This window comes from Papio anubis, chromosome 11 (genome assembly GCF_008728515.1).
Source record: "Papio anubis isolate 15944 chromosome 11, Panubis1.0, whole genome shotgun sequence".
Lineage (NCBI taxonomy): Eukaryota > Metazoa > Chordata > Mammalia > Primates > Cercopithecidae > Papio > Papio anubis.
The window spans coordinates 10,247,036-10,359,739 of record NC_044986.1 but is presented as its reverse complement, the minus strand read 5'-3'; the positions used below and the strand labels follow the sequence as shown (position 1 = coordinate 10,359,739).

General features: G+C 41.2%; 3 protein-coding genes across 10 annotated transcripts; 2 read left to right on the top strand and 1 right to left on the bottom strand.

The window, feature by feature from the left end:
- The first annotated feature begins 11,968 nt into the window (after nucleotides 1-11,968).
- Nucleotides 11,969-22,217, top strand: PSTK (phosphoseryl-tRNA kinase). The gene is made up of 6 exons (XM_021943811.2): nucleotides 11,969-12,702; nucleotides 14,773-15,064; nucleotides 15,312-15,510; nucleotides 18,118-18,193; nucleotides 18,682-18,775; nucleotides 21,996-22,217. Exons 1-6 carry the CDS (start codon nucleotides 12,487-12,489, stop codon nucleotides 22,193-22,195), a joined length of 1,077 nt encoding a protein of 358 aa, XP_021799503.1. The 5' UTR covers nucleotides 11,969-12,486; the 3' UTR covers nucleotides 22,196-22,217.
- Nucleotides 22,218-22,628: 411 nt separating this feature from the next.
- On the bottom strand, nucleotides 22,629-41,678 carry IKZF5 (IKAROS family zinc finger 5). 7 transcript variants are annotated; one of them, XM_003904361.5, is made up of 5 exons: nucleotides 41,461-41,678; nucleotides 39,795-39,945; nucleotides 30,308-30,486; nucleotides 27,834-28,016; nucleotides 22,629-26,547 (listed from the first exon to the last, which is right to left on the bottom strand). In XM_003904361.5, the coding sequence occupies exons 3-5, from the start codon at nucleotides 30,438-30,440 to the stop codon at nucleotides 25,604-25,606; spliced, it is 1,260 nt and encodes a 419-aa protein (XP_003904410.1). In that variant the 5' UTR covers nucleotides 30,441-30,486; nucleotides 39,795-39,945; nucleotides 41,461-41,678; the 3' UTR covers nucleotides 22,629-25,603. The 7 variants fall into 7 exon arrangements, with proteins under 7 accessions (XP_003904410.1, XP_009213823.1, XP_031507868.1 ...); XM_009215559.4 differs by having other exon boundaries at nucleotides 30,308-30,473; XM_031652008.1 differs by having other exon boundaries at nucleotides 29,837-30,486; nucleotides 41,461-41,677.
- A 1-nt stretch (nucleotide 41,679) lies between these two features.
- Nucleotides 41,680-81,377, top strand: ACADSB (acyl-CoA dehydrogenase short/branched chain). 2 transcript variants are annotated; one of them, XM_003904360.3, is made up of 11 exons: nucleotides 41,680-41,838; nucleotides 60,481-60,640; nucleotides 63,902-64,002; nucleotides 66,658-66,864; nucleotides 67,400-67,570; nucleotides 69,260-69,385; nucleotides 70,609-70,701; nucleotides 73,450-73,539; nucleotides 77,285-77,422; nucleotides 79,299-79,398; nucleotides 79,927-81,377. In XM_003904360.3, exons 1-11 carry the CDS (start codon nucleotides 41,797-41,799, stop codon nucleotides 79,995-79,997), a joined length of 1,299 nt encoding a protein of 432 aa, XP_003904409.1. In that variant the 5' UTR covers nucleotides 41,680-41,796; the 3' UTR covers nucleotides 79,998-81,377. The 2 variants fall into 2 exon arrangements, with proteins under 2 accessions (XP_003904409.1, XP_009213820.1); XM_009215556.2 differs by lacking the exon at nucleotides 41,680-41,838 and adding an exon at nucleotides 42,129-42,198 and having other exon boundaries at nucleotides 79,927-80,111.
- Nucleotides 81,378-112,704: the final 31,327 nt, after the last annotated feature.

Sequence of the window (112,704 nt, the reverse complement as noted above, 5' to 3'; positions counted from 1 at the left end):
TACTTCACAAGATCATCCCCAGGACATATAATCCTCAGATTCTCCAAGGTCAAGATGAAAGAAAAAATGTTAAAAGCAGAGAGAAAGGCAAGGTCACATACAAAGGGAAGCCCATCTTACTAATGCTGGACTTCTCAGCTGAAACCCTACAACCCAGAAGAGATTGGGGGCCAATATTCAAAATTCTTAAAAGAAATGCCAACCCAGAAATTCATATCTGGCCGAACTAAGTTTCATAAGTAAAGGAGAAATAAGATCCTTTTCAGACAAGTAAATGCTGAGGGAATTTGTTACCACCAGACCTGCCTTACAAGAGCTCCTAAAGGAAGCACTAAATATTGAAAGGAAAGACCATTTACCAGCCACTACAAAAACACACTGAAGTACACAGACCAGTGACACTATAAAGGAACCACATGTAAAAAGTCTGCAAAATATCCAGCTAACATCATGAGGACAAGATGAAATCCACACATTATCAACACTAACCTTAAATGTAAATTGACTAAGTGCCCCCAATTAAAGGACACAGAGTGGCAAGCTGGATAAAAAACCAAGACCCGTTGGTATGCTGACTTCAAGATACCCATCTCACATGCGGTGACACACACAGGCTCAAAATAAAGGGATGAAGAAAAATCTACCAGGTAAATGCAAAACAGAAAAAGGCAGGGGTTTCAATCCTAGTTTCTGACAAAACAGACTTTAAACCAACAAAGATAAAAAAAAGACAAGGGCATTACATAATGTTAAAGGGTTCAGTACAACAAGATCTAACTATCCGAAATACATATGCACCCAACACAGAAGCACCCAGTTTCATAAACCAAGTTCTTGGAGACATTCAAAGAGACTTAGACCCCACACAGTAATAGTGGGAGACTTTAACACCTCACTAACAATATTAGATCATTGAGACAGAAAATTAACAAAGATATTCAGGACCTGAACTCAGCACTAGATCAAGTGCACCTGATGGATATCTACAGAACTCTCCATACCAAAACAATAGAATATACATTCTTCTCATTGCTGCATGGCACATACTCTAAAATTGATCACATAAACATTAGCAAAACACTCCTCAGCAAATGCAAAGAACTGAAATCATAACAGTCTCTTGGACCACAGCGCAGTCAAATGAGAAATCAGGACTAGGAAATTCACTCAAAACCATACAATTATGTGGAAGTTGAATAACCTGCACTTGAATGACCTTTGGGTGAATAATGAAATTGTATTGGAATTCCTGGCCAAGGCAGTCAGGTAAAAGAAAGAAAGAAAAGGCAGGAAGAGAGGAAGTCAAATTATCCCTGTTTGCAGACAACTTGGTCCTATATCTAGAAAACCCCATAGTCTCAGCCCAAAAGCTTCTTAAGCTGATAAATAACTCAAGCTCAGTCTCAGGATACAAAATTGATGTGCAAAAATAACTAACATTTCTATACACCAATAACAGTCAAGCTGAGAGCCAAATCAGAAATAAACTCCCATTCACAACTGCCACGAAAAGAATAAAATACATAGGAATACAGCCAACTAGGGAGGTAAAAGAGCTCTACAAGAACTGCAAACTGCTGCTCAAAGAAATCAGAGATGACACAAATCAAAAAACATTCGATGTTTATGTATACAAAGAATCAGTGTCATGAAAATGGCCATACTGCCCAAAGCAATTTACACATTCAATGCTATTCCTATTAAATTACCATTGAGATTCTTCACAGAACTAGACAAAAACTATTTTAAAATTCATATGGAACCAAAAAGCTCCAATAGCCAATGCAGTTCTAAGCAAAAAGAACAAAGCTGGAGGCATCACGCTACCTTACTTTAAACTATACTACAGGGCTACAGTAACCAAAACAGAATGGTTCTGGTACAAAAACAGACACGTAGACCAATGGAACAGAATAGAGATCCCAGCAATAAGACTGCACACTTACAACTATCTGATCCTCAACAAACCTGACAAAAACAGGCAATGGGAAAAGGATCCCCTATTCAATAAATGGTGCTGGGATAACTGGCTGGCCATATGCAGAAGATCAATACTGGACCCCTTTCTTATACCATATACAAAAAATTAATGTGGAGTAAAGATTTAAGTGTAAAACCCGAAGCTATAAAGATTCTGGAAGACAACCTAGGCAGTACCATTCAGGACATAGGCACAACAAAGACTCCAAAGGCAATTGCAACAAAGGCAAAAATTGACAAATGGGATCTAATTAAACTAAAAGAGCTTCTTCACAGCAAAAGAAACTATCAACAGAGTAAACAGACAACCTACAGAATGGGAGAAAAGGGAGTGCTACACACTTTTAAACAACCAGATCTCGTGAAAAGTCACTGTCATGAGTACAGCAAGGGGAAAGTCCACCTCCATGATCCAGTCACCTGTCATGGGGCCCCTCCTCCAACATTGAGGATTACAACTGGACATGAGATTTGGGTTGGGACACAGAGCCAAACCATATCAGACATGAACACTTTTCAAAAAAAGATATATATGCAGCCAACAACCACATGAAAACAAGGTCAGCATCACTGATCATTAGAGAAATGCAAATCAAAACCATAGTGAAATACCATCTCACACCAGTCAGAGAGGCTACTATTAAAAAATAACATGCTTCTGAGGCTGCAGAGAGAAAGGAACGTTTATACACTGTTAATGGGAGTGTAATTAGTTCAACCATTGTGGTAGACAGTGTGACGATTCCTCAGAGACCTAAAGACAGAAATACCATTTGACCCAGCAATCTCATTACTGGGTATATAGCCAAAGGAATATAAATTGTTCTACTGTAGAGAAATATGCATGCGTATATTTGTTGCAGCACTATTCACAATAGCAAACACATGGAATGAAAGACCCTTTAATTATAGATTGAATAAAGAAAATGTATGTGTACAGCATGGAATACTATGCAGCCATAAAAAAGAACAAGATCATTCTTTTTCTTGCAGGACATGGATGGAGCTGGAAGCCATTATCCTTAGCAAACTAATGCATGAATAGAAAACCAAATACTACTTATTCTCACTTGTAAGTGGGAGCTAAGTGAGAACACATGGACACATAGAGAAGAACAACACACACGGGCCTATCAGAAGGTGGAAGGTGGGAGGAAGAAGAGGATCAGAAAAAATAACTACTAGGTAGTAGACTTAATACCTAGCTGATGAAATAATCTACAACAAACCTCCACAACACAAATTTACCTATGTACAAACCTGCACACATACCTCTGAATTTAAAAGATATTTTTAAAAAATATAAAAGGTTGGCTGGGTGCAAGTGGCTCACGCCTGTAATCCCAGCACTTTGGGAGTCTAAGGCAGGTGGATCACAAGGTCAGGAGTTCAAGACCAGCCTGGCCAATATAGTGAAACCCCATCTCTACTAAAAATACGAAAAAATATTAGTCGGGTGTGGTGGCAGGCGCCTGTAGTCCCAGCTACTTGGGAGGCTGACGCAGGAGCATCACTTGAACCCAGGGGGCGGAGGTTACAGTGAGCAGAGATCGCGCCAATGCCCTCCTGTCTGGGCAACAGAGAAACTCCTCCTCAAAAAAATAAAAAAGTAAAAAGTTACCGAGTCAGTGGTTTTAAACTAAAAAATAAACTAAGAAAATTGACACAAAGAACTGGGCACCATTGGTCAAGCCTGTAGTCCCAGCTACTTGGGAGGCTCAGTTGGCTTGAGGCCCTGGAGTTCGAGGCTCTAGTGTGTGATGATATTGCCTGTGAAAAACCACTGTACTTCAGCTTGGGCAATGTAGCAAGACCTCATCTCCATTTAAATAAATAATTTTTTGTGGGAAAAAAAAAATAGTACCTAGAAATGGGGCTCTTGCCGTAACAAATACCTGAATATGTGGAAGAGACTTTGAAACTGAGTAGTAGGCAGAGGCTGGAAGAGTTTGGAAGAGCAGGCTAGAAAAATGACTATTGCCATGAATGGAACATTAGGGGCAATTGTAATGATTGTTTAAAAGAGGCAAGCTATAGGGGAAGTCTGAATCTTCTTTTAAATTACTTACATGGTTGTGACTGGAATGTTGGTAGAAATGCGGACCGTAAAGACCATTCTGATGAGGTCTCAGACAGAAATGAGGAATAAAGTATTGAAAACTGGAGTAAAGGCCATCCTGTTACAAAGTTGTAAAGACCTTGACTAGGTTATGTCCATGCCCTAGGGCTTTATGAAATGGAGAATTTAAAAGCGATGAACTAGGATATCTGGCAGAAGAATCATCTAAACAGCAAAGCACTCAGGCTGCTGTGCGGCTACTTTTAACTGCATTCAGTGAGATGTGAGAGCAAAGCAATGATTAAAGACAGAATTTATAATTGAAAGTAAAGCAGAAAGATTTGGAAAACTCAGAGTCAAGCTATTGTAGAGTGAACTTTACAGAGTGAAGAACTGTTTGGGAGAGATTGCTACGCATGTGGGCCAAGTGCTGTTTGCTAAAGAGTTTACTGCTATAAGGGAGCCAGATATTATTCATCAAGATAATGGGGGAAAAGATTCAAAGGATTTCAAAGATCTCAGGCTTCGCCTTCTACCACAGGCCCAGAGCTCTAGGAGGGAAGGATGTTTCTGGGGGCAGACCTGGGACATTCTCCACAGGCTCACTCTTCAGAGCTGCCTTGGGCCCCGCTTCCCACATTTCACTGCAGTACCTCTTGGCCACCCCAGCTGTGGCTCAAGCAGGCCCAGGTGTGGCTCACCATACCATTCTGGAGGTTACAAACTGTAAACTTTGGTGGCATCTACATGGTACTAATTCTGCAGGTACACAGAATGCAAGAACTGTGGAGACATGTCTTCCTTCACCAAGACCTCGAAGTCATGGACAGCCTGGGTGCCCAGGCAGAGATGTATCACCAGGGTGGAGCCACTCAGAGAGGCTCACCAGGGCAGTGCCTAGTGGAGCTGTGGAAGTGGGGCCACTCCCAAGATCCCAGAACTTCAGGGACAGCAGTCTGCAACTCCAGCCCAAGAGAACTGAAACATGGACTGAGCCCTGCAAAGCCATAGGAGCAGACCTGCCCAAGGTTTGAGGGGCCCAACCCCTCACCCCCAACAAGTTATAAGCTGTGTCTAGCATACAGGACATAGAGTCAAAGGAGATTACTCTCTGGTTTTCAGATTTAATGCTGTTTTTACTGTTGGGTTTTGAACTTAGGACCAGTTACCCTTTTCTTTTTGCTTATATCTCTATTTTGGAATGGGGATGTCTATCCAGCGTCTGTCCCACTGTTGTGTTTTGGAAGTAGATAACTTGTTTTGATTTCACAAACTTAGAGCTGGAGGGAGTTTGCCCCAGGTGAATCAGGCCTTGAGTCTCACCCATATCTGATTTAGATGAGACTTTAGACTTTTGAGTTGATGCGGGAACAGGTTAAGACTCTGGGGCTATTGGGATGTAATCACTGTATTTTGCATTGTGAAGACATAAATTTTTGGGGCTGGGGCAAAATGCTGTGGTTTGTATGTATACCCCAGAAGTTCATATGTTGAAAAATTAATCTTCGATGTAACAGTATTAGGAATGATGAATGCTTTTGTCATGGAAGTGGGTTAGTTACAGTGGGAGTGTGCAAAATACATTGAAATACATCAGGCGTTTCACAGGAGAGTAAATACAGCCAAAAAACTGAAGGAACAAGTGAAGAGGTGTTCAACGTTGTTAGTGATTAGGGAAATGCAAATCAAGGCCACAATGATATTTTATGTCCATTAGATTGGTAAAAGTAAAAACCAAATGTTGAAGAAGATGTAGGTCTACTGGGTTTTTAAAATAAAATATTAACAGGAATGTAGATTGATGGAATCATTTTGAAAAATAGTTTGGCATTATCTCCAAAACTTCAAGTCTAGCAGTTTTACACCTAAACATGTACACAATAGTAATTGTTGCATACATACAACTGGGGACATATACAAGAATGTTTATTGTAGCACCATTCACAATAGCAAAATCTTGAAACCATAATGCCCGCCAACAAAATGAATAAATTATGATATAGTTACATAATGAAATATTCAGTCAAAATTAATGAACTACATCAATATTCAGTACTATGGATGGATGAGTCCCAGTAATAAAAGTGAAAAAAGTTACATCGTAAAAGATTACAAATACATACCATTTTTGTAATTTTTTTAAACATGAAAAAGTGTTTCAGGATTATAAGTACAAGAAGAGGATGAACCTGGGATTTCAAATGATGGTTATTTCGGGTGGATGAAAATGTGCCAATTTCATTGCAGAAATATTAATGCATTTGATAATATATGTATTAATGTATTTGAATATGTATTAGACACCCAGTGAGCATGTAATGTATTATACGTATTGCCTACCAAACTCTAAAATATTACTAATTTCAAAGTACATCTGGATACAGTGGTTTCAGTTAAGAGCTTGTGAATCTGTAGAGGCCTGGAATGAAAGGCAGCAATGGAGATATATTTTGAAGATAAAATGGAGGAGACTTGCAGATAAACTTGATTTGGGGGTGAAGAAGAAGGAAGAATCGAGGATGACTACTAGATTAGCAGGGCTAAAGGTAGTGTCCTTTCTTGAAATGGGGAATGGGAATGTGGACTACATAGATTTGGAAGGGTAATCACATTGATCTGGTATTAATAAATGCTTAAATCTGTAACAGCTGCTGTTGGACTGACCTTGATGTAATTTTCAAATACTATTTCCCTGTACATTCCTTCTCAGCTGCCCTGACTCTAGGAGATGGCTATCAATCTCTGGTCCATTTTCCCTCTGTGGATAGAGTTTCTAATTCCTGGTTCAGTTGATTCTTCTGTTCCATGCAGGCTCTCTTGGTAGGGAGTGGGCTGTCACTAGCCTCTTCCACAGTCACTCAGTTTCTGTTGTTTCCACTTAATTTGCCACCCAGGTTTCTTCTGACATAAAGGTTTTTTGTAAGTGTCAGTCCACCAAACATATACTGAGCTCAGAGAGAACAGTAGGAGCTGCGACAGTTGCTGGCCTGCGAAAAAGCCCTCTGGTAACAAGGGGTGATGGAGATGTCTTGAGCCATTTAATGTTACTATAGAAAATACCTGAGGCTGGTTAGTTTACAAAGAGGCTTATTTGGCTCATGATTCTGTGGATTGTGCAAGAAGCATGGAGCCAGCATTTGCTTCTGTTGATGGCCTCAGGCTGCTTCTACTTGTCATGGAAAGTGGAGAGCCTGCATGTGCAGAGATCATATGGTGAGAGAGGAAGCAAGAGGGGAGATGCCAGGCCCTTTTAACAACCAGCTCTCATAGGAACTAACAGAGCAAGAACTCACTTCTCCCTCCCCAGGGAGGGAATTAGTCTATTCCTAAAGGATCTATCCTTGATGTAGTTTGAATATATGTCCCCACTAAGTCTCATGTTGAATTGTAATCCTCAGTGTTGGATGTGGGGCCTGGTGGGGGGTGTTTGGGTCATGGGTGCAGATCACTCATGGCTTGGTGCTGTCCTCATTATAATGAGTGAGTTCTCACAAGATCTAGTTGTGTAAGTATGTTTCACTTCCCTCTCAACTCTCTCTTACTCCTGCTTTCACCATGTGACATGCTTGCTCCTGCTTGGCTGTCTGCCATAAGTAAAAACTCCCAGAAACTGAACAGATGCCAGTGCCATGCTTCCTGTACAGCCTGCAGAACTATGAGCCAATTAAACCTCTTTTCTTTATAAATTACTCATTCTCTGGTATTTCTTTGTAGCAATGAAAGAATGGCCTAACACAATGCCCATGACTCAAATACCTCCCACTAGGCCACATCTCCAGCACTGGGTATCAAATTTCAACATGAGATCTGGAAAGAACAAATATCCAAACTATAATGGGGATGAACATTTTACATGATACAGAATAATTTTTCCCACATAACTATTTTCTCATACTAAACTACGCAGAACACCCAGCCTTGACCCCACCGCATGCAGGGACAAGTGAGTAGACTACAGAAAGCTGGTTCAATGTTTGAAAACCAGTTAATGTAATTCATCATATCAAGAGATTAAATAATTAAATCACATAATCATATCAATTGATACAAAAAAAAAGCATTTGACAAAATACCACAGACATTCATGATAAAAACCCTCAGCAAACTAGGAATAGAGGAGTGCTTCCTCAACCTGATAACTATCTACAAAACACCTGTAGCTTACATTATACTTAATGGTGACCAACTAGAGACTTTTCCATTAGGATCAGTAACAAGGCAAGAATGTCCTCTGTCACCACTTTTTCCACATTATACTGGAAGTCCTAGCTAATAAGACAAAATAAAAGGTGTACATGTTGGGAAGGAAGAAATAAAACTTTGTCTGCAGATGACATGATTGTCTATGTAGAAATCCAAAAGAATCCATAACAAAAAATCTGGAACTAATATATGATTATTGCAAAGTTGCAGAATACAAGGTCAAGACTTAAAAATCAACCACTTTCTTAATTCCAGCAATGAACAAGTGAAATTTGAAATTAGAAACACAATACCATTACATGAACATCCCCCAAAATGAAATACTTAAATTTAAAACTTATTAGTTATAAAATGTTTTAAATATACATGAAATCTATATGACGAAAACTACAAAACTCTGTTGAAAGAAATAAACTAAAAGATATTTCATGTTCATGAATAGAAATAATATTGTCAAGATGTCATTCCTTCCCAACTTGATCTATAGATCCAACACAGTCTCAACTCCAGCAAGCTGTTTTGTGGATATCAACAAAGTGATTCTAAAGTTTATGTGGCAAGGCAAAAGATTTAGGCTAGCCAACACAATATTAAAGGAGAAGGAGCAAAACTAGAAGACTGATAGTAGCCGACTGCAAGACTTACTATAAAGTTATAATAATAAAGATAGTGTCATATTGCAAAAGAATAGACAGATCAATGAACAGAATAGAGAGCCCACATAAATACAGTCAACTGATCTTTGACAAAGGAGCAAAGGCAATGCAATGGACAAAAAAACAGTCTTTTCAACAACTGGTGCTGAAACTAGATATCCACATTAAAAAAAAAAATCTACACACAGACTTTACCTCCTTCACAAGAATTAACTCAAAATGGATCATAGAACAAAATGGAAATACCAAAACTATAAGACTAGAAGATAACAGAGAATCTAGAAGACTGGGCTTGGTGATGATATTTTTGATAAAACACCAAAGGTATGATGCATGAAAGAGGTAATTGGTAAACTGGGCTTCATTAAAATTAAAAACTTCTCTCCAAAAGACACTGTGACAAGAATGAAAAGATAAACCACAGACTGGGAGAAAATGTTTGCCAGAGGGACTTTGTAAAGGACTGTTATCCAAAATATACAAAGAACGCTTAAAACTGAACAACAAGAAAACAACCCAATTTAAATATGGGCAAAAAGAAGCTAGGCATAATGGTGCATGCCTGTAACCCCAGTTACCCAGGTGGGGGATTGCTCAAGCCCAAAAGTTTGAGACCAGCATGGGCAACAGAGTGAGACCCCATCTCAAAAATGGTAAATAAAATAGGCAAAGAGATCTGAACAGGCACCTCACCAAAGAAGATGTACAGATGGCAAATAAGCATATGAAAAGATGTTCGGCTGTGCATGGTGGCTCATGCCTGCAATCCTAGCACTTTGGAAGGCCAAGGCATGAGGTTGGTTTGAGCCCAGGAGTTTGAGACCAGCCTGGGCAACATAGGGAGACCTCATCTCTACAAAAATAAAAATTAGCCAGGAATGGTGGTGCAGAGGTTTGTTTGAGCCCAGGAGTTCGAGACCAGCCTGGGCAACATGGGGAGACCTCATCTCTACAAAAATAAAAATTAGTCAGACATGATGGTCATGCCTGTAGTCCCAGCTGCTCAGGGGGCTGAAGCAGGAGGATTGCTTGAGCCTGGGAGGTTGAGGCTGCAGTGAACCATGATCTGCCTCCAGCCTGGGTGACAGAGCAAGATCTGTCTCACAAAAAAAAAAAAAAAAAAAAAAAAAGAAAAAAGATGCTTAACATCATATGTCAGTAAGGAAATGCAAACTTAAAGAACAGTGAAATACCACTACGCACTTACTAGAATGACGAAAATCCAAAACACTGACAACACCAAATACGAGGGAGGATGTGGAGCAGTAAGAAGTCTCATTCATTGCTGATTGGAATGCAAAATGTTACAGCCACTTTGGAAGGCAGTTTGGCAGTTTCTTAGAAAACTAAACACTCCTGCTGTATGATATAGCAATAACACTCCTTGGTATGATATTTGCCCAAATGAGTTGAAAACTTACGTCCACACAAAAACCTGCACATGAATGTTTATAGCAGCTTTATTCATAATTGCCAAATCTTGGAAGCAACCAAGATTTCCTTCAGTAGGCGAGTGGAAAACTAAACTCTGGTACCTCCAGACATTGGAATACTATTTATGGCTAAAAAGAAATGCACTGTCAAGCCATAAAAAGAGGAGCCTTAAATGCATATTACTAAGTGAAAGAAGCAAATTGAAAAGACTGTGTGATTACAATTATATAATTGTATATTATTCCAGACAAGGCAAAACTACAGCGACACACCCAAAAAATCAATGGTGTCAGGTTAGAGGAGAGGGAGAATGAACAGGCGGAGCACAGAGGATGTTTAGGGCTGTGAAACTATTCCGTAATGATGGATACGTGTCATTATACATAGACAAAACCTACAGAATGTACACCAAGAGTGAACCCCAATACCAATAGTAAACTATGGCCTTTAGGTGATAATGATGTGTCAGTGTAGGTTCATTGATTATTGATTGTAACAAATGTATCACTCTGGTGAAGGATGTTGATAGTGGGGGAGGTTATGAATGAGGAAGGGAAGGAGTATACTTTCTGCTCAGTTTCGCTGTGAACCTAAAACTGCTCTAAAAAGTTAAGCCTATTTAAAAAAAAATACATAACCAAGACAAAAATAACTATGATAAAAAGAAAAAACAAAACAAAAAAAAACACGGTTGCCTGCAGGGGTTAAATGGGTGTGGATGTGGAGGATGGGAGATAAAAGACAGTGGAGCCAGGCTCAGTGGCAGATGCCTATAGTCCCAGCTACTCAGGAGGCTGAGGTAGGAGGATTGCTTGAGCCTAGAAATTCGAGGTTACAGTGAGCTATGGTTCCAGTGCAGCTTGGGTGACAAAGCAAAACCCTGTCTCTTAAAAAAGTAGGGGAGGGGCAAATTAAGGAGAGGGACCTTATACTGGACCAATAATGATAAAATGTCATGAAACGAAGAGTTTAACTCATTGCTCTTTCAATCCAAAAGGAAAATGAGATTATTTGTATGTGCTTTATAATCACACAGTATATCAGCTTTAGCATATTTTGACCCAGTATACACTGATTCTGTCCTCACGTCTTCACATTTTGAACATACCCTTTACAGGTAAGAAGGAATTATCCCCTAAAATATAAGGTTAAAACTAGAATCTGGGCCGGGCGTGGTGGCTCATGCCTGTAATACCAGAACTTTGGGAAGCCGAGGCGGGTGGATCATTTGAGGTCAGGAGTTCGAGACCAGCCTGGCCAACATGATGAAACCCTGTTCTTACTGAAAATACAAAAATTAGTTGGGCTGTAGTGGCGTGCGCCTGTAATCCCAGCTACTCAGGAGGCTGAGGCAGGAGAATCCCTCGAGCCTGAGAGGCGGAGGTTGCGGTGAGCTGAGTTGGGGCCACTGCACTCCAGTCTGGGCGAGAGAGTGAGACCCTGTCTCAAAAAACAAAAAACTATTATCTGAATTCAATTTTTCTACAACACACCCCCAAACAAAAAAACTTGTTTTATACTTCTCCATAGCTTAGTATTACTTTTTAACACAAACACCTATTGTTCTCTGCCTGCATGCACTGGAATTGAGGTCTATGGATGCCTTTCCTGACCATATTTCTTCACTTCTGCTGCCCACTGGTGGCGTGAGGGCACAATAACGAATGTTTACTTTGCCCTTGCACTGTTCACATCTGGGAACCGCAAAGGAGTGAGGTGGTAGGACTGTCAGCCTCGCCTCCTATTCTTTGATTTCCAGCAACTTATTTTCTAAAGATTGCTGGAGGGAAAGGCTCAACGTCTCTTTTGGGATTTTCCTGAGCAGAAAGACCTCATCCTAATAAAACTGAGGCGCCAATCCTGCTGGCTGGCAACTTTCGGCAGGGAAGGTGATTCTATCTGAAGATTAATCCTAACTCTGGGACCCCTTGGAAATGTCCAGGAGCTAGGAACGCAGCGCCGCGGTCTCTCCAGCCTCTGGTCCTCGGGAGCAGAAGGGAACCAGTGGAGCAGGTGCTTCTGGGGCCGCACGGAAACCCAGCCACGCCAGTTCCTCCACTGCGCCGGCAGGCGGCGGAGACGCTGCGCGTGCGCGCTGGGCAGACGGTGGCCCGGAGACGACTCTCCCAGCCTCCTCCGGTCTCCCCGGGCAGCATGAAGACCGCCGAGAACACCAGAGGAACCGGCAGCGACGGGCCACGGAAACGAGTCCTCTGCGTCCTCTGCGGCCTCCCCGCGGCAGGAAAATCGACTTTCGCGCGCGCCCTCGCCCACCGCCTGCGGCAGGAGCAGGGTTGGGCCGTTGGTGTTGTCGCGTATGATGATGTCATGCCCGACGCGTTTCTCGCCGGGGCAAGAGCGCGACCGGCGGTCAGCACGGAGGGGCGGGGCCTGGGCCTCGGCGCGGGACGGGGCGGGGCGGGGCCGGGCCGGGCCACTGGCGTCCACTCGGTGCTGGGTGATTTGCCATGAGCGCCAACTGCACGCTAGACCGTGCTTGGTCTGGGAGGTGAAGTTCGAGGAAAGTGGAGCTGGGTTAACATAGTTACTGCAGAGGGTGAATGAGTTGGCTGTAGAAATGTGTCATAAAGTAGTTACAAAGCCAACGGTTAGAGCGATGCATTTTAGAGGCTTATCTGTATATTTGATGCATGTATATATTGTATATTCTATACAGTTGAGTCTTAAGACAGGGTCAGGTTCTCAAGTCAGCATGCAAGGTGGACAGCCCCTGTAGTCAAATGCACTCTTGAAAATCCCTTAGAAAGTTTCTCCTTAAGAGAGGGAAAGAAGCTCTAAACGTCTAGCTACGAGTGGACTCAGGTTTTGTAATTTGAGGAATCCTCTTTAAGAAAAAGAATACAAATTATAAGTAACAGAATTGCTAGGGTCCTTCAGAACGATAGAAAGAGGCTGTACAAATGCATTATCAGACCTATGAAGCTTAATCTTTGTAAAGTCAATCTGCCTCTGCCAGCTTTGGGAAAGATGGCTGTTTCTTAGTTGACCACCAGAGGAAGTAATGGGTTTGTATTTACGGAACAAGTTGTATGTTCCACGTACATCTCTTTAAGCCCTCCTCGTCTCACAGCACGGTGAGATACATCCTCTTGGAGAAGCATGTGGAAACTGAGACCAGTGGGGGAAGAGTAGATTACATTCGTTTCTCTCATCTCATGCTCACTCTAGAGTAAATACTCTTTGAAATATTCTGAAATTTTAACATTATTATTTTGTTGTTTAATGCCTAATGTAGATGAATTTACAGAAATCAAATGCAAATGTTATGTGACTCCACTCTCTTAAGTATATATAAATACAGTACATTTGGTGCATGGGCTCTCCAGCAAAGTGTATCTACTTTCTCATTCTTGGTTAATTGCGAAGTAAGTACAGTGTCGGGATAGCACAGGATTGACCTGGATGATAGTATTTTCACCACTTGGGAGACATCTGAAAGTTGTCGATAGGGATTGTTGTATTTGCTGGCTTTCCCTTCACTTGTATTATGTTGTTTTTTCCACGCTTTTCCTATGGACAAAAACTGTGGGACTCATCTGCTCACCTCTTAGGAAGTGATATGTGTTTCCAATTTAGTGGGTTTAGCTGATGTGTTTGTTGTATGTAGTGTAATCTCAGTGGTGGTAAGGCATGGGCAGGCAAGTGAGAGTTCTCACTCTCCTGTCCTCCCGTTTTCCCTCCAGCTTAGATTTCTTAACTATGTCAGGATTCTCCACAGCCCTTGACCAGCACAAGATTACTTGTATTCTCAAGCTATTTATTCCCCTCAGTCTGTTTCCTCCATCTTTCCCCATCCCATATCAACTTATTTGTTAGCCTGAGGTCTTTTCTTCTTGACCCAGGGACTTTTCACCTGATCTTTTTGCTGTCTACTACCTTTCTCATTTCAAGGGAAAACCTGCATTATTATATCTTAGCCAGACTATTTTGGTAGGATGCCGATTTTGACTCCACCTTTCTCTTGGATGATAAGTAAATTGTTTGTTCACTCATTCAGTCAGTCATCCATTTAATATACATTTCTGGAGCACCTATTGGGTGCCAGACCCTCTGCTGGAGGCTGAGTATACAATGGACAGTGATCTGGCAGAGAGAGAAGCGTAAACAGATGCTTAAACTGTAAGCACTGCCAGAGTGGAGACATATGTGTAGAATGGGGAGTCGTGATGGGCAAGGGAGAGGCTGAGCTGCCTTCTGCATGATTGAGTCTGAGAAAACTTTACACAGCACTAGTATCGTTAGTTTTCCAGGCAGAAGGAATGGCCATGAGAAAGTCATGAGAAACCAGGCATGTTAGAGAACTACAGATGGTTCCATACTGTGAGGTGAAATTTTCATATGGGGCAGGGTGGCAGTGAGGCCAGATGACCAACCACCCTAGTGGCCTAATATGAATTGCAATTCTTTGGTCTCTTGTAGCCATCCCAATGGAAATTGCTTCGACAGGAACTGTTGAAGTACCTGGAATACTTCTTGATGGCTGTCATTAATGGGTGTCAGATGTCTGTCCCACCCAGCAGGACTGAAGCCATGTGGGAAGATTTTATAACCTGCCTAAAGGATCAAGATCTGATATTTTCTGCAGCATATGAGGCCCAGTCTTGCTACCTCTTAACAAAAACTGCTGTTTCTAGACCTTTGTTTCTGGTTTTGGATGACAATTTTTATTATCAGAGTATGAGATATGAAGTCTACCAGCTGGCTCGGAAATGTAATTAAAACTCTTTTTTTCTTACACATGGAGATTCTTATTCACATTTCAAAAACACTATTGTCTTCAATGAGAATTTAACTTGATTAGGAGGTTATGTAGATTGACTTCATTTTAAAAGCTAGATGTTCAGTATTGCAAATGGAGTTTTTCCTACTATAATTGTCATAATTTGTCTAATATATGTTTATTTCATATTTTGGAAAAATAGTATAGCAGTAATTCTGTCATTTTAAACTGTTTTCAGATTCATTGGGCTTTTGCCAGCTCTTTTTAGATTGTCCTCTTGAGACCTGTTTACAGAGGAATAGCCAGAGGCCACAGGCACTGCCTCCTGAGACCATCCACCTGATGGAAAGAAAGCTAGAAAAGCCCAACCCTGAGAAAAATGCTTGGGAACACAACAGCCTCACAATTCCGAGTCCAGCATGTGCTTCGGAGGCCAGGTATTCCACTCAAAGTCATCCCTCCCTGGATGCTCCCCTGTGCCAGGTTCATGGTCAGTGCTTTGTCTGTGTTGGCTTAGTTAGTCCCCACACAGGCATTGGAGAGACATTATTTCCCCCTTTGTGTGGAAGCCAAAAGTGTAATGGGAAAATTTAGTTTGTCCAGAATCACTGAGCTTGTAAATGACAGCTGAGATTTGAACCCAAGTTTATTTGCAAATGTCTGCTCATAACTGTTAGGATTATACTGTCTTTCAGTAGTTGGAGCAGGAAATTCAGAGAACACATCTGATTCTCTTGCTAAAATACATAATCTAAATAGGTCGCCTGGTAGTTTTCTTTTAGAAATAAATCTGTGAAAGAGTGCGACTGGTATTGGGTCGTATTTGCCTTAGAGCTCACCATCGTTACATTGCTTTTGTATGTGAGGCTTATAGGCTGTGCTGTCTGATGCATTTCATTCATTACGTATGTCGTGAGAGCTCTTGAGCAGCATATTTCTAGCAGAAACTTTGCTGGTGATGGAAATGTTCTATATTTGCACTAATATGGTAGCTGCTAGCCACATTTGACTGTTGAGCCCTTAAAAGTAGCTAGTGTAACTGATGACCTGAATTTTGTGTTTAAGTTATTAATTTAAACTTAAATAGCTTCATGTGGCCAGTGACTATTGTATTGGACTGTGCAGTTCTACAGGTATACTGACCACATTCCCTTAGTTCCTGCATATTGTCCACGAGGGATTGGTATCAGCTCACTGCAGCCTTGACCTCCTGGGCTCAAGCAATTCTCCTGTCTCAGTCTCCTAAGTAACTGGAACTACAGGCCCACACTGCCAAGCCCAGCTAATTTTTTAATTTATTGTAGTAACAGGGTCTCACTGTGTTGCCCAGGCTGGTCTGAAACTCGTGGCCTCAAGCAGTTCTTCCAAGTTGGCCTCCCAAATTGCTGGGATTACAAGCATGAGCTACCACCCCTGGCTAATATTTTCTTAAATTTTGGGTTATATTGGGAACAGTGTCTATAATTCCTTTTGCAATTCTTTTTAAGAATCTTCTCTTAAGGTTATAGTTCCCTTAAAAATCTATTTGCTATGCTTTACCTCTTTTAAGACTGTAAACAAGTGGCTCACACCTGTGATCCCAGCACTTGGGAGGCCAAGAAGGGAGGATCACTTGAACCCAAGAGTTTGAGGTTGCAGTGAGCTATGATAACACCACTGCATTTTAGCCTGGGTGACAGTGAAACCCTGCCTCTAAACAAACAGACTAAATAGAACAAAAGGGCATGGATATGAAAATTAGCTAGTGATCACTGGCTAAATAGACACTAAAACTCAAATTATATATATGGTCTCATTCAGTCCTCACAACCAGCTCTTTTTAGATTGTCCTCTTGAGACCTGTTTACAGAGGAATGGCCAGAGGCCACAGGCACTGCCTCCTGAGACCATCCACCTGATGGGAAGAAAGGGTAGTTTTCTACCCTTTAAGGGTAGAAACTATCATCCCCATTTTATAGACGGGATAACTGGGGCCCAGGTAAGTAAAGTAATATACCCAGGTAGGAAGTGGCAGAGCCAAGATTTGGACCCAGTGGAATCTCACTCACTCCAGAACCTGGGTTCTTTTCAGTGTGAGGAAGATCATCTTGAGGCTGAGCTTTAACTTGATGAGCTCACTCGCTTAAAACTTTTTAGTGCCACTCCCATAATCTGAGTAAAATTTAAACTCCTTACCCTAACTTATATGTTCTAACCCAGATGAATTCTCCAGCTTCATATTCTGCCACTCTCCCTCCTTGCTTCTTTTCAGCCTTTCTCTACTGCATGAACACAAGGAGCTGGTTCTTGCCCTTGGGTCCTTGTACTTGCTGCCCCCCTGCCCTTCCCACGTATTGATCCTTGGCTGCCTTCACTGACCATCCTAACTAAAGCAAAGAACATGAGTTGGGCTGCCCTGTCACTCTTATCATTGTCACTTTGTTCATTGTCTTTGCTCACTTAAGTAGTTAACACCATCTGAAATTATTTTTTGCTTTATATAACTGTTTATCTGTCTCTATTACATTATCAGACTTGGCAAAGGCAAGGATCTTGCTACAACCCCAGCTCAGCACGTGGTTGTACAGTATTTTTCATATAAGACGTTCAATAAATATTTGTTAAATCAGTGAATGAATTCTACCTGAAACCTTCATGGGCCTTGCTCAGTGAGAAACTTTGTTCGTCCATATCCAGTAAATAAGCGGGAGCCAGAAAGTGAAGACCAAGCATCTTTCCGTAGGGAATAAAATTGAGCTCTTGTGGCCCCCAGTTCAGCCTTAAGAGGGGAAGGGAGAATGACTTTTCAAAGCTTATTGACGTGAGTCTTAGGAAATTGGTATTTTTCAATGAGGGGTCCTTAGCTTGTTTTGAGCTACTGCATTTGGATTTTCTACGTGGAAGCTAGCTTCTAAATCATTTAGTTTTTTTCCTTTTGTTAAGGATCTTGGGTTATAGCAGTTTCATTCCTCTAGAATTCAGTTTAATATTCATAAATACAAGTTCTTTGAAAGTCAGATGTTGGATATACAGATCTATTGTATTTTATCCCATTTTCTCTGTAGCCTGGAGGTGACTGATTTATTGCTCACTGCTTTGGAAAATCCAGTAAAATATGCTGAGGACAATATGGAACAAAAGGTAAACTTCCAGTGTAGATTTAATGTAAATCAGAAGGAACAACTTTTTGTAGGAAGATCTTTTGAGCTGAATATAAAATATGAGCGAAATGAGAGATGCGTTGTCACTGGCTTGGCGTCTCACCAGCACTCACTGTTGGCAGCTCATGCCGGCTGGCCAAAGCCGATTGTTAAACTTTCAGAAGTGTTGTAGCCTGTTGATGTTTTGTTGGTAGGAATGTTTACACCACAGAAATTGGCAAACACTACAGATAGGTCCGGGTTTTTTTTCTGGGAGAGTCAGTTATTAGACATTCACCAGCATATCACCGCCCTAGCTGGAACCCAGTTTACCACTGGATCTGATTTGGTTGGACTCTTGTAGGGAAGAATAACAGAAAAGCCAGTTAAACTTTTCTTTTAGTCCCTTCAAATACATGTGACCTATGCTTTAGCCATTTATTTTATAAAACTATGTGACTTCTAATAACAAATGTCTGTATTACATAGGAGACAGATAGAATTATTTGTTCAACTAACATTCTTCATAAAGCTGATCAGACACTCCGAAGGATTGTATCTCAGACAATGAAGGGAGCAAAAGGTATGATGTGTCAGTTATGTGTTGAGTTGGTATGATTGTGACTTTCTACTGCTACTTGTATTCCCGACACTCAGTTTATTAGTTTTCAGTCATAAAAATTCACATCATGTTTTCAATTTAATTATGCAATTTGACTAAATATAACTAAAAATTCTGACTCTGGAACTGAGTGTTCATCCATCCAACAAATTTTTACTGAGTCGCCTTACTGTACTAGGCCTTACTGTAGATGCTGGGCAATCGGCAGGGAGCAGAACATTCTAATGAGGAGATAGACAAAACATAATTACATGAGTATACGCCCATGCTCTGAAGAAAATGTAGGGTAAGGCAGTGTAGTGATGGGAGGATTTATTTTTAAAAGGGTAATCAGGAAGGCTTCTCAGAGATGACATTTAAGCAAAGATGGGAAAGAGCGAACCATGCAGCTATCTGGAGGATCATTCTAGGCAATGAACACATCAAGTGCAGAAGCCCAGAGGTTGGTTGGACTGTTGTGGAATCGAGAAGAGGCCATTGAGCATGGGGTGAGGTAAGAAAGTGGGAGAGGTAGTCAGGGGCCAGGTGTAAGATCAGCATGGAATTTGAATAAAGTCAATGTATTATAAACCAGAATTTATATAATAGATGAAATATGTGGTAACTAGAGTTTTGCACAATTCCATTAGGTCTTGAATACTGTATGGCTATATTTAAAATTGTACCTTTAAAACCAGCAACTAACATTTTTTGAGCACCTTTCTGTATGTTAAGTGCTTTACAAATACTGTTTCTAATCTTCACAGTCCTATAAGGTATAATTTTACAAATGGGGAAATGGAGGTTCATAGAGGAACAAGTAACTTGTCCAAGGCTGAACAGCTACTAAATATTTGGGTAACCTGGGGTCCAGAATTACATCCAGTTCCAGTCTGTGCTTCCCATTCTGCTCCCCTGCATCACAATCATTTATTACCTTTACAAAAGCTTAGAACATTGGAAAAGGAAACAATATACCAGCCATACTGTTTTCAAACTTGTATAAAACTATGATCTATAAGTTGATTTTATTGTAACCCAGGGTATAACCCAGTACACGAACTCATGTGTGGAAACAAGTTTCACAAAACACATTCACATGTTTAATGAACTCTGTGTTCTACTTGATTTCATTTTAGAAAAATACCGATTGCCACTTACTAATGGGTTACAATGCAAAGTTTGAGAAACACAGGACCAGGACAGAAATGGCATCATAAATAAAACAAAAAAAAGTTCCAGGACTTCTCACTCAACCATTTGCTTTTCTTCTTTTCTGTCTATAAAATGAAGCAAGGTCCTGGGGGGTTGTGGGAGGTACGGTTATGCTCAAATCACTCTTATATCACACCCATTTAAAAACATACAGATATAGAGCCATATATATGTGTGTGTGTGTGTGTGTGTGTGTATATATATATATATTTTTTTTTTTTTTGGTGAGGGAAGGTAGTAGTTTTTAATCTGTGCTTAAAAATTCAGTTCCTCTACCATCAGGAAAGTGAAAAGACAAGCCATAATGGGAAAAAGTATTTGCAGACATATATCTCATAAGGGATTTGTATCCAAAATATATAAAGAACTCTTACCACTCAATAATAAACACAAATAACCCAATTTTTAAAAGGGCAAAGGATCTGAGTCGACATGCTTCCAAGGAAGATATACAAATGGCCAATAACCACAGGAAAACATGCTCAACATGATGAGTCATTGGGGAAATACAAATCAAAACCATAAGGTAGCACTTCACACCCACTAGGAGGTCTAGAATTAAAACACCCAAGTGTTGTTGAGAATGTGTAGAAATATGTTAGGAATGTCAGACGGTACAGCCGCTTTGGAAAACAGCTAGCAGTCCCTCAAACATTCCATTAGCACGCAAGCCAGCAATTCCATTCTCAGGTGTATACCCAAGAGAGATGAAAACATGTTCACATAAAAACTTGTACACATATGTTTATGGCAACATTATTCGTAATAGCCAAAATATGAAAATAACCCATGTGTCTGTCAGCTGACAAACAGAATTTGGTGTATCCATACCAAAATATTATTCAGCCATAAAAAGGAATGAAATGCTGATATATGCTATACAATGTGGAATAACCTTGAAAACATGATGCAAAGTGCAAGAAGTCAGTCCCAAAGACCAAGTATATGTATATTTCCAGTCATATGAAATGTCCTGAACAGGGAAATCTTGAGATAGACAGTGGTTGTGTGGCTGCTTAGAGATTGGGGGGTGGGCAGAAGGGAAGGTGGTAAGCAGTATGATAGCTAACGGATATGGGGTTTTGTTTTGCTTTGTTTCTGAGATGGAGTCTTGCTCTGTTGTACAATGGCATGATCTCGGCTCACTGCAACCTCCACCCCCTGGGTTCAAGTATTCTGCCTCAGCCTCCCGAGTAGCTGGGATTACAGGCATGTGCCACCATGCCTCGCTAATTTTTGTATTTTTAATAGAGGAGGGGTTTTGCCATGTTGGCCAGTCTGGTCTCGAATGCCTGACCTCAGGTGATCTGCCTGCCTTGGCCTCCCACAGTGCTGGGATTACAGGCTTGAGCCACCAGGATATGGGTTTTTGAGATGATGAAAATGTTCTAAAGTTAACTGGTGATGGTTGCACATACCTGCAAATATACAAAAAAACCACCGTATTATACAGATTAAATGGGTAAACTGTATGTGAATTATATCCTAATAAAGCTAACAAAAAAATAAAGTTCAGCTTCTCAGTAACACTACCCACGTGTGGCTAGTGGCTGCTGTATTGAATAAAGCAGATATAGAACAGGCCCATCATTGCAGAAAGTTATATTGGACAACTACTGTTCTAGATATTATTTATCAGGTTCAAAACTAAATTGTCATCTATTTTTACTTTTTTGCCTGTTTAATTTAGTAAGGTGGTAAGTCAGCTGTCTTGATTTTTCTTGGCAACAACAACAAAAAGTCCCTTTCAGGTTAGTCTTTTCTGCTCACATGTTTCCTAACAAGTTATTTAAATTCTTTGACTTGTTTCAGATGATTTTTGAATATCACATTGTGACCTTTTTTCTATATATTACACCAACTCAATTGCAATTATTTGTAGAATCTAACTGGTTTGTTCAAAGTAATCAAATTAATTTCCTCATGTCATTAGACACCCCGGATTACTTTAATTTACAAGTAATTTGAGAATATCTTTTTATTTTAGATGAACAAGTGCTTCCTCACAACTTGAAGCTTCTAGCAGAAGAACTTAACAAGCTCAAAGCAGAGTTTTTGGAAGACCTAAAACAAGGAAACAAAAAATACCTGTGCTTTCAGCAAACCATTGACATATCAGATGTCATTTCTTTTTTTCATTATGAGAAAGATAATATTGTACAGAAGTATTTTTCAAAGCAGCATTAAAATTTCTGAATTGCCAATCAAATGTCTCATTTTGGTAAGCTTTTGCAAATTTGTTGAAACAACAGTGTTGTATTACGATGTTTTCTAGGCTAGTAATGCCAAAGTGAGTCAGTCACTTGTCAAACGTGATGTGGATAATTAAGCTCAGAGGCAGCCTTCCTCATGTGCCAGAACACTTAGGGTAGGGCTTGGGGGACAGGAGTCAAGTTAAATGGATCTTGAATAAAGAGAAGAAACTTAGGAGGGGGACAAGTTGCGGATATATGGAGCTGTTTTGCTTTTTAGCTCGTGATGAATCTTCTCAGGTAAGGTATTTTAGAAATTCAAAGCAGTGTAGCCACAAAATCTATTTCTTTCATTAACTTAACATTTTACTAGCAGAAAATTACTAAAACACTAATTTGATCTTATTTTCCAAAAAAGAAAAATCAAGGTCATTAGAAAGTCTTATTTTTTATTTATTACAAAAGCAAAGCTTCATTCACAATATGAACTGCATACTAGATATAGTTATTTCCGCATTAAACTGCTTTCCAGAATCCCTAAACAATATAGTGTATTTTACAACCATAATGCAAGTTATGTTTTGCATACAAAATATGTTCTTTACATCAAAGCACATGTTAACAAAAGTTCTAGAAAGCATGTATCCTCTAAGACTAATGAAAACGTTTTTAGCAGGGAATTTTAACAAAAATTAACATTCATTTGATAAATATTTTGTAGAACTTGAAATGAGGATTTTATCTCTGAGTTATTTTTTGTAGTATTCCCCTTGTTCAGTTTTTGCAGAAGAATGGCAAACACTTATTTCTTTAATGAAATAGCCCTGGAAACACCCAGCGTAATTTTTTCAAAGTAAAAGTCTAGCCTTAACTTGAATTTCAAGAAGTTGTAGCTACATACTACACTAGTAAAATCTGAAATAAAATTATTCCCAGTTAATCTCTTCACAGTTTCTTAAAAAAATATTAGTGGAGATAAATTATCTACCAACTTTAAAAATCTAAACATATGTTCACTGAACAAAAATAAATTTAGTTTCAGAACATTGCCTGTTAACGGCAAAGTACTATAAATAGTGCATGTTAAACTCTTCCCAGCAACTCATTTCTATAAAATATTTGATTAAAAATAAAATGAGAGAAACATTCAATACAGAGGGGAAGACATGAACATCTTTCCAAATACAGAATTTAACTCACAGGAAATTTAAATAAAATCTAAATATTTTTAAAAATACAATACCAAAAAAGCCTCTAAGGTAGATTTGCCTCAAAAATTTTAGTGCATTTAGAATAACTGTAGCTTCTAAGCATCAACACCTTTGGGATATCAACTGTGCTTTTTAAGTCATAGCAAAATTATAATTTTACATTCTAGTATGTAATTATGAAAAAAATCTTTTCCATGTTTAAATTAAAATGCACCTTCACAACACCCATGTTCAGGTGTTAGAAAAAAATGCATTTGACTGAGAATATAGAGTTAATAAGCTGGTTTTAACAAGGGAGTTCTTTCTCTTTGTTTCATGAAAATTTTCATTTTCTGTTTTGGGGTACTGCTTTTATCTGAGGAATAAAATGGGAAAAAATCACCACAAAAGCTTCCAAATGACAACCTGTTTCTTTCTGGCAACTGATAAATACTAAAGCCAAGTTATACACTTGGAAACTACCGCAGTAAAAAGGGATCTGAGCAGGCAGTGATTTAAGCAACAATGTAACAGAATTGTAGAATTTTAAAGTACAAGATTTGACAAAGATTCCAGTTTGGAGAAACTGTCCTTGATGCTGCTCTTTAAACAATGCAGTAGCTTAGACCTTACTAAACTGCAAGAACTCATTACAGTGGCTTTTTAGCATCTGAAAGGGAAGGCAGAGGATCCATTAACTTGGCACCTGGGGTTTTTGTGGGTACATGCCACCAATATTTCCCTTTCATTTACTATTAGAGGTCTTTTTTGGTTAATAGGTGCTTAATATTCTCTTTAAGATGCCAATTAGAAGCACATTCAACATATGAACAAAATTAAAAATAGAATTTTTGTAAAGTACACAGAAACCAAGTTAGTAACAATATATTTTATTGTTTGACCAAGCTCTCTTCAGAGTATGAGTTATTACACAATATAAAAAACAATAGCCTCCTATTCAAAATGAATTACTCTATATTTATTAAGTCTTATTTTTATAAACAAATTAAATGTCATATTTATATGCATTTTATAGTCATTTCCACACATTTTTATCCTTTCTCACTAAAGCGATGATTTAGTTTCTACATAGTTTCGTCACTCTACATGAAGACTGGTAAAACTGCAAATAAGAATTACAATTTGAATTCACAGAAAATATTTTAAACAGCTAATTCTGAAGAGGAGACAAGAATCCATTTTGGACATGTTCTCATTTTTGTAAATATGACTTCACTATCACATTTTCTCATGTGTTTCTATACCCACCTTTTCTTGGAAATTATGGGCAATAAATGGATAGAAGGAAGGAAAAGGAATCTTGAGAAATTTGTTTGGAGGCTGCATTTTAATTTTAAGGAGGACTTCACTTTACCTCTTTGGTCATCAACGGAATAGGAAGAATAAGAGATTCTCATTACAGTTATCCACCTCACCTAACAGTAATGATATCAGAATGAAGGATTTAAATGAAAGTCAAACTGAGAGGGGAAAAAGGCATCTAGCACTCTAGTGTATTTACCTGTGAAAATAAAAATCCAGTGGAAAACTGACGTGTGTTTAGACATTGAATAAACAAGTCATTTTAAATATTAAAAGAGTTTTCAATTTCAAGTCTTAACTGTTTTACATTTCCCCTTGTGGAAAAAAGAAAAATTTGCTAAACCGAAATAGCTTTACTATTATCAGTTGAAATGAAACTACCGATTCAACTTAAGAAATGTGAACTAAATAGTATTTCAATTAACAGCAATTTTTAAGGCAATTTCTGTACTAAACACTGAAATGAGTAGTAATAAATTCCGTTAAAGAAAGTAATCTATTCTACCATTTTGAAATATGGCAGAAATAACATCCAGTTCAATGTATACTGAAACATCAAAAGTATGGATAAGCCTTTTGAAGTTTTTATGGACCATAAACGTGAGAGATTCAAATGAACATCTTGTAAGATTATGACTGCACTCCAATTATCCAATGTCGAAAGGAAAAGAAGAGACACCAATGTGTCTAACTGTTCTAATATATAAATGACCCTGACCAGATTTTTATGAAAAAAAGGGAAAATTTTATTCCACTGTCAAATTTATATTCTATAAATATAATGTATAAGCCTTGAATTAGCAGACACTTTATTAGGGATGACCAAAACAAAGAACAAAAAAAACCAAACCATAAAACAGCAAAACTAAGTAAAATATGACTATTTTCAATCAATGTTGGTTATGCTGCCCTCTTGCAAAATGACAGGCAAAATCATACTTGTTTTTACATTTGCATCCACATATATTACACTGAAAAGGATTTTCATACCCATGACATCCCATATGAATAGTGTAAAGGATGTTGTCTGCAAAGTACATATCACAGTGCTGGCAGTGGTGCAGAAGCTGAGGGTCCTGGACCGGCAGGGCTGGGGCTGGGGTGCTTGGCTGGCTGTTTCCTATGCTGGGAGTGCTCGTGTGGGCACTTGGCTCACTGCTTGGACCTGCCACTGGACTATAGTTCCTTTGACTATGGGATGGCCGAGGTTCTGGGCTTGTGGGAGAGGAGCTCTGAGGAATACTTGCTGATACCGCAGAAACTACTGCTTGGGTGGAGGGCTGCTGAATCATGAAAGGCTTTTCATCAGGGCAGGGAACTACATCAGGGGATGCAGGGTTTTGATTTTCAGGTGGCAAACTGGACAACTGCCCTGCTAGAGTAGAGAGCTGATTCAAAGGGTTATCAACCATGAGTTCCTGGGGGTCCCTTGGAAGGCCACCAGTTGGTGTGGTTTTTGCCATACTTTCATAGGAGTCAGTCTGGATATTTGGGATTTCGTGGGTAAAATCGTTAAGGTAGTCTGGTTTCTGAACCACCATGGAAGGTGGACTTAAGTTGATTAGTGCTCTTCTGCTATAGCCCAGATTGCTTGTTTTCTTCTGTAAAACCCCCCACATTTTCTTGCTGCTTAAGGAAGACCTAGTACCTTTAATTGGTACCATTTTATGCTTGCGCCTTCGGTGATGGGACAAGTTACTTCGATCACTGCAGCGGAAGGAACATAATTCGCATTTGTATGGTTTTTCTCCAGTATGGGAACGCATATGGGCTTCCAGATGACGCTCATAAGCAGATGCAAATGGACAAAGATGACATCGATGAGGTTTTTCACCTGTTTCAAAAGAAAAATGATGGAGAGACTACAAGAGTAGTTCATTTACGGAAAGTTTGCTTGTCCATTCATTGGACAACTGGAAATTGATCAAAAAGAAAAATGCTTTCAGAAAGTCATATTTGCATAGCATATGAGATTGTTAAAATTTGTAAACAAACCCACAAACTGAAATAAAACTTAAGAACTCATCAGCAACAACTTGAGATATGCATTGATGTTATATTAGTCAATACAGTATAAAAACTGTTATGGCTTCAAATGCATTTAGAGAGAAGAAACAGCACAACTGAAATATTTCTAGTAATAGTCTTACATAATGAGTTTATCAAAAGTATGTCTGAGTTATATGTTCATGTATACATTTATATACAAACACTCATAGTCACACACATACACACATATGCATACCCTTTCCTCACAGAAAAAAAAAAAATACAAAAAAAGGTTTTTTTAAAAGTCCTTATATGAAATAGAAAGCTCAGAATTGAAATGGGCTTGCTAGTCTGAGTTATGCAAAGCATCCCTTCAAAATTGCTAGTGCTTCTCCTCCACCTTCCTACTCTTCAGCTGCCAGAAGGAATAATTATAGTTAATGTTGTTAACTGAAGACTGCCCAATTATGTGAAATAAACATTTGGAATATGAGATGTAGAGTCATTCATCTAATAAGTATGTGTCACATGCCCTCCTAAGTTCTGGTGGTACAAAGATGGTCTTGTCACAATCCCTGTCCTCAAGAGGCTCTCAGGCCACGATGATGTGATGAATGAGCACAGGATGCATGAAGCACACAGGAAGGACGTCTGACCTGGTCTTGGGCAGGGGCAGATGTAGTTGGGAAAGTTTCTCAGAAGGGACAGCTAAAGTGAGATCTGGGATTAGCAGTACCATCTGCAACTGTATGCTTTCTGAAACTTTTCCCCCTTTCGGCAACTGGGCAACTGAAATGTAATAGGATAAAGATTAAAACATTTTATCACATCGCAGTGCTTTAGCATTATTCCTTCCCAATCTGAGAGGCAGACAGATGTTGAGAGATTATTTGTATCAAGAGGGAAACATGGCTAAGGAAGGAGAGGATCTACAAAGGGCTTCACTTCTGACCTGTTTGTATGTTGTTATGTTGTTGCTTTGTAAAAATGGAGTAACTTTCCCGTTTATTCGAACTTTACGTAAACCTTCATTTTTGAATATTAAAACTATTTCTATGACAAACCAACCTGCCCCCCTTGGCCCCTCTCCTACCCTCACAGAAATGCTTTTTCCAGCTGTCTTTCCATTACCTGTGTGGATTCTGATGTGTTCAATAAGCCGGGCTGTTCCTTTGCTGGCATAGTTGCAGTACCGACACTTGAGCTTCCCATCAAAGGTCCTTTCAAACCCGTCTACTAACATTCCTGAGTTTTCATCCAGGGAAACTTCAACAGATGGGTGATCAAGTCCATTTTGATCACCATCTGTTCCAGCTATAAACAAAGTACAGCAAAAGAAATTATGCATCTCAGAATCAACTCAATTTAGCATTTCAGTTTTAAGTGGCTGAAAAATCTTATAAATTGACAGTTCACTTCCCACAAAAGTTAAATCCATTTTATAACAGACTTTCTGAACTGAGGCTAATTTTATACAAAAACAGTAATACATTCTGTTATTATATTCTGAGAACCTTTGGGGGATCTCAAATTATTTACACAAGGCCAGTGCGGTGGCTCATACCTGTAATCCCAGAACTTTGGGAGGCAGAGGTGGGGGGATAGCTTGAGGCCAGGAGTTACAGACCAGCCTAGCCAACATGGCAAAACCCTGTCTCTACTTAAAAGAAAAAAAAAAAAATTAGCTGGGCATGGCGGTGCGCACCTGCAGTCCCAGCTACTCAGGAGGCTGAGACATGAGAATCGCTGGAATCCAGGAGGCAGAGGTTGCAGTGAACCAAGATTGCGCCACTGTACTCCAGTCTGGGCGACAGAGCAAGACTCTGTCTCAAAAAAAAGAAAACAAAATTACTTACACACACATTGTATTGGTCCTTAACATGTTTTTGAAGAGAACAGGTGAGGAGGAAGGGGAATAAAGAGATTCACTGGAGAGTGATGGCACAGTTACACACAGGTGTTTAGCACCCTGGCTATTTCTACAACTGTAACTGGCAAAGAATCTCCAAAACCCTAACTCTATTTTAGTCTGAAGTGGTGAATAACTTTACCACATCCCACTGTTTATACGAGCATTCTAGATCTCCATTCCATCTAGGATCTTAAAATTCTAATTAAGCACATAAAGGAAACTACCGTCCCTGATACCTCTGAAGGTTAGGGTTTTAAGAATCTCAGAGATAAAAGATGTTTGGCTGTTTGCTTTCAAGGTAATCTGACTACTTTTTTGTAGAAAGAAACTGAAGAGACCTGGTGCTCACAATCAGGAAAATCAGCAAATGGCTGGGACTACAACCCTGGTCTCTTGAATCCTGTCTGGAAGTCTGGGTGTTAGGAAGGAAATTTCCATTCCTACAGCTTCAAAGGAAAAGGCCTACTACATCTCAGGAGGTAACAGTGCTGGCATGCACAGTTCAAGCCCCCTGCTTCACTGGTTCCTCACTCCTCACTAGGAGAAGTAATTCTGCTGGTTGAGACAAGACCAATATACAAGAGGGCAACACTGCGTTAGAGGGACAAGGCTCAGTGTCTTCCTCTCTCCCACTGCTTTCCCAAGCCAGTCACTATCACATTTTAATGTGTATATGAATTACTTGGGGGATCTTATGAAAACACAGATTATAATTCAGTAGATCTGGGGTGGTGTCTGGTGTTTGGTATTTCTAACAAGCTCCCAGGTGATGCCTGGTCCCTGCTGCCAGTCCCTGGATTATAAGGCCCTACCCAGACTATCTAGGTCAGGCGGTCAGCAAACTTTTTCTATAGGCATGAGATAGTAAATATTTCAGGCTTTGTGGGCCATATGGTCTCTAACACAACTACTCAACTCTGCTGTTTTAGCATAACAAACAAAAAAAGCTATAGAAAATATGTAAACAAATGAGTATATCTGTGTTCCAATTAAATTTTATGTGTACTCAAGTTTGAAATTCACAGAATTTTAATATATCATTACATTATTCTTCTTTTGACACTTTTAAAACCATCTTTAAAAGTAAAAACCATTCTCAGCTTGCAGGCCTTACAAAAACAGCAGTCCAGATGGGGGCCCACAGGCTATAGTTTGCTGATCTCCGAGCTAGGTTAGGAATAAATTCCAGTTTTTTGTGGCAAGCAAATTAGACAAAATTTACCTCTAGCAAGCTCAAGGAGGTTACCACTTTCTCTATTTTCGTTTTCTCTTCTTGGATAGGTAAATATGGTCAGCTCTTTCTTCATTTTAAGAGAGAAGAAACTGAAACCCCTATTTTGGTCTCAGGTCGAATCCAGATTTCCTGATGACCTAATCGTTTGTATAGTGAAGCTGATGTTCCAGTCCCCTTTGGGTTCCTTGTGTCTAATGCTAGCTCATAAAAACTGCAGGACAGGAAGGGTATTTGGAGCCCCTAACCTTCCAACAAGGCCATAATGCATCTCCAGACCATGTTAAGCACTCTCCAGCAGAAGTCTGATATGTTTTAAAAAGGGGGGAAAATGCCCTGTATCTTTCTAGAAAAAAACAGAATGATTCACATTAATGCGCAGTGACCTTCACAGTAACAGCTACACACAATCATAGTAGTGTATAAAAAGTGAATTATTTAGTAGTATTAAAATGAGTCTACCTCCCTGAAGAGCCTCTGCTTCTTTGTCCCCACTAACTGATCCAGAAATCATGTTCACATGATGGGTCTGCTGAGTCAGGTATTCCTGAAAATCTTTCACGAAGTCCAAAGGCTCTGGTTTTTTTTCACCCATCTTTGCTTTTTTAACGTTTACAGTCTGTTATACCTAGAAAACAAAACTGAAATAATTTTACACTATTTAGGGAGATCTAGTACATAGTAAACAAATGACAAAGACTATTTTGTGCAAGACACTATACAAAGCAAGAGAAAATACAGTGCCTGCCTTTTAGTATCTTATAATCTTCCTGGTGAACTAAAGAAGACATACACAAAATGGCAAAAAAATCAATATATTTAATAATTAAATATAAATAGGGATTCAAACAGTCATAGAGGATGGGAAGAAATTTCAAAGGCAGAAAAAAAAAAAACAAGTTCAGATTAGATTAAAGAAATAAGAACACAAGCAGAAATCATCGATGAAGAAGACAATAAAGAAACCAAGCAGGCCAGAGACCAACATAGGGAGAACTTGTCCCTACAAAAAAAAAATGTTTTTAATTAGCTGGGTGTGGTGGCACATGCTGACGGTTCCAGCTTCAAAGGAAAAGTCTACTCCATCTCAGGAGGCTAACAGTGCTGACACGCACAATTCAAGCCCCCTGCTTCACCGGTTCCTCACTCCTCACTAGAAGTGAGGAGGCTGAGGTAGGAGAATTGCTTGGGTCTGAGTGGTCGAGGCTGCCATGAGCCGTGATTGCACCACTGGACTCCATCCTGGTGGACAGAATGAGACCATTTTCTGGATGATGGACATGTTGCTTATCTGTGCTATTCCTATGCAGTTGCTACTAGCCACATATAGCTACTGAGGCACTTGAAATTTGGCTAATACAAATGACCTGAGTTTTTAATTTTATTAATTTAAACAGAAATAGCTGCATGCTGCTAGTGACTACCAGCAAAGGCTCTTAGACATAGTGTTCACATGAATGAGTAGTCTGCAAATAAGTGGTCTAGAACTAGGGGTTGCAGAGTTTTTATGAACGGCCAGATAGTAAATATTTTAGGCTTTGCAAGCCATGCTCATCTTTGCTGCAATTACTCAACTGTCACTGTAAGCAGCCACGGACAACAGACAGCCACAGACAATATGTAAACAAATGGGTGGGGCTATGTTCCGATTAGGCTTTATAAAAACAGGCATTGAGCCAGATTTGGCCTACAGGTCTTAGCTTCCCAACCCCCGCTCTAGAAATATCCAAATCACCACTTCTACTACCTATTATCCTATCCACTCCAAGACTAGGAAAAAAAAGAAAAAGAAAAAGAAAATCCCTGACGCTAGTGTAGAAAGGGAAAGTCTCCTGTGGGTTCTGCAATCACAAGCTGGTCTTCACCAGGTTTATGGCCCAAATTCACCAATAAAATAGCCAAAAAGTTTTCTAGTAAGAATAAGATGAGGAAGCCTAGCACCTGGGAGACAAAAAGTCTTTTCTTCCAGTAAAAACAATTTTTATGCAAATAAGTACAATTCTCTGGTAAATATACCTTATGATAAAATATTCTTTTTCTAAACTCAAACTATTTAACGAATAATTTTCCATCTAAAAAAGCTTCCGTTTTTAGGAGCCAGTGGTAGGCATCAAAAAATTACTCACTTTCAACACATATTCCTAACTTTTTCTTGAAGTCTCATACATATACAGAAAAGTACATAAATTGTAAGAGCAGAACTCAATGAATTGTCACAAAATGAACACATTCATAAAATCAGCAACACAATCAAGAAACAGAAGGCTGCCGGCATCCCAGAAGCCCCCCTCGTGTACCCTTCCAAAGCTAGGACCCTCTGCCCTGACAAGGGTTACAGCCATCCTGACTTCTGACTCTGTAGATTAGTTTTGTCTGTTCTTCAACTTTATGTAAATGGCATCACACACTATGAACCTGTATCTGATTTCTGTCACTCAGCATTATAATTGTAAGATTCATCCATACTGCTGCATGCAACTGAAGTTTGCTCAGATTTACTGCTGGAGTCTGTTGTATGACCGTGCCACAACTAATTGATCTCTCATACTGTTTTTAGATCATCTGGGTAATTTCCAGTAATTGGCTGCTGTGAATCAAGTTTCCATGAACATATTACTACATGTTTTTTGATTACATACATATTTCTGTTCATTGTAAAGGAGTAAAACTGCTGGATCAAAGGCATGCATATATTCAGTTTTAGATAATGCCAAATAGGTTTTCAAAGTGATTATAGCAATTTACACTCCCACTAGCAGTAAACAAGAGTTCTGCTGCTCCCCATCCTTGACAATACTTGGGCATTTTTTGCCTTTTTCATTTTAGCCGTTCTGGTGGGTGTCTGGTGGTATCACATTAGTTTTAATTTAGATTCCTTGATGGCTAATGAAGATGTAAACTTTTTAATATATGCTAATTAACCACTTAGATACCCTCTGTTGTATAATGTCTGCTCATATCTTTTGCTTATTTTTCTATTGTGTTGTCTTTTTCTAATATGGAAGAACGCTTTATGAGTCCTTTATTAGGATATGTGCATCTTATTTATTAGGATATGTGCATCTTAAGTATCTTCTCCCACTGTGGTTGCCTTTTCATTTTCTTTTCTTTTTTTTTTTTTTGAGACGGAGTCTGGCTCTGTTGCCCATGCTGGAGTGCAGTGGCACGATCTCTGCTCACTGCAAGCTCCACCTCCCAGGTTCACGCCATTCTCCTGCCTCACCCTCCCAAGTAGCTGGGACTACAGGCGCCCGCCACCATGCCAGGCTGATTTTTTTGTATTTTTAGTAGAGACGGGGTTTCAGCGTGTTAGCCAGGAGAGTGTTGATCTCCTGACCTCGTGATCCGCCCGCCTCAGCCTCCTGAAGTGCTGGGATTACAGACGTGAGCCACCCGCGCCCAGCCTTCACTTTTTTTTTTTTTTTGAGACGGAGTCTGGCTCTGTGGCCCAGGCTGGAGTGCAGTGGCCGGATCTCAGCTCACTGCAAGCTCCGCCTCCCGGGTTTACGCCATTCTCCTGCCTCAGCCTCCCGAGTAGCTGGAACTACAGGCGCCCACCATCTCGCCCGGCTAGTTTTTTGTATTTTTTTAGTAGAGACGAGGTTTCACCGGGTTAGCCAGGATGGTCTCGATCTCCTGACCTCGTGATCCGCCCGTCTTGGCCTCCCAAAGTGCTGGGATTACAGGCTTGAACCACCGCGCCCGGCAGCCTTCACTTTCTTAATGGTAATTTTTGATGAACAGAAGCTCTTAATATAGTACAATTTACCCATTTTTATCTTTTACATTCAGAGTTGTTTGTGTCCTAGTTAATAAATCCTTGCCTACATCTTACTTGAAGATGTTCTCCTACACTTCCTTCTAAATGCTTTTTATTTTACCTTTCATATTTTTATCTGGACTTGAGTTTTGTGTATGGTGGGAGGTAAGAGTCAAAGCATACTTTTTTCCAAAGAGATATCCAACTGTCCCAGCAATGTGTACCTACCAGATCGGCCTTTCTCTACTAAGCTCCAATGTCTCCTTTTTAAATCAGATGGTTATATGTATGTGGCTCTGCTTCTGGATTCTCTATTCTGTTCCACTAGCCTATCTGTCCTTGCAGCCATACCAGATAGTCTTAATAATAAGTCTTGCTATCACAGTAATTTAAGTCCCCCAGCTTTGTTCTTCTTCTTCAAGAATAGACTGTTACTGGTCCTTTTCCGCCTGTTTTTAAACCGTGGAACTGTAGGGTTGAGGAATGAGGGGTTCCACAAAAGCAGATTTTCCAATTTACAAAAATATGACCAACTTAAGAATCAAAACTACTTTGACTTAACTAGAAATCTACTGGAAATAGACCAAGATTTGACATACCACTAATATGAATTATTGTACTTTACAACCACTCAGTAACACAGGGCTGTTTTTGTTTTCCCTGTTTTCTGGCTTCAGACTGATAAATCTTATTTTCATACCTCTTGTCTTTTTCTCTCTTCACATTTAGTCTGTTCTTTATTCCAAACAAATTTAGCCAAATAAGGACTTACGGGTAACTGAATTCTCACTTTTCTTAATTCAATACTCGTGAATCGTTCCTTTCTTCCCTTTTTAGAAGCTATGGTAGCTCCAGGAGCTTTTAAAAATTATCAGTGGCCGGGCACGGTGGCTCACGCCTGTAATCCCAGCACTTTTGGGAGGCCGAGGCGGGTGGATCACAAGGTCAAGAGACCAAGACCATCCTGGCCAACATGGTGAAACCCCATCTATACTAAAAATACCAAAATAATTAGCCGGGCATAGTGGCAGGTGCCTGTATTCCCTGCTTCTCAGGAGGCTGAGGTAGGAGAATCGCTTGAACTGGGGAGGCAGAGGTTGCAGTAAGCTGAGATCGCACCACTGCACTCCAGCCTGGTGACAGAGCAAGACTCTGTAAAAAAAAAAAAAAAAAATTATTACTGCCAGGCACGGTGGCTTATGCCTATAATCCCAGCATAATCCCAGCACTTTGGGAGGCCGAGGCAGGCAGATCAGAAGGTCAAGAGTTTGAGACCAGCCTGGCCAGCATGATGAAACCCCATCTCTACTAAAAATACAAAAAAATTAGCCAGACACAGTGGCAGGCACCTGAAATCCCAGCTACTTGGGAGGCTGAGGCAGGAGAACTGTTTGGACCCAGGAGGCGGAGGCTACAGTGAGCTGAGATTGTGCCACTGCACTCTAGCCTGGGAGACAGAGTGTGACTCCATCTCAAAAAAAAAAAAAAAAATTACTACCCCTTTTCAGGTAGAAAAGTCTATTTTTTAGAAAACTGTCTAAAAAGTTGAGGCTACTGAAAGTTTATCCTCTGGACAAATAGAATATAGACAACTTTCTATATCCAAAGGTTCTGTTATCTGTTGATTCAACCAACTGCAAAACAAAATTATTTGGAAAAAGTGGATGGTTGCATCTATAGTGAACATGTACAGACTTTTTTTTCTTTTTTTCTTTTTCTTTTTTTTTGAGATGGAGTTTCGTTCTTATTGCCCAGGCTGGAGTGCAATGGCGCGATCTCGGCTCACTGCAACCTCTGCCTCCCAGGTTCAAGCAATTCTCCTGCCTCAGCCTCCAGAGTAGCTGGGATTACAGGTGCCCACTACCACACACAGCTGATTTTTTTGTATTTTTAGTAGAGACGGGGTTTCACCAGACTTTTGGGGGGGTCATAATTCCCTAAACAATACAGTATAACTATTTACATAGCATTTACACTGTATTAGGTATTATAAATAATCTAGAGCTTCAAGTACACAAAAGGATGAGACTGTGAGTTATATGCAAATACTGAGCCATTTTATATAAAGAACTGGAGCACCCATAAATTTGGTATCTACAGGGGTCCTGGAACTAGTACCTACTGGATACGGAGGTAGAACCATATTTTGGTATGAGGTCAAACTCACTAGCTTTAAGACTGAACAGGGAGGGACCTCTCTCAGCCTTAGTTTCCTATTTCGTAAAATGGAATCATAATCCAACTTGCAGTACTATCTTAAGTTTTATAGGTAAGTATACATAAAGTATATTGTGACATGTATTGCATATGGTAGGCTATCAGAAAATGGTAGCCATTTTTCTAAAAATTATTTTTGTAGCAAAAAAACAAAATGGTTATAACTTGGATTTTAAAATTCTCACCACCCCTGATTCAGTTATTCGCCTTTTTCCATCAGTTCATCAATGTGGTTGGAGAACATACTGAACATCTATTTGTTTCTTAGTTACAATGAAACAAAGATGTTCCACCTTAGTATCAAGTAATCCCAATTTGCAATTTTTCAGATCACTTTGCAATTTCTCAAACTCATCTCTGCTTATTTTACTTATAGGCCACCTCTTTAAATCACTTGGTTTAGTCTGGCTCAATTTTCTGAATCTTAAGGATTATTGTTGGCTTTTGAACACATTTGTTTCAGTTGTTTTCTTCCCCATCTTATCACGTTTATTTGAACTAGTTCTCAGTTTCTTTATCATTGTGTTACTATTTGTTTTGTGACTACAGTTGATTGTGCTGATTATCTGTCCTTTAAGTTTGCTCTTGGTGGGAAAATGTAAGCTAGTCAGCTCCAGTGAAAAAGACTATCAAGAATAAGATCTGGGAAAATACTTTTTTAATTTGTAAAAGCTGTGTAGCCCTATAGATTGTCTGTGTTTTAATTATAAAAGCTGTAATTAAGAAAGAAATCCCAGTATTTACATTGTAACTTAGCATCACTTCTTGCCAATCAGTTCACATGAAAACTAATACATTTCCCCTGGAAAATGTCTGAATGTACTTTGACAGGCTTCTGGAAGCAAGATAATCCTTACCAAATCTTGATTAGAAAGCATAACATTGCTACAGTACAACATGTGACAGTGCAGTAAAAACACACAAGACTGCCAGAAAGCCAGCAGAAGAAAATGATATTTTTATACATGCATCTCAAGTTTAAGAACACAAATGAGCTTAATTACAGAGGACGGCTGGCATATTTTGACAGTCTTGGCTATTATCACATTGTCACATTATAAACTTCACTGTGTTCCCTGCCATAAATTGTGTGCCGCTTTTCAACCAAAATGCATGATAAACTTAAAAAAAAAAAAGAATGACTCTGAAATGAGAAGATAACATTGTAACATTGCAAACATGAAGAAAAACTCTTCTTAAAGTAGAATTTTAAATATATTAGTATGCTTTATAACCTTAAATGTCCTGTCATGATTTAAAAATTAAGTGTCATTTCATCCCTAAGCATTTTTGTGCCCACTTGACCTGTATGGCCTCTATCCCATATATCCATATACACAGGGTATGACAGGTGCTCACAAAGCCCCGGTCTACAGTAGACCATATACACAGGGTATGACAGGTGCTCACAAAGCCCAAGTCTATAGTAGACCATATATACAGGGTATGACAGGTGCTCACAAAGCCCCAGTCTATAGTAGACCATATACACAGGGTATGACAGGTGCTCACAAAGCCCCAGTCTACGGTAGACAATATACACAGGGTATGACAGGTGCTCGCAAAGCCCCAGTCTATAGTAGACCATATAGACAGGGTATGACGGGTGCTCGCAAAGCCCAAGTCTATAGCAGACCATATACACAGGGTATGACAGGTGCTCGCAAATCCCCAGTTTACAGTAGACCATATACACAGGGTATGACAGGGGCTCGCAAAGCCCAAGTCTATAGCAGACCATATAGACAGGGTATGACAGGTGCTCGCAAAGCCCAAGTCTATAGCAGACCATATAGACAGGGTATGACAGGTGCTCGCAAAGCCCGAGTCTATAGCAGACACATATGAATGAAAGGTGCCTAAAGCGAAGTAGTGTCTTGGGCTCAAAACTCAGCTTTCTACATCTCAAGTCAGTATTTCTAACCACAATAAATTGAAAAATAGTAATAATTCTGAAACTAGGCTGGACATGGTGGCTCATGCCTATAATCCCAGCACTTTCAGAAGCTGAGGTGGGAGGACTGCCTGAGCTCAGGAGTTCAAGACCAGTCCAGGCAACAGAGCCAGACTTCATCTCTACTTTTTAAAAAGAAAAAAAAAAAAAAAAAATTCTGCAACTACAAAAGACTTCCTCTTATAGAAAGAAAATAAAGGTTTTCTATCCGAGTCATTTTCCTGTCTTTAATGTAATTATCATCAGTCTCAGGTCTCAAAGTTTAATCTAGGAATTCCACAAATTAACTGATACCCAGAGATGCCTCTAAGGCATTGATAAATTTTAAAACCTTTGCAAACATAATAAAATATACTTTAGAAAATCCACAAACTATAATTTTTTTAGTGGTATCTTTCCCATACGGGACATGAACTCAATACCTTGGAGTTAGCCAAAAAATTACTTACTTTACACAAAATTTCAATGTGTGATATCATGTCATCTAAACAAGAAATATACTTAAGTATTCTCCAGTATCATTATAGATGTGGGTGGTGTTATTACAACTCAGATGTACTCTTTCTGCTGGTATTGTCATGGACTGAATGTTTATGTCCCTAAAAGCTGATATGTTGAAATTCTAACCCCTAATTTGATGGTATCTGGAGTGGGGCCTTTGAGAGATAATAGGGTTATAAATGTGAAGTCCTCTAAATGGGATTAGTGCCTTGTGAAGAGATCTCAGAGATCTTGCTTCCTGTCTGCTCTTTGCCATGAGAGGATACAACCAGAAAGCAAGCCCTCCCCCAGATACCTGATCTCTTGGCACCTTGATATTAAGTTTCCCAGCCTCCAGAACCGTGAAAAATAAGTGTTTGTTTAAACCACCCAGTCTATGGTAATTCGTCATAGCAACCTGAACTAAGATGTCTAATCATATCAACCAAAGAGAACAATATTCCCATACTTTATGATGATTGTTCCTTATGATACAGCAAAATTCTCAAGTCCTTCCTGTGATTATTCTGATTAAAGTTACGTTGAATTTAGTATGAAATTCCATGGGGTGTACGTGGATATCTATATAGAAACTGACTAGGGTATACCTAAAGTATTATCATGCCAGTAGCGTCCCCCAAATTATTATTTAAGGCTCAAAATTAATGCTTTTAGAAAACAACCAGAAGCTACGCAAGCCAGTAGGGGAAAAAGAGGTGTATGATAATTAAGCTTTGATATCCCAAAGGACAGGAAAACCTCTACCTCAAGTAGATAATTTAAGCTAATTTCCGATCTTCCTTGGTTTCTGATAAAGGATTTATTTTGTATGAAGTCCTCTGATCTTTCTTCTTCAGTCTCATAAATGTAAAGCAGTTGATCAATGCAAGCATATATACATGCACACACACAATTATGTATGTGTATATATGTGCACTCCCCCCCCACCTCTTAACCAGTACCTAATAATTTAAAACACAGGCACTGAAATGCAAATTAGGAGGCATTCACAACTATGAAACAACCAGAGAAGAGGCTCTCTGACCTATCTTCCTTCTACCTTTTTTATAAACTGTGGGAGAATTTTGAGACCATGATTAGGGAACAGCAGGATATGTTTCCTTCACCTAGCATTCATGAGAAGTCTTACTTCTCATGGGTAGCCATAAGGAAGAATACAGTATTAGCAACTAACTTACATAATAATGTATGGGTTAGGCAGGCCTATACACATAAAGTGATTACAGTTCAATAGATGTGTTTACTCTCCGTAGCCTAATAATTATGGTCACTGAGATTTACTCTGCTATAGAACACATATAAACAGTCAACGCTGACAAATAAGGATTGGTTTTTATGGAGTAACATGGGCCTTCAAAAATAATTAGAACGTAATTCCTGATTTCAGAACTGTCAAAAACTCTTGAAGGCAAAAAAGGAAATTATGAGGCTCTGAGAAATCAGAAATCAAAACATAAAAATAAAATATAAGTAAAACCATGCTGAAAGAAATCAGAAGAGAAATTATACAATCTAACCTTTTCACCCCAAATCAGTTCCTCCTTTTTCTTGCCACTCCAACATTGATGAAATGTAGAGTAATTGAAATTTACTCTGGAGATACAGCAAGCGACTCCAAAAGGCCATGGAGAGAGAATTTCAACTAAAATTGAAAAGCCATACAGAAGTCTGCATAAAAAACAAACAAAGAGCACACCACAAATCAAAACCTTTAAGATAAGAACGTAATTAGCATCTACAGGTTGAATGAGCTAATAACTTATGCCAATCTTATCATTACATTAGCTGAAAAGAAAACGAACTGACAGATAATCAAAGAACAAAGCAGTAGCTTCACTTCAGCAAAAACTCCATAGGATCACCAAAGAATAACTGGTGTGACTATCGTTTTCTCACTGGTGGATTCGTTTTTGGCAAGATTTTTAATGTCTAAATTTAAGTTAAACTTCAGTTTAACGAAATTAAAATTAACTTCATTTAGTCACAGTACACTTCTAAAACGGTCAAGCCTAGGACTGCTGAACAGCTATAGTTGCATAAAAACAATCCATTAGTCCTAAGTAGGGAAATGGGAAAGGGCTTTAAAAAAAAACAAAAAAAACATGCACATCCGATAAGGGCATATCTGAATCCCATTCTTTTTATCCTATCACAACACAAAACAGTTACGGTTTTCTGGGAAACATCCTAGACCGCTAGGGGAAAATAACACCAGACATTTCAATTCACTGTAACGAACTCTCATCAATAATAATAACCTCTAGCTGTTGTGACAACATGACATAAATAAAAATTAAATTGAATTTTTGAAATTGTTAGTTCTGACGTTTAAGTAGTTTTAAATAAGTTCTATTCTTTCAAAACTGAATTTCCTCATATCACATAATTTAAGACGCCTTTATTTCTTCTCCCGCTTGTCACATCTCTTTCGGGTTCTGACCAGCACATCAGGGGGACTTTAAGTAGGCCACGTGGTTAGTGTTTGCTAGAACTCTTTTAGCTTCAGATCCAGTAATCGAGCATGCTAGGCTTGGCTACTCGCACTCCACACAGTTTATCCAGAGATCTAAACCCCGAATGAACCCGAATAGTTATTTGCTACAATGTCTTTCTCAAATCTCACATGTTCCTAAAATAAGGGTGCCCATGCAGTAGAGACGGATCCGGGCAGGATCATTAGATAAAATACGAAGGCTTTAAACGTCCTTCTCCCAACGAGCAGCCTGGGACCGGCGTCGGGGCGGCAGCCTCACCAGGATTCGGAGCGACATCCTCGCCAGGATTCGAAACACCTAGGAGACCCGCGCCCGCCTGACTCCCTTCGCCCCTGGGACCCCGTGAAGACGCAAATCTCCGGACGCCTCCCGCAGAACCACCTGTTAGAGCCAAGCAGCAGTCCCCACCTCGGAGCCTCCGAGGTCCTGCTCGACGGCGCCGACAGCAGGAGACCCCGCTCCCTCAGGGTTCTCGTGGCCATAGGCGCCGCAGTCCACCGCACTCCGGCTAAGGAGGTCCCGGGCCATCACCTGCCCGCCTACCGACCACGCCCGACCCTCCGCTGAACTGAGTCTCTCGCCGGATCAACCGGCCCGCGGCGAACCCAGCTCTCGCCTCCGGCCGCTCCTTCTTATCCGCCCTGTCCCGCCGCGTCGCCGCCGTCCGAGCCGGCAGCCTGCTACTTACCTCCTGACAACTGCATCGAGTAAACCACACCGCCTTGTTCAACGCCGTCGCCGCCGCCGCCGTCTTCGTCACCGTCGCAGTCGCCGCCGCCATCTTTGTTGTGTCTCCGACTCCCTTCCCGCCCCCCTGCCTTGCTCAAGTCTCGCGTGAACAGGATGGAGGGCGAAAACGAGGAGGGGCCTGTTTGTCTCTCTCGGGGTTCCGTAGGCAGCAGTGGGCAGGGATTAAGGGGGGGTGTGTGCGGGGCGGGTACTGAGTGGGCGGGGCCTAGCTCGCGTAGCTCCCACAGGCTGACTAGTTACCCAGAGGCGCTAAACCGAGAGGCCTGCGGCGACGATGGAAAGCCTGGCAGTGCGGCTGCTGCGTGGCAGCAGGCTGGTGAGTGCGTTCGAGGCTGGCGTCCTGGGGGCCCAGGGCGACCTTGGCCCCTGGCATCACAGCTGGCAGAGCCTTCTAACGGGCCTCGGGGCTCCAGCCTGAGCCCCTCTCCACGTCGTGGGCCCATCTCCCCAGACCCTTTACCCGCGGGCAGCCCACGACCCCGACCCCCTTCAGGCCTCTGGGGGCGGCAGCTGGCGGCAAGGGGGTCGGGGCTGTCGAAGCTGCTTTGGCGGAGCAAGCGCCTTCAGTGGAGTCGGAGGGTCGCGTCAACAAGATGTCCTTTGCAGGCCGTTGCGTCCTGAGAACAACCGAGTCTTGATCTCTGGATCTCTGGATCTCTGGATACATTTTGCACAGGTGTTACCTCCCTGATGCCCTAACCCACCTTTCCCCAGTGTTTATATTTCACACCCCCTCCCCCCAAAAAAGATTGTTAAAATATAGGCCCAGTCTCATTCTGAGCAGGATGTCTCCCTGTTCTTCCTTCCGCGGCCCCGCTCAAAGGTAGTAAGGGACTTCGGAGTTGTTCGGGCTTCCCGGCCAGGGATAGAGTTCCCTCTGCCCCTTATCTTATGTCTGGAGCCGGGTTTCTTCCGTGGATAGACTCACCGCGGCCCAGGGGAGCCTGTGCCGGTCCCTCTTCCATGAACTTAAGCTGAAACCAGCCTTTTGTGCTTAATTCTGATCTCTGCACCTACACAAACTGTTGGTTCTTTAACAGCCCCTGTGTTAAACATCCTATGCTCTTCACCCCTTGGACCTATTATATAGCATGCTTTCCAGAACATACACATTTGGATACACTTGTGTTTGTCAGTACACTTCACTGGGAATTTTCCCACTGCTTACGTGTGCTTTTCGTGTTTCCTTTGCATTTGCTTTAATGAGTTGGGCTTTCCAATTGCTGCTCCAGTCTTATGCCCAGAGGCAGAACTCTTACCTTTTTACTCATTAGAGATAATTAATGTTATTTGTTTTACAGGCCTGAAATACAATAAAAAAATAGTAAGTGATTATTGTTTAATACTGTTTATAATTGTTGGTTAATAACTTAGCAAAGAAAATTTCCTTGGTTTTACCATTTGACTTTGTTTTAGAGCCAAAATTTATTGACCACATAATCTGTGGTAGGCACGTTCTCATTCTACCTGAGTCATCTCAATTCTCACAATCATCTCAACAGGTAGTTTAATCTTGCAGATGCAGTGGTTGATGCTGAAAAAGAATAACTTGCCCACAGATAGAAAGTGATAGAGCTGGTATTCGAACTCTGGTCTGATTCTAAACTTAACCTTCATATACTACTGTCTCCCCTTCCTTACAGATATCAAAAGCCTATTTTGTTTGGACTTTTGGTTTATTGTGGCTTATAGTCCTTTATAGTTTTTTAAGCTCTTTTACATAAATTAGCCAAATTTATTGAACGTCGACTGTAGCATAGTGGTTAAGAACGTGGGTTCTGCAGCTAGGCTGCTTGGGTCTGAACCCAGGCCCTCTCACTTCCTAGTGGTATAAGCTTGGACAGGTTATGCTTTGGGTCTCGGTTTTCCGATCTGTAAATGGAGAGAATAATTGTGCCTATTCCAAAACTGGTGTCAAAATTAAATGAGTTCATATGTTCATGTGAGGCACTTAGAATAGTGCTTGGCATATAGTCAGCTCTCGATAAATATCAGCTCTTACTGCCATGCACAAAGCATTGTGTGCTACGGCAGATATAATAATGAGTAAAACACTCTACCTTCAAGAAGTTTATCTTCAGAGAAGGGGTTAGAACTATATGGAACTAACCTCATATCACGTAGGTGTGGAACAAATCCTAAGGGGCTACCATCTGCGTGCAGATTCAGAAGATAGAAATGACTAGGACCATTGGGAAGTGATAGGGTCTTTGGAAGCTGGGTTAGAGTTTAGGAGGGGAAAGGAGTGGTCAGAAAACTGCAACCAAAGGGGACTGAGGCCATTTTAGGGAATTGGGGATTGATCCTTTTGGATTGTGAGGAGCCATTGAAGGCCAAGAGCTTTGGAGTTTCCTAGTGCCACAGGGTAAATAGATTGCTGTGGACACAGGTGGCGTGGAGTGGGAAGAAATGCAAGGTAGGGCTAATTTTGGTTTCTATCCAGAGGCAAATAGAGAGCTAGCATTTACTCACTTATTGTAGACCAGGGACAGCATTTTACACTCACTACCCTATTTACTCTTCCTGTAAACTTCTGAATTAGGTATATTAGTGGCTTCATTTTGCAAATGAACTCGGAGGCAATAACCAGTGTTCCCGAGTCACACAACAATCAGATTGCAACACTGGCCTTCTCAGAAGGTCTCTCCTAGTCCTGCAGATGGATTAGAACTGCCCTGTCCATTTGGTCTAAGCAAGCCAGTTAGTGGAGAATTGGACCTTGTAGTTAACCTGTGGTTCCAAAGCATTTTAATGTAGCTTGATATCATTTTTTTTTTTTTTTTTGAGACGGTGTCTCACTCTGTCGCCCAGGTTGGAGTGCAGTGGCGCGATCTCAGCTCACTGCAACCTATGCCACCCAGGTTCGAGTGATTCTCCTGCCCAAGTAGCTGGGATTACAGGTGCCTGCCACCATGCCCGGCTAATTTTTGTAGTTTTAGTACAGATGTGGTTTCACCATTTTGGCCAGGCTAGTCTCGAACTCTTAACCTCGTGATCCACCTGCCACGGCCTCCCAAAGTGCTGGGATTACAGGCGTGAGCCACCACACCAGGCCGCTTGATGTCTTTTAAGAGATGATTCTTTTTTTTTTTTTTTTTTTTTTTTTACAAGGGCTCACTATGTTGCCCAGGCTAGAGTGCAGTGGCATGATCATAGCTTACCATAACCTTGAACTCCTGGCTCAAGTGATTCTCTGACTTCAGCTTCCTGGGAGCTGGGACCACAGGCATGTGTCACCACACCTGGCTAATTTTTAAAGTGTTTTGTAGAGATGAAGTCTCACTGTGTTGGCCAGGCTCATCTGGAACTCCTGGCCTCAAGCGATCCTCCCACCTCACTCTCCAAAATGCTGGGATTACAGGCATGAGCCACTGCACCCAGCCAAGAAGTGATTCTTGAAAAATATCCTTGAGGTGATTTCTTGTTCAGTTAATTCTCTGAACATCTGCTAGACAGCAGCTGCCAAAATAGATATAATTCTTGTTGTTCAACTTTTTGCTCTTCAACAAAATCAGAAGTATTTTTTTTGGACATGTATTTGGCATCCAGGTAGAGAGAGCACAAATGGTTTGAACGTGTCCCCCAAAATTCATGTGTTGGAAGCTTGACCCCCAGTGCAGAGGTTTTGAGTGGGGGGCGTAATGGGAAGTGTTTGGGTCATAGGGGAACTGGCCTCGTAAATTATTAATGCTGGTTTCGAGAGAGTGAGTTCCTCATAAAAGGACAACTTTGGCCTTCTCTTGCTCTCTCTTTCTCTCCCCTCATTTCTCACTCTCTCTTACCCTCTCTCACCCTCTTGCCTTTCTCTATGGAATGACACACCTCTTAGCCTGAGAACTTGGAACAGCTGACTCATCATAAATGTTCTTAAATACTTAGAACAGCTGACTCATAACAAATCCTCAGTAAACATTAGCTATTTTAAAAATTAATTAAGTTAGTTTGTTAGTTTTTTAGAGACAGGATCTTGTTCTGTCACCCAGGCTGGAGTGCAGTGATACAGATCATGGCTCACTGCAGCTTCAAACTCCTGGACTCAAGTGATCCTCCTGCCTTGGCCTCCAAAAGTGTTGGGATTGCAGGCATGAGCCACTGTGCCTGATTCTTAAAAGGGCAAGGCATTGTTAGGAATTCCTAAAGACTAGAATGAAGAATCAGAGACTGGTAGATGGGAAAAGTTGTGTTTTTAGCAGTTTTGGAGAATACCTAAAACTGAAGCTATTATTTCTGGAGAAAGCAAGCAGAGGTTGGACAGATTCTGGTGTAGAAGTTTTGGCTTGGGGATATGAAATTGGGATCAACTTAAAATCTAATCCATTGACACACTGCTAATAAAGGCATACCCAAGACTGGGTAATTTATAAAGAAAAAGAGGTTTGATGGATTCACAGTTCCACATGGCTGGCAAGGCCACACAATTGTGGTGAGGAAGGTGAAGGAGGAGCAAAGGCACATCTTACATAGTGGCAGGCAAGAGAGAAGTGCAGAGGAGTTGCCCTTTATAAAACAATCAGATCTTGTGAGACTTACTCACTATCATGAGAACAACATGGGAACACCCCACCCCCATGATTCAGTTACCTTCCACTGGGTCCCTGTCATGACACATAGGGATTATGGGAGCTACAATTCAAGATGAGATTTGGGTGGGGACACAGCCAAACCATATCAAGCAGGTATAAACAATTTGGCATAGGAAATCAAAATCAAAACTGAATATAGTGTTAAGTGTTTTTTCATTAAATTCTAATAAATTGTTGACACAATTCTCATAAGCCATATCAATTCCTATAATTTTAAAGCCCATAAAGTAGTTTAATTTTCCTTTGGGGGTGGTGAGAGAATTTGTTTAAACTTCATTTCAGATAATTGTAGATTTTCATGCAGTTATAAAAAGAAATACGGAGAGATCCTGCATCTTGTTATCTGATTTGCCCCTGTGGTAACGCTTTACCAAACTATAGTACAATATCACAACCAAGAAATTGACATTGATACTGTCAACCTAAATAACAGAAAGAGGCTCTCTGAAAGAAAAGATGCTTATTTGGGAATAGAGCATTGCAATGGAAATACACGTGCCATAGGATTACGTAATTGTTTTAAAATAATTATAGTTGGCTACAAGATCAATAACAAGGATGATGCAGGTCCGGGGTTGGACAGGCAGTTACTGGGGTGGATAGGCCTTGCAGAAGTATTTTTTCTGTAAGGTTGTGATGGCCTTTGTGCAATATTTTAGTGTTTGCAGTCTTTGGTGATAGTTTTTTATCAGGCTTGCAAATATGAGAACCCTTTTTTCATGGCCTTCCCTCACTCTATTTGTCAAGGTTGTTGTGTCTGTTTGTTTTTTTGTTTTACATTAGTGACTCCATTTTGATTCTGACAACTTTTACAATACGACACACCAAGCTTTTTCAGATATTCCGTTTTACATGTATATGTGTGTGTAGGACTGTGCAGTTTTATCACATATGTTTGTGTATCTACCGCTATAGTCAAGCTACAGACAGTTCCAACAGTGTAAGGATTGTGTTGTTTGTCCTCTTACAACCACTCGCTACCCCTAACCTCCTGTCCTGGTCTCTAATCCCCGGTAAACACTAATCTCTAGCTTTATAAATTTGTCATTTCAAGAATATTAGATAAATAGAATCATCCAGTCTTTTTTTTGTTTTTTTGCTGAATAGAATTTATTGTAGGGGAAGGAAAAAATGTTTATCCACCCTCTTGGGTTCAGTGATTGGGGCTTGGAAATTAAATAACAAAAGACAGATTAACAGTAGTAAAAGGTTTATTTCCTATGCATAATGAGCAAGCACCTGGCTCATTAAATGGTTAAAGGGTTTATATACCTATATTTATACCTATATTTACATGTTTATATATCTATATTTACATCTTTTCATGCAGTTATAAAAAGAAATACAGAGAGATCCTGCATCTTGTTATCTGATTTGCCCCTGTGGTAACACTATCCTAACCTTTATGTACCTAATAATATCCTTAGGTATATAAAGGAAGGGGGAGAAAGGGCCTCTATAGGACAAACAAATAGGTCCCCTTGGGAAAGACAAACAGATTTTTAGGAAAACAAATAGGTGGTAAGAAATTGTGTAATAACATTTGCCTATCCATCTTCAGGGCCAAAAACTCCCCAGTAGGGGGAATTTCTGATAGCCTCATTTCCTGGAGGTCGCTGCTTTTAGTCAGATAAGGGAAGCTCCTAGAAGGCTTTTCCTCCACTTGTTGAATCTCAGATGTCTTCAGCTTAAAAGAAGCATTATGCCAACTCTGGGATTCCAAATGGGTCCCTGCACCATGATAGGGATGTACCACAGATATTTAACCATTCACCCACTGAAGGACATCTGGACTGTTTCCAGTTTTTTACTGTTGTGGCTAAAGCTGCTGTGGACATTTGTACACAGGTCTTTGAACTTATGTTCTTACTTCTCTTGAATAAATACAAAAGAGTACAACTGCTGGGTCATATGATAATTGCATAAGAAACAGCTAAACTGTTTTCCAGAGTGACTGTACCATTTTACATTCCCAAAAACAATGTATGAGAGATCCATTTTCTCATCTCCCTTGCCAGTGCAGCAAATCAAAATATTTAACCCCAAAATATACTTTGACATATTTTGAAATGGTTGCCATACTGCCAGCAGACCAGCCTGATCAACATGGTGAAACCCCATCTCTACTAAAAATACAAAAATTAACTGGGTGTGGTGGCATGTGCCTGTAATCCCAGCTACTTGGGAGGCTGAGGCAGGAGAATCGCTTGAACCTGGGAGGTGGGGGTTGCAGTGAGCCGAGATCGTGCCACTGCACTCCAGCCTGGGCAACAGAGCAAGACTCTATCTCAATAAATAAATAAATAAATAAATAAATAAATAAATAAGAAGACTTAGCTTTCCAAACAATCTGTCTCCTGTCTTCTTCTTCTATTCAGTAGTTTATTTGCAAGGCAATAATAGTGTCACAGGTTCAATCCTGGCTTGGGTATTTCATTATCTTTTACAATTACATGAAAATTTTGTTCAAGGGAGAGAAAGCCAAATTTCCCCCCTGCATTGGTCCACCGTTAATATCAACCCCAGTATTTTATTTTTTAAATGAAACCTTATAGACAAATCCATTCAATCTTAATCAGAATGACCATAAGATGGGATTCTCATAACCTCTTTATACATTTTTGTTAAAGAGCAGATCAGTGCCTTAAGAAAACCTTGTGCTTTTATTCCAATGCTCAATTTTTGGAAAAATAAAATAATACCCTTTTGAATGTAGTCAGTGTGTTCACACAGAGAATTTCTTTTACAAGATTAATTTTTACAAACCTTCCACAACTTATTCAAACCTTTAGCTTTATCTTATTTAACTGAAAACAATCCTTTAACCGTCTAGGCAAAAATTTACATTCCCATGGCTTCTTATAATCTTTTACCAAAAACATATTTTACTTTCTTTACACAACTTGCATGTCTTTTTTATATAAACATCACACACATAACACATATATAACTACACAGATAGACAAAAGATGCAGTAGTTGTAAGATTTTTCATCTGTCAATCTACTAATTGGATTACTGGCCTCAGGGTGGAGCTCTTCACAAAACAGAGCCAGGAAAACACACAGTTTCTACGGCTTAATAAGCAGGTATAACTGGAAGACAAGAATAGATTTTGAGAGGGATCTATCATAGCACTTTTAATTCTTGGGGTTCTGAGGAAAACAGGGTTTTCCCCCCAAAATAGGGTCCTTGGTGACTTTTCTGTTTTTCCCAAGGAGTCCCATGCTCTCCGAAGTTATCTTAGGGCCTCTCATGTGTGCATTAAGAGTGGCAAGATGAAACGGAGAAAAATAGTCAACTGTGAAGAGAATAAAAATAAAAAAGAACTTCTTTCCAGCAAAACAAGATCCAAGAAGAGAAAAAAAAATACGTAAAGGCCTTTAAAGTATACATATAGCTTAAATATCCACTTTTAATTAGGCTTTTTTTTTTTTTTTTTTTTTTTTTGAGACGAGTCTTGCTCTGTCTTAATTAGGCTTTTAACCATAGTGCTCTATTAAAAAAAAATCCTTTTAAATCTCCTATTACCCAATTCTAGCCATGCCAAGTGGCCAGTATTTCTGGCTTTGAACTTTACCAAAGGTAACCTCCCAGGTGCTCAGAGAAAGGAACATTTGAGCCAGTTCATGGAGGGGAAGAGAATCAGCAAATGGCAAATGTCACACAGATATCAAACCAGAAACGACTCATTCCCCAAGCCAGGATTGAACCTGTGACACCACTGTAAAACGGTGAAGCCACAGCTACTGAGCCACAGCATTGGACAATCTCCATTGCCCCTCCCAGAAGGAGTCTAGAGTAGTTAATTTTGAGTTTGCAAAGACTTCCAACTACTTAAGATGATTTTACAGCTAACTATGACATGAACGCCAAAATTCCTGGTCTGGGTGGTGGAGACTGAGAGAAAGTACTGCACATGGTTATGAGGGAACCTTTTCAAATCTGTAATTTGAACTAACTTTTAGATAACTTCTGAATTACACAAAATTCTACTTTTTCTCACTAATAACACAACCCTTTCTGGCGTATTTTGTATTCAGAATTATGTGTTAATTAGAATTCTTATCCTTAGTAACCCAAGGATATCCTTAGTAACCTGAAACTTTAATGAAACCATAAAAAAAAAACACAAGAAATTCTGAAGTATCAGATATGGGCATTTATAGATAAGAACATTTGCACAATTTTAGAAACATATTTCCCCATATCACAACCCTTTCTTAATTGAAAATGACCCAGATAGTAAATGAGCATCAAAATTAAGATTTTAATTTACCCAAAAAAGTTTACCTAAAACATTTATCCCGTTTACTGTACTCAATTCCTTCATTTTCAACAGTTTATCTGGATTACTTCTGCAAACTGAAATATTAGACACTATAATTGTTTTAATAGCCAGTGAACATCCAGTGCTCACCTAAACCTAAGTAAGAGCCTCAAAGTTAAATACACAGATATTTTTACCGATAACTCAGAAGACTTGGCTAACAACATTAAATTACTCTCATTTGCCCAAAAAAAAAAAAAGACATGCAAATCAAGATCATTTTGTTTTGGCTGGGTTTATAGTTTTATAATCTTGTATGCCAAACCCTGACACCTCAAAATATCTAGCGGAGACAAATATAAAATCCAGAAAAAAATGTATGTTGACAATTCTGAAGGCATTTCTAGTTTTGTTTTATCAATAGTTTTCAAACCAGCTTGTTTATACTTAAGTCATGTGAACTTGAAATTTTCTTAGACTTGTGTACTTAATTTATCTTTTAGTTATAAGCCAATTTGGTAGACACAACATTTAATAGTAAGTATATATACAAATAAACACATCTAGACAGGTACACACACACACACACATACACACACACACACACACACACACACAGATCCAATAGCTTTTACCTCGGAACTCTAGCCGTGAGATAGCAATACAGGCTTAACAGTTTTACTTTGTATGCCCCAATAGATAATCCAATGAAGGCTGTGAACCAAAATTGTGGGTAAAGCAGTTTCCATGGCAGTTTGGTTTTTAAAGGGCAAACCTCCCCAGGCTCCAAAGAACACTGGGGCCAAACAGCACCAAAGGAGAGCATCACTCATTAACCAGGACCCCTGCTTAGAACAGCAGCACAAAAACCTGCCTGGGTACATGCAACTCCATCCCACTTTCCCATTCAGCAGCAAACTCCAGATTCCAAACAATATTGGGACCAAACAGTATTGCAAAATTTCCCATTGTCATCTGTGAGAGAAAATTCTAAGGAGGGCTTAGTACTGGACCTCAGAACCTCTGCCTAGGGTGTCCCCTTTGGAGAGGTCGAAGTCTGGAGTTCGATCCCCTGAGGCATCCCCCTTTGGGATCCACTCTTAGAGTGTTAGACGTCTCTGACCTTAGGTGGGCACCAATCCCACTTTGCATGTTTTCCCTCCAGAGGCAATGGCCTACTATGAGCTTTCCTTTGGTTCCTGGGTGTAATCCCCAACTTTTAGCATCCTTATAATTTGATAAGGCCTTACTTTCCCATGCTTCCCATTCCACTAAAGTGATAGTCATGAACTGTAATGATAGGCACTGGAGGCTGAGTGGGTTCTTTTGTCCTTAGCCAGTCAAATAGGGGAAGGGAAGAATTTAGCATAAGAAGAGAACTCGAATGTGTTTGAGTTCACTCCAGATTAGCTGCGCCACATGTAGGGATCAGGGACCACAACTGGAAATGATAGAAAAGAGTCCTTACCTCTTCCAGGGAGGGCAACTATCCTTATTCACTCCTTGGCCTTCAGGCAACGCTGGAGAGTGGCCCTGGCCAGAAGCCTGCAGTTGCCTCCATGTTTAGATGCTGCCCACCAAGGATCCTGAGTTGGAAAGGAAAAGAGAGAGAGAAGATTCCCCTGGATGGTGCAGAAAGGAAAAGGTGAAAAATAAACCGCACACATCACCATTTAACCTGGTTGGTTAGAGAAATATGTAAATGTATCATTCTATGGTATTTTATCACATGTAGATTTGCATAACCACCACCACCATCTAGATGCTCACAAAGATCTCCCTCATTTCAGTTTACTTACAACAAAAGTTCTGTTGTACCTTCCCCAGCCTACCCTACCCCCAGAGTTAATGACTTTTATTAGATCTTATGCAATCTAAGGTGGAGCCTAGTTCTAAAAACAAAGAGCTTGGTACTTGTACACAGTGGACTATTTTGCAACTATTTAAATTTTAAAAAGGAGTGAAAAGGCTCTCTATGTCTTAATATGCAAATACCTCTTGAATATATTGCTACGTGAAAAAAAAAAGGAAGACACAGAATAGGATACATAGTATGCTACATTTTTGAAAGGACAGGGAGAAAAATAAGAACGTGTATTCCCATTTGCTTATATTTGTTTTAAGAGAACACTAGAAGGATACATAAGAAGCTAATTTTTAAAAAAAGAGGTTGCCTATGGGAGAGGTAGAGAAGTGGGCTGGATGGGGATGTGATAACAGGTTTTTTGAGCCTTGTTTGTATGTTGCCTATTAAAACCAGGAGAAAATGTTAAAGCCAACTGGAGAAGGGACGTCATGGGGTAGGGCACGTTCATAGATTATTGCTTGAACTCTAAGCCATAAGTGAATGGTTTGGTTTTTGAAAGTCGTAAGATGGGTTGAGTTTTCAGTCTCCAAAGTCATGCATGTTAAACCACAAATTCCAGCCCAAGCTGCACGACAGAATGATCTGGGGTGCTTTTTAGCAGTAAGGATGCCCACGGCAGAGTCTACTCTTGAATCACAATCTTAAATGTTGTGGCTATGATAGCTCTTTTTTAAGTTCTCCAAGTGATACAGCTATGCAGCTGATATGATTTGGCTGTGTCTCCACCCAAATCTCAACTTGAATTGTATCTGCTAGAATTCCCACATGTTGTGGGAGGGACCCAGGGGGAAGTAATTTAACTGTGAGGGCCAGTATTTCTCGTTCTATTCTTTTGATGATGAATAAGTCCCACGAGATCTGATGTGTTTATCAGGGGTTTCCACTTTTGCTTCTTTCTCATTTTCTACTGCCACCATATAAGAAGTTCCTTTCGCCTCCTGCCATGGTTTGGAGGCCCTCCCAGCCATATGGAACTGTAAGTCCAATTAAACCTCTTTCTCTTCCCAGTCTCAGGTATGTCTTTATCAACAGTGTGAAAACGGACTAATACGGCAGCCAACGTGGTAACCCCTTGTTCCCACACAAGGGGTGTGTATGATCCCTTGGCAGATATCTGTTTTGTTTCATTTAATTTAGGAGAGCTAAATAATTAAACATGAGGCCAAAGTACATAACAAAATGGCAGTCTTTTATTTGCAAATATGCGCACACTCTCAGGCGAGGTTCTCTGGTCCTCAGGTGTAGGGGGGCCAGGGAAGTCGCGCTGGCGCTCTCCAGTGAGGTTTCCCGGTCCACGAACGCGGGCCGAAGAAGTCACACCGGCTCCTGCCGGCTGCGGACTTTTATGCATTGGTACTGGAAGGGGGAGGGCAGTGGGCAGGATAAGCGCGTGATAGGGGCGTCTCCATAGGTGTGGCCGGGTAAGTTTCGATCTCTTCGGATTGACGTCACCTGGCGCATGCTCAGTTGATCTGCATCTTCCTGGGTGCAGGATGCATTTTCCCGCGCCTGGGAAAGTTGGTGAGGAAGAACCCGGAAGCAACATGGATTGTGCCTCCTTGTTCACCTTCCTCCATCTTGTCCTTTCTCCCTCACCCAAACAATATCAATCCAATGTCCACAACTAAGGAGGTTTAGCAAGGGGATTTTATTACTTGTAACAAGTAAGGAGAACACTGGGATTATTCCCACAACAGTGTCTCCCTGAGCTGGGGGCTGGATCAGGTTTTTGTAAGCATGGGGTAATGAGGTGTGATCTGATTGGATGCTGCAGTGAGGGGATGCCAGGAGGCATGATCTGACCAGATCCTGTCAGGGTGTGACCCGAGAGCTCATCTGATTAGATCCTTGATCCTGCCATAAACTGTCCACTTCTTAGAATAATTAAGTCCTTACTCTTCAGTCCGAGCGCTTATGTTCCCTCTGTGGTTGCATGCTTGGTTCATTTGGGTATGCCCAGTTTTATGTGACCTGAGATCTACGGCAACTGAAAAACAACTCACCACTTTCCTACGTAAAAATTGAATCAGATTGGTCTGGGGAGGCTACGCACTGATTTAAATCTCAGGGACATTCTTTCTCAGACACTAATAGATTAGTTGGTAAATGTTACTGTAATAAACTAGTTTGATTATTGTAACAATATTCAGCAGTTAGGATCTTATCCTTAAAATTGTTCTGTGGCATACTGAGCACATTATCTAAAACCTACTTCTAGCTTTTAAAAGCAAGCCTACTTTGAATCCCTTTGAAAACAGGCTGGGCATGGTAGCTTAGGCCTGTCATCCCAGCACTTCAGGAGGCCAACGCAGAAGGATCACTTGAGGCCAAGAGTTTGAAACTAGCCTGGGTAACATAGCAAGACCCTGTCTCTACAAAAAGTTAAAAAATTAGCTGGGTGTGGTGTCGCACACCTGAAGTCATAGCTAGTCAGAAAGCTGAGCTGGGAGGATCGCTTGAACCCAGGAGGTAGAGGCCGCAGTGAGCCATGGTCCTGCCACTGCACTCCATCCTTAGTGACAGAGCAAGACCCTATCTCAAAAAAATAAAATAATAAAAATGAAATCCCAAAGCATACATGGTTCAGGCAATTGTACATACTTTTAAGTCTTACAATTTTTGCTGGGCATAATGGCTTACAAGTATAATATCAGCACTTTGGGAGGCTAAGACAGGAGGATCTTGGGGCCAGGATCTTGAGGCCAGGAGTTCAAGGCCAGCCTGGGCAACATAGCAAGACCCCATCTCTATTTCTAAAAAAGAAAGAAAAAACTCTGTAAAGTTTCTTAAAGTTTTTTCTTGTTAAATATTTCTAATATACAGAAAAAGTCCCAAAACAAATGTAACTGATACTCATTTACACACAACCCACCTTTGCTACAGATTTGTTTTAAAGGTTAGTCAAGTGAAGCAATACTACATATTTTTTTAAAAGAAATAAAACAGACCAGGCATGCTGGCTCATGCCTGTAATCCCAGCACTTTGGGAGGCCAAGGTGGGTGGATTGCTTGAGGCCAGGAGTTCAAGACCAGCCTAGCTAACATGGTGAAACTCTGTCTCTACTAAAAATACAAAAATTAGCTGGGCATGGTGGCATATACCTGTAGTCCCAGCTACTTGGAGACCGAGGCACAAGAATCACTTAAACCTGGGAGGCAGAGTTTGCAATGAGCTGAAACCATACCACCGCACTCCAGCCAGGGTGATAAAGCAAGATTCTGTCTCAAAAAAAAAAAAAAAGGAGAGAGAGAGAGAGAGAAAGAAATAAAACAATGCTAACACAAAACTCACACTTGCACCCTCTCCTCAGATATAATCTCCATCCTGAAGCTCATCTGTATGCTTCCTGTTGGTGTTTTTAAAATTTTGCTATATCTTTGTGTCCTCATAAGAATATATACTATCATTTGGTGTTTTAAAGCGTACATAAATGCTGTCATCCTGAACAAATCCTCTCACTAACTGCATCTTTAACTCTATACTGTATTTTCAAGAGTTATGCATGTTGATCCACGTAGCTCCCTAGTTCCCTTTAACTGCTATGAGATATTCTGTTGTGTCAATATATGACAATTTATGCATTGCTTTGTTGACAGATAATTGGATTTTTAGTTTTTTGCCTTTACAAAAATCACTGCATCTTTTTGCACATGTCTACTTGTGCATATGAACTGAAGTAAAATTACTGGGCCTTAGTGTAAATATGTTGTTTTAGTTCACTTTGTGCTGCTGTAACAGAATACCAAAGACTGGGTACTTATAAAGAAAACAAATTTATTTCTCATAGTTCTGGAGGATGGGAATTCCAAGATCCATTCACAGGCAGGTTCGGTTGTCTGAGGAAGGCTTTCTTTCCACATCCTCACTTGGCAGAATGGAAGGGCTGGGCTGATGCTGTGTGAAGCCTCTTTTATAAGGTCCTTAGTCTCATTCCCAAGGAGGAACTCTCATAACCTAATCACCTCTTAAAGGCCCCCCCCCCATACTATGACATTAAATTTCAACATCTGAATTTTAGAAGGGATACATGCAAACCATGGCATATGTTTTTATCTTTACTATCACTAAATTGTCCAAAGTGATTGCAACAGTGATTTATATATTCAACCCACAGAATATAAGAATTTTTCCTTTTTAGCTGGGCATGGTGGCTCATGCCAGTAATCCCAGCACTTTGGGAGGCCGAGGTGGGCGGATCACTTGAGGCCAGGAGTTTGAGACCAGCCTGGCCAACACAGTGAAACCCCATCTCTACTAAAAATAGAAAAAATTAGCTGGGTGTGGTGGTGCATACCTGTAATCCTAGCTACTCAGGAGGCTGAGGCATGAGAATCACTTGAAGCTGGGAGGCTGAGCTTGCAGTGAGTCGAGATCGTACCATTGGACTCCAGCCTGGGTGACAGAGTGAGACTCTGTCTCAAAAAAAAAAAAAAAAAAAAAAAAGGAAAAAAAAATTTTCTTCTTTCTCCCCACAACCCTTCCTAACTCTTAAGGGTCAAGTAGTTGGGGAGAAGCTTCAGGAGACAACACAACACCTCTGATACATCTTCCTTTGCCTTTTATATATTGTGAAAGCTTCTAGGTTTAAAGCACTTTAAGAATGTTTAGAGCAATACTTCATTATGCTGGAGCATAATGGAGGAAGGGAACTAACTCAATTCTTTTACTAACTGGCAAAAGAGCCTTTACCAGAACATTCCACAGTCAAGAGTTCTTAACCTTCTTTGTGTCTTGAATGAAGAATAAACAACAATGTAGTAAAGTTTATAGACCTTTTCTCAATGATTCAAAGTGCATAAAATATAGAGGGTTACAAGGGAAATCTATTTTTTCCCCCAAAGATGCTGGATATAAAAAATACTTTTTAATTGTGATATAGTAATGTGTGTTTGTTAATTAAATAAGATCCAGCAGTAGTTCTATTCACAGATAACTGCTGTGAATTTGAAGTAGTGAAGAGCACAAATAATATTTCAAGATATTTGTACCAAATCAATGTGATATAAAATATCTGTAATTTCTTTTGATGACAGAGTCACAGATACTGCTAAGACTACTGTAACTTGTTGCTTACATTCATAATAGAAGGAAATGCTGTATTTTAGTTAGAGGTTAGTGAAATAAGGATGTAATTTTACCCCCGTCCAAGTTCATGGACTTTATTGTTCTGTCCACAGAGGCCCAGACTTGATCATCAACACTTCTAGGTGCAACAGAACTCTGGTCAATTGAGTAAGAAACAGATCAGACTCAAGCTCTGGAAAGTATTTGGCAAGGCATAAATAACCATTATTCCATTCAAGTAGCAATTGCTGTTCTATACAAAAAAATGTGATGATGTGGTGCAATGGGTTATAACTGTGGAAAATCATTTTGATGGAGTGGACACCAAAGCTGCAAAGGCTGAGGTCAACACTGAAGGCCAGGGGACATTAGAAAATCAACATCAAAACATCAGGCTGTGTAGTCAAAGGCAAGGAAAAGAAAAGTTTCTTTTATTAAAGACTGTCATAGTATTAATAAATGGAAAATTTCTTCTGCCGAAAAATGTTAGGTTATATCTCTCAATGCTTTGCTCAAAAATGGATTCCATTCACTTAGCATATTGTCACTGTATTTTATGAAGAGTATCTTTAATAATCTTACCCTGTGATCCTATACCATTTCTTACCTTTTAAAGTACAATTGTCTGTGTTATCATGTCTATGAATCTAAAATCACTGCTATGTTTTGAATGGTCCTATACTTTGTCAGTAGCAGTATTGAAACCAAGAGGCTCGCAGTTGTGTCAGTGGGAAAAATAGGTATTAATGTAAGATCCACTGGCTTTTAAGTTTCTCAGTAGTGAGCTTTTTTTTTTTTTTTTTTTAAGATGGAGTCTCACTTTGTCGCCCAGGCTGGAGTGCTGTGGCGTGATCTCAGCTCACAGTAGCCTCTGCCACCGGGGTTCAAGCAATTCTCCTGCCTTAGCCTCCTGAGTAGCTGGGATTACAGGCGCCTGCCACCGCACCTGGCTAATTTTTGTAGTTTTTAGCAGAGATGGGGTTTCATCATCTTGGCCAGGCTGGTCTTGAACTCCTGACCTCATGATCTACCTGCCTCGGACTCCGAAAGTGCTGAGACTACAGGTGTGAGCCACTGCACCCGGCCCCGTGAGCTTTCTTTTAAAGATAAACTTAGGTACAAAGGTGATATATTAACTAACAGACACACAGAATTCTGTCATGGATTTAGTGAAGTAAATAATCTCCCTTAGAAGTAAGAAATGTGGGCAATGTATTATAGTTTTTGAAATGTAGTAGGTAAGTTTCATGAACCTTTTGTGAAGAAGACTAGTTGATGCATTCTTTCATTCATTCAAATATATATCAAGAACCCCATTCAAAGCTCCACCACCAGCCAGTGAGCAGACTTAGCCCCCATGCTTACCTCTCTTCCTTCTCCAATTTCCAATTTTTTTTTTTTTTTTTTTTTTGAGACAGAGTTTCGCTCTTGTTGTCCAGGCTGGAGTGCAATGGTGCAATCTTGGCTCACCACAACCTCCACCTCCCGGGTTCAAGCGATTATCCTGCCTCTGCCTCCCGAGTAGCTGGGATTACAGGCATGCACCACCACGCTTGGCTAATTTTGTATTTTTAGTAGAGACGGAATTTCTCCATGTTGGTCAGGCAGGGCTTGAACTCCCGACCTCAGGTGATCCGCCCACCTCGGCCTCCCAAAGTGCTGGGATTACAGGCATGAGCCACCATGCCTGGCCTCTAATTTCCATTCTTTCCCCCCTTTCTTCCTTCTTTCTTCATGCCAGCTGCCACTGACCATTCTCTCCCGCTGCTGCTAGCGGCATTCTTCCCCTTCTTGAGCCCCTTTGCACCTGGATTCTTACTTCACTTCCTTTATCCTTCTTTTTAACTCTTCCTGTCCATCTCATCAAGAAGAAAATACCTTATGTCCCTTTTGTCCTCCTTTCTAGCCCAAAGTTTTCCTGTCCCAACTCTGTCTTTAATGAGAAAAAATGTTCCATGCAACTTTGCTCTAAACCAACTCCTACTTCTGAAAACAAAACAAAACAATTAGCTAGGAAAATGGAGATGCATACCACTTTTCTTCTGACTGGCCGATGTTTCTCGTTCCCAGGTGAATCCAGAGCACAGTATGTCTGCTCCTAGGCACATAGTTGCAAAGATTGACCAACATGCAGCCAAGATTGACGGTGGTTTCAAACGCAGTGACTCGTGAACAGTTTCTTTTTCTTGACTTTTCAGTGTGTAATCAAAACTACTGAGAAAACATATTTCAGTATGTTACTGCGTTTGTTAAAGGATTTGGGACACTGTAGCAGGAAGGCACTCTCATGGCAAGCAATGATGGCTGGCAGGTTAACTAGATCGTTACTGTTTCTATTTCTCTGATGACCACCTCCACTTCTGTGTTCTTAGCAGCTGTGGTAGAAATAGTTATTACGGTGTATTGAGCTCTTACTATAGGCTAAGCCCTTTTATGGATGGTCTTACTAATCCTCACAAAACTCCAAGAGGTTGGTATCTGCATTTTACAGGTAAGGAAACTGAGATTCTGAGAGGTTTTAACTGAGAGGTTAAAAATCACTTGCCCAAGATCACATAACTTAAATATCAGAAGCTAGGTTTTGAAACTAGTTCTTTCAGACTTCAGAGCTTATTTTCTTAATCTTTATGCTGCCTGTAAGATGCTGGAAAAAAAATTAGCCGCGGAAATTACAAAAGCCCAGCTGCCTGGGCTCACTCAGCACAGGGCAGGTATCTCTATGTCATCACCAGCTCCCTGGGCCCACTCAGGGCAGGGCAGGTAGCTCTGTGCCCTCACAAGAGAAGGCTCTTGACAATGGTCAGTTTTAGACATCAGTGGTGTTATAGTTCCAGTTTCCCTTTCTAAAAAGTCAGTGAAATGTGAAGTACATTGGAGAATGAAATCTTTTGAGAAAGTTCTGTCTCCTTGATTGGCAAAAGTTAATTATCGAGGAAATTTGTTTATTTAAAATAGCTCATTGCTGGATAAAGAAGGTATCACGTCATGTTAACAAACTAACTTGTGTTATGTTTAAAAGACTGAATTTTAAAATGCGCTAGGTTAAGTGTCCTTGTTTTGGTGACGAAATATAAGAATGGGTTATAAAGTTATTCCCAAAGAAAATGATATTCAAGTACCTTTTAGTGTGTGTGTGTATATATGTTCCGTATTTAATGGGGGCTGTTCCTACAGCTAAGAAGAAATTTCCCAACTTGTTTGTCTTCTTGGAAGATTCCTCCTCATGTCTCAAAATCTTCCCAGTCAGAAGCTCTACTCGATATAACAAATAATGGATTACACTTGGCTCCCCTGCAAACACTTACAGATGAGGAGATGATGATTAAGAGTTCAGGTAAGTAAATGTATGAGTATCACCTTTTTCTCCCCAGACAGGATCTCTGGAGCACAGTGGCACAATCATGGCTCCCTGCAGCCCCACCTCTGGGCTCAAGCTATCCTGCTTCAGTCTCCTGAATAGCTGGACAAATGTTACCTTATTATTTGTCTGGTCATGAATTGGATCTACAATATGAAGTCACATATGACAGGATTGAAAGATATGTTCATCTAAATTTGTGAATGTAGTTTTTTTGACATAAATTCTTTTTGAAGAAAAGCAATGCATATCCAAGATTAAAATGACAGAATAAAAGGCTATGTAGTTAAAAGTGAAGGCTTTCCCGCCCATGTTCTGTAGTTCCCCAGTTCTTGCCACCTTGTTACCAGTTTCTTATATAGCCTTGCAGAGTTAGAAGTACATTTATATTCCACTTTTCTTTAGATAGTGGGTTTTTTGTTGTTGTTGTTTGTTTTTTTGAGATGGAGTCTCACTCTGTCACCCAGGCTGGAGTGCAGTGGCGCAATCTCGGCTCACAGCAACCTCTGCCTCCTAGGTTCAAGCAATTCTTCTGCCTCAGGCTCCTGAGTAGCTGGGACTACAGGCACGTGCCACCACGCCTGGCTAGCTTTTTGTATTTTTTTTTAAAATAGTAGAGACGTGGTTTCACCATGTTAGCCAGGATGGTCTCGATCTCCTGACCTCGTGATCTGCCCACCTTGGCCTCCCAAAGTGCTGGGATTACAGGCGTGAGCCACCATGCCCAGCTTAGACAGTGGGTTTTCATACTTTATGTGGAATTTAAATTTTACCTTTATCTATGAAACACCTGTGGTTGAAACAGGGTGCCCGAATGAAGCAGAAGTTGTATACCACTAAACCTTAAAGCAGTTTGCATTCATTTATTTATAGGTATAGGTGTAGGTGTAAAATTATGATCTATTTAAAAATCCATAGCAGAACATCAGAATGTTGTTCTTAGAGAATATGGATGGTAAGTGTATTCATTTTCTATTGCTGCGTATTGAATCACTCCAAACTTAACAAGTTAAAACAGCGCCCATATAGTGGCTCACAATCTGTAGGTCAGAAGTCCAGCTGGAGCAAGTCCAGGCTCAGGATCTCAGAAGGTCAACATCAGTGTGTCAGTTGGGCTGTGTTTTTGTCCGGAGCTCAAGGTCCTTCCAAGCTCCCACAGTTGTATCAGTACGCAGTGCTTTGCAGTTGCAGGGCTGAGGTCTTGTTGCCCAGCTGGCTGTTAGCCAGAGGTTGTCCTCAACTCCTGGAGGCCTCTGTATTCCTTGCCATGTGGCTCCCTCCATCTTCAAAACCAGTGACTCTCCCTCCCAGCATCAAGTCTCTCTCATCCTTAAAACATGTTTGACCAGAAAGAGCCCCATCTTTCTTCGGGGCTCGCCTGATTAGGTCAGGCCCCCCAACTGGCATCTCCCTGTTTTAAGGTCAGCTGATTTGGGAGCTTGATTGTACCTGTAAAATCAACTTCACAGCAGCACTTAGATTCATGTCTGAATAACTGGGAGAGGACATGTATACACCAGCGGCTGGGAATCTTGGCACTGTCTTAGAACTCTGTCACAATAAGTAAATTTCTTTTCTTTTTTTATTTTTTGAAATGGAGTTTTGCTTGTTTTGCCCAGGCTAGAATGCAATGGCACTATCTCGGCTCACTGCAACCTCTGCCTCCTGGGTTCAAGCGATTCTCCTGCCTCAGCCTCCCAAGTAGCTGGGGTTACAAGTGCGTGCCACCACACCTGGCTAATTTTGTATTTTTAGTAGAGATGGGGTTTCACCATGTTGGCCAGGCTGGTCTCGAACTCCTGATCTCAGGTGATCCACCAACCTCCGCCTCTCAGAGTGTTGGAATTACAGGCGTGAGCCACTGCACCCAGCTAGTAAATTTCTTTTCCTTTGCTCCCTCACCTTTTAGATATGGTCTCAGGGAAGTGAGTTTGGGTTGGCTAAGGAAAAACAGGGTGAGTCGTCAAATAGTTTTACATAAATCAAAGAATTTGCTTATAGTATCTTGATTCTCTGTCTTCAGTCGTATTTATTTCTTTAGTACCCACCTAGTCTAAGCACAGAAGCAATAAAGATGGGCAAGAAAAAAAATCACTGCTTTTAAGGAACTCAGAGTCTAGTGGCAAAGACAGTCAAATAAAGGAAATAGTTTCAAAATAACATGGTAAATGTCATGGAGGTATTTGGGGAGCAAAGCAGAGAACACCGGGAATTTGCTAGGTGTGGCAGAAGTGGGCTAAGGAAGCAGTCAGGAAAGGCTTCTCAGAGAGTGTGGAGCTTGAGCTGTACCATGAAGGACAAAGTGCAGTTGGCCAGTTGGACAAGGGAAGGGAAGAGATTCTACATAATGGGAGTCGCCTGTGCAGAAACAAAAGAATACTGAAGCAAGCCGCATGCACTGAACTCTCAGTTTAACCCTGTTGCCTTCTCTACCGACTTGGTATTACATTGGTAGTAACCCTAAGAAGGTATTTTCATCAAAATGAATTCTAAATGCATCTAAGTCTTAAAAACATTAAAAAATGAAATAGTGGTTTTCAACTGGGGCAGGCCGCCCCCAGAGGACATTTACCAATATTTAGGGACATTTTTGATTTGCCACAACTTAGAAGTGGGGATGCTCCTGGCAGCTAGTGGGGTAGAGGCCGGGATGCTGCTCAACATCCTGCAATGCACAGAACAGCCTCACAACAAAGACTCACTTGCCCCAAAATGTCCATAGTGCCAAGGTGGAGAAACCCTGTTCTGTATGACCACGCAGCTATGAAAAGGACCAGGTTAGATGGGATATGCTGACATAGAAAGATCATCAAGATATAGTTGAGGGAAGCAAGGCACACACCAATGTGTATCTCCTGATTCCTATGTGTGAACGTGCGTGTGTACAGGTAAGTATAGATGATTTTCAAAGAAAAGTTTTCAGAAAGAATACATAATAAATTTAAAATTAGTCACCTTTGGGTAGAGTGGAGCATGGCTTTCATGTTTCATTTTGTGCTTGTGTTTTTGCACCATCTACACATATCATTTATTTTGTGATGTCATCAAGAGTTACAAAGGGATATGGGGAACTACACCTTTCTCTGTTAAAAAGAAAACTTTATAAATTCTATTTTAAAAATATAAGAAGGGTACCTGTGTATATTTTAACTTAGTTAAAATGTAAAATTTTGTCAGCAAACTATTAATGTGACTGTAACTTTAACATAGACTTATCAGTAATTCTTTTTCCTACAGTTAAAAAATTTGCTCAGGAACAAATTGCACCTTTGGTTTCAACCATGGATGAAAATTCGAAAATGGAGAAATCAATAATACAAGGATTATTTCAACAAGGGGTATATTTTATAATTCTTCCAGTTTCAAGCTTTTATAAAAACATTTTGGTGTTAAAATATAGGCATATTTTTAAATTTAGGAACTGTAATGATAGCACAATGAACCCTTCATTTCCTAGTCAAAATTATCTGTTTTCTTTTTTTGGTTGAAATCCTACTTAATATTTATGTACTTAAAAGTTTTTAAAAATGGAATTAACATTTTTAATTGGAAATGCTATATATTTTAAGGAAAAGTTTGGAAGTAAGATGGTAATTTATTTGTATGTTTAGACCAGTGGTTCTCAACTGGGGGCAGTTTTGCCCTCCAGGGGACATTGGGCAACGTCTAGAGACATCTTTGGTTGCCACAGCTGAGGTGTGCTACTGGCCTCTAGTGGAATAGAGACAAGGCATGCTGCTCAACATCCTGTAGTGCACAGGACAACTGCCACAACAAAGAATTATCCAACCCAATGCCACCGTGAAGAAACCCTACTTTAGATAGTAACACTTCATAGCATAGTTTATATTCTACCTGAATCTCTATATAAGTGATACACTTAGAAGCAGAGGTGATACATGAATTCCACATTAACCAGGCAACAGATTCCCATCTTTCCAAGTCACATAGCTCTTTAATGGAAATACAACATATGAAATAGATACAAGTAAAACTGCTCTCACTGTGATAGGGGGAGAGGCTATTAGCATAGGGGCTTCTAGAAGAACATTTTTTAAATCACCACACTCATCATTTCTCACTTCTCCAGAGGTATAAAATATTTATTTTTTTATTTTTAATACTAAAGATGTCCCAGAACAAGTGGCTGCGATTCAGAGCCATTGGCCTAAATCCTGTCTGCCATCCAGTTTGAAAAATAACCATTGCCACTTAGCTAGATAGTTTTATTTATTTCTGTTTTAAAGCAACCAGCTTTTTAAATACTGTGTGTAGTAGCGATTCTTCCATCTTTCTTTTAGCACTCAAACTCTTGGGAAAATGGAATCTTATATGGAGTCATAGTGGTCAAACAGGAGGCCGATGTGGAGAAGAGATGGACTCTGTGAGTCCATTCCTCAGCCAAGTTTTATTTCTATTGCTTACAGACCCTCTAGGCTTCTGGAAGCAGTCTCACGGTTTCACAGCGTGAGATCTCCCCTGTGCTGGTCGTTTCTGCAGCGGGGCTGTCTGCAGAGTGATGCATTGCCTGCACCCTGCTACTCATCTCCACAAACCGCTGCTGCGCAGATGCAGCCTCACCTGCCTCCTTACTCCCATTGTCATGGTTTTTTGGCATAATGGCTTGCAAAAACAATATTTCCACTTTGGGAGAGATTAGTGACTTTTTTAGAGAAGCAATGTCTCTGGCATCTGCTCAAGACATTGTAATGAGGTAGCCAGAGTGCCCTACTCAGTCCTCAGGCAAACCCAGAGCCTTCCGTTCTTCCTCATTTCTGGTTTTATCACCATTCAGTCACTCCCATTTCTGGTTGTTTTCCTGTTGTAGCTCAAAATGTAAGAGCCACAGCCCTGACTGCAGCATAGTGTGACTCCAGGAACGTCTAGAGAGAGACTAAGAGAATTATCCTTCTATTAACAGCGGTGGGCTTTGAATTACACAGGCACACATCCTCTTTGTGAAATTGAGAGTACTATGTGAGCTTCAGTAGTGACGGGACGGGGTTGTTGGAAAGGCTTGGCTGGCACTGGTCATGTTTACAGGCACCCGTTCTTTGGCTAGTGTGACTCTAGCAAACACCACCACCTCTGCTAACCATCCTGAACTTTTGAGGTGGCATAAAAGGAATGGTCATTCAATTATTAACTTGTCGAAAAAGTCAAGGTGAAAGAGCCTGACTGGAAGAAACTTTGCCGAATGAAACCGTAGACATTCCCATTGAGGAGTAGGCTATTTTCTTCTGTTTCCTTATTACATTGAAATCAGCATAAGGTGAGTAGGGCATGTTGAAAAACCAAAACCCCACCTACCTTCTTTAAGCAGGCAACAACAGTTCTTAGCAACAAAGGTCATCTAAGCATTTTTATATAAGATATTTTCTCATTCCATTAAGCTATACTTTAAAGCATTTTACCTCACATTATTTTTTGAATCCCAAAAGGAAGCAAATGATGGAATATAATTTTATCCTTTTCAAATATACAGTTTCTGTTACAGGTTTTTTTGTTACCTATGGAAAAATTACCATACCAAATTAAAATAAAATATACATACAAAATTTTAAAATTAAGAATAAATATGGTGGCCAGGCGCAGTGGCTCACACCTGTAATCCCAGCACTTTGAGAGGTTGAGGCAGGTGGATCACCTGAGGTCGGGGGTTCGAGACCAGACTGGCCAACACGGTGAAACCCATCTCTCCTAAAAATAATAATAATAATAATAAAATTAGCTGGGCATGATGGTAGGCACCTGTAATCCCAGTGACTTGGGAGGCTGAGGCACGAGAATCACTTGAACCCGGGAGGTGGAGATTGCAGTGAGCTGAGATCGCACCACTGCACTCCAGCCTGGGAGACAGAGCAAGACTCTGTCTCCAAAAAAAAAAAAAAAAAGCAAATATGGTTACATTTGATTTTTTAACTTGTTCTTGCAAGAAATTTCCCCATATAAAAATAGCTTTCTTAATCTATGTTGCCTTGTTTTTTCTTTAGTTGATGGGTATTGAAGTTGACCCAAAATATGGAGGTACAGGAGCTTCATTTTTATCCACTGTGATCGTGATAGAGGAATTAGCCAAAGTTGATGCATCTGTGGCTGTCTTTTGTGAGATCCAGAACACACTCATTAACACACTGATTAGAAAACATGGAACGGAAGAACAAAAGGCCACCTATTTGCCTCAGCTCACTACAGAAAAAGTGAGTTGAGATAAATTGTTGATCTAATGGATCTAATCTTTAGTAAGTTTACAATATTTTCAGGAAAAAAGTAGCTGCAATGTTGACCTTACTATCCAAGACCACAATGCAGTATCATTAATTCAAGCAATGCTCAATAAATTAATGCTGCTGGAAAAGTACACTCTACCTCTTATTTGCCACTTGGAAATTTAGAAAATAATCATCAAATAATAAAATTATTTCTTTTTGTCCTAATTATATTTTCTAATACATTTGTTGATGGTTTCATTTACATTGTGATGTGTTTCTACTGTGATTATTAAAATCAATTTCAATGAGTATGTGTTCGTAAGTCTTTAAGTTTGTCTTGGACAAATAGGGTATATTTTTGGAAAATAATACTTTCAGAACACCATTGCTATTTTCATAAATATAGGCTTTTTAAAAAAGCAGCTAAAGATTTGATTTACAAATGTCCATTTTTCCATAAGCATTTGTTATACAGAGTATAAATACAGTTATTAATTTGGACATTTTTTTATCCCATATGTAGGTAGGAAGTTTCTGCCTCTCAGAGGCTGGAGCAGGTAGTGACTCATTTGCTTTGAAAACCAGAGCTGATAAAGAGGGAGATTATTATGTCCTCAATGGATCAAAGATGTGGATCAGCAGTGCTGAGTACGCGGGGCTCTTTCTGGTGATGGCGAATGTAGACCCTACCATTGTAAGTTTGAAAACGAAATTTCTTTCTTTTTCCAAACCCCTTCTTTTCTCTTTCTTTATCTTTTCCTCCTTCTGTTTCCTTTTTATGACTTCATCTTAACTCTTTAGTCTTCTCAGTACTGAAAATATCAGACTTGAGCTGACCTTTTTTTGCTTTATTTATTAATCTCCTAAAGTAAATATTGTTGACAAAATTATTAATTAGAGTTGGCCCACCATATCCATGGATTCAGCCAACTCCAGATTGAAAATATTTGGTAAAAAAAAAAAAAAAAAAAAAAAAAATTCTGCAAACTTCCAAAAAGTAAAACTTGAATTTGCTTTGTGCCAAGTACCATGTTGAATTCATGTGAATAAAGTGATGTGCATGCATTATATTAGGTATCAAATAATCTAGAGATGATTTAGAGTCTACCGGAGCATGTGCACAGGTTATATGCAAATATTACACCATTTTATGTAAGGTACTTGAGCACTGTCAGATTTTGGTATCCATGGGGGGTCCTGGAACCACTCCCCCACAGATATGGAGGGATGACTGTTTGTGGAGGACCAATTGTTACTTATCTCCTAATGTGTTATATAGTAAGCTAATCTTTTTTTCTTTTCCTTTTTTTTTTTTTTTTTTGATGTGGAGTCTCGCTGTATCCCCCAGGCTGGAGTGCAGTGGTGTGATCTCACCTCACTGCAACCTCCTCCTCCTGAGTTCATGCGATTCTGCTGCCTCAGCCTCCCAAGTATGTGAGACTACAGGTGCGCACCACCACGCACAGCTAATTTTTGCATTTTTTGTAGAGACAGGGTTTCTCCATGTTGGCCAGGTTGGTCTCGAACTCCTGACATTGGGTGATCTGTCTGCCTCGGCCTCCCAAATTGCTGGGATTATAGGCGTGAACCACTGCACCCGGCCCTAATCTTTAATTTTGTTGAATTTCCAATTTTCTGTTTAGTACCTATTTAGTACATTTAAGAATTTAAGTACCTATTTAGTACATTTATTTTTAAGAATACTTTATTCAGTTGGAAAATAGACATATAGCAAAATGATAAATACGTTTTTTCATCGGTAAATACAGTATTTTCACTAATGTAACAATTGAATTAAATTGTTAAAACTTTTTTTCTTTTTTTTTTTGAGACGGAATTTTTCTCTGTCGCCCAGGCTGGAGTGCAAGGCTGTGATCCTGGCTCACTGCAATCTCCACCTCCTGGGTTCAAGCCATTCTCCTGCTTCAGCCTCCTGACAGGCACCTGCCACCAGCTAATTTTTGTATTTTTAGTAGAGACGTTGTTTCACCATGTTGGCCAGACTGGTCTCAAACCCCTGACCTCAGGTGATCCGCCCAACTTGGCCTCCCAAAGTGCTGGGGTTATAGGCATGAGCCACCATGCCCGGCCTAAAACTTTACATAGTAAAATTAAATTGAGAACATGGCATTCTCATGATTATATAATTGTGTAATAATAATTTTAATATTTATAATGGCCTCTGAAAAAGTGAAAGAAATGGTAAGGTTCTTGGATCTCATGTCCTCTAGTTGCCCTCGTTTCATAATGCCCATGTTGCAATTCTGAGTCCGTTAGTATTTATTACTAAAGTCCATTCGTAGTTTTCTTTTTACTTAAACTCTTTAGAAACAAGGCGTTTTATAAATCCAAGTGGTAATAGCGTTTTAAATCTTCTTTTTAGGGATATAAGGGAATTACCACCTTCTTAGTAGATCGTGATACTCCAGGCCTTCATATCGGGAAACCTGAAAACAAACTGGGGCTCAGAGCTTCTTCCACCTGCCCATTAACATTCGAAAATGTCAAGGTGGGTGTCTTAGACTAATCAGTAAAAGACTGATATGAAATAAGCCTTGCGTGGAACCACAGGAGGTGTGCAAGACAGGTGTCAAAATATTAAGTGGCTATAAGCACACGCAGGAGAGTATGTTGTAAAACCCTGAACAGTGCTCTTTAGTCATGACCAGACAAATGTACTTTTCACAAAAGTGGAAACCTTTCTGCCCAGAAGCTGTCCTGGGAAGCAAGTGTCAAGAATTCATCCCATTTATGTTTCATAACTTACGTACTCTGACCATGTGTACTTTATGAGCTTGAGACTTGTGAACCAAACGGGGCTGCAGAGAAGGAAGTCTGGTGTCAGTGCACTAAAGGCCACAAGATGGGGGTGTTGTTCAGTGAGAGCGCAAACAGCCAGGCTATTAAACGTGAGCAACAGCAGATCGCAGATGTTAGTGCTGGTGCTGTAGAACTCTCTGTAGGTGGGGCGGGTGGTGTCGGCTTTTCCACCACTCATCACAGAGCCTAATCTTTTTTTGCATGGCTGTGGGGAGCGAGGGGGAGGATGTCTTTACAGATGTCATTCGGGCTTCACTACTTCACCCCAACTGTTTTCCTCATTCTTACTTTCCCATTTCTTTCTCCATTCTTCCCTGCTCACTCCCCCAACTACCCATGTTGTAAAACTAAGTATAGTTTTTTATTATTCCTAATTCTTTGTGTTTTTTTTGGACTGTGAATAAGCATTTTCGTCTGTTTCTTCTCTCTTCCTCTTTCTCTTTCTTGTGCATACACCTGTGTACACACGCGCACACACACACGCCCCACAGTTGATTTTTATGAGGATGAATGGTCTCAACAGCAGAAAGGCTTACTACACTTGTTTTTGCAAGTATTTGCAGATTTTTGTAGTTCCTAATCTGTTATCTTACACTGTAGCCTACAGATAAGAATTGGGGGGGAGTATTAATTTATGTTATTGATGAATTCTATGAGATTCCGTTACTCTAGATTCACTCATCCATTCAATACCTGTGCAAGGCTCTGGAGGATGCAGTCATGAACAGCATGAACTTGAGTCCTTTTCCTCAGAGAGCTGTGGAAAAACAGTGTAGAGGGAGACACAGATGCCGGCAAGTTCTGTGAGACGGCTAGCACACGAATTGGGAGGCTATGCCTACTTACAAATACATAATCAAAATGAATCGTGTAAAATGAAACTGAGAAATAAGTGCACATTTGTATTTTCAGGTTCCAGAAGCCAATATCTTGGGACAAGTTGGGCATGGCTATAAGTATGCCATAGGGAGTCTTAATGAAGGTAGAATAGGAATTGCTGCGCAGGTAAGTCCAATGTAAACTCTTCTGTGATGCGAGTCAATTAAAATGTGAAAAGAAAAAAATGCAATGAGACCAGTGAAAATTTGGAAGCTTGTGGACACAAGATGGCATTGTTCCCTTACATGAGGGATAGAATGGCTTCTGATTATTTCTTTCAAATTCCCTTTTGGTCAATTATGTCAGTGTCTGTAGAACCAAACAATGGCCTGGTGGTAACAGTGTTTCTGCTTTGAGAACATTAAAGTATTATCTAATACCTGAACCAATAACTTTTAAAATGTATTGTAAATTAAATATGGCACTTAAAAAAATCTGCTTTTCGAAGCATGAAATTCATTCTGGAAGGAATTTTTTACATTAAGGATAAATAATATTCATTTCACTGTGTAGTAAAGATCTCTTATCTATAGTTAATAAAAGATTTGTTGCTTACTGTTTTGCATGTGAAAACTGGGCAATTTTTTTGGCGGCACATGAAATAAAATAGCCACAGTTAAGTAGATATATAAAATGAGAACTATTCAAAAATTTTTTTACCAAATTTGGCTTTTATAATGCATATTGTGTTTTTCTATTAAGTGATATTAGTTATTTTCCAGATTAACAAAATTTATAAGGTCTTTGGCTTAACTATAGATTGTGTCATTTTTGTAGAGTGTGTGTCTGTGTGTGTATATATATACACACACACATATATATATATAATTTTTTTTTTTTTGAGACTGAGTCTCGCTCTGTTGCCCAGGCTGGAATGCAGTGGCACGATCTCGGCTCACTGCAAGCTCTGCCTCCCGGGCTCACGCCATTCTCCTGCCTCAGCCTCTGGAGTAGCTGGGACTACAGGTGCCCGCCACCAGGCCCAGCTAATTTTTTGTATTTTTAGTAGAGATGGGGTTTCATCGTGTTAGCCAGGATGGCCTCGATCTCCTGACCTCGTGATCCGCCTGCCTCTGCCTCCCAAAGTGCTAGGATTGCAGGTGTGAGCCACTGCACCCGGCCTTTGTAGAGTATATTTTAAATCAGTGATTATACAAAACTCAAGAACTTAGAGCTTTTCAATTTTGAAGATGTTACATATATATTAGCTATTGGAATAAATATTAGATTATTACTCTAGATTTTTTTCTGGTGCTGTTACTTTGCTAACTATTTTTAGACCATAACTTAGTCCAGTTTTCCTACAATGCTAGACAGTGCGTCACTAAAGAATATTGTTTTATCAGTTCTCTTAAAAGTTTTTCTGTGATTCAACTTAGAGATGACATTAAAAACTACAATACTAGATCTCATTTTTTTCAGACATATAAATAATATAGATGTTCTGGCAATAAAATACACGGCCTGGGCTTCAGTCTAATTACTCCAAGTTATCTAATAACCTAATTAAAAGTTAAGGTCAGGTAGTTACTATGTCAGTGGATACCTTTGAGAAGAAGAGGCACATGGAGTGTAACAGTGAACTGAAGGCATCTGTCCTCGAAACCTTGCAGGCAAAGAGAATTCAGTTTTTCAGTGTTTGTAGTAGAAACATTTTACTAAGGTAGAAAAGCCCATTTTGATGGATAACTGATCATTTCAGTCTTCATTTCAATATAGGGTATTATTTATGTACAAATTTTAGCTGTAAGGGTATAGTGACATCATCTTATCTCACAGCCAAGAGTGCAGTGAGTCTGCTGCGTCATGTGAATTTGGGGTTTGTGGTTTTCTTGTGCCTTTAATTTTTAACATATTATTCTGTTTTCTAGGGAGTTCAAAATAAAAGACTAAAAGAAAATGTGAATGAATACTAATGAAATAAATTGATAAGTTTGCTGGGCATTTCCCCCAAAAGCTTTTACTATTGATTTTCTAAAACCATAATTTGACATAATTAGATAGTGATTTAATGGCTACCTAATGTTGACACTTAGAAACCATTTCTAAGCTTGAATCATATAATAGATATCAAAGTTGGTTAGCAGTGAGACAGTTCAACTAAAATTGTCACCATGTCCTGTGTAAATTAGTGTTTTTTACTAGATGCTTTCTATGCATTGCTTTCAACCCTAGCTGTATATTAAGTCACTAAGGAGTTTTATAAAGTTGAGCTTTAGGTCACACTCCTCCACCTACTCTACTCCCAAGATTTGGATCCAGTCATTAGGCCTGGGTGTCAGTATTGTTTTAAATCAGGTTCCCCAAATGATTCTGTGGTGCAGCTCGGGTTCAGAACCACTGCTCTCTTATGTTCTAATGTCCTTCCCATTGAAGCTCTCATTAATCCTAATCATATACAAAATAGACGGGAAGGTACAAAGTTAAGACGTGATCTTCCACATTTCACTTCTAGAAGAACTGGAGGGAGTTCCTCTACAGTCTTTAAGGCCAGTTCTGAGCAAAACTTGTATGGCTCATTTTATACCTGGAGAATCAAAGCTTAAAGAAGATTCCTAAAAAGTAATCTTAACCTGAAAAGGTTGTGTGAACACAGCCTTGCTGGGAGATTTACCTCTGCTGGAATTAAATATGCTCATATTCACATGAAATCACTCAGACTTTTCTCCCAATTATTGGAAGTTCAGTTCTACAAATGCAGTGGGCGAAGATGTGTTATGAACACACACCTCACCACCTCAGCATCTCCAGTTCTTCCCCTACCCCAATCATTCCATTTATGTTTAGAAGGAATTCACAACTTGGATAATTAAACTTGTAACAAAGTAAGAAATTCTGATCTTTTTCTTTCTTTCTTCTTTTATCTATTAACAGATGCTGGGACTGGCACAAGGATGTTTTGACTATACAATTCCATATATTAAAGAAAGGATGCAATTTGGCAAACGACTGTTTGATTTTCAGGTGTATAATTATTAAGGTCTTTCTGCTGTGCTGGACTTCCCCAGCTTCCTGTTAATGAAGGGCTGTGTTGAAAGCCATTGAGGGAATCCCCTCAGGGGGATTTTAATGGGAGATGGGTAGGGGAGGAAGGAATAGGTCTCAGGGAGTGTACTTGTGAATACCTTGATCTTTGCCAAGGGCAGAGGAGTAGTCCTTGAGGCCAGGCTGTGGTGTGATTCAGGATATCCTGGTAAGCACTATGAAGCTGTCTCCTCACTGTTTCAGAAGCTCAGGGCAGGGGGTCTGGAGTCAGACTTCCTGGATTCAAATCCTGGTTCTTTCACTTACTAGCTTTAGGCCTTAGGCAAGTGACCTCATTCTAGTCTTAAACTGCCTCATCTATAAAATAACGATAAAACTACTTACTTACCCAGTTTTAAATGAGGTATGTGTAAAGTGTTTCACACATTGCATGGGTATAACAAGTGCTCAGTAAATGGTAACACTTGTTATGGGCCCCCATTCAGACCAGAACCATATGGTAATCCTCAGAGGACTGTACTTTGACACCTACGTCTCATGGAAGACACAGTTTGCTGCATTAAATACAAATGAGGTGCTCTCAGTCAAGCACTTGGGTAATACTGGTTTGGTCCAGTGCCGTGGCTTCTCAGAGTTCCCCAGGCAACCTGGGGATTCCTTGGTGGCAGTGGTATTCTCCCTGCCCTCCCTGAGGTCTTGCCAGGGTGGGAGCAGCCTGGAATGGCAGCTTACCAAACCTTTTAGGCAACCTGAAGGCATGTCACCTAAAATTCCAGAATAATTACTTTACATGGTTGCAAAACCTCCCTTAAGCAGCTCTAGGCTCCAAGTACAATTTCTGATTGCACCGCTAGCTGTCACATTGCATTGTCTTCAGGTTTATAATAATGACTAGGCCTCCTATGAGCACACTCAGGTTGCACATGTGTAGAGATACGAGGCTGTGGACATGCACAGTCATTTCAAGACCCAGAAGGACTGAGCATGGCAGGCCCGGCCAGTGCCTACCGCAGCCCATGCTGTCATTCCCATCTTATGCCTAGGAACCCGAAGCACATGGAAGCTGAGTTCCCAAGGTCATAAAGCTAATATGGTGCCAAAAGTAGAGGTATTTTTTGGTCTTGGCCTCTAGTCGAATTTTTATTATACTAGAGTACTTTCTCAGAGCCAGCTACCACAAAGATTGCAGTGAAAGAGACAGAATGTAAAGGTTGTTTTGAAGGGAGGCTTTTGATCTTCTTTATGCACAGGAAACTGTGTTCTTGTGCATATAGATAGACAGATTGATAGATGGAAGGGGTCAGGTATACTAACAGGTATAATCATAATGACATCTTTAGAGATGCCTAGTAGGGGTAGTTAAAAGAACACTTAGATTTTTTAAATTAATTAATTAATTTATTTTATTTTATTTTATTTTTTTGAGACAGAGTCTCACTGTGTCACCCAGGCTGGAATGCGGTGGTGTGATCTCGGCTCACTGCAAGCTCCGCCTCCCGGGTTCACACCATTCTCCTGCCTTAGCCTCCCGAGTAGCTGGGACTACAGGCGCCTGCCACTGTGCCTGGCTAATTTTTTGTATTTTTAGTAGAGATGGGGTTTCACCGTGGTCTCGATCTCCTGACCTTGTGATCTGCCTGCCTCGGCCTCCCAAAGTGCTGGGATTACAGGCGTGAGCCACCATGCCCAGACTAATTTAGTTTTTAAAAATTTTGTGGGTACACAGGTACCCACAAACATTTATGGGGTACATGAGATGTTTTGATAGAGACATGCTATGTGAAACAAGCACATCAAGGAGAAGACGTTTTGCTCTTAAAAAGCAACATTATTATAGCTGTATAATGCTTTGATTAAAGTTAGTAGAGTTTTTTCTAACACGTTATCTCATGTTTGCTTTGCATGCATTCATTCATATCTTTCTGACTTCGAGACTACATGGTCCTTGAGGGTAGAGACCAGCCTATTCATCTTTATTAATTTCAATTGTTTATTCAGTATAGACTTATTTAACATGTTCTCCATGCCAGGCCTTGTGTTCACAATGTAGTTAGGGAACGAGTATTCAGCAATGGTGAGTTCTTGTAGAGCAGGAGACATGCCTCAGTCACTTTCCTGCCTCTCTCAGTACTTAATGTAGCAAATGGAATAGACAGCATGGATGGTGACTGTCAGTTTAATTGAACTGAATGTATTTTGCAAAAATAATCAGAATCTCTGAGTTCTACATAAAAAGCCAAACTCCTAGAACAGTGATACTTGTATAGAAACAGACAAATTCACTGATGGAACAAAACAGAAAAGCCGGAAATAGACCCATGCATGTATGCAGATTTGATGTATGATAGAGATGGCATTACAGATCACTGAGTGGGAATATTCTTTCTGTGTGAGAAAATAATGAAACTGTATTCCTACCTCACACCATACACAGAAAATAGATGTCAGATGTAAAGACATAATGTTAAAAGCAAAACTTTAAAGATTTTAGGAGAAAACAGAGAGTATCTTTATAACCTCATAGTAGGAAAGGTTTTTGTAAACGGACACAAAAAGGACTAATCCTAAAGATAAGATGGGTGGTAAGATTGGTAAATTTTTTTCCTGGAAAGTTGCTATAAAGTGAAAAGATAAATCACAGAGGAGAAGATATTGACTCTGCATATAGGTTTGTGGGTGTTTAACTTACTATTATGCTTCATAGCCTACATATATGGAACATCGTCTTTTTTTGTACATATGAAATTGTCGTGTGTATCACATATTTCAGGAAGAGAAAGAGAAGAATCTGTAGGGTATTAACAAACAGTGCTGTTTTTCTCCAACTTGTCCCTCCCTTTTGTTTAGGAAAGGCCATTCCTGGGATTTGTGTGTGATTGCCTTAATCAAGGTTCACTGTCTTAATATTCATCACACATTATTATAATTATTTAATTGTCTGTTCTCCCTGCTGGACTATATATTATAAATCATGAGAACAAGGAACTCTGGCTGTGCTGTTCAGTGCACTGCCTCCGTCACGCTCAGGGCGGTGCCTGCCATCTCAGAGGTGCCCAGTAACTATCTGGGTGGATGGATAGGTTAGGCATGAGAAACATTTCGGTTTGTAATAAACATCTGTGCCTGTTATTTCCAGGAAATTGTTTACAAATGTTAATGTTTGTATTCTGGCTCACTAAGTTAACCGTTGTTTCTTTCATTGGCAAACATTTAGTGTGGACCTAATCACCCTCTAAAATTTCAGGGTGGTAGTAATTGGTGCTTCATATATTCTTCATTGCTTTGTAGCTAACATCTTTTAATGCCTGGAAGCCATATGCAAAATCAAAATTTTCTTAATTCAAGCAAATAAAGAATATATTCAAAGTTTTGCTGTGCCAGGATTTAATTTAAGCTCAATTTTGATCAAAAGAGAGTTGAAATAATTATTAAATGTAACAGTCAAGTGTTTAAACCTAACTTTATGATACTTTACTATTTAAATCTTGATAATCATGAAGAATTACATGAACTTTGAAGTTTTTCTAGGAAAAGAGGATTTAACGTTACTTATAATGTCACATTTCATTTTAGATTACAAATTTTAAAGTGTTTAAAAGACATGAATGTGAATTTCCTTTGGGGTATATTTTGAGTCTGTCAGTGTTGTGTATCTAGGCAGGACTTTCAGGTTGAGGTGCTTTTTTAAAATCATAATTCTCTAACTTGGGCCTGACTGTTACAGGGCCTCCAACACCAAGTGGCTCACATGGCCACCCAGCTGGAAGCTGCAAGATTACTAACATACAACGCTGCTAGGCTTTTAGAAGCTGGAAAGCCATTCATAAAAGAAGCATCAATGGCCAAATACTATGCATCAGAGGTAAGAAAAAAAAAAAAAGGAAAAGAAAAAGTAATTTAGCCTTCTTTTTTTTTTTCCCAGATATATACTTATTAACATTTTCTCTTGGGATTGTTGATTGTACTTTGGTTGTTTTTCAAGTTAAGATAACATGGCCTCTTATTTCTTATAATAGAAAAGCAAAAAAGGAAAACTGCCATAGGAAAACACTTGAATTCTGTGAGGTCTCAATGATTCGTTGAGTATCCCAGCTCAGCTAGACCACCCATCTCAAACTGCCATAGGAAAACCTTCAGTTCTGTGAGGTCTCAATGTTTCGTGAGTAGCCCAGCTCAGATAGACCACCCATCTCAAATCTATGGCTGAGCCTCCTCTGAATGAGGGTGTCATGCCTATGGTGTCAAGTTCAGGCAAAGTGAATGCCGTGGAAGATGATGGATCCATCATATGAACAAATCAGATTTAAAACACCAAGAAAAGATTGTCTAAAACTTTGTACTCATACGTTGGCTTTCTATAGCTAACACATTAGACTGTGGCTAGAGAATTTAGCCAAATCATTGGGCAGCTGTTTCGCAGCCTCAGCAGTATCTTACTCATTCCATGGCTTTAAATTCTCATTTAACCTCTCCAGCCCATAAATTTAAATCTCCTGCCTCAACTTCTTTCTGAATTCCAGACTAACATGTCCAACTTCTGCTTTACCATCAGAACCTGAGCATCATCTTGACTCCTTGCTTTCCCTCACCCCACACATTGAGTCCAGCATCATCTCTTGTGAATTCTACCCCCCAGATGAATTCTACCCCCAAAAGATTCCTTGAATGGTGTATTTGTCTCCCTCTCCACTGCCACCTCTGTACTGCAGTCACCTTGCTGCTCTCCTGGTCCCTGGTGCTTCCTCCCATCCAGCCTCTCTCGTTTTTCAAAGTGGCAGCGAGGCCATGTCACCTTCCTGCTTGAAACCCTTCAGTGGCTTCTCACAACAAATGGAACTCTATCCATACTAGATTTCAATTGCTGCTATAACAAATTACCAAAAAGTCAGGGACCTAAAACAATGCAATTTCATTTTCGCTCACTTCTAGAGGTCAGAAATCTGAAATGGGTCTCACTGGAATACAGGGGCTGCCTTTCTGCGGTTCTAGGGGACAGTTGTTTCCAGCTTCTAGGGGCTGCTGACATTCCTTGACTTGTAACCCCTTCCTCCATCTTCAAAGCCAACAATGTGGCGTGTTCAGATCTCTCTCTGACTCTGCTTCCTGCCTCCGTGGTCATGTCACCTTCCATGACTAACTCTCCTGCCTCCTCCTTTTCCTTATAAGGACTCCTATGATTATATTACAGCCACCCAGATAATTCAGGGTAATCTCTCCACCTCATGTCCCTACCCACATCTGCAGAGTCCCTATTGCCATGGAAGGCAGCATATTCACAGCTCTGAGGGATAGGATGTGAACGTCCTTGAGGGGCCATTCTGCAGGGTCTCTCGCTCCTTCATTCTCTTTTCACACTTCATCCCAGTCCCAGCCCACTGGCTGTCTCAGGGGCTGGAAATTGAAGAGTTCATTCTCCCCTTGGAGGCTTTCCACATGTTGGTCCTCAGCTTGAAATGTCCCCTAGCTCATCCGTTAGGCCCCTAGTAAACATTTCCTGAATAAATGATATCCCTCAGCAGGCAGATTCACGTGAACAATGCTCTAATTTCTTAAGAAAATGGGGATTTAGTGAAATGGTATGGAGAATGGGACTGAAGAGACAGTGCTAGTTTAAAAGATAACTTCAGTCCTTCCAATGCCACTAACAGTGAATCCATGTTGCTGAAAATGTTATCCAGAAGTGTTTATTGTGTAGAAGTTATGTGATTTCAGTGTGTAATTGCACTTGCTTTTGGTAGATTGCAGGACAAACAACCAGTAAATGTATCGAGTGGATGGGGGGAGTAGGCTACACCAAAGATTACCCTGTGGAGAAATACTTCCGAGATGCAAAGATTGGTAAATAGATATTTATTTTTATTTTGTTTTATTTGCCTCTGTAGGTATTTTGGCTGCTTTATTTGTCAATTTTATCCTAGGCAAAGGCAATTTTAATTTCTTCAGTATACGTTTATTGGCTCTCTTTATGTGGCTGGATTTTTTTTCTTACCTTGTCCTTCAAAAAAAATTGTTCTGTTTTTTTTTTAGATATCAAATTGCCTTTTTAAATGTCTCAACAGGTTATTTAGTAAAACTGCCACAAGTAACAGTCTGAGCTTATGCATCAATTGTTGAAGAATCAAAATCTTCAACTTTTGATTAAACTTTAGTCAGTTTAATCCTGATCCTGGACATCAAAAAACCAAATGGAAAATTGTCATCTCTTAGTCAAAATTACTCTGTGAAATAGTACTATATTCAGGGGACATCAAGTGATGTGACTAGTAACTGTTTTATAGCAAGCGCAGAGGTGATGTTTATAGAGCTATTTCTTGTCTTAACTGTGTGCCAACTCCTCATTGTTCCTTCTGCTTCCTTTTGCTTAAGGTACGATATATGAAGGAGCTTCCAACATCCAGTTGAACACCATTGCAAAGCATATCGATGCAGAATACTGACGTCTGTAGGAGTGGGACCCCTCCCTGGTGTCACTGCTGTAAAATTTTAAACTGTTGTGTCTTGTTAGGAGTAAGTGCCTTGCATGGGAATAAACTTCCACAGCATTCAAATATTTTACTGAAGCCCTTAGTCAGGGTCCTGGGGGTTGGCCTTTTTGGTTTTCTCTTTTCAGGCTATTTAACTTAGGCACAGGAGATCCACTTTTAAACTTGGGAAATAAGCACCTGTATTTTTTCCCAAAACTGTTTTTAAAGCTCTATACATATATATATTTTTTAATTTGAGACGGAGTCTCACTCTGTCACTCAGGCAAGAGTGCAGTGGCATGATCTCAGCTCACTGCAACCTCGACCTCCTGGGTTCCAGTGATTCTCATGCCTCATCCTCCCAGGTAGCTGGAACTACAGGTGTGCACCACCATGTGTCACTAATTTTTGTGTTTTTAGTAGAGATGGGGTTTTGCCATATTGCCCAGGCTGGTCTCGAACTCCTGGCTTCAAGGAATCGCCCACTTTGGCCTCCCAAAGTGCTGGGATTACAGGGATGAGCCACCGTGCTTTGCCGGATATTTGTATTATCATTCTAGTTTCAGAGTATACAGAAATTTCATCCCATCATTTTGAAAAATAAAGATATCTGAAGTACAACATTACTTATAGAAATAGTTACTTTGTACTCCTTAATCTTGTGGCATCAGAGGAATATTTGTTATGTAGTAGGCAATTTTTATCCAGTACTTTATAGATTCAACTCTAAGTTGCAAGTGAGGTCAAAACTCATGAAAATTTATTTAGAAAAATCTAAAAATTCTGGTTTTAAATATGAGAATCAGTGGAAAATAAGGGTATAATTTTGTAGGTAATATAATTGAAGAAAATATTATTTTAACAATGTAAAGCAATGTGATTTGTTACTATAATTAACCTGTATAAAAGATACATTTCATGGTGGTTTCGGTAGGTCATTTTAAAAACCAATGTGCATTAATTTTCAAGTATAAGGTTTAAGTAATTTGATTGAATAATCAGAAAATATTCAATACAGTGTTGGAATATTCTGTCATGCACTATTTTTCCATTGACAATTTCTGTATTTTAATTGAATACAGTTTCTTCAGTCATGGTTATTGCACTTTATCCTGAATAATAATTCAGAAATTGGGTTTTGGTTCAGTGATTCTCAAGAGAAAGATCTCTTGCCCATTAAGAAGTGTATCAAAATCTCATAAGAAATGAGGGAAAGAAGAGGGCTGTAGAGTTTGAAAAAGTATATTCAATATTAAAATAATTTTATATTTGGGAAGGCAAAAATGAATCTATTGTTTTGCTATACAGGTTATAAACAGGCAAAATCAATAAAATATATACCTGGTTGTATTAGTCTGTTTTCATGCTGCTGATAAAGACATGCCCAAGACCAGGAAGAAACAGAGGTTTAATTGGACTTAGAGTTCCACATGGGTGGGGAGGCCTCAGAATCATGGTGGGAGGTGAAAAGCACTTCTTACACGGCGGCGGCAAGAGAAAATGAGAAAGAAGCAAAAGTGGAAACCCCTAATAAACCCATCAGATCTCGTGCTTATTTACTATCACAAGAATAGCACGGGAAAGACCGGCTCCCGTGATTCAATTACCTCCCCCGGGACCCTCCCACAACATGTGGGAATTCTGAGAGATGCCATTTAAGTTGAAATTTCAGTGGGGACACAGCTAACCCGTATCATTCTACCCCTGGCCCCTCCAAGTCTCATGTCCTCACGTTTCAAAACCAATCATGCCTTCCCAACAGTCCCCCAAAGTCTTAATTCATTTCAGCATTAACCCAAAAGTCCACAGACCAAAGTTTCATCTGAGACAAGGCAACTCCCTTCCACTTATGAACCTGTAAGATCAAAAGTAAACTAGTTACTTCCTAGATACAATGGGAGTACAGGTATTGAGTAAATACAGCCATTCCAAATGGGAGAAATTGGCCGAAACAAAAGGGTAACAGGGCCCATGCAAGTCTGAAGTCCAGTGGGGCAGTCAAATTTTAAAGCTCCAAAATGATCACCTTTGACTTCATGTCTCACATCCAGATTACGCTGATGCAAGAGGTAGGTTCCCATGGTCTTGGGCAGCTCCGCCCCTGTGACTTTGCAGGGTACAGCCTCTCTCCTGGCTGCTTTCGTGGGCTGGCATGGAGTGTCTGCGGCTTTTTCAGGCGCACAGTGCAAGTTGTCTGTGGATCTACCATCCTGGGGTCTGGAGGACAGTGGCCCTCTTCTCACAGCTCCACTAGGTGGTGCCCCAGTAGGGACTCTGTGTGGGGGCTCCAACCCTATATTTCCCTTCCACACTGCCGTAGAAGAGGTTCTCCATGAGGGACCTGCCCCTGCACCTAACTTCTGCCTGAGCATCCAGGCATTTCCATACATCTTCTGCAATCTAGGCAGAGGTTCCTAAACTCCAGTTCTTGCTTTCTGTGCACCCACATGCTCAACACCATGTGGAAGCTGTCAAGACTTGAGGCTTCTGCCCCATGAAGCCACAGCCCAAGCTGTACATTGGCCCCTTTCAGCCACAGCTGGAGCAGCTGGAACACAGGGCACCAAGTCCCTAGTCTGCACACAGCATGGGAACCCTGGGCCCAGCCCTTAAAACCACTTTTTCCTCCTGAGCTCCCAGGCCTGTGATGGGAAGGCCTGCCAGGAAGTTCTCTGACATAGCCTGGAGACATTTTCCCCAGGGTCTTGGGAATTAACATTAGGCTCCTTGCTACTTATGCAAATTTCTGCAACCACCTTGAATTTCTCCCCAGAAAATGGATTTTTCTGTTCTATTGCATAGTCAGGCTGCAAATTTTCCAAACTTTTATGCTCTGCTTCCCTTATAAAACTGAATGCCTTTAACAGCACCCAAGTTGTCTCTGGAATGCTTTGCTGCTTCAACATTTCTTCTGCCAGATACCCTAAATCATCTCTCTCAAGTTCGAAGTTCCACAAATCTCTAAGGCAGGGGCAAAATGCTGCCAGTCTCTTTGCTAAAACATAACAAGAGTCACCTTTGCTCCAGTTCCCAACAAGTTTTTCATCTCCATCTGAGACCACCTCGCCTGAATTTTATTGACAATATCGCTATCAGCATTTTGGGCAAAGCCATTCAACAAGTATCTAGGAAGTTCCAAACTTTCCCACATTTTCCTGTCTTCTTTGGAGCCCTTCAAACTGTTCCAACCTCTGCCTGTTACCCAGTTCCAAAGTTGCTTTCATATTTTTGGCTGTCTTTTCAGCAATGCCCCACTCTACTGTTAGCAGTTTACTGTATTAGTCTGTTTTCACACTGCTGATAAAGACATTCCCCAAGATTGGGAAGGAAAAGAGGTTAATTGGACTTACAGTTCCACATTGCTAGGGAGGCCTCAGAATCATGGCGGGAGGTGAAAAGCACTTCTTACATGGTGGTGGCAAGAGGAAATGAAGAAGCAGCAAAAGTGGAAACCCCTGATAAACCCGTCAGATCTCGTGAGACTTACTATCATGAGAATAGCACAGGAAAGACTGGCCCCCATGATTCAGTTACCTCCCCCTGGGCCCCTCCCACAACCTGTGGGAATTCCAGGAGATAAATTCAAGTTGCAATTTCAGTGCAGACACAGCCAAACCGTATCACTAGTGACGCCACTTCTTCAGTATTAGGGATTCTCAGTCAGAAGAGACCCCCTCTGTGGTACACTTCCTGAGTCCCCTCAGGAGGAAGGTGGACAACAGAGAAATGAGAGTTTTGATATTTTCTGAAAGAGAAACATGCGTTAGAGATGAAAAATGTTCCCAGGCTCATGCAGTTGCTTTAGAATAATCATTACTGTTAAATGAGAAACATTTTAGTACTTTAATGAGAGGATAATGTTTATTTAAAAAACCTGACATTTCCAGAGTAATTTCGCTTTGCACATTCATGTTTATTGACGTGGACTAATTTCTATAATGCAAATCAGAGTTAAATATTAAAAATTGTGTAAATACAATTGACATAGGAATTATATTAAAATATTAGGAGGAAACAAGGACAAACTTAGACCTTGAATCCAAAGAGATAAAGCCTACTTGACTTTCAAATGGAGAGATGATGAAAACCCACTCATTCAGTCTTTCAGAACAAAAAGACCATAATCTGATAAGAGTAGGAGATGGATGAAATGCCCTACAGAGGCCTTGGACATCTTTAATTTCTGTGATTATGTGAAAGAGGTGGACTTTACAGATAATGGAGCAGAAGCCAACATTAGTAAAAAGAATCCCAACTTCTTCCTGTAGAATTAGAAACATGTGAAAGTACAATAAACCTCTTGTTCCAATTACCAGCATCAGAGAGCTTCCCATTTGCATCTGGACCTTGAATTTATATTTATTGATCAAGTTCTAATTTGTATGTATATTTTGTGCATATTCACAAATAACAGTTAAAATTAATTATGTATTATAGTTAATATATGCGCCTACCTTCTTCCGTTAGTGAATCAGTAAATGGTAAAATGTGTTATTTTATCATTTCTCCAAAGAGAATGTTGTAGGTTTTCCCTGTAGTTCTTGCATTATAGCTTTTCTTCTGATAACCATGACTTCAGGAGCTTTAAAACTATCTATCTTGCGTTTGTGTCTGGTGGAGAACTAGCCATTAGCCTTCTGAAGCCTGCCATTGTGGTTAATTTGAGGATTGGGCTGTCTTGGGGCTCAGAAGGTAAAGAACTGTTTGAGCAGATGTGTGTGGGCGGCACTGGATTCCACCCAACTGCCAAGTTAGTATTGTTAGAGATTTCGTTTTACAACACAAAAATAAGCCCGTGTCAAAGATTTTTAAATTATGGAAAGTTAAACCTAGAAAGACTTTAGAGAACCAGCCACCCAACTCTCTCATTTTAAAAGTGAAGGATTCATAGCACAGATTACTTGCCTAAGATCATCCAGGAACAAAGACAAGAATCCAAATGTACTTGGGGACAAGAATTAGTCCCCAAATTCAGTGTTCTTCCTAGTATTAAACATTGCCCCTTTCAACAAATTTTGGATTTCATTCTTGTTATATTTCAGTACTCTTGTTGATTTATTTTAGGTTTAACTGATAAAGAATGAGCATTTCAGAAGTGTTAGGACTAATCAGTGTCATTGCTTACAATATGAATCACTTGCCAAAGACACTGGCATTTAGCAAGCTCTCCTCAGCTGTAACCAGCATGTCAAATGAGGGATCCTTTGGTTTCATTGTTATGATGTATTTTTTAAATGTACTAGTTATATCCTTGTTGATGTATTTTTGCTGATCTTTCATAAAGCAGAAGTTTTGTTTTAATGGTATATATTGGATTGTATTCAATGTTACAAAACCAATATTCTATGGAGAATGAAAAAATAAAGGACTAAATTAACTGGAGATTTTTGGTACTCTTATAAAGCAAAATTGTTTGTTATACATACAGATGAAATAAGAAAATAATGTAATCTTTCTGTAAGATAGATACATCTTTGTTTACCAAACCAATAGCTTGCCTCTCATATAAGCCAATTTTGTTTGTTTTCAGAGAAGAGGTCTTATAATGTAGACCAAGTTTAAATTCATGATGCTAAAGAAAATTTTGCCAGAGGACCCCTTTTTTTTAAATGGCAAAATAAGCAGCTCTTCAGTAGAGAGTTCACCTCTTTTGAGCACACCTTTGCTGTACAGATATTATCTGGCTGATATGTATACCTGTGCTTTATAGTATTACTTTTAGAAAATGTATATTATTGCACTTTTTACTCAGTGGTACACTGTAGCCTAAGGCTATAGGAAATTTCAACTTATTTTCTCCCCATTATTCTCTACATCATTTTAGAAATCTACATATTAGTCCCCCCCCTTTTTTTTTTGTCATTCAGCAACATGTAGTGAGTGGTCGCTATGTCCAAGGTGCTGTGGACTCTGAGCCACCATGCAAAGATGAATAAGAATAGCTCCTTGTTTAAATGTGTGCCCATTCAGGTGTCTTTTCTATTCATCACAGAAAGATTGAGTAGAAAGCTACCAAGGTCACCCTTATGCAGAAATATTTCTTTACATCCATTAGAATGATAACAGTAAGTGCTGATACCATGTGCTAGCCATGATTCTAGACTCTTGACACATATTAACTCACAACAGCCCTATGAGGGAGGTGCTCTTGGTTATCTCATTTTATAGGCAAGGAGACTGAGGCATAGAGGGGTTCGAGAAGATGCTTATTGGTAGATGGCGGAAATGAAACGCAAACTCCAGCAGTCTTGCTGATGAAGGCCCTCCTAGATTTATTCTTTTGCATCTAAGCCTTGTTTATCTTCAGGAGCCTTCCAGTAAAATACTACCAACAACTAGCCCTTTATTCATTAATAATTCTTCATGAATGAGTTTCAGATACTTTGAGGCAGAGAAACTAGCTGAGAATGGAGCCTTTGAGACAAACGGGTGTGGTGGAAACGTGTGTTTGGGGAGAAGGCCTGGGAGAGTAGGTAAAGCAATGGGAAGATGCAATTAGAAGGATGAGAAAAGCACTGAAAAGAAAACTAAGGAAAGAGCAAATAATCTCACTCTAGAATTTTGCCTGGGATTTGCTATGTGCCATGTTTGACTCCTGATCTTAAAAAAAAATAAATAATAAGTAATTTATTGAGCCCAGGAGGTTTGAGACCAGCCTGGGCAACATGGCGAGGCCTCTTTTCTACACAAAAACACAAAAATTAGCCAGGCGTGGTAGCACATACCTGTAGCCCCAGCTACTTGGAGGCTGAGGTGAGAGGATTGCCTGAGTCTGGGAAGTTAAGGTTACATTTAGCTGTAACTGCACTCCAGCCTGGGGGACAGAGTGAGATCCTGTCTCAAGAAAAAAAGAAAAAGAAAGAAAGAAAAAAGTAAAGACTCAAAGTTACCCGAGAGTGGGGAGAATGACAAAATCCACGATAGAAAAGAAATCTGAGTGGTGGCTACAGTGTCTGACACACAATTATTTGTACAGACAGCTCACAATATAAGGGAAAAAACCTTATTTTTTAACATAAATCATGGTAAGTGGAAAATAAGATGGGAAGATAGGCAAACATAGTAGTATTTGTAGTTGCAAATGGATTAAACTCAGATGTTCAGATGGTGCAAATGAAAAATTTAAATCCCAGCTACATAAAGTTAGAAACACCTAAAACAAAACAGCACAGAAAAGTTGAAATAAAGAGATGGAAAAAGACCATACAAATGCTACAAAAAGGAAAGCAGGAATAGCAATGTTGATATCTAACAAAACAAAATTAAAGGCAAAAATAATCTTAAAGGATATCTCATAAAAAGGAAGAGTTCACCAAAAAAGTCCAGTAGTCACAAACTTTATGTCCTTAACAATGTAACTGGAAACTACATAGAGCGAAGCAAATAGAAATAGAATGAAAAAAATTGACAAAGCCATTTTCATAGTTGCTGACTTAGAAATCACCAAGTCAAATAGAAGGTAAGAACAGATGTAGAGGATTTGGGTGGCGTAATTAACAGGTTTGATAAAGAGCGAGAACTTTTTTGTTTCTTTTCAAATGCAAATGAACGATCATTAGAATTTTGTCTCAAAGAAAATTTCCACAAATTCCAAAAAGATAAATTTTATAGGCAGCACTCACTATACACAATGATAAGTAAATATATAAACAAAAAAGGTAGGATATAGAAAAGCTAACCATGCCGGGCATGGTGGCTTATGCCTGTAATCCCAGCACTTTGGGAGGCCAACACAGGTGGATCATTTGAGGTCATGAGTTTCAGAACAGCCTGGCCAACATGGCGAAACTCTGCCTCTACTAAAAATACAAAAATTAGCCAGGTGTGGTGGCCCGCACCTGTAATCCAAGCTCCTCAGGAGGCTGAGGCGGGAGGACCGCTTTAACCCAGGAGGCAACGTTGCAGTGAGTTGAGATCACACCACTGCACTCCAGCCTGAGTGAAAGAGCAAAAAAAAAAAAAAAGCAAAAAACGAATGTTGACAATGATATGACAAGCCCAGGTCTCCAATCTTCAGAGCTTCGGGGAGGCGGTACAAGAAGGCATGTCAGGGACATGCAAGGCAGCATGGTTTGTAGCAGCAAAAAGTTAGAAATGGCTGAGTAGGAGAATAAATAGGTAAATCATCGAAAATGCGCACAAAAGCCGTTTTAAAAAAAAGGAAGATCCATGTATGGAGATGAAATCAAGTCATATTGTTTAAGGAGATAGCAAGTCACGTAGTATTTGTGCAGAACAATACAAAGCTACATATATCTCTGTAAATACAAACGTGTATAAATTCTTAGAAAAAAAAAAGCTTGGAAATTAGCCAGGCACAGTGGTGCACACCTGCAGTCCTAGCTACTCCAGAGGCTAAGGCGGGAGGATCACTTGAGCCAAGGAGTTCAAAGCTGCAGTGAGCTATGATCATGACACTACACTCTAGCCTGGGCAACAGAGTGAGACCCCATCTCTTAAAATAAAATAATATAAAGAAAAAAGTAGAAAGTATACTGCCACACCAATAACCGCATTTGACTCTGGGGGCCTGTGCTGGCACTGGAGGTCATTAGCATCATCTATACTATTTGAATTTTTATATTAGGACTATATTCTTATATTACTTGTGTAATAGGAAATTAAAACAACCTACCAGGCTACTGACATCTTTTACTTTTGTGCATCATTCTCCCTTTAACCGATTTTTCTGCTTTTCTCAAATAGCCACAGTGAAATAGGCAGCTCTGTTTAGCCTCATGGGAGACCAGACTCTGACACAGAGAGCACAGAAAAGAGATCTGAAACCTATGAAGGTTTGACCTCCCTAGGTAAATAGCGCTGTTCAGGTTTAAATGCTTGTCCTAAGCAAAGGAATGTATGGCTTGCTTTGCCAAGCAGAACTTCACAGAGAAGGCTTTTTGTTCTCAGGTACAAATTGGGCCATGTGTACTGGCCTTGGGATTAGGATCTTGTCTTTAGTTGTGATTTGATTTTCTATGATTTGACCCAGGGTATTCAAATGTAATATTTCCTTGAACATGAAACATTTGTATTAAGGAAAAAGGAAAAATTCAAAACTTCTACTCAAGTCAAAGGGCACAGGTCCTGTGTTTAAATTGGATGGACAAAGTATGGCCCAAGGGCCAAATCCAAGCCACTGCCTATTTTTGTTATGGCCTACAAGCTAAGAATATGTTTTTATCTTTTAAATGTTATATAGGTATGTACAGTATCCTCAATTTTGCCTCTTGCCTAGAAAGCCTAAAATGTGTACTCTCTGGCACTTTTAGGAAAAAGTTTGCCAACCCCTGATTAAACGATTGCCTCTGAATCAAATTTTGAATGAAAAGGTTGGTCAGTCTGTCTTGATGTCATACCGAAAGAAGAGAAAGAGAGAAGACTTCCCCTAGGAACCTGAGCCATTATTCTCTCTTGATTTTCTTTGTTGACTTTCTGGCCCTATAGGTTCCCTCCTACAACCTACAAACACGATTGTCTTCCCTTACCCACAGTTTCCGTTACCTGCATCAACTGTGATTCGAAAATATTAAGCAAAAAACTCCAGAAATAAACAACAGATACGTTTTAAATTGCACGTCATTCTGACTAGCATGATGAAATCTTGCACAATTCTGCTCTGTCTCAACAAGAACGTGAATCATCCCTTTGTCCAGTGTATCCACGCTGTCTGCCCTACCCACCTCTTGGTCATCAACATTGTCTGCTCTTGACATCCCGCCGAATTCATTGTCATGCTTGGTGATCTAGGATGGCACAAAGCAGAGGCTCCACCTTCTCAGACGTTGTCGGAAGGTCGATAGTAGCCGAATGCTGCATCACGGTGCCTATGCCATTCACACAACTTCATCCTATCCCACATGCATTTTATCATCTCACACCATCACAAGGAGGGTGAGTACGACAATGAGACAGTGAGAGACCACATTCATATAACTTTTCTCACAGTGTGTTGTTATGATTGCTCTATTTTATTATTATTGTTAATCTCCTTCTGTGTCTAACTTATAAATTAAACTTTATCATATGTACAGTAAAAAAAATGCAGTGTATATAAGGTTCAGCTCTAACTGCAGTGTCAGGCATACACTGGGGATCTTGGAACATATCACCAATGAATGGATAAAGGGGGCACAACCATATGTTCATGTCTTCCCACCCTTAAAAAATCAATTTTCTGTGAGCCACTGCTCCACAGTGCTGAAAAGATGGATAGTGGTCACTCTACAGCAGTTCTTCATCCTCATTACTCCTTGATCCCTTTTTACCTGGTGTTCATTTTGTCAGTGAGTTTAAACAATGTTCTCAAAAGCCATCTTTTTACCTGTAATTGGTGACCTATTATATTTGTCCCAATGTATATAGTTTCAGACACCCCTCGTCTTCCTAAAACCCCTTTGCTCCTCTAACAAAGCACCTCCTCTTTTTCACTGACTCTTCCTTGGCTTCTTTGGCCTTAAATGGAAATTTTTTTGTCAAGGCTCTGCTATTGTGCCTCTTCATTCTCTGTACAATTGGTTCTAAACCTCACTGTGCTTTTAGAATAACTCCAAGAGACCTCAAAGTGCAAACTGTGGAATGCCATTCCCAGAGTGTACCAGTCATTGGATATAGTGTTTATTTTTAGATCTGTCCAGCAGGCTTTGGAAATTTATTTTTATTTTATTTCATTTCATTTATTTATTTTTGAGACGGAGTCTCACTCTGTCGCCCAGGCTGGAGTGCAATGACACGATCTCCACTCACTGCAACCTCCACCTCCCAGGTTCAAGCAGTTCTCCTGCCTCAGCCTCCTGAGTCACTTGGGATTGCAGGTGCCTGCCACCACACCTGGCTATTTTTTGTATTTTTAGTAGAGATGGAGTTTCACCATGTTGGTCAGGATGGTCTCGAACTCCTGACCTCGTGATCCACCCGCCTCAGCTTCCCAAAGTGCTGAGATTACAGGCGTGAGCCACTGCACCTGGCCGGCTTTGGAAATTTATGTCTAAAATGCAGGTGAAGGATGAGAGTAGGAGACAGAGATCAGGAAGCCTTACATAAGTCTGGTGGTATGAAAGTCAGATGAAATACTCAGGAAGGACTGGCTGTCTCCTGGGCTTTCTGCCCCTGGATCACGTGGGATGTCTGTAAAAAGGCACATTTCCTGACCTATGAGTCTTATCTTTGGGGCTGGGGCCTGGGAATCGGCATGTTTAGTAACCTGCCAAGGGATTTTCATCGCACATTAAGACTTGAGTAGTTGCTCAAAATGATTCCATCCCCAAAGTCCGTGCTCCTTTCCAACTTCTCCCCAGCACCCCAGTCCAACAGGACCAACAAGGTAAACCCCAAGCTCCCTAGAGACCCACCTACTTAGCGAAGAAGCAGAAGGGGAGCAGGCGGGCCCCTTCCCTCTGTCCTCCTGAGGTCAGAGGTCCTTGCGGATCCCCATTCACTCTCCCAGTGTGAGGCAGAGAAGCCACGCACCAACTGTTCTCCGAGTTCGGTGGAACCAAAGGCAATTTAGGGCAATGTGTTCACAATTCTCCACCCCAAAAAAGGAGCCTCCGTGGGGCTTGCTTTAATGAGATTTTACTTTATTAGTTCAAGAGTTAATGAAGAAACTGCTGATAAGATAAATCACCTTAGGTGCGGTGTTTTGAAAATTTCTCTTAGAAATGGATTTTTTTTTTCCTTTTGAATATGGAAACTAATGATGAAGTCATAGCAGGGGTGTAAGTTTTGGTGCCTTTAGAGGGTCAGGAAGTAGGGAGGGAGAGCATCTGACTGAGTGGACAGTTCTTCGAGCCCTACCTTATTTTATATTCTATCTATAACAGAAACCCATCACTATAAAATGTACATACAGTTCCTTTACGCATTAATACTCCATTGTACCAACCCTATTGATTTTTCCAAGTAGACAAAGGCTAAGAATATGCTTATTGATTGTTACTTAGTGCATTTTAAGTGTATTTTGTAATAAAGAGCATTTTGAGACTGAAACAAACTTTCACTTAACCAATGGGCTAGTTGAAATTTTAATTAAATGTTATTAAACGTTTTTTGTAAAAAATAAGACTATTCACAATTCTACATTCAATGTCCATCAGCTAATGTAGAGAATTACAATCATATGCCATGCAAGTTACAACTAGACCTATGTAGTTAATATAAGGTAGGAGGAATTGTGAATTACTAATATTGCAAAATGTTGCTCAGGTACCATGTGAAACTGTTAGAAAGACAAGCCAATTCGTGGAACTTCTGAAACTAACTATTGGAACACAAAGAGACAGAAGGCGGGAAGAGAAACCAAACCCTGAAGAGCTTTGGTGTGGAATTACCTAATTTGGGGTAAAATAGAAAGAAACTTCTCTTTCCCCCAGCCCCTTTCCGGAACAGCCTCCAAAAAGGCTGTGAGTAGGGACTGAGAAAACATATCTGTAAGACGGGTGGCCAGATAGGAAGCATTGTCTGGTTAGTGCTTTTTCTTTAAAGAATAGCTGTTTAGTAACTATTTCTGTATTCGTTTACTCATTGTCTTTATTCGAGTGGGGGCAGCTAAGATTTGCTTGGGGATATTAAAACATCATTTGGAAAATCAACCTTTGGTATTTGCCAGCTCATATTAGTGGATTTGCAGTTTGATAAACCACTTGGATAGAGGAGGTGCCATCCTTGTCTCAGGTACCTCGCGTGGCTTGAAACGGTGTCCACACTGAAAGAAGACATGTCCTCCATCAAGGGCATCCTTGAAGATCAATGAATGGTCCAAAACGATTCATAAGGAGGGTGAATCTGTTTGACTGCAAATGTGGTTTCAGAGTGGAGTGTGGCACCTGGGTCCCAGTCACCAGTGGGCTGCCACCACTGTTTCCACCTCCAGAGTAATTTTTAAATCTGTCCAGTCTCTCTTCTCCACTAACACCATAGTCTAATCTAAGGTATGATTTCTCACTCGGAGCAGCACAGTAAGCCTCTTAACTGGCTTCCAGCTTCCACTATTCCCAGTGTTTGATCCACTTTCTATCTAACAACCTGAGACATTCTTTCAAATGTAAGTTGGATTACTCCTCTTCCATGATTTCTCTAGAAATGTGCTGTTCAATATGATGGCCACTAGCCAGCCATGTGTGGCTATCTACGTTTTTTTTTGGTCTTTTGCTATTTTATTTGGAGGATTATTGCATATATATTCATAATGAGAGTCATCTATTGTTCTTCTTTATGCTTTTAATCAGATGTTGGTTTTGTGTTGTATTTCTTTATAAAATGATTTGAGAAATTATATTTTTATGATTTCAAATACCTATCTAAATTTAAATGAGTTAAAATTTTAAAAAATGAACAATCATTTCCTTGATTATATTAGCCATGTTTCAAGTGCTCATTAGTCACGTGTGGCCAGTGGCGATCACGTTGGGCAGCGCAGACATCTAACACTTTTGTTTTACCTGAAAGTTCTGTCCGTCTGTACTGCTCTTGAAGATGCGGCAGTTTCTCCCTCAAAGTAGCAAGTGGTGCCCAGAGCTTCTGACCAAGCAAGCTGTATGGTCTCTAAGAACTTTGGGCTCTGAAGGAGTATGGCAAGCTTAATTTGGGGAGCTATTACTTTTTTTCCTCTTTTCTCTTCTCCCTATTCAAGCAGGCTCCTACGATTCTTGCCTCCATCGAGGTTGGTGGCAGCATCCCCTGACTTTTGTCTAAAAGTCTAAATCCATAGAGAAGGACAAGGTTTGAAAGGAAAGGGAGAAATTAAGTCCAATGTGAAGGATAAGGCTCGAGGAGAGAAGAATTTTCCCCAAATTAAAGAGAAATTTCCCTAGGTTGGGGGAAGAGAGAGAGAGATGATCACGTCCCATAAGTAGCCTAGACTAGCACCCCAAGGAAGTGCGTCAAGAGGGAATGGCATGGGGGACAGCAGGAAGCTGGGTCCTAGGCAGATCTCTCCAGTCTCGTGAAAGATGCTGGATCTCAGGCACATCCCAAAGAAAGCAGAGAAGCTGGCCTGAGGGAAGCACCTGGGCTAGGAGAAGGGACCTCTCCCTCAAGGAGGTAAGGAGCACAGGAGGTGATGGAGGCTTAAGAGGCTCCTTTACATCATGGCCCTGGGCAAGACCCCAGAACCCAGATAGAACTGCTGGTGAAAAGAGCCCTCACAGAGTTAGATATTCCATGGAATTATTGGGCCGAGGGCTCAGCATTGGTGCCACACTGATTGAGGGTGTAAAAGGATGTAAGGTGTGATTTTTACTCTTTCACAGAACTAGAGCTAGAGTCCAGAGCTGCTTATGGATCAGATGGCCATAAGTCTTAGCATCCCTGGACAGTCCCAGCCTGTTGTCCTTAAGATTTGCTTGCTACCCCCTTATTTTGTGTAGCAGGCATCTGAGCCCAGAGAGGCAAATGTCCTTGCTCCCAAGTTCCCACAGCAGATGACTAAGAGTGTAGGCACTGACATCAGACTGCTGGAGTTTGGCTGCCTGCTCCACCACGTAAGTGTCCAACCTGCAGTGGGTGTCTCATGGTTGCCATGACAAAATACCTCATCCTGGGCAACTTACAAGCAACAGAAACGTATTGCACACAGAGGCTGGGAAGTGTGAGGTGCGGGGAGACAGGAATCTATCCGGTGGGGGCTCACTCCGCTTCATAGATGCTACGTTTTCACTGCGTCCTCCCATGGCGAAGGGGCACACAAGCTCCCTCAGGCTTCTTTTCTAAAGATACTAATCACATTGATGAGGGTGGATTCTTCACTGAGGCCTCACCTCTTACTACCACCACATTGGGAATTAGGTTTCAACATATGGATTTGGGAGGAGGGGGACACAAACATTATGACCAAGGTTGTGGTTACTTGCCCTCTCTAAGGTTTTGTTTTCTTAAGGGTGAACAGGGCATGATTATGACACTAATGCCCACTTTGAAAGGCTGCGGGTAAGGCATAAGTTACACAGTGTGTATGAGCCTCAGCAGACTACTGAGCCGTTCCATAAATTACCAACTGGGACCACAGGCTGGCTGTCCTAGCTCCTCATTCAATGTTCCTGTCTCGTAATAAAGTCAAAGCAACTCCTAATGAGCAGATCAGAAAGTAAAGTTGTAAAACTTCTGAAGTCCCGCTTTTTCTCAAATTACAGCAGCTTCTTTAGCCAAGGGTAAAATACCCTGACCCACTTAGTTCGAGGTTTGCCATCAAGGCCACTGCCGTGTCTAGCTGTGCAGCCAGCAGAAAACGCAAAACTGTCCAAGCATTTTGGTTTCCACTCCGAGATGATCTGCATGACATTTGAGTCAATCAATCTAGAGGTAATGATTCCTGCTTCAGAGCTGTGTGTGTCCAATCACCAAAAAAATAAGGGTTCCCAATTGATTTTTGTGAACTGGTTTCATTTTCTCAGAAAGCATTTCAGGTCAACGGTGAAGCTAGGGTGCTGAGAGGAGGGGGCGTGTCTCCACCTACGTTTGCCCAGGAATGTCTGGCTCTCATTGTGCTCTGTGGAATAAAATTGGAATCATCAAGCCATTTGAGGAATTACAAGGACATTTTAAAGCAGGACTTTTAATCCGGGGGAATAAGCAGAGAGCATCTGCCTGGAGGAGATACACACACACACACACACACACACAAACATACATACACACACATACAAACACACATACACACACATACACGCATACATACACATACACACACACATATACACGTATACACACACACACGTATACACATACACACATACACACATGCATACATATACATACATATTCATATAGGTTTGTCTTTCCAGAATAAGTTTCTCACAGCAACACAGTGACAGTTAGGAATCTGTGGGTACTCTTTTCCTGGGCTATTTTTCCATCTCAATGTGTGAACTTCATTTATAAAATCCTCAAAATTAAAGCATAAAGAAACCTAAATGAATAGTGAAAGGGATAATTAAAAATAGGCAACTGTCCTTGTTTCTCTCCTAAACTGGTTGATTTATGCCTTGTTGTGGTTTTTTTTTTTTTTTTTGAGAACACAAAACTATTAATTTATGTGTGAAAAGAACAGTGAATTAATCCTAAAGAGCCCTGCAGCCTTTAAAGACCTGAATCATATGTTGAGCTCGTTTAAAACTTGCATAGGAAATTAAGGTAGAATAAAGCCCTTTAATTTGAAAAGTGCATCTATAGTTGCCATCCCTAGGATATCTGCAGGGTCATTATTCAGAAAGGTTAAGGAGGACTTTATTTTTTTATATTCACTATGTATTTCCCAGTTACAGCTCACCATGGTGCATTTCAACTTATAAAGAGAAGGAGATAAAGGGGGGGGAGGGGAGCTTTTTATTCACTTTCCACTTAATTTCCTTGCCGCCACGCCAGTCCCAGCTTAATGAATGTAATTGCTACCTTTGATGAAAATACTATTATCAAGATCACACATTACATTGGAAAACAGTTTTTCTTTAAACACAGCTACTGCAGTCTCTAATTATGCATGTAACAAGTGTCTCCCAAACAAAAGAGCATGTTGTCTACAATTGCTAGGAATTGGAGCAAGGCAAATTCGAACAAAGGACAGATTAGATTTGCTCCCCGCTCCACAAAGCCCATCCCTCTGATTAATTTCCTGCAAAAACTAAAACAATTCTCTTAAAAGGCGCTCGCCCCTTCTTCAGAATGATCCATATGCCATTTGGGTCTTTCTATAGGATGATAATGGCCCCTGATTTGAACCCGTGTTAGAAAATAAGAAAGGGCTTTTATGAACTTCCTCTTTCATATGCAAATGAGCAGCACAAGATCTTGAGGGATAATGAGCCCCCCCAAAAGTGACTTTTTAGTGGCTATAAAAGAGCTCACTGGTAGGGGAAAGTCGGCATTGAGCCTGTTCAACCAAATTATTTTATTAGTTTCAAGAAATGAGGCGTCTCTGAGAAAATACCTCTGTGCCTGTTAAGACAGTGGCAACAGCTTTTCTGGGATGCCCTTTCCTAAAAGACAGTTTCTTGACTTAGGAATAGAATTTTTAAAATGGGTTCATGATTAAACAGCAAGTATGCTTGTTAAAGTTTTAGGAGACCCTGGGTTTTAATTGCGCTTTGCTATTCATTTGGGAGACTGCATTGAGCAAGTTATTAGGCAAGGTGGGCACCATCTCCTGGGGTCTTCATTTCTTTCACTTACCCAGTGTGAGAGGGAAGCGAGACGATCCTGAATGTGCGACTACCACAGTGTCTCCATTCTACCCCAGCATTATTCAAACCCAGAAGGAAAAAGTCAACTTAGTCCCCAATACAGTATTAGTTATGAGGATGAGGTCTAGAGTCAGACTGCCTGGGTTCCAATCTCAGTTCACAATTTACTTCCTGTGTGACCTGGAAGACGATCATCTTTCTATGTTTGTATTTCCTCGACTTTATTTATTTATTTATTTTTGGTATTTGCTTTATAGTTTGGATATATTTATATGTATCTCAACTTTTTGTTAGATTCGTGGAGTACATATGCAGGTTTGTTACATGGGTATGTTGTGTGATGCTGAGATTTGGGGTACAACTGATTCCGTTACCCAGGAAGTGAGCAGAGTATCCAAGAGTTAGCTTTTCAGTCCTTGCTCCATTGCCCCCATTCCCCTCTAGTAGTCCTCAGTTTCTATTGTTATCATCTTTTTTTCTTCTTCTTTTTTTGAGACGGAGTCTTGCTCTGTCGTTCAGGCTGGAGTGCGGTGATACAATCTTGGCTCAGCTCAACCTCTGCCTTCCAGGTTCAAGGAATTCTTCTGCCTCAGCCTCCCGAGTAGCTGGGACTACAGGTGTGAGCCACCGCACCTGGCTAATTTTCAGTAGAGATGGGGTTTCACCATACTGGCCAGGCTGGTCTTGAACTCCTGACCTCAGGATCCACCCACCTCAGCCTCCCAAAGTGCTGGGATTACAGGCGTGAGCCACTGCACTCGGCCTATTGTTATCATCTTTACCTCCATGTTTACCCAATATTTAGCTCCCACTTGTAAGTGAAAACATGTGGTGTTCAGTTTTCTGTTTCCATGTTAATTTGATCATATTTCCTCAACTTTAAAATGAAATTAACACCAAAAAGACAGTGAGAAATAAATAAAAGCATACTTGTAAAATGCTTCCAACAATACCCGGTACATAGGAAGTATTCAAGGAAGGAAATATTCAATCAGTTTTACTCGTTACTCTTATTATTTAAGACCTGGAAGACCACTGGTGCTTGATGAAATGAATTTCCCAAAGGACTGCCCACTGTCTCCTTGAGTCCTGGGGAAATGGCAAGGGAAGTGTCATCTTGGATTGAACCTTATGCCTATCCAGTAATGGGAAGGGTGCCAGAACCCAAATTAAGGAGGTCACAGTTAGGTCTGGAGCTGTTTGGTAAAGTTCTACTACATTACAAGTGACTTGATTCTTTTCAGAGGCTCCTGCCGGATATGGTCCAGGGAGAATCAGCAGAGCAAACGCCAAATGAAGCAGGCTACCTGCACTGCTCTTTCTCACAGGAAGGAGGCTCTGGATACATAAAAAGAGAACCACCACACTCCTGGCTCCTAATTATCTTAGGATTCATTGCCTGCATCCAGATCATTTCCTTAGGGCTGTGAAAGCCATCATAAAGCTGTGCTCACTAAAGAACTGAGTACCTATGAAAGTAGCACCCACTGGAATGTCCCCTTCTGCTGAACTCTAGCTGTCTTTCCTCAACCCTGATCATCTTTACTGTCTGTCTCACTAATTGTCAGATGTTCCAACAATACTTTGCAAAGCCCATATAAATTGATGGCAAAATGAAACTGCAAATTGTGCCACAGTTGCAGGAGTTCATGGAGTTGTGAAAATGACGCTGGAGAGCCATTAGAATTCTATGAAAAGCCATTGACAAATGAGGATCTGGCCATTCTTGAGTTAAAGAAAAAAATGGGCAAGAGGGATGACACAGTCGACACTCAAAAGAGAATGATTTGAGTGCCGTGGATGAAGATATGTCCTTGTGAAAATGCATGAAGCCTTTGGATAATTTTGCAAAAATGACACTCTAAGACCATGCTGTGAAAATCAACCACAAAGAATGGCCCACAGAGTGAGCCGTCATACAATTTTGTACTGAAAAACGTATACCCCCCCAAAATTAACATTCAATTCATTCTTTGTTCAGTCTAAGATTATAGGTGCAATTATAGCCTTATTCTAAAAATGAGATATATCCATTTTCATAAATTTTAAGGCAAATTATAAGTTTCGAATCAAACTCTACATCAAACCTCTTTTGTTTCCACCATTTATTAGGAGTGGGTCCCTATTTTAAAGAGATTTGTTTAAAGTGGAATTTTTCCTGCACCAATTTGCTAGTTCAGCAAGGACCTCATGTACTGTAGGTGATATCTTGGGAGCCACAGGAGACAGTGCACACCGTTTTACATTAAGGCCTCAATGCTGCAGAGCTCCGTCCCTTACATACTTTGGTCAGTGTGAGCAGGACACACACACACACACATACACACACACACATACACACTCTTCACCTGCAGATTCCAGGCGAAGTCAGGCTCTCCAGGCCTGTGTTATCATGGTAGGGAGGGCTTTCCCAGTTCAGGTGGCTTTCCCATAGCAAAAGACTCTATGACTGGTGGTCAGAAGGAAAGGGGCCAGGAGCACATCACAGAGTATGAAGACCAAACTCCGCAAATACCACCCTCGCCCACTGCCCCGTGAGTCATAGAGTGATGGGGCTGAGAGTCAGCAGAGAGTCCAGAAATGTTGCTGTTCTCTTCCAGGAGCCTTCTGGCCCTCGAAGCTGTGTACCTGCCACCTGGTCCCGGCCACAACCCTGGAGGAGGCCCTGGAGCACAGCAATCTCGATTTCTCAGAAGCAGAGGTGGAGGTGCTGGGACCAGCCCAAGGGTACCCAGTGCGTGCTGAGAACCAGGGCAGCCTTAGCACAGGTGGAGGGCTCCTCAAAGCACCCCCTGGAAAGCCCTACACATCCATCACTCGTCCCATTCCTCATGCTGCCTGGAACTCTGGGAATTGGCTGCTGAGATCGCTCTAAGGAGCCTCAATGGGGACACGGCATTACAGACAAGACAGCTTTAAGGCAGCATCTCTGAGTCTCGATGGCCTCACAAATGACTGGCCATTTCCTGGTCCACTGGTCAGGGAATTAGCATACTGTGCATGGGAGCCGCCTCCATCTGTCTTCTGTGCTCCTCATTACCAGCGGCAAGGTGGAATCGGCACCTAACCTTTGAGTCCATGAAGGGTAATGCCCCAAACACTCCTGAGTAGATGCACTCCCCTGTGACGGCCACGTCGTGGGACTCTGGAACGTCCTCCACGGGCCCATGCAGGCCACATCTGTGTCTGAGGCCCAGGAAGCAGGTGGACTCCACAAAGAGCAAGGGGTCGAGGGAGGAGCCCTGACCTCTGCTGGTTCCATGCACTGTTTGTGGGGGACTTGGACTGGTTGCTTGTCCTCTCTGGCCTCATCAGTAAATCAGGGGTCACCTTGGCAGGTCTGAGAGGTCTTCTGAGCCCTAAGTCCAGGGCTGCCTTCCCAAGAAGCCTTTTTTAACCCAGTCCTCAACTTCTCCCAGTCCTGGAAAACCAGCCACGACTCCATCAACTCCCCACTGGCCTCCCACAGGCTCTGACCCAGCTCCCCCTGCCCTTGGCTGCATTCTCTGGCTTAGTTTCAGCAGCTTCCCCCGTTCACTCAGTGGGAGAAAGTGAGGCTGGCTTCTTACCTGTATTTGCTTCTGGCCACAGCAGAGGTCTGAGTTGGAGGACAGAATCTCCAGGGGAAGGAAAGGGAGATAAGGCTGAGAGGAGGCAGGGTCCCTAGGATGTCCCCTGTCTTCCAGAGGGCACCTTCTGACATCAGCTGACTCCTGAAGCCGTGGCCTCTATCCTGCAAGGTGGCTGGTGTTTGTGGACAATGCAAGCTGAGCCACCTGCGGCTTCCATCCTGAACAGGACTGGGGTCTGTGCGAAAGGACATTTGACCACTGCTGGGTGCCCCAAACAATTGGTTGCAAGGTGCTCTTTATAAATCTACTGGGCATAGTTTTTTATTGTAGATTGCACAGAAAGGCCCCATGGTGGGCCAGGAAGGTCAGGGCTCAAACAGAGCTGGGCTGGACCATGCTGTGGGATGTGACTTTGGAAAGTTCTTTCTAGAATTCGAAGCTCAGTTTATTCATCAGTTAAATGGGTGGTTGTACCAGATAGTGGCTACGAAACTTCCCAGCCCTGACCTTCCAGAGGACTCCAAAAATGCTGGAAGGGACTGGAGAATGTGCCAACTCAGGGGCTTTCCAGCCTTGTTGTGCAGAGTGGTAAGTTTTGGACCAAAGAAACTGGACCACGTGATTCAAATGCCCAGCAACTCGGGGCTGTCACAGTGGGGGCGTGACTGCAGCCTGACCAGAGGCCAGGAAATGCCATCTGGCTCCCAGGCAGCTGTGTCCACCCTGTGGGGACTCTGAAGTCTCCCTACATCTGACCCTCTCCCTATGGGGAGAAGAAGGGGGACCATGGCTGAGGCAGGCCAAGGAAGGGGCAATCTCATTGCTTAATTTCTTCTACTTGTCCATCCATCCACGGCTGCATTCACACCTTGAGTGCTCAGGGAGCTCCTGTTTGTCCCTCAAGACTCCACTCTTTTTTCCCTGCTGTCCCCTTGCCCACCCCCAGGAATAATGAGGCCTACCTCTCCCTGCCTGAACCACCATCGTCACACAGGCCATTCCTTTACAGTGGCACTTGGAAGGCCTCACGAATGACAATGAGTCTGTAAACCCCGGAGGCAGGGCTTTCTGTTCCCCAGCACTTGGCATAGCAGGTGCTTAATCAAGGTTTGCTGAATGAGTTACCGAATGAGAGGAAGAAGTGACATGAGGAGGCATGGGGGATGACACTCCAGGGGGAGGGCCAGTGTAGGCAAAGGCCAGTGGAAGGAAGCAGCCCAGTGTCCAGGGACCTGGGAGTAATCAGCACTGATGAACATGGGGGCACCCTAATGCCCCATTTCGTTCCTCATCTCACAGGTACTTGGGTATTTGCCTTAATATCTGTATTATTCATTGGACTGTGAGTCCCATAAGCCCACTGACTATTCACAGGACTTTGCCTGTGACCTAGCACATAGTAGGCGCTTAATAAGTGATCCTTAAATGGATTAATTGGATAAGGTAGGAGGACAAAAAGGTGGACACTAGAGGGCCTGTATGGCAGCTCCACAACCATCACAGACCCCACAGCATGGCAGGTGCTTAAGCAAGGTTTGCTGAATGAATTAATGAATGGGAGGAAGAAGTGAGATAAGCAGATGTGGTGAGCAGGTGTGATGAGCAGATGGGCCTCTTAAAGGGTTGCTATAAGAAAGGCAGGATGCTCAGTTAAACTAGAATTTCAGACAAGTAATAAGTTTTTGTTATTTATTTATTTGAGACAGGGTCTCGCTTTGTCACCCATGCTGGACTGCAGTGGTGCAATCTTGGCTCACCGCAGCCTCTACCTCCCAGGTTCAAGCGATCCTCCCACCTCAGTCCCCCAAGTAGCTGGGACTACAGGCATGTGCCACCACTCCTGGCTAATTTTTGTATTTTTTTGTAAAGACAGGGTTTCGCCATGTTGCCCAGACTGTTCTGGAACTCCTGGGCTCAAGTGATCCACCCGCCTCAGCAACCCAAAATGCTAGGATTCAGGCATGAGCCACCGCATCCAACCAACAATGAACAACTGTGTCCCAAATATTGCACAGGACATATTTATTAAAAAATTATTCATTGTGTTCTAAAACTCAAACTCATGTTTTTGGTGTTTTTATTTGTTTATTTGCATATTTGTTTTTTGTATCTTATTTTTAAAGCTTGTTTCTTTGCTTAGTTTTTACTAATCTGGCAACCTACCATTCCCTCTTTTCACTGGGCCATAATCATCCCTGGCTTTTATCATCGGTATAACTGTGACCTCAGAGTCACAAGATGGCTGCTGGAGCGCCAGCCTTCATGCTTGTGATTTAGGAAAGCAGAAGGATAAAAGGAGCAGGGACGAAAGGACACCTCTCTCCCATCTGAGTCAGCTCTCTGTAAGAGATTTCCTCTACTAAATATGGGTTTGTGCTAGATTTGTTCTTTGATAATAATAAGAAATTATCGTTTATTTTGTTAGATGTAAAAGGTATTATGGATTTATGAGAAAATGTCCTACCTTTTTGGCGATGCATCCTAAAATATTTAAAGATAAGATATCATGATGTCTGTGAATGTATTTTTAATAATTTTCAGGAGAAAAAGGAGGCAAATATGGCAAAATGTTAACAACTATTAAATCTGGATGAGGGGTATATATGATGCCCATTACCCTTGTCTCTGGACCTTTCTTTATGTTCGAAAATTGTCTTTGTGGGTTTTTTGTTTTGTTTTGCTTTGTTTTTTTGAGATGTAGTCTCACTCTGTTGTCCAGGCTGGAGTGCACTGGTGCGATCTCGGCTCACTGAAACCTCTGCCGCCTGGTTCAAGTGATCCTCCTTCCTCAGCCTCCGGAGTAGCTGGGATTACAGACGTCCACCACCACGCCTGGCTAATTTTTGTATTTTTTTTAGTAGAGATGGGGTTTTGCCATGTTAGCCAGGCTGGTCTCGAACTCCTGACCTCAGGCAATCCACCCACCTCAGCCTCCCAAACGCTCTCTAATAGAAAGTTTTGAGCTGGGCACAGTGGCTCACATCTGTAATCCCTGCACTTTGGGAGGCCAAGGTGGGAGGATCGCTTGAGCCCAGGAACTTGAAGCTACAGTGAGCTATAATCGCACCACTGCACTCCAGCCTAGGAGACAAAAGAAGACTCCAACTCTTAAAAAAAAAAAAAAAAAGTTTTCGTTTTGTTCTTTTTAAAAATTATTTTATTTATTTATTTATTTGTTTGTTTATTTATTTATTTATTTAATTTATTTATGTTTTGAGACAGAGTCTTGCTCTGTCGCCCAATCTGGAGTGCAGTGGTGCCATCTCAGCTCACTGCAACCTCCACCTCCTGGGTTCAAGCAGTTCTCCCACCTCAGCCTCCCGAGTAGCTGGGATTACAGGTGCATGCCACTACAACCAGCTAATTTTTGTATTTTTAGTAGAGACGGGGTTTCGCCATATTGGTCAGGCTGGTCTTAAACTCCTGTCCTCAGGTGATCCGCCCACCTCAGCCTCCCAAAGTGCTGGGATTACAGGGATGAGCCACCTCGCCCAGCCTTGTTTTTTAAAGGACAGATTACGCATAAAATGCCCAACAACATTTACTTTCTTCTCATTCCCTTGCAGAATGGGAGGCTGGGAAGGGAAGTCTTTGAGCTGGGTATACAGGTGCCTGAAACAATCAACATTCAGTCAGTGAGGAAGAAGGGGAGAATGGTTGTCAGGCAGGAGCTCACAGCCTTAGCCCAGGGCTCAATTTCTCAACCCCTCTGCACAGCACACAGAGGAGCAGGGGCCGCGGTGCCTGAAGTGCTGCCTTGCCTTCCTTGTTGGAACCAGTGCCTCCTGGTCTCACCCAAATTCCTAGAGAATTTCTTCCCTTAGTACGGTGACTAAGGCACCACCAACTCCTCACCCTATGGAGAGGAGACCTGTTGAGCCCCTAGTCTGTGCATGGTACAGCTTGTATGAACTGTGTGTCATACGGGTACCCTGTATGATCTTTGCCAGGGTAATTTAACCTCCTTGGAGCCCTGTGATCACCTTTCTAAAGGATACACAGTCCAGCCCCTTCCTTCCCTCATTAGATGGAGTTGAAGTTCCCAGCTCACTATCTGGGGCTACTGTTGGGGAGAAAAATCCTTGAGCAGAGATCCTGAGCTACTGTGTCATGTGAGGCAGCGTATGCCACTTGCTTTCCTTTCTGCCTTGATGCCCTAGTTGTCACCTACCAGAAACTGATAGTACTTGGTGTAGTGTTCAGCGTATAGAAGAAGACCTTGAAGCCATGGATAAATACATGGGTTATTGCACACTGCATATGTGGCACGTAGTAGGCCTGCTATGAAGATATGGGGGGAGAGCAGGTCCTCTGGTCTGTCAACTGACTGATGAATGGATACATAAAATGCGGCAGATCCATGCAATGGTATATTATTTGGCCATAAAGAGGAATAAAGCACTGATTCATGCCACACAAAGATGAACCTTGAGAACAGCATGGTATGTGAAAGGAGTCAGTCATGAAGGAGCACATATTGTTTGATTCCACTTAGATGAAATGTCCAGAACGGGCAAATCTATAGAGACAGAAAGTCAGAAAGTAGATTAGTGCTTGCTTAGAGTCAGTTGTGGGATGGAGGGGAAATGGAGAGTGATTATTAATGGGTACAGGGTTTCTTTTTGGAGTGATAAAAATATTCTGAAATTGACTGCACATATCCACAAATATATTAAAACCAATTGTACACCTCGCATAGGTGAATTGTATGGTATGGGAATTAGAGCTCAATAAAGTTTTTTTGTTTTTTGTTTTTTTTTTTTGTTGGGGACAGAGTCTTGCTCTGTTGCCCAGGCTGGAGTGCAGTGGTACAATCCTGGCTCACTGTGATCTCCGCCTCCTGGGTTCAAGCAATTCTCGTGCCTCAGCTTCCCGAGTAGCTGGGACTACAGATGCACCCACAACATCGGGCTAATTTTTGTATTTTTAGCAGAGACAGGATTTCGTCATGTTGGCCAGGATGGTCTTGAACTCCTGACCTCAAGTGATCCACCCTCCTCGGCCTCCCAAAGTGCTGGGATTACAGGTGTGAGCCCCGTCAATAAAGCAGTTTTTAGAAATGAAAAACTCCTGGCATGGTGGCTCACCACTCTAATCCCAACACTTTAGGAAGGCCGAGGTGAACAGACTGCTTGAGCCCAGGAGTTTGAGACAGCCTGGGCAACATGGTGAAACCCGTCTCTATAGAGAATATGAAAATTAGCCTGGTGTGGTGGGGCACACCTGCAGTCTCAGGTACTTGGGAGGCTGAGGTGGGAGGATCACTAGAGCCCAGGAGGTGGAGGCTGCATTGAGCCATGGTCATACCACTGCACTCCAGCCTGGACAACAGAGCAAGAGCCTGTCTCAAATAAATAAATAAATATATAATAAAAGTTTAAAAATGGGAGATGTTTGTATCCATGGCAACAATATCAACATATGTCGCCCAGGAGGCCCCTTGGCCGCTAGCAACCTGGAAGATTCTCAGCGTCGGCTGGAATTCCAGAAGCCAAGTCCAGCTAGAACCATGGGGTAGGGAGCTGGGGGAAGAGCCCTGTGTGGGTCCTGCCAGCGGCGAATGACTCAAGCTAATGTGCCTCCACTTACATGTATTGATCGTTTACCTCCCTCTGTTCCCCACGCTAGATCTATGAGCAAGGAGAAAGGAAAAAGGAGTTCAGGTTTAAACTCTTATCACTAAAGTGAGTCTCCTTCTCCATTAAAAAACTATCCAGACCCTGTGGCAGGAATGGGCTCTGTTCTTCGGGCATAAATTTGTGTGTGTGGAAAAAAGACTTATTGGTGAATTTAGCAGTATTTTTCGTTGAACTGGCAGTTGCTAACCATTACACCAGTATTTATTTGATTCTTAAAGAGTACAAAACCATGGACCACAAATAAAGAAGATGGAGTAATAGTTTGTGGCTGGGCCACTAGCTTTAAACTTGAAATGAAGTGTCCAGTTTTGAGTTACTGTGTCCAACCACCATTTGTACAGTTTGAAAAGTGGGGGCATTTTTCCAGCCTGTCAGTGTGACTGTAGTTCATTCCCATGAATGATATCGCTGAAGGAGCAGTTGTTCTGCTATGAGCACCTCACTCATGACCAGAATATATTAAATGTATTAATCTGTGCCTCCCGGCGTAATTTAGGAAGGCCCTCTATTTGACACATTCCTGTACATCCTTGTTTTATTGCCTGCTCCCGCAGGTAACAATGTCTCAAAAGTCCTGCTCCCGAATGAAGTTAAAATTACGTGTCACCCAATAGCATATGCAGTTTTGTGGCTTATTTTGCTGTCAAAATTACCACCGTGCAACAACATGAGGCATTAATGGGGACATAGCGTGATTTACCTCTCGGGATCTGGGCTCGGTGGTGAGGGAGGACTCCTTCGGCCACGTGGCCACATGCGAAGGGAAGCCCTGGCCACCTCTGCCCTTCCACTCTGCCTTCAGTACCCAAACTCTGTCACTGACCATGGCAGGTCTTTCCAGAGGTGAAAATAAGAGGTACTTGAGATTCTCTGCCAAATAATTGCTAAGCTTGTTTTAAGTCACGAAGGGAAAACTGCAAATTTCAAGCAGGTTAGTCTTCCACCAACAAACCGGATTCATAACTTGTTTCCCGGTTAGACTGGTGACTACTGTCTGTTAAGAATGCGCCCAAGACTTAATGCAGAAGTGTCTCATTTTAAGGCTAATGGGAACAGCTCTGACTTACAGTTTGACACAATGTTTTTCTACCCTGCCAAGCCTGTGTCTTTGGAATGTTTATTATTTTAGGTAACAAGACAGCCACAAAGCCAGGTTGAATCTTGTAGTGAGATTATGGATTCGCCATCTAGGAAGAATACGGAATGTAGTTTAAGCCAGCCTGGGAGCCTGGACTAGCAGCTGCCCTAGGAGGTTAATGGGTCCTAGGCACTTTTGCTTGTGTGGGCCCCTTGCTCCATAAGAAAAAAAATATATATTTTTACAACTTCTCAGGTATCAAGACAAATATAATCAGCTGGGCATGGTGGCTCATGCATATAATCCCAGCAATTTGGGAGGTCAAGGCAGGAGGATCACCTGAAGTTGAGAGTTTGAAACCAGTCTGGACAACATAGCCAGACCATGTCTCTTTAAAAAAATAAAATTACTGTTTAAAAACGAGATACTTTTCCAAGTGGGAGAACAGAAAAAATGAAAAATATAAAAATAAAAATAAAACAAAAAGATAGATATAATCTAGGCTGGACTTCTTATTATATAGACATTACTATTCTATTCTATTTATTTTTTCTTTCTGATTTTAAAAGAAATGAAAATAAAAACGTTTCTGTGGGCCGTAGGCACTGTGCCTGCTGTGCCTGATGGCTATGGCCGTCCTGACCTGTGCTGCAGGGTCCAAGTTTCCAATCTTTCCCCGGGAGTTTATTTCAAGGCCGGGACAATCTGGCCGGGGCACCTTATGGAGGGGCTCAGTCAAAAGGCATCCCACTTCTCCAACTTGGCACACAGTGTTTGCCAGTTCTCCCCCAGCGGCGTCCCCAGGGCCTCTTCCTTCCCTCTCCCGTTGATTTGTCTTTATTTTAAATAAATAGGCCAGGGTCTCTGCTATGGATTTTTCCATGCATTTGAGACCTGGGGACAATTCATGAGTGCGAGAGCAGAACGCTCCACCTGCGGGTGTGGCTAGCCACGATGACGGGAAGCGCGTTAGTAATGGGCCACTGCGGCTGACCCTCGACCTCATCGACCGCCGCCCCTCTCCCTAGCCAGGTTCTGCTGTCCAGGCAGCTGCAGAGGAGTTTAAAGGGCAGCCATCGTCCCTGGTCAGCCAGGCTGCCATTAATAACGTTTGCGTCTGTGACAATGACAAACCTGCAGTACTTGAGGAGAGTTTATTAAGGTCAGTCTATAAATAAGAATTAAAAATTTAAAAAAATCGGTTGACAGAGATGAACAGACAGATGAATAAAGTGATTGGGTGAAACAATAAATATAAAAGTGGACAAGGAGCTCCCAGAGCTGGCCTGTAAATCAGAGCCCAGCCCAGTCTTCCTCCAGCCTCGCCTGAAGTTTAGATTTCATGAAGACACTCAGAACTTGTAGATCTTGTGAATCTAGGCCCTGGCTAATATTTTGTCATTTAATGCCTGTTCTCTCAGCTGATAAAAAGAATTGCAGTCATTTCTCTTTGTCAAACCCATAACTGAGAGCTGGTAAAATTTAAATGTCTCATCTGTCCTCCAGCTTGCATGCAGATGCCATTCCCCAGGAGCTTGGCTCCAGGCCTGTGGGCAAGTGACAGTCCCCCGGCTCGCCCAGCTGGCTCTTGCTGTCTCGAGATGGACTGCCTGAGCAAACTAGCCAGGGGGATTGGAAGCCAGAAGTGTGTCTTCCTGCAGCTTGGGCCCCTGATTCTCCCCGACAGTCCACAGGCCTTTGGGGTTTTGGTGCAGACCATCCCAGTCCACTTTCTCAATGAAGTGGCTCCTGCTCTGTAGGCCTTTTCAGTGATTGTGATGATTTTTAATCATATATTTAAGCAACTATTTTCAAAGTTCTTTTGCATCCGTTAGCTCATTTGGCCCTCACAAGAAGCCCAGGAGAGACTCAGAGCAAATTTGATTATCTCCATTTGGAAGATACACGGGGCACAGAGAGGTCAGGCTAGTCTGAGGTCACTCTGCACGTAGGAGCAGAACCAGGTCACTGTCCACTAAATGTAGGAAGAAGAAAGGGAAAGAAAGCAGTGGGTAGAAAGTCCAAGGGCTGCAAAGAAATGAAACGTAGCCAGCTTTCTACCCACCAGGAATGTGTGTTAGCGTGAAAGTTAACTTGTCCTCACTTCAGTGACAAGCAGGGAGCACTATGGTAGCTCTGCAGGGCTGTCAGGTCGGAAACAACCTTCAGAATCATCACATTATTAGGATGTGGTGCTTTATTCCAAATAGAGGAGTAAATTTCACTGTGTTTCATCCTTCAGAAAAGACAATCAGATAGAAATACTCATGGTAACTGATTCTCAGTTAAGCAGAATCATCAACAAGCCAGAATGTCACAATAAGAAAGCAGACAATAGACGGGATGGTAAGTTCTCCTATATATTCTGCCCTCTGTTAGTCCTTAGATTCTCCATGACTCAATTAAAGCTTGAGGGTCTTAGGGGTGCAACACAGACTTGGAGTTGTACAGAGCTCAGAACCACAGGCAAGAAAGAAGGGAGACTTCAGAGCCGGAGTCTAAAAGAGAGGATTCTGCCATTCCATGCAGCTTATCAAATGTCTGGTGAGTATGTCCCCCAAGCCAGACCCCGGACCAGGAGCACCAGAGTGGGGACACAGTGAAGTGACCCCAGTCCCTGAGCTTCAGGTGGAGGACAGGCAAATATGTGACTAATTGTGAGATGCACTGTGAGAACTCTGTCAGTAGTGTCGACACCATTCTGCCATGAAGATCTCTACCACAGGAAAGGAATTCTAGGAAGGCGACACAGAGGAGGTGTCCCAAAAGAACTAAGCTTGAAAGGAACGTGGGAAAATCCCATATGGGAAAGGAAACAGCATGTCAGGTGCCACAGGCTGTGTCCCCTCAAAATTCATGTGTTGAAGCCCTTGCCCCCAGAACCTCAGAATATGACTGTATTGGGAGATATGGTCTTTCAAGAGACGATAAAATTAAAATGAGGTCATTAGGGTGGGCCCCAAGTCAATCTGACTGATGTCCTTATCAAAACAGGAGATTAGAACACAGATGGGTACATAGGAAAGACCTTGTGAAGACCCAGAGAAGACGGCCACCTACAAGCCAAGGAGGGAGGCCTCAGAGGGAACAACCCTGCTGACACTGTGATCTCGGAGTTCCAGCCTCCAGAACTGTGAGGAAATAGATTTCTGTCATTTAGGACACCTAGTTGGCGGTTATGTTTTACAGCTGCCCTAGCAAACTGATATACCAGGAAAGCAAAGAGCCCGGCACAGTTCTGGGAGTGGGAATGTGTCTGAGTGTTTAGAGCATGGTGGTGCTTTGAGGAGTCCAGGTGGCTAGTAGGAGACAGAACGTGCTTGCTGGAGGCACCAGGACGCCAGAGTTCTTGCCTCATTACCAACCGTTGTCCTCATGGGAGTGCCATGGCAGCCTTTCCTGGCTGTGCCCTGCTCCACTCCTGTCTCCCAGGGGAAGCTGGGCACTTATACCCTTTGCTTTGCTTTAGTGCAAACTTAAAGGCAGCTCCCAGCTTAGAATATCCAGCTCCTTCCCTGGGGTCTCCCCAGTGGCAACCATGTGCCTCCCACATGTTTGTGGCGGGCAGAGTCAACAGATACGTGTGTGAGTTCAGGGTTGTCTGCTCCTCTCCAACACCCTTGGCTTGCTAGCTTTCCACCCTAGGAGCTTCCCAGATCTCACCTAGTAGATGGCTGCTGGGGGAAACCACTCAACTCAAAGCCACGGCCAGCTGGAAGATGTTTCAGAAACTCTCAGCTGACATTGCAGCCTCTGTGGTGTGGGAGAATGTGGTAGGCTGAATCATAGCCCCTCAAAAATATCAGGCCCTAATCTCCGGAACCTATAAAATGTTCACATACAGAGAAAGAATCTTTGCATAGGTGATCTTGACGTGCGAGATTATCCTGGATTCTGGCAGTAGGCCCTAAATGCAATCACATGTATCCTTATAGAAGGGAGGGAGATGAAAATTTTATACACACAGAGGAGAAGGCACTGGGAAGACAGAGCCAAGAGATTTGAAGATGCTGGCCTTGAAGATAGTGTGATGCAGCCACAAACCAAGGAAAGCCGGCAGCTACAAGAAGCTGGGAATGGCAAGGAAGACTTCTCCCCAGGGTCTCCGAGGGAACAAGGCCTTACCCACACCTTGATTTGATACTGATTTCAAACTTCTGGCCTTGGTAATGGTGAGAGAATAATCCTGTTTTAAGCCACCACATTCCTGGTCATTTGTTACAGCAACACAGGAAGCTCATACAGAGAGGCGGGCCAGGGATCCAGGTGGAGCTCTGACACCTGATAGTTCCAGGCACTTTATGCTTTCTCCGATCTCAGTTTCCTCCCCTGCACTCCCATTGCATAATGTATCGTTGCCATTGTGACAGCCAATCCTGGCCTGCCTGCATATGCACCTGGGTCAAGGGGCACCCACAGCACTCTAGCCAGGCCTGGGAACCGCAGCGTTGCCCCACACGCAGCAGAATATCATGACCTTTGGCCTTGCTATCTGAGAGTTTGAGCAGCCCAGATCATGGGTGTTCGCCTCGATGTTCCCATTTGTTGCACCCAATCTGATGATAAACATGGAGACCTCAGGAACACTGGCCTGGAAAGGCCCTAACAACTGAGAGATGTAGCTGAGGCAAGAGGAAAGAAAGGAAATGGCATTTTCCCTCCAAAAGGCCTGGGCCTTATTGAATGAGCCATAGCCAGGGAGCCCCAGTGTGCACCTGGAAGGTGTCCTCCAGCAGTGATCCCAGAGGTCATTGCCCCTGGTTTCACCCACAGCAATGGGCAGCAGTGATGGGGGCCAAGTCACTGAGAAAGAAAGGGAAAGTGGAAGTGGGACTGGGGGTAAGGAAAGTGTACATCTGGGTGGGTTTGCCAGGAGATGGGGAGGCCTCATGTTTGAGAGGAGCATCCAGATGCCACCCGCTCAGGGGAGCAGGCTGCTCAGAAGCCCTCACCCCAAGTCCAGGAGTGGGTCCTGGCCAGAAAACATGCAGTTGTTGCAACCAGGTGCAGGGAACTCTTCCTGCAGACACACCTGTGCTGCCTGGCAGCGCACCCTTTTGGGGTCCTCTTCTGGCTCGCAGTCACCCACCTCCTTGATCTCACTAACTGCCAAGTCACCCTCTATGATATCATCCTCACTCTTTCTTCACTGCTCCTAACGCAGTCTGAAATTGTGTATTTTGTCCTGATTTATTGTCAGTCTCTCCTCATAAGAAT

Coding starts and splice junctions, on each gene's coding strand:
- PSTK (XM_021943811.2), top strand. CDS start 12,487: ATGAAGACCGCCGAGAACACCAGAGGAACCGGCAGCGACGGGCCACGG. Junction 15,065..15,311: donor CTACCAGCTGGCTCGGAAAT/GTAATTAAAACT, acceptor AACTGTTTTCAG/ATTCATTGGGCTTTTGCCAG. Junction 18,194..18,681: donor AGGACAATATGGAACAAAAG/GTAAACTTCCAG, acceptor TGTATTACATAG/GAGACAGATAGAATTATTTG.
- IKZF5 (XM_003904361.5), bottom strand. CDS start 30,440: ATGGGTGAAAAAAAACCAGAGCCTTTGGACTTCGTGAAAGATTTTCAG. Junction 28,017..30,307: donor AGCAGAGGCTCTTCAGGGAG/GTAGACTCATTT, acceptor CTTTGTTTATAG/CTGGAACAGATGGTGATCAA. Junction 26,548..27,833: donor ACACATCAGAATCCACACAG/GTAATGGAAAGA, acceptor CTTTTGAAACAG/GTGAAAAACCTCATCGATGT.
- ACADSB (XM_003904360.3), top strand. CDS start 41,797: ATGGAAAGCCTGGCAGTGCGGCTGCTGCGTGGCAGCAGGCTG. Junction 64,003..66,657: donor AAGGATTATTTCAACAAGGG/GTATATTTTATA, acceptor TTTTTTCTTTAG/TTGATGGGTATTGAAGTTGA. Junction 67,571..69,259: donor CGAATGTAGACCCTACCATT/GTAAGTTTGAAA, acceptor TCTTCTTTTTAG/GGATATAAGGGAATTACCAC.